At 40.7% G+C, this 144,179-nt stretch overlaps 7 protein-coding genes and 1 long non-coding RNA gene across 15 annotated transcripts in view; 5 read left to right on the forward strand and 3 right to left on the reverse strand.

The window, feature by feature from the left end:
• The first annotated feature begins 14,594 nt into the window (after positions 1-14,594).
• LOC147151425 (cathepsin Z-like) lies at positions 14,595-17,391 on the forward strand. Its single transcript, XM_086017865.1, has 6 exons — positions 14,595-14,761; positions 15,209-15,372; positions 15,697-15,876; positions 16,336-16,486; positions 16,957-17,119; positions 17,183-17,391. Exons 1-6 carry the CDS (start codon positions 14,640-14,642, stop codon positions 17,303-17,305), a joined length of 903 nt encoding a protein of 300 aa, XP_085873991.1. The 5' UTR covers positions 14,595-14,639; the 3' UTR covers positions 17,306-17,391.
• Positions 17,392-17,887: 496 nt separating this feature from the next.
• LOC147151426 (transmembrane O-methyltransferase-like) lies at positions 17,888-23,605 on the reverse strand. Of its 2 annotated transcripts, none has more exons than XM_086021321.1 (5): positions 23,409-23,605; positions 21,787-21,841; positions 19,821-20,120; positions 18,467-18,663; positions 17,888-18,277 (listed from the first exon to the last, which is right to left on the reverse strand). In XM_086021321.1, exons 3-5 carry the CDS (start codon positions 20,080-20,082, stop codon positions 17,954-17,956), a joined length of 783 nt encoding a protein of 260 aa, XP_085877447.1. In that variant the 5' UTR covers positions 20,083-20,120; positions 21,787-21,841; positions 23,409-23,605; the 3' UTR covers positions 17,888-17,953. The 2 variants fall into 2 exon arrangements, with proteins under 2 accessions (XP_085877447.1, XP_085877438.1); XM_086021312.1 differs by lacking the exon at positions 23,409-23,605 and adding an exon at positions 22,458-22,833.
• LOC147151427 (LIM and calponin homology domains-containing protein 1-like) lies at positions 23,124-80,111 on the forward strand. Of its 5 annotated transcripts, none has more exons than XM_086021265.1 (27): positions 23,124-23,731; positions 42,466-42,536; positions 43,444-43,513; positions 48,881-48,987; positions 53,485-53,515; positions 56,432-56,542; positions 57,399-57,597; positions 61,137-61,398; positions 64,955-64,972; positions 65,651-65,783; positions 65,924-66,081; positions 67,467-67,944; positions 69,667-69,921; positions 70,190-70,298; positions 70,851-70,915; positions 70,986-71,073; positions 71,166-71,234; positions 71,427-71,455; positions 71,760-71,873; positions 73,431-73,523; positions 74,150-74,290; positions 74,818-74,912; positions 75,391-75,522; positions 76,094-76,171; positions 76,871-76,979; positions 77,119-77,221; positions 78,364-80,111. In XM_086021265.1, exons 1-27 carry the CDS (start codon positions 23,642-23,644, stop codon positions 78,387-78,389), a joined length of 3,234 nt encoding a protein of 1,077 aa, XP_085877391.1. In that variant the 5' UTR covers positions 23,124-23,641; the 3' UTR covers positions 78,390-80,111. The 5 variants fall into 5 exon arrangements, with proteins under 5 accessions (XP_085877391.1, XP_085877407.1, XP_085877415.1 ...); XM_086021281.1 differs by lacking the exon at positions 78,364-80,111 and adding an exon at positions 78,206-78,357; XM_086021289.1 differs by lacking the exon at positions 76,094-76,171.
• Positions 80,112-82,935: 2,824 nt separating this feature from the next.
• phox2bb (paired like homeobox 2Bb) lies at positions 82,936-86,479 on the reverse strand. The gene is made up of 3 exons (XM_086023339.1): positions 85,981-86,479; positions 84,789-84,976; positions 82,936-83,717 (listed from the first exon to the last, which is right to left on the reverse strand). The coding sequence occupies exons 1-3, from the start codon at positions 86,219-86,221 to the stop codon at positions 83,280-83,282; spliced, it is 867 nt and encodes a 288-aa protein (XP_085879465.1). The 5' UTR covers positions 86,222-86,479; the 3' UTR covers positions 82,936-83,279.
• Positions 86,480-107,579: 21,100 nt separating this feature from the next.
• LOC147151429 (uncharacterized) lies at positions 107,580-124,984 on the reverse strand. The gene is made up of 3 exons (XR_015085790.1): positions 124,871-124,984; positions 116,449-116,592; positions 107,580-108,409 (listed from the first exon to the last, which is right to left on the reverse strand). It is a non-coding gene; the product is annotated as an uncharacterized LOC147151429 (long non-coding RNA).
• Positions 124,985-126,417: 1,433 nt separating this feature from the next.
• On the forward strand, positions 126,418-134,745 carry tmem33 (transmembrane protein 33). Its single transcript, XM_086024228.1, has 8 exons — positions 126,418-126,566; positions 127,964-128,031; positions 130,686-130,780; positions 130,859-131,046; positions 132,112-132,179; positions 132,584-132,717; positions 133,689-133,772; positions 133,839-134,745. The coding sequence occupies exons 2-8, from the start codon at positions 127,987-127,989 to the stop codon at positions 133,966-133,968; spliced, it is 744 nt and encodes a 247-aa protein (XP_085880354.1). The 5' UTR covers positions 126,418-126,566; positions 127,964-127,986; the 3' UTR covers positions 133,969-134,745.
• A 140-nt stretch (positions 134,746-134,885) lies between these two features.
• bbs7 (Bardet-Biedl syndrome 7) lies at positions 134,886-143,054 on the forward strand. Of its 2 annotated transcripts, none has more exons than XM_086024374.1 (19): positions 134,886-135,361; positions 135,471-135,536; positions 135,621-135,683; positions 135,758-135,933; positions 136,463-136,649; positions 136,736-136,808; positions 137,258-137,365; positions 137,501-137,631; positions 137,710-137,794; positions 138,428-138,530; positions 138,602-138,794; positions 139,522-139,596; positions 139,676-139,744; positions 140,014-140,153; positions 140,240-140,404; positions 141,356-141,465; positions 141,557-141,660; positions 142,543-142,666; positions 142,749-143,054. In XM_086024374.1, the coding sequence occupies exons 1-19, from the start codon at positions 135,326-135,328 to the stop codon at positions 142,880-142,882; spliced, it is 2,142 nt and encodes a 713-aa protein (XP_085880500.1). In that variant the 5' UTR covers positions 134,886-135,325; the 3' UTR covers positions 142,883-143,054. The 2 variants fall into 2 exon arrangements, with proteins under 2 accessions (XP_085880500.1, XP_085880501.1); XM_086024375.1 differs by having other exon boundaries at positions 139,679-139,744.
• A 734-nt stretch (positions 143,055-143,788) lies between these two features.
• ccna2 (cyclin A2) overlaps positions 143,789-144,179 on the forward strand; it is a 4,594-nt gene continuing 4,203 nt past the window's right edge. The window contains exons 1-2 of one of the 2 annotated variants that reach the window (XM_086024494.1): positions 143,789-143,876; positions 144,037-144,179. The exon at positions 144,037-144,179 is cut by the window's right edge and continues 161 nt beyond it. In XM_086024494.1, the coding sequence (XP_085880620.1) occupies positions 144,134-144,179 (46 nt within the window). In that variant the 5' untranslated portion in view covers positions 143,789-143,876; positions 144,037-144,133. The other variant, XM_086024493.1, reaches the window with a different exon arrangement.

A 144,179-nucleotide genomic window follows, 5' to 3' on the forward strand; every position in this document is an offset into this window, starting at 1 on the left:
TGGCTGGGTGTCATTTAGCATTAGTGGGACATGGATATAGCACATTATGCCGTGTTTTATTGTTTTATGTTGTATGTGTGTTTTATGCAAGTCTATATTTACATATTTAACATTTTTTTATAACCCTAATTGTTCTCGCCACTATTTTTCTGTTACAGCTAAGTTGCAACCACCTTCAATAGACGTTAAGAACATGCTTTTCAAAAGTAAAACTTCAAAATGTATGTGCATGACATTTTACTACGCGTGCTAGGTTACCTTTCAGAGCATTGTATTAAGCAACCGATGATGAACATGGTAACTGCAAGTACAAAAAGTAGTCCTTACATTGACGTCTCTTAACAATGAAATGTTGTATGGCTACCGTTGTAACCTAAGGAGCTCCTGTAAACCACCTATAATGGCTCGGCGATTCAATTTTGGGTCCCGACCCACCAGTTGAGAATCACGGTTCTACAAAACTCTACCATATACGGTCAATACACTGCCAATACACCATGCTTACGGCATAATTTAACTTTATAAACAGCTTGAACGTGTAATATCTACGCCACATTGAATGTTCTATACAACTTAACGACAGTACTGCTTTATGACCTGCATGCTATCATGCAGCCAAAGTAGTCTAGCACAAAATCAATCGTTGTTGCCATGCTGAGGGGTCATTAGGAGCATGCCATGCAAATTCCCGCTCCTGAGGTCGAGGCACACAAAAGACTCCAAATCCTGTTTTTTAACGGCTGACTTGATGTCAGAAAGCTTATCGGCCTCGCCAGTTTACTTTGGCGAAAAAGGAAGGCGGATCAAATGCTGCTAGTTCGTCAGGATTAACCACCTGGCTGCCTGACATGTTACCACTTTCACAGCAATCCACCTAACTGAATTGTTTTTTTCTCTTCTCCATGGTTATCATCTATCTATATGACTCCAAAGTACCATATTATTTTAATTCATTTTGTATTCTACCGTAATTTACCACATTTACATCATATGCAATGTTCTAAACTATTCTAATGTAATGTTTTATACAACTTCAATGAACCATATTTAATGTTCAATGCAACTAGTGTACTATTTTTCACAAACATTTTATGCTTTACACAAATCTTATGTACTGTATTATACTCAAAATTCTACATAACTAACATACCATATTTGCACCATAGGAATGTTCTATACAACTGTAAAAATTCCATACATACTGTACACTATACAAACACCTGTTAATGCACCATATTTACAAAGTTCTACAAATCTCTAATGTAGCATTTTTACACTATATAGAATGGTATTTACAAATCGAATGGACCGTATTTACACCACATGTAATGTTCTATAGAGCTCTAATGTGCCATATTTGCACCATGATTACTGTTCTATACAACTCAAACGTCTCATATTTAAGGTAGTATACAACTACAATGTCTTTATGCAACTCCAATTTGCCACATCCATGCAGCATTTAATGTTGTATGCTACGCTAATGTTTTATATTAACACCATTTTTAATGTTCTAACTTACACTAATGTGCCATATTTACACAGTATTAAATGTTCATTACAACTCTCATGAATCATATGTACTTTTTAATATTAATATTCTATACAACTCTATCATACCCGATTCACACCATAGTTGATGTTCTATACAAATACAATGTCTTATATTGAATATACAACTCTAATGTACCATATTCTCATCATGTTTTAAGTTCCATATAACTCGAATGTCTGATTGCTCTATACAACTCAAAATGTTACATCATATTTATTGTTAGTTAATGTACCATATTTATATATTTCATGCTCTACACAACTCTAATATATGGGGGTCTTTAGTGTTTTTTTTTTGTTTTTTTTCAGGCCAAATATGACCAGCATTGCAGTGCATTCATTTGTGGAACTTACAGCCTCATTTGCATGTGCAGGCCCAACCTAAAATGTCAAACTACTGCGGCTGGCTCATTAATAAGAAAAAGGGAACATCTCCAACCCAAAACGTGCGTGTGTTGGTGTGGGTGTGTGTGTTGGGGGTGTGCGTGTGTGTGTGTGTGTCCTTTTTGGCAATTAAACGAGTGAGAGTGGTAATTCCAAGCGCTCCCCTCAGGCTCCGACATGCATACGATAAATATTTAAATGAAAGTGCAGACAAAATACGCACACACATACACACACAGTCAGGGGCTGATTTAGACAAACGCACAATAAGAAAAGTAGTCAAGTAGTTTCATAATAAATGTAATTTTATTGTTGGAGGCTTTTTTTTGCTTAAAAGCCAAGGTCACCTTGTATTTGGTAGTGCAGCGTGTGTAGTCTAATGGCGTCATGTTATTAATGGATGGGGCTGTGTTTCATTTGCATAATATTTCTATTTTGCATTTGTCTTTATATTGGCTGCCAACAGAATTACAATATTATTGTGTAGGTGAGTGACCTCATGCCACACTCAAATGTCGCATGTCAGATATTTTTTCAAAGGAAGAGATAGTGGAGTGGTATGGGCTTGAAATAAAATATTTTTAAATAAAACATTTTTGACTTTTTCTTTGACAGTCACATTTGCTTTATATCTCCTCTATCACATTTTTCCAGGCAAGTTGTTTTCTCCACCATCAATATTACAGAGAAAAAATGAATAATAATAATAATTGATTTAATTTAACTTAATGTCTAGCTTCGTTTATCATACTCAATATAATTCCTACAAAAAATGTAATTAATGGATTTGAATAAAATTTAATTACCTGAATTTTTTTCGTTTTCCTTCGCTTACTTGCCAAATTCTGCCTTGCAACAAGCAATACGCTAGCATTGGACCAAAACCTCCTATGTGCAAATTTGTAAAATGTTTACTTTTTCTCAAATCCGCACTTTGGTCAGTGTGTGTGTTTTTTTTTTTTTTTTCAAATTATCGAAAAATGTTAAAATGGCTTGCTCCTCTGACGAGGCAATTTTCATGGTTCAACAAACATGTCTTTCCTAAAAAGTGATGGTTTGGAGGTACAACGATTCCGCCAGACGCCAGTGATTGTTTCTCACAAATTCTCTGCCTAGCAACAAGTGGCCGAATTCTATTGGTTGATGGGATCCGAGGGATTTTCCTCCCTGAACTCTGTCTGCCTGGAGACTGCTAATATCGGTCTATCCATGAGCCCCAAAATATTTTTCCCAGAAATCTCACTAGCCACAAGCAGATATAATGACTTATGATATTAAAAAAAAAAAAAAAAACTTTCTAAGTAATGCCTTACAACAAGCAATTAAAGCTGTTAATGTAGCACACATGATTATTCTGCCACGCAACAAGTAGTCGAGTTCTATTTGATGATGGAGTCCAAAAGATTTTCCTCACTGAAATCTGTCTTACAAGCAGTAATCTTCAGTGTGAATACTCTTTCTGACATTTTTGTGTTTGATGGTGAACCATGAAATGTTTCTAATGCGAACTACAGTATGTACTTTGGTTGGTTGGAAACTAGTATTATAAAGCACAGAAACGAGTAGAGGTTGTTGCAAAGATTTCCTTCCCTGTGAGTTGTTTTTGAAGGTGAAATATAAAACGAACCTGCAGCTCTCAGTGTGGTGCCAAAAGGTTTTATTTCCCAGTAACAACTCAGCCCTGCGGGAAATACATCACAGCAGCTGACTGTCAACAAAACCAGCAAAATCTTGTCCTCCTCGCCACTAGCTCGTTATCCCAGGACGACTGAATGCTTGTTGCAAAATGCATGATCGCATTTTTTCAGTGATAAGCGGTCTGGGACTTCTTTGCTGGCCTAAACACTATCAGAAGCATTGACCTACATTGACACAAGCTAATTAATATTTGTTCTATGAGATTGTGTTTATTTATTACCAACAGTCTATGCTCTTCATTTGATAGTTTTTCTGTTGATTGCACGTACGTGCACGTCATCCTCTAAGTGTTGCATGTCAATAGAAGGGATTCCACCACTATCATTTTTTTTTAGTTGGCGCTAATGAAACAAATGGTGAGTGAAAGTTGGTAACAACTCTCCTTTTTTGGTTCTTAAATGAAAAAAAACAATATACATGTATATATAAAATAATAGTACACTGTACAACCGTGTTTAATATTTTTCAACAGGAATTCAAGGCACAAGTCCACTTTAGAAGTTAGCAACCTGGCAAACAGGATCGAAAGCGAGACCTTGTTTAGACATGAATGTTGTGACGCATCTAACTTTGAATTGTTATGCACTGAACTTATTGTACTTCGAATTCTGTGGACTGTTGTACAGTACCTGTATTTGCTTCGTGGATGTTTTTTTTTTTTTTTTAAATAAAATAAAAATATTTTTTGAATTTTTACTACATAATACTTACAGTGATTTTTTAAAATCTTGCACAGAAGGAATACACATAATCTGTAAAAAATGCTAATACTATTAGAAAAGTATAAATTCTATGAAATGCTATAACTAATAAAAAAAAAAAACTACAACTAATTAAAACGAACTAAATTTAATGTTGTTGTTTTTTTCAAGGCGGCACAGTGGGCGACTGGTTAGCACGTCCACCTCACAGTAGAGAAGGTCGTGGGTTCGATCCCGGCTCCGGCCTCCCTGTGTGGAGTTTGCATGTTCTCCCCATGCCTGCGTGGGTTTTCTCCAGGTACTCCAGTTTCCTCCCACATTCCAAAAACATGCATGGTAGGTTGATTGGCCACTCTAAATTGCCCCTAGGTGTGATTGTGAGTACGGATGTTTGTCTCTGTGTGCCCTGCGATTGGCTAGCAACCAATTCAGGGTGTCCCCGGCCTACTGCCCGATGACAGCTGGGATAGGCTCCAGCACGCCCGCGACCCTTGTGAGGATAAGCGGTATAGATGATGGATGGATGGATGGATGGATGTTTTTTTTCCAAATGTGTTTTTTTTTTTTTGTTTTTTTTTTAAATAAAGTAACCAAGGGGCCACTCCAAGTGTGGCCGTGGGCCGCATGAAGCCCTTCGGCCACCAGTTGTCCAACCCTGGCCTACAGATGCCACAAGATGGCAGGAAAGGACTGTTTTTGTCTAAATGATTCGCCTAAACTCACTTCAGTATCAAGCTGCCGCCAGATGATGACCTGAGAACAAAACAGCAAAAAGGTGAATGAGTTTATAGTTTCGGAAGGAATATCCACGAATAAGCAAATTCGCCAATGCTGAAACACAAATTTGTTGGGTGTCGCTGTATTTATGGCTTCTATAACTGCGCCGTGATTGAGAGGTGACAACTGTTTTTTTGGTTTTTGCTTTGAAAAAATGAACTAGGAAGTCAACTGCAATCCAATATATTGAGAGGCACGTAGAGTGTGTTTTGCCCCCACTGTGAGACGCCTCTCGCCACAAGAAGATAGAAGCCCGTATCCTCAACGGGCCCCTCGCCTCGTCCCTTTCACTTCTGTCTTCTTTTCAGAGGGGGAGGAAGTAAGAAGCCACCCGCCGTTGCCGCCGCTGTGACCTTTTCGAATTTCACAGAGGAGAAGCGCTCTCCTCAGGAGAGCAGCCTGAGGGTCAAATCTTGACATTCGACTCAAGTCCAAAAGGAGGTCTTTGGCGTCTCCTTTGGACAAAAAGGTACTTTTTGTCTTTTAGAGAGGTGTTTAACCGCCAACACACAAAGGCCACATGCGGCCCACTTCATATAACCAATCAATCAATTAAATTTGTGTTACAGTATTTGTTTGTATGGGTTTTTCAGCTTTTATAAAAGTTTTTGGGTTTTTTTTTGTTTTAGCAGTCCGTCTCTCAGGTTCAGTGTTTTGTGGATTTGGTTGTGTTTACATTTTAACTGTCATGTTTTGCATGTGCCCCTTTTTTGTCCATGTCTGTCGTTACGTTATTGTGTCCACCTGTGCTCATCAACTCGGTCCCTTGTGTTTACCGATCAGCTCCCTCGGCCACTTGTGTCTTGTCCAGGTGTTTCTTATCTCGCTTGTATTTCAATTTTCTGGTCAAATTCTGAAATCTACAAAACCATTTTGTCTGTCAATTTACACAAAAATACATCCAAACTAATCGCGAGAGGCTTCATCATGAAACAAGACAACGACCCAAAACACCCTGCTAACACAACAAATACATAGATACATTATTTGTTGTTAATCGATAATCCATTTCTGACCAGTTACGTGAATTTGGATAAGTGGCAATCACTACACTCGAGGTAGATGTTCGAAATTGTTCCAATACAAGCAGAATTGGCAGAAGGATAAAAACAAGAGGCTGGTGGTCAACATTAGCGCCACCCTACACACTACGTGTCATCATTATCCAAAGGCAATCTCGAGCTCCATAAAATGCTAATGCGAAGTTCATACATGAAAGTGTAGCAATAAAAAAAAGAGAGTGTGCAGTAATGGAATAAAGGATGTGCCAGGTGGCAACTGACTCCATCAGATGTGTGTGGAGCTCATATCAGGTCTTTTAATCAGTTTCAGCTTTTAAAGCTATATAGCAGAGAATACATATAGTATGTTGGCAATGTATGTTTAATGGAAGGCGTAGCAATGATTCAAAGCAATATTTTGTCCTAATTGAGACTTAAAATAGGAGCTTTACATCACAGTGAGCCTGCGTCGGCTCCTAATGAGGAGCACAGCATCTCTCTTGTTGTCACGGCAACCACGGGTCATTGCTTGAGAAGTGGAACCAGCCAAGACACCAACTTCTGTTGGGTCAAACAAGTGTCACTGCTGACCTAAACGTTCTTTATTTTTATTATTATGATAAAATGTGTTTTCAAGTTAAGCTTGGTTGTACATTTTAAGCAGTTTTTACTTTATAGACTTTGTTTTGATTATATATTATTTTATTATTTTTGTTGACTTTATATTATACTTTTTAACTGCAGGCTAAATTTAATGTTCTTGACTTTATGAGTTACCTTTCCTCTAATTTCATTATTGGTTTTGTTTTTGGGTAATTTCATGCGATTTATTTGTATTCACGTTGTATACTTTAGACTATTTGATTGTTTTTTAATTTTACTAATTAAACAAATATAAACAAGCCCCCATTAGAAAGGTACTGCAAGTTTGACTTGATCATATTGTGCTTTATTTTCATTATTTTTTGTTTGCGTTTGCTTTTTATACTTTATATTGTACTACGTATGTATATTTAATATTTGTAATTAGACTCTGACTTAAATAAACAAACAAGAAACAAAGCCCTTTTTATTTTTTATTTTTACTATAATTTATTTTTGTATTTACTTTTTATACTTTATACTATGATTCATAAAAATGTTTTTAATCATACTAGTAAATGAAAAACTACAAAGATTTTATTTTGAAAAGCCAAGCTCAGTTGTAAATTTAACGCTATTTTTACTTCATTATGATTTATTTGTATTTACTTTTTGTACTTTACATTGTCCTTGTTTTTTTAAAAGAAATATATATTTTTTCAATTATATTTATTTAATAAACAAACTAATGAGAAGTCAACAAACCCCACATTTTATTCTATTATACTTTATTACTGCATTTATTGTATCATTTCATATTTCATTTTTACTTCATGCTTTTCTATATAAACATTTTAATATATATACGTTTTATGCTAACGAAACACAGTTTGTCGCATCGGTCCAAATCACTCCACCCCAGTCCTGCAGATGGCAGTAATGCACATGATAAGCCTATTGGCAACCAAAGCACGGAGAAACAATCACGTTGCATAATTCTACACAAAATAAAAGGAAATGCAAAAATATAAAGAATTCCTCATACAGCTATTTCCCCATAGAGTCGCTTTAAAGAAAAACTTTCACCTGCTTGCTGTTGTTTTTTTTTTTTAATGTACTGAAACTTTAATCTAGCACAAATTAAAAACCAACACCCCCACCCAATGCTGCCCACGCCTTCCATCTTGCTAATACCTTGCACATCTAATCCAATTCATTATTGCACTTGGGGTGCTGTTTCCCCACGAGGCTGTCAGAGGAGACAAAAGTGCTGCCAAATATGGATGCCTTTTGCTTTTCATTGGATTTGTGTGCAGCCCTCCCACAGGGATGCTGTAGCGAGCGGGGCTGAGAAAGAAAAATACCTGAGGGGGGTTTGGGAGGTGTGGGGGGTGGTCATTGTGTCACCTGCTTCATTGATGGAGGTGGCATTCACAAAGAGCCAGGAGGGCATTTGGGGCGCTAAGTGAATGTAAAGGCAGGAAAAACAACATTATTTAAAACAACTTTTGATTCATGGCCATGACATGCAAGAGAATAAGCCTCTTTACAGTTCATTTTCTCAATTAAATTCGGAAATGTTCGGATCTCAAATCAACATATATTGTTTAGAATGAATTTATGAACAGCATTGGTAATAGGAAATATCATTTTTATGTTTATGTCATGGTTACAATCTCATTATTATTGCGTTTAATTGAAGTTAAATGAATAAAATCGGAACCAGTGAGTTTTGAAATTCTACATTTCTGCATGATAAATGAAATAATGACAATAAAAAGAGTCTGCAGTAAAACACAAAAGATTAAAATGTGCTAAACTAACAAATATTATTTGTTGATTTTCGAGGAAAAGAAGGTTTACCACATTTTAATCGCGCAGCTGATGTGCATGTTCGAATTGAGTAAATCCAAAGGTTTTTTTTTCAGCATACAAGTGTTGGAATTAAGAAAGAATGGCTGCTTCAATCCAAAATGGACGACTTCCTGTTCAATTTCATGTATAGGTGCTTGAGACTTTTTTATGTGTCATGTTATGATTGACGTCCACCAGATTTGGTGCTGATCAGTACCACCGCTGTCACAGGCTAATTTTATTTTTTTTAAACTTTCCGATCCTTGCAATGATCATCAAACTTTGACAGCATACGAAACGATTACATTGCCCAATGGTAACGCGAATGCTCGTTCAGGTTTTGCAATGGCATCCCACTACTTCTGACACCCCAATAAAACTAAAGTCAAGCACAGACCGTCTCTCCGTCCACATTAGATGGCATAGGCAAAAAAAAAAACATTTGGGCAATTCAGCATGATTCCAGTTTGAGCAAATTCCTAAATCTCAGTTCACCAAAGTACGACAATTTGTCGGAAATGGCTGATTCCAACCAAACTGTCTGATTTCCAGTTCAATTTTGGGCATGGGTCCTTGAGACTTTTTCATGCGTTCTGTGATGATAGACATGCCCACACAGTTTTGGGTGGATTGTTCAAACTGGTGTCAGGGGCTGAATTTTTTTTTTAACTTTCCGATAATCGTCGCAATTATAATCAACCTTTGACACCATGCTTTGCCCACATTGGATGGCGTACAGGCAAAAAGGCTTGGCTATTTTGCATCACCCATCTGTCAAGGATACCTGATTCTGATTGGGGCCAATTTGGACAAATTCAGTTGTAGGAGCTTGTCAGAGTACGAGCACTGGAGTTTGGGAACTTTTTTCGTGCATCCTGTTATGATTGACATGTCCGCCCAATTTCGGGTTGATCGATCAAACTGGTGTGATTTTTATTTCTGCCAAGAATCCTAAAAAAGACCATCGTAATTTACAAGAAAGCTCAAAAGCTCAATTCAGCAAGCATGAAAAGTTTAACTCTGGACTTGGTGACACTTTGCACTTTTCTCGTCCCTGAGCAGCAGCTGCAAACAACCTGACAATGACCCCCGTGTCGGGTGTTAGCCTCTTCTGTGTTATTCTATAAATATCAGATCAGGTTCCCATGTGTGACTGTGTGCTTAATTGAGACAGAGCCCCCGCTGACCCCATGTAGGGCCGAGCCCTCTGCGCCACTACCTGTCAATCACGCCAACTAATTGGTAGACCGTAGCGGTCCCCGACGTCCAACCTGTACAAAAACGGGGGAAAAAATGACATGACTCAACCTTTTCAGCTGTTTCTTTCTGACAAGACAAGATGCTGCTTTCTGTAACATGTAAAACACCTCAATAAAAAAATAACACTGCAGCAAATTTTAATCAGAGTCCTTTCAGTGTCCCTGAAAGTACTTTTCACACAAAAGACATTTGAAAATGTCTTTACTTTTTTTTTTTTTGTAGTACATCAGGTTTTTGAGATATTTGACCTATAAAAGCTTGCGCAATACAGACTTTACCATGAGTTGTAATTTTTATAACTATAACATTTCAGGAAAAAAAATCCGCCTGTTTCTTAAGTTAACCCTTAATTCATACTACTAAACATATTACTATATTACATTTTATATTACTGTTATTATCAGAGCTGAGAATTCCGCCTATGTGACCGGTCCGTCTATGACGGCCACCCATTGTAGGTGATAAACTAAAGACGGGAACCTTAAAAAAATAAACTGATAAAGCATAGTCAGAAGCCCATTTTTTCTGTCTATGTAATCGTCTATCATCTATTTTCGCAGCGAGGCTTTAATGGCCACGGAGAGGTTTCCGTTGGCCATGGCCGAGGCTTCTGGGTCCTAAGAGGAGACGCATTTGGTCAGCGGGGGGACTGGAAGTTCTCGGAGTTTGTAGACGGAAACACAAAAAAAAAATACTAATCTAAAAAAGAAACTTGCATCGCTGACTAAAAAAAAATTGGGAAAAAATGTTTTGACCAGGACTGTCTAAATTGCCCCTAGGTGTGATTGTGAGTGCGGATGTTTGTCTCTGTGTGCCCTGCGATTGGCTGGCAACCAATTCAGGGTGTCCCCCGCCTACTGCCCAAAGACAGCTGGGATAGGCTCCAGCACGCCCGCGACCCTTGTGAGGAGAAGCGGTATGGATAATGAATGAATGAATGAATGTTTTGACCAATTTAAAACACAAATGATAAACTACTTTAGAAAATAAAACTGCTTTGGAAAATAAAATGAATAAACAATAAAAACTCTTACCTCACATTGTAAAATAATTCTAAAAAAACAAACATCACACTATGAACAATAATTTTCATACTCGAAAGCTTGAAATTACTATTTGGGGCGATGATTCTGTCTCATGCAAATATAGAACACAGCTTCTGTTATCTTGACCGGGGCGGAGCTAGGGTATTGCAACAAAACAAGTACAGTCGACAGTGAAAATCTGCGTGTAATTGACACCTAATGATAAGCATTGGAAAATTACATTTATAAACACCCCAAAAAAATCTTCAAAAAATGCTGATAAACATTGAATGTACCGGTACATTTTCCAAAAATGAAAAAAAAAAAAGACATATATGTACAGTATATATGTGTATTTGTATAAAATCCACGAATGTGCGAATCTCCGGGTGCCGTACCACAAGTATGAGAGGGTATAGTGCACTATATAGTGGTGCCAACTTAGTGACTGTTTGAAAAAAAAAAAAAAAGAAAGAATCTCACAACAAAATGAGTCACTTTTCATGTCAAGTTCAGGAGATGTTCAGCTCTTTGCATTGAGACTGCAAATGAATATTGCTTAACCATATCCCAATTAGAAATCAAGCACCTATAAAGATTCAATTTGATTCTCCCTCCTGGAGGCAGTACATCATCACCTGGTGTCTGAATAACACTGTGGTGCATGCAGTGCAGACAACGCCAAACACAAATGCTAATGCTAATCTGTGATAACACAGCAGCTTTGCTTATCTTTGGCTATGACATGATAGCTGGTCATTGCCAGTGCAGTCTGGCCGGTTCTTGAAAGTCAGTGCGGGGGCAATATGTAATGTTACATTTTCGCCATGGCATCCCGCTTCTCACGCCCCAAAAATTAGAGCATACCTAAAAAATGAGAGCAAACCATAGAGAACATAGACTGATAATGATTAAATCAACAAAATGCGTTTATTGTTTTGCTTATATTTAACAAAGGGTCTTCCCCATTTCCACCAAAATGTATGCTAACAACGATAGGAACAATTAAAATGTTTTCACCATGAAATCCCACTTCTGATTCCAGTAAAGATGTTGATAGCTAATCTTGGATTTCTCAGGTGGTTTTTGTCCCTTGGAAATTCATTCGTGTAGATAATTAACCACAGGTCAAATCATGTGTTGTCAAATCAATGGTTGTTCATTCAATTATTCTTCTAGCATCCCACCTCTGACACTCAAAAAGACATTAACAGTTAACCCTGGCCCTCTTGAGAGTTGTTTTTCTCGGACGACCACTGGATCTCCTCAAGAGTTTGGTTGTTTTTTTTTTCCACAGAAGACAATCCATGTAGCTAACTACAGGTCAAAGTACAATGGAACAAATAAAATGCCCACTTATCATCATGGCATCCCACTTCTGATACAAAAAAAAAAAAGATGTTAATGGCTGATCGCGGCTCTCAAAAGTGTAGTTTTTCTTGGAATAGCATCTGAGTTGCTAACTACAGGTCAAAGTATAATGGAAATGCCCAAGGACAGCACGGGTGTTCATCAAGTTTTCATCGCAAGGCATCCCACTTCTCTCATCAAAAGAAGACATTAGGAGCTAATCTAGGATCTTTTTTCCGATAGAAGTCTGTCAATGTTGGTGACCAGTGGTGAAAGTACAATGGAATGATTAAAATGTCAAAGGGCAGTGTGGTTGCTTGTCCAATTTTCACCATAGCATCTCATTTTCTGACACCCAAAAAGATGTTAGTAGCTGATATCGGGTTCAGGAGAGGTGTTTTTCTCTGAATGCTATCCGTGTTGTTAACCAAAGGTCAAAGTACAATAGAATGATTGAAATGTCCAAGGACAGCACAGGTGCTCGTCTAGTTTTCACTAAAGTACGACACATGGACGACATCCCGCTTCTGACGCCGAAAAAAGAAAATAAATTGTTCAAATGTAGGAGGTCTCTTCAACCCCGAGAGAACACTAGGAGAGGTTTCAGCCTTCTTAAAATGCCGCGTGGTGGGAGGTCTATTTTCTCTCCATCTTGCCTCGCTCCGCAGGGAGTGCGCGTTTGTGTGCGCGCGCAGGTTTAAGCCGGGGATCAGAGGTGGGTGGCAGGGCTGCTTCACGTTGTAAGATCTTTCCACGAGATTAAAAGGGAGAACCCAGCGAGCATTACTGTCAGAAGGTCACAAGGAAAGCTGAGATTTGAGGGTCATTCAGTTCATCTTTCCTTTTTTTTCCACACATGTATGCATATATATATTTATAGTAATGTATGTAGAGCATGTTTTTCAGTGCCTCTGTCAACAGGTGTGTAGATAGAATGCATGTAAAGGGGGAAAAAGGAGGTGCACTAACAGCATAAAATACAGTAAGCAGTAGCAATATATACACGCACAATACTGTATAATAGTAAGAACAGTTTATGTATATGATTGTATCCTTGTAGATGGCAGTTGCTGACATCCACCGAGGCTTAATTGAAACGTCACAGCTGCCCAATACGTCTGTTTGTTTTACTTTCACAAGGGCCCATCGAGAATGCTCCGCCCCCTCTGTGCTGATACCTACGATCCGCCCCTAAATTTGTACGTCAGTATGTTTGACCATGTGTGTAATATACGCGTATGTTACGTGTATGTCAGCGTATGTGTGTTGGATGTGTTTGTGTAGGTGCATGTCTGTACATTAATACAACATGAATGAAGGGTTATTTATAAAATATGCATGCAGTGTGTATGCATATGTGAATGCATGCATATAGGTACAGTATGTGCAGTATGTATGTGTACATCTTTAGCAAACGTGTTTTAATGTAACGCGTATATTTAATTAAGGCGTAGGTCACGTGTGTGTATATGTGAAAATCTCATACTAGTGGAGAGAAATGACAACATTTATAAGTAGATACATCATCTAGGCATTTGTTCAAAAAAAAAAGAAAAGAAAAGAAAAAGAGTAAAATGTGGCTTCAAATGCGTGCTGTTCACGTTTCAATTACGGACTGAATCAAACGGCACACGTTGTAGTTGTAGAAGTCAGAGAGCGTCATCAAGTGGAGGTTTTTTGTCGTTACATCTCAGTAGTTTTTTAACGTAATGCAGTGTGGATAAACCATACACATTAAATACATAAATAAAAGTGAATGATAAATATTGACTGATATAGATTTTTATGACGATAATAATAATAATAATAATAATAATAATTAAGGCAGAGATGATCAGGCCCTTGCATCACCAGGTTACTCCAAATCGTAAACTTGGACGCCATGCTTAACCTACATAATACAGCATAGTAAAATTTAAAAAAAAGATGAGCAATTTAGTGTTGCTCATCTCTCCGGCATGTCCGCTTCTAATTGGGGCTTATATAAACAAAGTCCGTTGTAGCAGTTTGTCAAGCGTGAACCCCACATTCTATCCAAAATGTCTGGATTAAATCAAAATGGATGATGTCTTGTTCAATTTCAGGCATGGGTACTTGAGGCTTTTTCGAGTGTCCTGTTATGATAGATTGAGTTTCATGTTAATCAGTCAAACTGAGGTTAAGGGGCTAGTTAGAGCGCTACTGAGTCATTTTGGAGGGGTCGTCTTCGTGACCTCTAAAATACATACATTTTCACCAAGACACAGCTGCTAGCCAAAATTTGTGTTTGTTTTTTTAGCATGTTGAGCCGGCTAAAAGGTGAACCTATATGCCGTCATGTGTCTAATTGGGCCAATGGCAGACTGGCTGTAACTCCCAGGTGATTTCAATCAAGCCAAATTGGCATATTCAGCTTCCTCCTTCTCAAACTTGCACATTTATACCTGGCTAGGCTGCACTGGAGGTCATTCAACATGTCTCTCCTGTTGTGTTGTGTCCTTCTGTTTGCATGGCCTGCTGTTTGGGCAGGAAGTGTTCTCGGTGAAAGGCCGCACTGTTACCGGCCTGTGCCTCGGAAATCAAACTGGGGAGTCAAGTGAGTTCCTATTTGTTGTGTAGTTTGGTAGTTAGGGGTGATTTGGGGGGCGGTTAGAGTATATGAGGGGACAGTGACACAGAGCAATAAAGTACTACAGGTGTTTAGGGGTGCTAGGTAAGCATTTGTCTGCTTTGGTTCTTTTTGGAATTGGCAACAATCAGAGTAAGCCTGGGCATCTCACTCTGTTTGGTCAGACTTGACATATGTGTTTGTATTTCATCCTTGATGGGCAGGCACCAATCCAAATTAGCTTGGGCACTTTGCTCTGGAGCTTCAATAATCAAATGCTTGAACATGGGAAAAGAATCAGTTTAAAAGGGTCTTTTTCCTTCCTCCTCTCTTGGTCAGGCAGCAGTTTGTCTAATCCTGTGAACTTTTGGGTAAATGTCATACACGGAGGATGCCTGTTGGTAGCATCTACCCCATTATCGCTCTCTCTCTTAGAAGTGCACTTCGGCCACATGAGATTCTCAACCTGGTCCAGCTGCCAAAGACGTGGGACTGGAGGAATGTGAATGGCGTCAACTATGTCAGTGCTACCAGGAACCAGCACATCCCTCAGTACTGCGGGTCCTGCTGGGCCCATGGCAGCACCAGCGCAATGGCAGGTGAGGTGGGGTTCCAATAGTCAGGTTATACCTTTTTGTATTTTTCATTCGTTTTTGACTTTTTTTTTTTTCAACAATTTGTACATAGATGTATACTAAAATTGAGCTCTGAAAGCTTGTGATTGACAAAGATGAAAATGAAGGCTATTTTTGCTACAATTTTAAGCTTCAATTTTTGTTTTGCTCGTCAGTGGTGGCAAAAGTACTGACATTTTTGTCAACTCTTGTACTTGACTAAGACTCTGAAACTTCAGTACAAAGGGACAAATGGTGTCTCCACGAGTATCTTAAATGACGATGCTTTTTTTTTTATTCTTCCCCCAGATCGCATCAATATCAAGCGGAGAGCAGCCTGGCCTTCAGCCTACTTGTCAGTCCAGCATGTGCTTGACTGTGCTGACTCGGGTACTTGTCATGGGGGTGATCACGGTGGCGTGTGGGAGTACGCCCACAAAAGCGGCATTCCGGATGAGACCTGCAATAACTACCAGGCCATTGATCAAAGTGAGCAGCACAGCTAATGTGTGTAGTATGAATGGTGTGCCAGCAAGGGTTTCTCTGCTGCCCTAAATGCTATCAGAAGCAATGACCTACAACTTAAATTCTAATCTCTTCCATGAAATTTTTCCAAGTGTCTTAAGAGTGTGGTTTTTATTTATTTATTTTTTTTTGGGGGGGTGAAATAAAGTCCACCCAGGGCCTTCAGAATAAGTGCTGGCCAATGCAACTTTAACTGCAGTATATTAATAATTTGACAGATTCTTCTACCAATCAAATTTTAAATTGGCGCTTTATACCCTGTATATGGTACAGTTACTTTTGGGTCTAGTATTGATGGATTCTATAATTGTGATTGTGGTGGTATTAAGGCTCAGGTACCACACTGCAGTATTGTACTTAATTTTTTTTTTTTTTTTTTTTTCTTCAACTTTGTATAACAATCTTTGCGTATTCTGGCTGCAGAATGTCATCCTTTCAATGCATGCGGGACATGCTTGACTTTTGGGCAATGTGACAAAGTGCAGAACTACACTCTGTGGAGAGTCGGTGACTACGGAGCCATCTCAGGACGGGACAATATGATGGCGGAAATCTACACAAGAGGCCCAATCAGGTTTTCTAAAGTTCTTTTGAAAACCTCTACAGGCTGTATTGAGTTAAGCTGGAAATATTGAACTCTCAAAACGAGCTTCTTGTTACTATTAAATGTAGACTTTTTTTTTTTTTTTAAAAGATGTGTAGTCTACCACTTGGTTTGAAGTGGCCGTTTTTGGGGGCTTTTATCCATATCAATTGCATTTCAGAATTTAACCTTACCGAGAGTTTGCGAATTGCTACCTAAACAGATGTGTGTAGTTCCACTGCATGGACTACATTACATTTAGTAGGCATGTCTATCATGAGCAGACATCCAGTCTCATGAGGCCATGCCTTAAAACAGGAAGTCTGCCATTTTAGTTTGAACCAGTCTTTTCCAAGTGACCTTTAAAAAATGTATCCGACTCCATAGTCAGTGCTTGTGCAAACTCATAGAGCCACTTAGGTGCTCTTGTCATGTAATTATATTCTCTGCCCATCATGCAGCTGTGCAATCATGGCTACAGAGAAACTGGACCGCTACACCGGCGGGTTGTACATGGAATACGTTAAGGCTCCTGAGATCAACCACATTGTGTCGGTGGCCGGCTGGGGTGTGGAAAACGGCACGGAATACTGGATCGTACGCAATTCCTGGGGGGAGCCTTGGGTGAGTCATCAAGTGCCAAGATGGCAACTGCCAACGTCTGGTCTAACTCGACTCTCTCTACAGGGTGAGAGGGGCTGGCTTAGGATCGTGACTAGTGCCTACAAAGGAGGAAGTGGACCCCTCTACAACCTGGCTTTGGAGGAAGACTGCATGTATGGGGACATCATTGTACCAACAACATATTAGATGGGTTTTTTTTGGGGGGGGGGGTCCATTGGAGAATATTTTAGTGTTGTATTTGATAATTGGTGAAAATAAACTTGTTACAGAAAGCTTGTGGCCTTTTGATGATCAAATCATGTTTTTTTTTTTTTGTTTTTTTTTTGTTTTTGTTTTTTTTTTGGGGTGGCTGACACCACCTCTTGCTAGTACCAGGTAAGGTTGTCACAATACTAAAATTTCAAACTCGATCGAGGCCAAGGATAAAAACTATTTGATACTATGGGGTGAAAACTGACAAATACTTGAAAAAGGCAAACATATTTTAACATGCACAAGACTGGCTGGTTGGGCCTCCTGCCATTGCGGGCCATACTTGGTAGCAGTACAATATTGAACTTTCTTCCCCCTGTGGTGTCAATACAATGCTCCGTTTGTCTGCTTTCAGAATCAATTGGAAGTACTGTACATTGTTAGAAACGGTTCACGCATTACAGTGATAAGCATGTCAAGTTCCACTAACGCACAGCTTCCTGCGCCCACACCTGCAATGTATCAACAAACTGCTTCATATTTATATTCAAAATCTAAGTTTTATTTTTACGCACGTAAGATGGGTTTGAAACAAACTGCTTAGGGTTCAGAGTTTGAAATAACTTTCTATGGGAATCAGTGTCATTGGGTGCTGCTTTTCTGGAAGAAGAGCTCCACCATCCCGTGAACCTGCGACTTAACGCTGTAACAATCCGATCTTGCTTGGATCAGTTCCTTCAGGTCCTCCAGACTTTTGTCCCTCTGGTTCCTGATGATCAGAACGATGGAGCAGCCTGAGGGGCAGAGCAGACCCTGGCTCTCCAGAGCCAGCAGGTCCACAAGGTACTGCTGGGGGTCGTGGTCCATGAGCACCAGGTTGAAGGTGTCGCTTGTCCCTGGAGCTGATTCCAGAAAAGTGCGCAGTGTTGGGATGATCTCCCCTGAGCTGCCTGTCAATACCTGGAACTACATAGTTGCCATTATTTGCTTTGAAGACTATTTGGAATGCAGAACTCGTCAATAAGTAGATTATTGTATATAGTAATCTTTTTTAACCTGCACAACTTTTGCAGGATTTACAGTAGTCATATTTTACCCTTTGGAGGATTCAAGGTAATCTTATTTTGACCTGCACAATTTTCAGGACTCCCCTACTTGAGTGTGTTTGAAGCCGGCCACCAGGATGATCTCTTCCCCGAGGTCGGCCACCGCGGGGTCCCGCTCCACCGTGTACAGCTTTCCATCAGGGGGCAGCAGGCGCAGCAGGAGCACTGAGCTGTAGCCGCAGTGCATGCCCAGTTCCAGCACCTGAGAGGGACGCAAGCGCTGGACTACCTCATCCAAGGCTTGACCTGAGTTCACACAACACAAGTGATTAAAGACAACTGGTTTTATTTTTTCCAGGTGGGTAGTTTTTATTGTCTTAAATCATACACCTTTCTGACATACTGAACATGCTCTGCAAGAAGCTCAACGGTAAGCTTATAGTCAGAAAACGACTGACGTCACTGGTATCAATTAAATAGGGGCAGCACAAACTGCCTATACCACAGTGTTGCTACTGTTGATGTTTAAAAAACAATATGAAGATTTTGTTCTCTTTGTTAACATGTATCACTTCAACGTATTTACAGAATGAGTACAAAAACTGCAAATAAGTGAGTTTGAAAGAGGAAGTGAACCCCAGAGTGTAAAATTTCTTTACAATACTATGTTCTATGTGTCCCCACTAGTCTAAACACAGACATTCAACAGTCTGATTAATATTACGTTTGTGGAATATGAGATAAGCAGTAAAAGCCACCTGGGTTTTCCGTCTCACGGGGCGTCCATTTTGTCACTTGCTGTCACTTGCTCAGGTAACGACCAATCACAGCTCACCTGTTTTCTGAAGCTGAGCCATGATTGGTGGTTACATGAGCCCTGAGCAGCTGTGATGTCATTTTCAGCTGACAGCAAGTGACAAAATGGCCACTATCTTAACTCATATTCCACCAACTCTAGATTAATCAGAATAGTTTGGATTAGTGGAAGCACTTATTGTCAAGAAAGTATTTGGGTTGACTTTCACTTTAAGGCAAAACCTGAGGATGGGTTTCACAAAATATACATATAGGTGAATCCAAAAATAGCAAACCACAAACAGGCAGAGCTGCTTAATGTTCCCTTAGTTGTGGAAGACCAAAGACTTTGCCAAAGAGCAAAATTCGCGAGAAATCGCCCCCTCCAGAGAGGTTTATAATTGCCTATAGCTGCTACAAGATGGCGGCAAAGCACTACAAATTACTCATGAACGTCAACATAGTTCCTCGGCACCAAAATGGAACGAGATGGCGGCAAAGCAATGCTTATATTATAAGATTTATATATTATACAGAGCTTTAGCCTGAGTACAAAAGAGCAAATAGGTGAGTTTCTCAGTCAATAGCAGACAATAGGTTCCAAAAAAGCAAAAATTGCGAAAATGAGGGGTAACATTATGTTTACATTTGAACTGGCGCACACTGACCAATCTGCGGGCCGACCGCGGCGGAGGCATGTGTCTCTGCGTATTTGTCAAAGGTCTCCAGGACACTGCCGGCGTTGCCGTGGATGCACCTGGAGAAGACAAAGGCGTGCGTGCTCTTGGCGCAAGGGTGTCCCTGCAGTAGCCGCACCATCCAAGCCAGCGCGCCGCGACACAACTGAGCCACTCGGGCACGACGGCGACCCAACGCCAGCATGATGGCAGGAAGCAGCGGCATGGATGTCACCATCAGCAAAGCGGCCATTTTGACGGTACAGTGTGACGTTTTTGAGTCTCCAAAATCTGCAGAGGAATGAATGATGACAAGACATTGTAGAGAAGTGACTTTTTTATTTTTTCATAGTGTTTGCTGTGCGAAGCTTGTATTATATTATATTCAACCACAAACAGTGCAGCAAACGTGTATACTGTCAATATAACAATACTCAGAGGGATATATTCTTTATCCTGCGCAAAATACAACTGATTAATATTACAGCAAATCACTGAGTCACGGTAGCTGAAAGTCTTCATTTGTGCCTGCATGACAGCATAATATTGCCACCTGGTGGCCATGTCAATAACACCAGAAGGGACCCATCCATCCATCCATTACCTATACCGCTTATCCTCACAAGGGTCGCAAGGCGTGCTGGAGCCTATCCCAGCTGTCTTCTGGCAGTAGGCGGGGGACACCCTGAATTGGTCGCCAGCCAATCGCAGGGCACACAGAGACAAACATCCGCACTCACAATCACACCTAGGGGCAATTTAGAGTGTCCAATCAACCATGCATGTTTTTGGAATTTTGTAAAGGTCCTCAAAATGAAATAAATTAATAATTTTATTTTAAATATTACACATCGTAATTTGCAAGTAAATAATGAACAAGGGCGGCACGGTGGTCGTCGGCTGGTTAGCACGTCCGCCTCACAGTTGAGGTCGTGGGTTCGATCCTGGCCCCGGTCTCCCTGTGTGGGGTTTGCATGTTCTCCCCGTGCCTGTTGGGTTTTCTCCGGGTACTCCGGTTTACTCCCACATTCCAAAAACATGCATGTTAAGTTGATTGGACACTCTAAATTGCCCCTAGGTGTGATTGTGAGTGTGGATGTTTGTCTCTGTGTGCCCTGCGATTGGCTGGCAACCAATTCAGGGTGTCCCCCGCCTACAGAGCCCGAAGACAGCTGGGATAGGCTCCAGCATGCCCCGCGACCCTTGCGAGGATAAGCGTTATAGATAATGGATGGATGGATGGATAATGAACAAGGGGGGGCACGGTGGACGACTGGTTATCACGTCCGCCTCACAGTTCAGAGGTTGTGGGTTCGATCCCGGCTCCGGCCTCCCTGTGTGGAGTTTGCATGTTCTCCCCGTACCTGCGTGGGTTTTCTCCGGGTACTCCGGTTTCCTCCCACATTCCAAAAACATGCATGGTAAGTTGATTGGCCACTCTAAATTGCCCCTAGGTGTGATTATGAGTGTGGTTGTTTTGTTTGTCTCTGTGTGCCCTGCGATTGGCTGGCAACCAATTCAGGGTGTCCCCCGCCTACTTCCCGATGACGGCTGGGATAGGCTCCAGCACGCCCGCGACCCTTGGGAGGATAAGCGGTAACAACACGACATGAAACCTGATTGCAATCGACAAGCTATTTCAATCAAGTTAATCTTTGGCTCCCTCTGTTGATGAACAATGGTATCTCTTTTTAAATTGTAAACCATAGAGAAATCTGTATGAATATATTTTCTTAAATTAGTATATTCCTTAATTATAACAACTGCTATTTTTTATATATTTTAATATAAAATACAAACATTAATTGCATGAGTTAAGGTCAATTTGTCAACATTTGTTGTTAAACACATTTGCTCGCTTTACGAGCGAAGTATGCAATGAATTATAAAACATGTTAAAAAGAAATTGATTAAATTAATTTAAAGCTGTAAAACAGGAGTGATGCAGTACACTTACCAAAATAGTGCAGATTGTGTGCGTGTGTCCTGTCAGGCACAGATGCAACAGCTGACTGCATATAAACCACAAAAACACACGCACACGCACACACACGGGCACACGCACACGCACACACACACACACGCGCACGCACACAAGTCAACTACATTATTTGACTTTCGTTGCTGGTATCCAGGAAGCCTTGTGGAGCATGGACACCGTTGAGCATCTCAGAGACACATCATTACACCTACCCACGCTAATAAAATCGAACATTCAACAATTGTGTAATTGCACACATAATAACATAGCCTTTTTTTAAAAAATTAATTTAAGATTAATATTGCAGTTGCAGTTTGGACACTGCAGCGTCCCATCAGTCCGCCTGCATCAAGCTAGCCAGAAAGAAGCCATAGTAGTCTGGCAAATCCGTTTTAGTTTCACAATAAGAGCACATATTGGGCATTTAACATTAGACGCCAAATCATCATGACAGCCCTTTTAACAGATTGCAACACTCCCATAACGTTAAATCTTGATTTTGAGGCTAACAAGGACCCACTCCTTGCTACACAGTAAATCTGAACCGAACCTGAGCTACCATTGCATGTAGACAATTGAATTAATCTATTACTGTAGTGTAAATGTATCATGAAATGTAAGATGTTTTATATATATATCCCGCCCACCTTGCAGCTGGCACGCCAACCGCATCCTCTTGATCACTTGTGACATTGCCGATAACGTCAAATCATTACTGTACAAAACACCATTTTATTCTTTTTTTCTTCAATATTATAGTAAAAACGCTTAAGCGAATCCTTCCCGTCGTAAAAAAAAAGAAATAAAGGAATTGAAAATCAAAGCTAATACAGACTAGTTCCGTATAGCTGGCTGCTGGCACACGAATCCGATCACCTGGTTTGAGATCGCAGAAACGTACATTAACGTAAATTGTACAGTATTTATATATTTAGACTTGACATACTATACGACTGCGTTTTATTACTGCGTTTAATATTACAAGACACCTATGCTACTCACGTCCTTTGGACGTAAATACAAATAAAAGCTAATGCAGTACTACGAGGTTATTTATACTAGCCTCGCCTACATTGCGGTATACACACCAATGAGAGCGTGCCGTTTTGATCACGTGTATTGTGAGTGACCATAAAATTTTTAAACTTGATATAATATAAACAATTTGGTTCAAAATTGTAATTACATTGTTTGAACTAACCAGTTAAAATAAATAAATAAATAAATTAATTAATTAATTAAATAATTAAAAAAACCGCTGCGGGTCCCAGGTGGTGACCATGGTAAACCAATCAGCTTGGGATACACCGAGTTTGGGGCGATTGCAATGGAGAGTAGCAATGGTTAAGAGGTGGTTGGATCGAAAGATCTTTTGCCTTCGACAGCATTCTTATATTTCCTCTTTTTTTTAATTTATTTGTTTTAATCGCAAGAGCGCACGATAAATGTACACATGACACGTTATAAAGATGTTAACCTGTCCATGAACAGCTATCGCGAATTGTCGTCTTTAAAACGTCAGGCGACCAAGAGGCAGGATCATAAAATGGACACCTGCGTGTTGCTTTATTTTGGGTTTAGATTGTGCGCGTCCCTACCGGAACCAGTGTAGCTGACTGGAGCGAGCTTTGTGCTTGCCTCCCACTCTCCCCCTTCTCCGCAGCCCGCCCGGCCCGCCGCCACACAGTTTCCGTGGAGCTCAAACGGAGGGGAGCCACCGTGGCTCGACTGTCTCGCCGGTGCTGCTACTGCGACATAACCGCCGGAGGCCGACCAACTTGGAATAACAGCGACAGCGACCAGCTTAGATTTATTTTTGACAAAACTGACTATGGCAAGTCCGGTGGCACACACCGGACAGTCGCATCAGCATCAGCCGGTGACCGCGTCCGCTTTCCTGGAGGCACAGAAATGGATTGAGGTGAGCTGCTCGTTTGACAGAGGCAAGGTGTCGTGTTGTGCATATTGTTTGATGTTTTGTTTGCAATTTGCATCCTGTCACCTTGCAACATCATCGCCTCGTCACCTGTTGAAAGGTGACGTACGATGACATTCGTTTGAAAAAAAAAAGTCGTGTATTCGAACCGTTATTGAGGCAAGCCACATATTTTACAGACACATAACGTACACAATATGGACGTAATGATCTCGTTTAAATTTACTCACACATCATCTTAAGTGTTAAACCTGGCCCTGTTTAGTTGAACACAACGCTATTGTTCTTTTGCATGAATGGCAACAGGTGCATACACAGGTTAATTTCGCCTTTGGCAGGAATTCACAAGTACAGTAAGTCGACTTTACTACTCTTGGCGGTTTTCTGTTTTTTTTTTTTTAACGCTGCACATACAATGCTGCATTTGCACGGTATGATTCTAGTGACAATATTGTTTTGCTCGCGTGATGCTCACTTCGGATATGGTTAAACAAAACCACTGACTCAGATATCTTAATATTGGAGTTAGTCCTTTCCTAAATGTGGATGGAAGTCTGATATTAAACTCATGAAAAAAGGACTGAAACAATGATGCGCTCATCTCAAAATTACTTAGTTGAAGCCCAAATTGTTATTCTGTTGTATGAATGAGATCAAGTGGACAACAAGTTAATTGTACCTTCTGTCATCTGTGGTAGAGCATGTCATTGTTCTGCCTGTCAATATACGTATGTCACTGGCACACACAGATGAACAAAGCTGATCACGATAGATTGGGCAGTGCCCAAAGTCGGATGTGCGACAAAATCGATATGAGCCGTTAGTGTATTAGGAGGGATCACAAAAGCGTAAGTCGCAATATTTTAACATTCAACAGTTGGTTTGCTAAAATACAATGCCAATGATCTGCTGCATTCTCGACAGTGTTGTGACTTAATTTGCTGTTTACCAAAACAAATTGAATGGAGAGTTTTGATATTGGATGTTTGTGTGAGTGATATCAATACATTGTATCATGATATTTAGCTAACAGTGATGGAAATAACTGGATACAGCAGTTATGTGATTATCGAAACAATGGAAGAAAAACTGCACAATATGTAGCGATATCTAAATGTATAAAATGACATAATTATACTTGACGTCTTCATAGAAATTAATGGTGAAGACAACACTGGACAAATTTGAATCAAAAGCCTCTGTGACCCAATAAAAATAGACCGCAATTTGGGCCAGGAGCCTAAGTTTGTGCACCACTGGTTTTAAATAATCCCCGAGTGGAGCATAAATGAGCAAAGCAGCTCCAAGATAATGAGATATGATCCATATTTGAAGTGTGCCAGCAGAAACAATGAGCGCATCATGTGGAATGGATTTTTGCCCCGTTGCCAAGCCGTGAGGCCGGCCCAACAATCAGCACACAAGCGCCGTTTTGTTTCCCTCCGGGGAGAATTTCAGTGACAGCAACTCATCGCTTTTGACTTGTTGTATCACTCAGTCAGTCCACCGCATGAAAACTCTGAATGGCTTGTTATCTTTTTTTTTTTTTTTTATTGTTGTTCGGCGGAATGCAGCCACAGCTTAGTGAGGTGACACAAAGGCTGGCATACAGTATCTGATAAACACATCATTTCAGTGATTGAGTCGATGCATCGGGGCCACAGCAAGGTATTTGGAGGCCTCTTTTTTTGAAGCCTCCACTTACCCCCCTCACATGCTATCTGTTGACACAAATAGTGGCCACTTGATTAATCCCTCCCCGCCCCAAATATTATAATATTTAATGACAAACATGTTTCACCTGTTAGTGGATTTTTTTCCAATATTTTTTTTTGTTTTGATTTTTGGGAGGAGTTGAACCCCGTTTTCGTGGAAAATGTATTTTGTTGGTTTGTCAGCATTTTTTGAAAAATTGGTTGGAATCCCCACTCAATCCCCCAATTTTCCCGAAGCATTGCTGTGATACATACCGTAGATTTTTGCCATTGGTGGACCGGCACATATTGGTCCATATTTAAAAGGGCATTTTTGTCATACACCTGATTAGAAAGTGTGCGATCCCCTAGTAGCACTGATGAAAATGTGTGGCCCCATCATTCGTTATCAACATCATCATCATCAGTTGATTCTGAAAATATTTCATAGTGACAGCCCTACAAAATTTAAAATGCAAATTTATTAAAAGAAACAAAAAATACTAGACAAGGTATTTTACCATAATACAAAATAAGTATGAAATAAATAGTATATGAAAAATGCACAAATATTTGAAATTAATATAAGTATGAGACAAAAATCCATCCATTATCTCCCGCTTATCCGAAGTCGGGTCGCGGAGGCAGCAGCTTCAGCAGGGAAGCCCAGACTTCCCTCTCCCCAGCAACATCCTCCAGCTCTTCCGGAAGGATCCCAAGGCGTTCCCAGGCAAGCCGGGAGACATAGTCTCTCCAGCGTGTTCTGGGTCGTCCTCGGGGTCTCCTGCCGGTGGGACATGCCCGGAACACCTCACCAGGGAGGCGTCCAGGAGGCATCCTAATCAGATGCCCGAGCCACCTCAACTGGCTCCTCTCGACGCGGAGGAGCAGCGGCTCGACTCTGAGTCCCTCCCGGATGGCCGAACTTCTCACCCTATCTCTAAGGGAGAGCCCAGACACCCTGCGAAGGAAACCCATTTCGGCCGCTTGTATCCGAGATCTTGTTCTTTCGGTCATGACCCACAGCTCATGACCATAGGTGAGAGTAGGAACGTAGATCGACCGGTAAATTGAGAGCTTCGCCTTTCGGCTAAGCTCCTTCTTCACCACGACAGACCGATACAGGGTCCGCATCACAGCAGACGCTGCACCGATCCGCCTGTCGATCTCCCGTTCCATCTTACCCTCACTCGTGAACAAGACCCCAAGATACTTGAACTCCTCCACTTGGGGCAGAATCTCATCCCCGACCTGGAGAGGGCACGCCACCCTTTTCCGACTGAGGACCATGGTCTCAGATTTGGAGGTGCTGATCTTCATTCCGACCGTTTCACACTCGGCTGCGAACCGCTCCAGCGAGAGTTGGAGATCGCGGCTTGAAGAAGCCAACAGTACTACATCATCTGCAAAAAGCAGAGATGCAATACTGAGGCCACCAAACCGGACCCCCTCGACACCTCGGCTGCGCCTAGAAATTCTGTCCATAAAGGTTATGAACAGAATCGGTGACAAAGGGCAGCCTTGGCGGAGTCCAACGCCCACAGGAAACAAATCCGACTTACTGCCGGCAATTCGGACCAAACTCTGGCATCGGTGGTACAGGGACCGGACAGCCCTTATCAGGGGGCTCGGTACCCCGTACTCCCGAAGCACCCCCCACAGAACTCCCCGAGGGACACGGTCGAACGCCTTCTCCAAGTCCACAAAACACATGTAGACCGGTTGGGCAAACTCCCATGCACCCTCGAGGACCCTGCTGAGGGTGTAGAGCTGGTCCACTGTTCCACGGCCAGGACGAAAACCACATTGCTCCTCCTGAATCCGGGATTCGACCTTCCGACGGACCCTCCTCTCCAGCACCCCTGAATAGACCTTGCCGGGGAGGCTGAGGAGTGTGATCCCTCTGTAATTGGAGCACACCCTCCGGTCCCCCTTCTTAAAAAGGGGGACCACCACCCCGGTCTGCCAATCCAGAGGCACTGTCCCCGATGTCCACGCGATGTTGAAGAGACGTGTCAACCATGACAGCCCCTCAACATCCAGAGCCTTTATGAACTCCGGGCGGATCTCATCCACCCCCGGGGCTCTGCCACCGAGGAGCTTTTTGACTACCTCGGTGACTTCAACCCCAGAGATAGGAGAGCCCACCTCAGAGTCTCCAGGCTCTGCTTCCTCAGTGGAAGGCGTGTCGGTGGAATTGAGGAGGTCTTCGAAGTACTCTCCCCACCGACCCACAACGTCCCGAGTTGAGGTCAGCAGCACCCCATCTCCACTATAAACAGTGTTAATGGTGCACTGCTTCCCCCTCCTGAGACGCCGGATGGTGGACCAGAATTTCCTCGAAGCCGTCCGGAAGTCATTTTCCATGGCCTCCCCGAACTTCTCCCACACCCGGGTTTTTGCCTCAGCAACCGCCAGAGCCGCATTCCGCTTGGCCTGCCGGTACCCGTAGACCTGGAGAGGTGTGATGAGACAAAAATATTAGAAAATAATACAAAACTGACAAAATATTGAATGAAAATGACAAAATATAGACGATATATTAGAAAGTAATACAAACTATAAAATACCAATCATTAGACAAAAATATTTAAAAAAAACCCACAGAAATACAAAAACATTAGAAAAATAAAATATTGAACAAAAAATATTAGACTACCTCACATCATCTTGTTCTTCATCTTTGGTGAGAATTTTCGTCTTCATTCTACCACTTTTTTTCTCTAACGCGATAATACGGTAGTACCAATAATAAAAGTTTGAAACACTAACCAAATTCATCAGCCATAAACAGATTTATCCTTATGTCGAATGCTTTTATTAAAAAGTATAGGTTTTTTTTTTTTGGATTAGGTTTTATAACAACACACTTAACTCGTATGTTTACTGAGCAAGTTTAATATGATCACAACCTGTTCAATTTCCATCAATGACAATAATTCAATCTAAGTTTGGTTGTTTTGTACACCCGACACACCTCACACACACACACACACACACAATAAAAAGATCCTCCAAAGTTTGAGCCATCATTTCATCAAATTCCTGCAAGGCTTGTTGGCATCTTCCAAAGAGCTTCCGTTGACCCGGAATCTGAATGGAATCAGTGCACGGAGCTGAATAGGTAACTGATAGCGCAATTACGTTGTTGTTCTTCCCTCGCTCTTCCACCCTCAGGGAAGGAGTGGGCTGGTATCGTTGGCCACCTGGTTACGCTCACTAGCTGCCTCACCCCAGGGAATCAGAGGCAGGTCACTGTAAATGAATGAATGAATGAATAGAATGAGGCCTCCTCATTCAGGAGCCAGGCGCTCAGTCCAAGACTGCTTATTTTTTCTCTATTGTATCATGGATCTTATCAGGACCTGAGGCTTTGGTTCGCCAAAAGTTGACAGCTTTCCGGATGCTTCAGTGCATCGGTGTTGGTAATAGATGACCTGCCATTTGTCTGCGTCTGTTCCAGCCTTGATGCTACAGTGTAGATACCAAGCTGTGCTCAAACATGTCCAGTATTCAGACCCCTCATCTCCAAAATGTTTATAATTGCCTAAATTAGTTGTTTCAACTGACAATATACTACCAAGCGTAAATGGGTCAGTATAATTTCAAACTCATCTGACAACATTACCCTTGAAAAATCAAAAGCCTTCCAGATTATAAATGCATAGGTATATGCAAATGTGGCAGACAACTCTCTATATATTCCACTAGCAACCCAGGTTAAATTTTGCTCCTCCCTGACATACAAAGCTTGTCACTGAGCAGAAATGTATCACTTCAATGTATTTCCTGGAGACAGATTCCTATATAGGCTTTTTTAGCGTCTTGTGGAATTTGAGGGCATTTCAGAAAGAGCAACAGAACTGTAAATGATTGAATTTTTTGGAAAAAAAAAAATGTAAGTTGGTGTATTCGTTGAATACTTAACCGTAAACATGCAGGCCCATCCCCGTAAAGCAGAAAAGTACTGGGTCGTCCTTGTCCTTGTGCATGCCAGTCATACAGAACAGGGATGTTCAAAAATCTTGATTACAGGCAGTGTGATCCAAATGTAAATGTTTTATCACACGCTTACGCTTCAACTACCTGTATCAAAAAATGTCAAACCGTCACAGCTGATTTATGTGTACAATGTGATTTAGAATTGAAACACACATCTAAAATGCTTTCGTTAAGGCAGCCGTCACGATTACTTAATTTTACCGGCTAAAATGTCATCCTTGTTGTCATTTCTGCATTCAGACATGCTCCAAAAATGTTCAGTGTGGCAGGACCCAAACCATGGTCTTCATCAGCCGGTCGGAAAATCCCAGCGAGCGTCACCTGTAAATCGGATGTCGCAACGGCACAATCCCTCGAAAGGCGACACCCCGCACATATTCCTGTCTTTTTTCCTCCGGGCTACCTTGGAAGTTGTGTGTACACACGTCTTGCTGTCACTCCAGAATTCTTCCATGATGTCATTCCAACTTCATTGGCATTCTTTCCACGAGATGACGGATGGATGTGTTGAGTGTCAGACATTCCCGTCATTTCCCCCCTCAAAAAATGCACATTGATTGCAAGCAAACAGGGAGGGTCATTTTAGAAGCTTTTAGGCCGGATTGAGAAATGTCTCCATCAATTCAGAACGCTCTGTTGATCTGAAAAGCCATGCTATACTACAGAAGGTCAGGATCGTACACGCTATTCCAAGATGGGAGTTAACGGAATACAAATCGGATGCCTTTGCCAAGTTAAATTGAGATCCATTTCCAGTATGTTAAGCATTTAAACGCGGACTGATGTGGGAAAGGGGCATTTCCGGCTTCAGGTGCAGTACAACCCCAATTCCATTGAAGTTGGGATATTGTGTAAAATGTCAATAAAAACAAAATACAGTGGTGCCTCTACTTACGAAATTAATTGGTTCTGGAAGAAATTTCTTAAGTGGAAAATTTTCTAAGTAGAGACGTGTTTTCCATGTAAATGCCCTAATCCGTTCCAAGCCCCCCAATATTCAGACATAAATGTTTTATAAAGCATAAAAATGCATCAAAACATGTAACAAATACATGTTACAATTGCACAATAAATGAGAGTTGTGCATAATGTAAAAACCAAAGAATAGAGTAAGGAATAAAAATGGTCGTTTACCTTTTAATTGCTGTCCCTTTTCCTTTTTTAATTGTCCTCTTTGGTTCATGTTCTCTCTCAGAAGTGGTTTTTGCCTGGCGTTTTATAAACAACTGATTTAATCACGTGGCAACTGTCGATACATTACGGTCATATTCTTTGGCGAGATCAACCAAACGCATCCCTTTTTCATACTTTTCTATTATCTCTTCCTTTGTTTGTATGGACAAAAAAAAAATCTCCTTTTTTTCTTTTCCTCGTTTCTAATTCACGTCAAACTATCGGAACACCTCATGGCCTGAGAGACGACTGACGAGGACACTGCATAGACATATCTATCACATATCTATCTATCTACCTGTCTACCGACACACATAGACACATACGGTAGAGGTCCCTCTTAGCCAACGGGATGCCAGGAAGATGCTAGGTAATAGCCAATAGCAGAGCAGCTATGAATATGTTGCGTTCAGGAAACTCTGGAGCTGCGACTAGCAACCCATACCGTTTTTACCTTTCGTATCCTGAAATTTCTTACAAAACAGGAGGCAATATTTTCCTGTTGAGGCGTTTCGTAACTTGAAGATTTCGTATGAAGAGACAACCATAAGTAGAAGTACCACTGTACAATGATTTGCAAATCATGTTCAACCTATATTTAATTGAATACACTACAAAGACAAGATTTTTCATGTTCAAACTGATAAACTTTGTTTTTAGCAAATAATCATTAACTTAGAATTGTATGGCTGCAACACATTCCCAAAAAGCTTGGACAGGGTCATGTTTACCACTGTGTTACATCACCGTGTCTTTTAACATTTAATAGACGTTTGGGAACTGAGGACACTAATTGTTGAAGCTTTTGTAGGTGGAATTCTTTCCCATTCTTGCTTGATGTACAGCTTCAGCTGTTCAACAATCCGGGATCTCCGTTGTCGTAATTTACGCTTCATGCACATTGTCATCGGGAGACGGGTCTGGAATTATCAGTTTGAAGTATCTTATATTTGTAGTGTATTCAATTAAATATAGGTTGAACATGATTTGCGAATCTTTGTATTCTTTTTTTTTTTTTTGTTACATTTTACAAAACTCCCCAACTTCGATTCAATTGGAGTTATGTTAAGGTGGGACCCGATCCAAGACACGCTTTCCCACCCCTGTCATCCCGCCTTTAATTGAGAAATTTGCAAGTTGACTTTAACCCCAGATTCCGAGTCAGTGCCTTTCACACAGAACAGCAACCCGCAAAACAGCCGGCTTTGATGGATGGGCGCTGTCAGAGAGCTGAGAGACGGACAGTATAAAGGCTTTCAATTTGCCGGACCACATTTTTCCATTTATCACTTTCATTAATCACCCGCAATTCTTTATCATGCCATCTGCCTCCACTCTATTGATCGCCCTCATTCTTAGGCAAAGTGGGTCACTTTGCGTGATTCCTGAATCAAGCTCCCATTTTATTGATATAGCTTAGCGGGACTGAACAGGTCACAGGCTCGCATTTGTAAACCCTGCAGATTGCGACTTCACAGATGAGCAATGAATTTGAAACTGAATCAGATATCCAACTACTTGTGCTTTGGTTTGAATCATAAACTCCTTGACTACAAAGTCATCCTTTAGTGATGCATGTTGAGCGATGCCAGGAGTTGATGCCTGACTGATGAGACATCGTAGATTACATCAAAGTTGTTCTTGCAATTCTTCGTGTTTGATAGCTAGGACAGAGACGGATGAATCCCCCCATCCAGAGGATGTTTCTAATTGGGTCACTCAGGCTGAGTTGGTTTCCTACTTTTTGAGCTGCGACACTGGGGAGCTGGACTCTTTTGGCTGCCAAGGGAGCTTGCGCAACTCCACTGGAATCCGCACTGCCAGTCGTACAGCAACAGTGTGAGATTATATGGTGAGATATCGTGCTTTTAGCTTTTTCTCTTTCACCGTTTTTTGGGGTTTTACAATGGCGTCAACCCGTGGTTGACGAGATAGATTCGTCTGTACTTTGTACATTGTTGGAAGATATCTGATTCATATCAGATTTTTATCCAGGACTGATTCCGATCCGCAGTTTGGTATCAATGAACTCATGACAACAGCTAAGTCTCTGTCCATCAATCAGCAGACGCGAGCAAGTCTAGCTCTGCCCCATAATAGCATGAACCTTATTGGTAACATTCTATGCTTGTACCCCAGTGAAGTTTGTTGAAAATGCAGTGCTCTGGGTTGGATATTTTGTGTCTCTTTCCGATAGAAATGCGGACTGAACCGTCCCGCTTTGTCGGTTAAAACTGTCATTTGTCAACTGTTGCCAGGCAGCCTTAACGGGGCACTTTCCACTGGGCTCATCCATGCACAAAATAGCTCACTCACGGAGATAGCCATGATAAAAAGCATGCGCTCATTGGCATTTGTTGGCTTGCTACAGTGGGAACCTTGTTCTCATGTGAGGCGATGGCAGTCAGTTCAGAACCACCATGGCCATGCAATCCTACAAAAGACTTTACTAAGCACATTACATGGGGTCCACGGTTTGAGAGGGGAGTTCCTATGAAAAATGATTAGAGCATCTTTCTGATTCAAAAAGTCTCCCGAAAATGGAAAATGTTTAATGGCCTGATGAAACCGACGGTAAACTCTTTGGATGTGCTAAATTCCATGTTCGCCATTGATGACAACGTTTAATACTGATTTTCTCTCTCTGTGATATGAATTGCATACAAGTCTGAAAGTGATCATGACTATTGAATGACTTTCACTGTCCACTCACTCCCTTCTCTCCTGTTACGAGTGTCGTATAATTCCTGGAGTGGAATGGCTTACTTAAAACACGGGCCTCTTGAGTGCTGTTATCGCCATCCTCTTGCTAGTAGCAAGGGGATAAAGTCTAATCCTGACTAATCTAGCCAGCTGCACCTCCCTCTTTTTTGTGGGGGGTGGGGGGGGGGGTGTCAGTATGTGCGGGCAGTGTGCATTGACAGCTCCCGTAAGGTGGCCCGTGCCCCACTTGGACCATCAAGCAGCATGAATTGAGCAACATATACTCGTTGGTTAAATTTGATCCCAACGTGATATTTTCTATTTACCGGAGTTGTCAATTCTCTGTCACTACTATATTTGTAGAACTACAGGTAGATGTAACAGTCTGTTCAGCCTTAATATTTCCTCATTTTTACATGACATGAGTTGTAATATACCGGTCATGCCTTGGATATCGTACCAAAAATGTGTTTGAATAAATAAGGCCTCCCTGCATCTACATTTGAGTAAATAGACCTTCCCCGTTCCCTATTTGAATAAATATGGTGACATGCATCTTTGAATGTTCTCAGCTTAAGACGTACATATGTACGACATGAGAACTGTTGAGAAACATTTGAAACTCTAAACCTATTAAACACTGTGGGCTCGCCGGGAAGGACCAATGCCACCTTTTCCCTTTTGCATGCGGCATAAGTAATTGTTTTTGGGCCTCTTCATCATGAAGTTTGTTGTTTTGGCAACAGGAAGAATAGTTTTACGTAACTGTTGATAACAATCCGTTTTAGGTATTTGGGAAACGTGTGAGCAACAAGCACTGACCCTGACTGAATCTTTTAAAGAATGCACTGCTGTCCATCTATTCTCCATATACTCCTTGGATTTCTTTCTTCCAAACATCCTAATGCCCCCTGGGGTGAGGCACAATGGAAGGATTTCTGTACATTTGGGGGGGTAAAGCAGTGCTTCCTTCTCTTAATGGGACCTCCAACTAATATGGACTGAAAGACGCCCACATTCCCAGGAATGACACATTGACTTAGTGTCAAGGAAAGTGTAAGCGAACTACTGTATTTCTCCATGCTGTATGCAGTGACCGTTGGTGTTTATTTTCTCAACTGCAGCTAGGCGGAGCCATTTATTTTTACAATATCACGATTTTGAAATTGCTTTATAAAATAATTCTTTAACACCTTGAATTCCCCAAAATTGGCTTGATGTTACTCCATTCCCGAAAAAGAAAATAAAAGGAAGTTTCCCAATTTTGTTTGAAGCGGTTGGTCATGTCTGTGCCTTATTCAGAAATGCACTTTTATCGCACGGATACTGTCCAAATTTAAACCACTAGTATGTTAGATGGATTGGTGATGCTGTTTTGCTGGTCATTCACCAGCAGTGCCTAGCAACACTACACCACGCTCATGTGACCCCGGGGGACATATCCACTATATACATAAATGAACTGAGGAAACCTTTTGGTTTAAAGATTAAACAATTTCAACAACTAGCTACAACACGTTTTTCTATTTATTTATTTGGTGGATGACAAGGAGCAACTAATGGGGAACACTGCATCTCTTTGAGGAACAGACATTATTTGAGGAAGTCCTAAATTCTGCATGTCCTGCCTTCTACTTTTGTTCTGTGTTCATATTTATCTGTTTATTTTGAATTGAATGCTTCACGGTGAAGTGTGCTCCCGTATTGACATTCACTATTTGTCAAAGGCGTCATGGAAGCCAAACCGTGATGGAATTTGGGTTTCAACACAATCGTGCCACTATAAACAGGCTGATGAGCCCTCATTCTGCCACGGTGTTGACACATTACGTCAGTGAAGCTCCTGATTAGTTCCTCCCCGACGAGTGCAGCACATCTTTATAGTGACGAGAGGAAAGCAAGTCCGAACGTGAGGACCAAAGAACCCAATCCTATCACTTAGCGTGTTTACATGGGTCTTTGTTGCTTTTAGACGACACACAGCGCGCACTCTAGATGAATCTAGCAGTTGGCGTCTGTGATAGGGTACAGTATGTATGCTGATTCGTCTGTTGCTGGGATATTCGACTTGAGACTTGTTTTTTCATAGGTATCATCACTTAGTAGTACAAGGAAATCAGAAATAAAATTTGAATTCAGGATTCTTTGGCCAAGTGTCAAGACCAGTCAGTGACAATGTACAAGACTTTAGACATAGACTATTGTATTCGCCATCTTTTGCGGCTTTGCTCATCTTAAAAGAAATAAATTTAAAAAAAACGGTGCTCCCCTTTTTACGTTTCATTTTTTGGTTTGATAACTAACAAAACTTGCAGTTGCAGGACAACATGGTGAAACTTGTTCATACGTCAACATTTTCCTAAATGTTTTCTGTAGTTACCGATTGTCAATCAAAGCCCTTTTTAAAACATGCCTGATGCCTTGTCTCAAAGCAAGCAGGTCAAGGTTCAGGCGTCTTCTGTTTGAATGAGGCTTCTGGAGTGGTCTGTGGCTCGTTGTTTCCCTCTGCCTCCCAAGAAAACGTAGCGAGCAGGATATTGGAGACTAATGGAGGCCCCTGGAAAAGTCCTTATGCTTAGAAAGCTAAGCTGGAAAAGCTGCCGTCAACACCGAGGCTCTTTGTTCCTGTTCCCGCAAGGCTTTGAGGGGGTTGTCACTATTCACCTTATGTAGTGTGTGGTATGGTTTTAGTCAGCTACGCTTTGTGCCAAGTAGTTTAAAGATGATAGCCAACAGAATTTTAAACTGTGGTGTATAGAAGTATTCAGTAATCTGCGAGAAGATGACATAGTCCACATCTGCAGTTAACACTTCTTCACAGAAGATCAAAATCATCCCATTGTTGGGTTACTCGAATGCCCACCCATCACATCACATGTAAAATTAAACAACCAAGGAAATATTTTGTTTTGCCCTTTTTGGGACAGCCAATCTGAATTTCGCAAATCATGACTTCACAATTCGGCTAATTAATATAATTGCACTCTCTTTCACACAGAGATTGTCCGCCATTGACTTTGCCACTTTCAAGGTGTATACACTGTGAGCAACACTATCATGTCAAAGCCAAATGGCAAGCAGATCTGCAGCATTAGGTCGTATACATCTGCTCTATTAGTTTAATTCTGTGGCTTGGTGATGAAGTGCTGCCTGTCCTAGTTAAAATAGAGTTCAATATGGTTAAACTCTTTAATGGTGGCATTGCTTAAGCGTCACTCATTTGCACTGTGGACGTGGAGCAGTGAACATCGCCAGCTGTGGAGCGAGTCTCAGTCTCCAAATATCTTCAGTAAATCCACAAAAAGTCGTTTGATTTGTTCCTAGTCGCTTGAGGGCTTGGACGATTAGCAACACTGAATTAGCATTGGCTTTGTCACAACACCTTAGCTCCACTGCCGGTTATCATGGTAGCGAAAACCATACATCTGACATCACTGTATTGAACAATGGAGTTTAAATCGGGATACCTGTTTTCAGTGAAAATACTGTAAATCACGATTGACACTAGCTGTTTTGGTCTTGGAATCTTACTCATTGCTTATATTATAAAGTTTTCTTTATTTTCTGTATTTGGGCTCTCTTGCATGTCAATCACACATTGACTATTTTCGCACCCATTCACACTATGCTCTGACTCCTGTGTGGAAATATACTGTAAGTGATGATGATGATGTAGGTTAGTAGAATGGGGATTTGTGCTGGCTAAATTGAGGAGGCATCATTTGTGCTGCAGAAAGAGACTGAGAGGACCTTGAAGGGTGCATTGGGAGACGGCTTTAAAGAGATTTTGTTTTTTCCCCCGCTTATTCTGCATCCAAACTCATTCCCCTGGCTTTTTGGCACCGATCACCATCCTCTACTTAATCCAATACAACCGCCAAGGCTTGCAGCTGAGCCAAATACAGTTTCTGTTCCCGTCTTTGGGTTCGGAACCTTGTCGCAGAATTGAGGAGGAAGTGAGCGGAACTAGTCGGGCCAGAAGAGAGGTTAATCCCCAGCCCAAACATTGTTCCATCATCTAATCCGGGTGGAAAAGGGAGGGACTGGTCGGAATGCTAACATTTAGCTCAGCGTTAGGGCACTTTAGTGGAAATTTGGCTTGTTTAATCAGAAGGGCTTATCAAGACTTGGGGGCAATGGCGGAGATAGAAAGGGGAGCCAGTGTTGGAATTCTGAGCATTAAAGCTCTTAGGAAAACAAGTGAGTAAAAATGCAGCCACTGATTACCACGGTTTGTTTCCATGCCTTGGTCAGAGGATGCTGTCGGGCAAATTTGGAGGCCTCTTTTTTAGATACAGGGGGTACTTGGTTTAGACTACACCGTGTTCCAACAAGTGTACAAATTTGAGTTAAGTCGCCACCATAAGAACATAACTGTTTTGATTCCAAAAAAGAACAGATGCAGACTGTTGGATATTATAGAGTATGTTTTTTTTATTCAAAGATATGTATTTGGAAACCACATTCTAAGCCTTTATTTTAAATGCTGCTGTCACCGCTCAACATGATATTGACGTTTGAGTTTGACATCATGTCATGAACTCTTCCCTCAAATGGTATCGAAAATGTTTGTGATGTCAAACAACCTTAGAGTGAGTCAGCATAATTGACTTGCCTTGTCAGTCAGCTGCTGTTTGCTCATCATCAGAATGACAAGCGATCAAAGTCAATTGTTTTAATTTGAGCACTGAACTTGAGCCACCTTAACTTAAATGTGATGTGGCTTTCCGCAATTAGATCATTAGATACATCATCAGCGCCACAGCCAACTACTAGGTCTTCAAACGTTTCATTTCAATTGAGACAAGAAAATAGAATCCTTACCAAATAGAAGGAGTTTGCTGTTGACACTTGGAAGCTAGCAGCCACAGGCTAGTTGAGACCTGGAAGCTAGCAGCTAAAGGCTAGTTGCAATGTTGTTTTGAACGAAGTCCAGGTGTGTGTTGCCAAGTGGGATGAATGCATGACTAATCGGGTAGTTATGCAAAATTTTACCGGCATAACCGGCCAACTGATCTGGCAGATTTGTCCTTTTTTTCTTTTTGTTTTTTATGTTACAGGGTACCAGGTACAACGACATTGAGTAACTAATACGTGATCCTATATCTAACTGTTCCATGTTAACTTTTATTGGCAAACCTTAAAACCTACCGTATTAGAGCCATAACTGAAGACCCACACACAAGTCCTCTGCCTGTAGTCTAATGATGGTCAACATAACAAGACCGGATGGGTGAGTCTTTATACACGTCCCGGCTTTTCCCTAACCCCTGGACACTGCCACCATTACACCACAATTAGGCCTCTGATGGTCGGAAAATTCACGGGTTGACTTCAAACCCTCATTCCACACTCATACCTTTCGCGAAGAACTCTCGACTTTTTGTAACCCAGGGATGTTTCCGCTGCATAATACAATGCCAAATATACTCTTATCAGTCATTAGTACTGTAGATGATCCATCTTTTGTACAGCTTTTATTCTTTAGCTCAGGAAAAAAAAGTGATTTAAGAGTTCCTCCCAAACACATGCCAAAAATACTATGTGTGAAAGTCAGGCTGCCAGATTAGTTTAACATGATGGCTGGATCTGCAACTGATTGTGCCGATTTGGGGGATTGCGACCTGGCATGCAGGCTTGAGACGTACTTATGGTCCGACATTAAGCTAAAAAAGCTACACTCATAAAAAAGCTCATGATTGATTCAAGAATTAGGAAAAGATGAGACATAAGCTATCCCATATGATTAGGTCTGCTCTCTCTAAGGGTGACATTATAAAAAAACTAAAATAAAAAAAAGCCGTAACAATGATGCACTGTCATAAAGGTAACAGAATTAATGAAACTACCAGTTTTCCTGAAGGTCCCTGAGATATAGATGCAACATTTGTGATGAACATTAATTTTCTCAAAGAAATTTAAAAAATGGCTTTGGTCAGACCATGGTTCCTTGAAATCTTAGAAGTATGGAACAGGATATTTTTTTGTGTTCACATGACATAACATGCAACGTTATTTCATGTAATTAAATTATATTCATCAATGTCCAACGACACTTTGTGTGATTAATTCATTTTTTGAATTGACAGACCCATCTTACTGCATACATGGTGTCCACACGAATATAAAAAGTCCTAAATGGTGGTCTTGATTTTATTTGATTTTTTTTTTTTCCAAAATTAAGACCTTCACAATGGCTTGAGCACCAGGCAGTGCAAAATGGCTGTATTTATTAAACATACTGACAAAGGAAGGAACTGCCTTTTTGAGAGCCTCAACATGTCTTTCCAAGGGTTTGCAATAAAAAAAACTTCTCCAGTCACTTCCCCCGAAAATAAGAAACAATCATCCCCAAACATCTCTATCCTAACAGGTCACTCTATCATCAGAGGATGCACAAAAAAGTTCTAAATTGAACAGCGAGTCAGTCTGCCATTTTGGTTTGAAGCAGCAATTTTCAGCAAATTCCAGAGCTCCCACTTTGAACTACTAGCAAATTCGCCCAAATGAGTCCCATGAAAAACTGAATAGGAAGTCTGCCTTTTGATTTGAATTATCCATTTTGGGCTGAATTTTTTAAAACAGCTGTTTGTGGATGTAATCTAGATCCTTTTGATACCAGCGGTAGGGAGATAAATAAAAATATCTATACAGTATACATTTTAACTTGGTCTAAAGCTGAACAAAACATGTTTATATTTTTAACCAGCATATGGGTGTTATTTTAAAGCATAATAAGTCTGTCATATTTGGTGCCCTAGCCACTCGCTCCGCCATCCCAGCATGCCAGCACTCCAGGCGCAGAAGCAACAATTCATATACTCACAATGGGGGATCCCTGTGGTGATGACTAATGAAAAGATCTGCATTGATGTATTGTCAGCAGATACCACCGCCGACCTCAGGTTGAACTTGCTCACGACTCTCACGAGACCCCCGGCCAGAGATCTCTCATCGTCGTGTGAAGTTTCAACCGCACTGTACTGTGCCCTCCACATTATGGCACAATATTTATGTTTGCTGAAGGGGCTTTTTGGCCTATTGTTGTTTTCGTCCCGCTAATCGGAAACCAAAGGCATTTGCGGATTAAGCTCTCTTGCCAAATTGTATTAACGAGATTATTGGCCCGCGAAGCCGCAAGACGCGCTCACATGTGTTTTTCAACTCTATAATTACATAACCCACTTTAGACAACATCCTTTAAAAGAAGAAAGCGTCCAACTACAAAAGCCAGCCACGTGTCATGGCAGCAGACACCTTTTGTTTGTGTACTACATCCTTGACGAAGAGTCAACTTTTAAATGAGCCTGTCAGGCGTCCGTCGCCTCTGGGCTTGACTGACAAGTGCATTACGTAGCCCGGCAACCCGCCTGAGGTCCTTCATACCTAGACTTATTGCTTATTAATTTGGGACAGGTAGATTTTTCTGACTCCAGGCAGTGCCGAGGAGCAGGTCAAACAGTCTCCTGTTTTCATTTGGATCCTTTTCCAAAACAGGAGGTTATTTTGGCAAGTGGCTTGTGATCCGTTGCCAGGCATGATTTGACTTGAGAGGAATCCTTTATCTCCCGTTTTATCTCTTCAAATGCAGTTGGAACGCCTTGCCAAATTTGTCAACTTCATCACTTTTTATGTGTTAAAAGGCTAGTTATTCAGTCAGTATTCCAGCAGTTTGAAGTATAGGGCCCCTCGGTTTACGATTCTGAAGTTTCGAGGTTACAAATGCAATGGGTTTGCTGAAAATAGGCATACGAACACGTGGTCACACGGAACATTAAGACAAGCTCAGTTAAGGAAATACTTAATTTTTCATTGGGATGTTTTATATTGATGGCCTAGAGTGAGTTTCATACAAATATTTACTGTTAATCATGACTTTCCTACTTAGCAAATTGAAGTAAAATGGCACACCTTTTGAAGGCACCTCAAAGATGCGGCATGGAGAGGCGACAGGAATGTGTTTGTAGCGTTACCCGACTTAATCCATCACATCCATATTTTAGAAACCTAATACTATATAAATATGCAATACAACAGCATGCACTAATGCCACATAAATCATCTGGAGTAGATCGTAATTAGTATTGGAGCTAATACGACAAACCATTTTCATAAAATGATCATTCTCACCAGAGATGCTGATTATTAAATGCATAAATGTGTGCATATTGTGACAGATGTTTTGCTAGTCAAACTTGCTGCAATGATCAACCAGTCAGAGGACGGCGAAATGGACCTGTGAGGTGAATTTGATTGGGTAGTTTAATTTACATGAGCCAGCACTGCTGATTGTGAAGCCTCTGGGCAAATTAAATTGACATTGCAACACACAGTCTGAAACCCGATTGGACAATTAATCCAACATGCACATACTGTATACCCGCAGCAGTGCAGCCAATAGAAATGCTGCAAAATGAACACAAGATACTTTTGGGAATAAATTCATACAATTGCGTGGAACACATTTTAGAATTTAGGTTTTTATTTGTGTGCACAGGTCAGTGCTCGGAGAGATCGTGTCAGACAATTTTATTGAACTCCCAAAATTGTGCAATTTTAGAGTTGTGCCCTTTGACTACTTTCTATTTTAATTCAGCGTGTTAGCAATCCTTTTGAAGGAAATTAAAAGGGAAGTCAGGCGGCGAATGTTCCAGAACTATTTGTTTGTGAAACAATGCAAGTGACATTCCAGTGAAAACAAGCAAGTCATGCACATTCCTCGCAGCGGCCTGCGTGGCTCACCTGACAACAGTCACAATGAAGAGATTTAAATATCTCATCAAAACACCCAACCAGTCCAAATATTTCTTTCTTTATTTCTCAGCGTGCTCTGAGAATATAGTACAAATGCATGCAAACAGGCAGCTCCCCCTCCTTTTATAAATCCCCTGTCACAACACATTAGCTCGTCATGGCCATTTGGTCAGGATGATTGCAGCTTACGCCAAGCTCGTTAGCGTTTAGCACCATTAGCCAGCGATGGACTTGACGTATGGCGCGCGCCACTTTTGTACAATGCAGTTCCCGGAATTGAAGACTTCAAAAGAGCGGAAATTAAAGTTGTCATGTTTTAATATGTGTATCACTTCGATTTATAGCCTAATATACTTACCGAATGAGCGGACTCACGGATGTTTTCCTTCGTAGGCGGTGACAGGAAGATGCTTCGGTGACAAGAATTTCAGGGGAGGATTGGAGAATGGAATACTGCTATGCGAGTAAGTGGTGGTTTATTTTGATTTTTGTCAGGCTTAAGTGATGAAACTGTCTCTTGTAGTTCCCTCCCTATGTGTTCTTGTGCTTTAGCTGTCTTTTAATCTGACTTACCGCAATGCACTGACTTCAAAACACTGTCAATGCTAAGAGCAGTACTAAAGAGTTATAGTGCGCAATAGAGCTGTTCCACACTATAATTTCCCCGTTGTATTATTGACGGATGTGCGGATGTTCTTGTTGCTCCAGTCCTCGGATGTTTGTCATTGGCTCGCTGGAATTGTCAATTCATAGGAAGCATAAAATGAGGTTTTTGACCTGCTGGCATTAGCTGTACATTTCTCGGAATCTAAGAGCATCTTCAAGGGGTCCCTACCACATTGTTGCTACAGTACACCTCCACTTTGTGCAGCGGACAACAATCCTCTGCTGGGCCTGCTGAAAGCTGTTCTGGGAGAGCGAAAGAGAGCAGGGCTTTCCTGCGATTGAAGTTGTATGAGTTATGCGGTGGGAAAGAGGAGTCTCCTAATGGGGGAAATTACATCTTTTCATCACTAAATAACTTTGCCGGAATGCCGGCGATATCAAATGGCACAAGGCTATCCATGGGTGGGTGCTTCCTCCGTGGGACACAATTCATTCCAGTGCTTCCTCCTGATGAAAACGCCGACAAGAAACATTAGGTGGTGATTCTCAAACTGGGGTCCCAAAGCAATCGCTTCGGGGTCCATAGAATAATTTGCAATTATATAGTGTCATTTGTTTTTAGTTTTAATGTCTGGGTCCCTGGACCCAAAATGTTACAGAACAAAATCTTTCATCTCTGTTGACAGAATTCCTTAAAAAAAAATACCTTCTGTCCTGCATGGTTCAGAAATTCCATTCATGTGTTAATTGAGCTTTTTCCACCAGGTTACTGAGCTCCATTAAACCCGGTTTGGTGAAGAAAATCAATAGGCTTCCGACACCCATTGCTGGCCTGGTAAGTCGTTCACACAGTCCATCTATGCTCCCCCAACATTGAGATTTGTAGAATGCCATTTTCCCCCTTTAAAGAGAAATCACCACAAACACATTATTTTCAAGAATATGTTCCTAGCAGGCCCACTAGTTGAAACACGGCATTCTGATTCATTTTGCATTTGTGGAATATGAGTTAGGCACCAAAATCCACCCATTTTTGGCCATCTCAGGGGGCGGCCATTTTGTCTGTCGACTAAAAATGACATCACAACTGCTCAAGGCTCAGGTATCGACCAATCACAGCTTAGCTTCAGAATACAGGTCAGCCGTCATTGGTTGTTACCACAGCCATGAGCGACTGTGATGTCATTTTCAGTTGACAGAAGTGACAAAATGGCCACCCCGGAGATGGCTAAAAACGGGTGGATTAACTCTTATTCCACAAATGCAATATTTATCAGCATGCCATGTTTCAACTAGTGGGCTCGCATAGGATATATTCTTGAAAAAAACTGAACTTTTTTGGGGACCATTTTTGGTAATATTTAAACTATTAATATGGGCAATATTGATTTTTTTTTTTTTTTTTTTTTTTTTTTGAGAATGGGATGTCAATTAGTTGCAAGGTTTTGCACTATGCAGCGGAGTTTGGCCTCAACTGTGTTTCCACCTTTTGTGAGTTTTTGTGGATAAAATGTTTTTTTTTCCGCAATACAACAAGAATTCTATGGAGATGCATGCGTTTCATTGGACAGTGATATTGTAGACTGTCACCTGTGAGGGCAAAGTGTCATCGACAACTACTGGCCTGGCATGCACATTAAAGAGCTTTTATCTGTTCTTGCAGGTTGTAACTCATGAAAAAGATTTGTTTTGACAAAGGTGCTGTCTGGATGTGAAACAGGGTCACGGGTAAAATAACCATGTTATTAATGCTGAGACTTACATTTGTAAAAAAAAAAGTGCCAAGGGACACTGGTAATTTGGATCAGTGGTGATGCAATAGACAAACAAATCTGGGTTGGGCTGAAGTGTCTTATCTAGTGGCGTCACTAATGGCTTGCCAATGAGCCTTCCCTGCTTTTTTTTTTTTTTATGAGTGTCTGGTAAACACCCAGTCTCATTCCCCGCTGGCATTTTTTGCACCACAACAATAACAAGTAATTATGCTGTTACACTGTTATCTTGGTCAACTATCCAACACTTGTAAAGCAAGGAACACAGTCAGTATATTTTTTATTTTTTTGTGACTCCATTTTGACATTTTATGTTTAGATTCCATCACTTTTGGTCTGTTATCAAATGTCTTGGCAATGCCCACTTCCTGTTAGAGCTGCAATTGTTTTGCCTTTTTGCCATATGCCCGGTGTGATGTATAAAGTGGTTGTTGGGTTGTGACAGTTGCTTTCAACACAACATGAAGGGAGAAATGAGTAAGGTGTTACATTTCACAGCAACGCAGAAAAAAGGTGGGGAAAACGCCGTCAGGTAATGTTTATTGTCTGCTCAACCGTGATCATAATAATGAATACAACATGTTTACCTGCGAATAATAATATAATTCTTTAAAATGCATCGTAATTCCTAATCTCCCGCAGCTTTGCAATTTTTTTCGCTCTCCCGGGGCTGCAATTAGGGAGGTGAGAAACAAACAAACAAGAGGTCTGCTGTTATCAGGCCCTTTCATAATAAAAAAGGGGCAACTCCCCCCTTCCTCTTCCTGTTTAGGACTAATGGGAAAACGAGCCTCTGAGGAGTTTTTGTAATTAGAGCAGCTACCTCAGAGCTCTGGCTGCTCGGCCGCCGTCAACAGGTCGCTTGTTGACCGCTTCTGTTGTACAAACATACCAAATTCTGTGGTGTTGTTTTTCCTACTTTGGAAATACATACTAATTATTCCAATGTAAATGAAAACAGTAAAGCTAACGTGTGGTAGAACGGCTATCTATACAGTATATCCAGCGTGAACATCCAACAAGGTTGGAGTGCTTGAAAAGACACAATACAGTAAAGGTTAGTGAGTCCTGTATATTAAAAATAAATAAATAAATAAATGATGCCACCCAAAAAATTTATTAAATTGTCTATATTAATTCTAAAGTTACTGTGGACGCGCGTAGCAATAAGTTGGCGTGATGGCAGCCAGCCAGGGAAAAAGAGTGGATAAATGAGAGGATCTCCAAAGTTTGGGATCAATTCACACATCAAACAAACATCTTTAGCAAATTTAATATAGCTTATGAATGCTAGTTAAATCATATTGTAATGCTCCACTGGTGGTCAGAAATAGACGGAGCCTCCGGCACGCACATGTTCAATCGCTTTATCGAACAAACGTAAGAAAATAAACATAATAATAAATGCATTCATACACTAGCTGCAATGGCCACAACTGACGGCCACAGTGTATATATCACACACAGTAAGACTTGTGTCCAAATGTAATCCTACTCAGCGAAAATGTGCGTCTGACCCCTCATGCTATCCTACTATCCTTAATCCAAACACTCTCAGCTGTCAGTCACAGTTTTGCGGTCGACACCCAGTTTCCTGTCGAGCCGCCGTAGCCTGCAAATCTGCAACGGCAGCTAGGAAACAGGCAGAAGTGTATATTTTCAAGGGGATCGGGGGGGGGGCGTGGTAGCTCTTGACAGTCGCACCTTGTTTCGTGGCGAGTGTTTCTGAATGGAATCACACCTCATTGAATCAGTCATACATAATTTCCTCTAACTATATTTTATCTGTTTGTTCTGGACTCCAAACTTTCCGAAAAAATAAAAGTCCAACTGATTTGATTAAAATCGTAAATTTACTATGTAACGTACATAATATTGTGCCTAAATAGCATAGCAACTAAAAATAGTTTTAAGAAAAAAAAAAAATCATCGTTATTTTTTGGGGGAGGGATGCACCTACAGCACTTTAGTGTTCTAGTACAAGTACTTCTTTTTGAGTACCTGATAATTCCATCAGCCCTTGCAGTCGTTATGGAAATGTGATTTATTTAAATAAATCAGTTGTATTTTGTGGAGTTAAAGGGGAAGTCAAGCCAAAAACATTTTTTTCAAGACTATGTTCGATGTAAGCCCACTAGTTGAAAAGATGCATTCTGAAAAATATTGCATTTGTGGAATAAGAGTTAATCCACCCGTTTTTAGCCATCTCTGGGGGCGGCTATTTTGTCACTTCTGTCGACTGAAATTGACATCACAGTTGCTCATGGCTGTGGTAACGACCAATCGCGGCTCACCTGTTTTCTGAAGCTGAGCCGTGATTGGTCGTTGCCTGAGCCCTGAGAATTTGTAATGTTATTTTCAGTCGACAGAGGTGACAAAATGGCCCTCCCCTGAGATGGCTGAAAACAGGTGGATTAACTCTTAATCCACAAACGCAATATTTGCCAGAACGTGTTTCAACTAGTGAGCCTGCTGGGAACATATTCTTGAAAAAAAATATGTTTGGGTTAATTTCCACTTAAGTTAAAAAATGTCAATTTTCCCTTAATATTGTGTATTATGGAAAAGGCAACTTTAACTATATTCTCAAAAACCACAGCTCATGTTTTCATAAATAAAAAACGTCACAGAAAACCTTCAAGGGTCCTATCAAAAGATTGCTACAGTGGTTGTGTGTGAGTGACAGTTGTATGCGGGTTGTCCCGCCTCACCAGTGCGCAGACAGCACTGTCCCCAAAACACAGGAAGCCATGGGTCGACCTTTTTTTTTTCTCTCTAAATAAGAGCCGTGAGAATGTTTTCCTTGGTGTGAATGTGTTTATCTCCATGCGGGATAACTTTTATTTACCTGTTTAAAATGCACATTTTCATTTTTTTTTAAGCTTCCACCCTAGAAATAGCTTTGGACTTGTGAATGTAAGGTCATTGTATTTGTGTTTCGGTCTGGGAGAAATCAGGGTGGAGAGGAAACGGTGACACCCTGAGATGGAGAGAGAAATTACTTTGTCGTCAGCCCTCCGAATGACAGAAAGCAGGAAGACAAAGCGGGCGAGGTTGCGCGTGCGCGTACGAGAGAGAAAAAACCTGGGAAAAATGAGAGAGAGCTCGGCTCAGGTTGCATCCCACGCAGATTTTGTCAGAAAATGTCAACGCTATAGACGGGAGCGCGTGAAAGGTGGAAGAGGTATCAATGAGAAGAAGCTGCTTATTGTGGAGAGATGCATTCATTTAGATGACAATTTGAATTTGAAGTCATCTGATAGGAAACCCTGGTGGAGTCAAGTCTACACAAGCTGGATTTTCATGTTAGTTTACTACAGTTCAGACTTTTTTTTTTTCATATGTTTACCGTATTGAATTACCTTTCTATACGTACAGTATTTATGCAAATAGTGCCTGGGGGGGTGTTGTGCACTCGATTGCAGTTGAGGAGGAGGTGTCTTTTGGGAGTGAGGTGTTTTGTAATATAGTTCATATGAAGTGGAAAACATATTCGCATGTGTTAATACTATTGAATTATTGAACATCTCTTTGCAAGGCGTTCCGTAACCACGCTCATCTTTATCAAGCAATCGTCTTTCCCGAGTGAAATTTGATTTGATTATTTGTTCATTTGGGGACTTTCTTCATTAATGAACATTTCAATAGTTACAAAAAAATGGGTCCCGATGCCAGAATGTACAGGCTGTGTCTTAATGAAAGGGAAATGAATGGAAATGCCATTTGTTCCAGCCTCCCAAAAATGCCACATTTTACCCCTTTTTTTTCGCTTCAAGTCAATGGACATTGTGCCTCCCAGAGCAGTGGTATGATGGCATCAGAAATCTTTTGCTTCAAGTCAGTAATGACAGTAATAACCACTGATTACAATAAAACAAATCACCTGTTAATTGCTCTTTGCAGAGGATAAAGAATACAGTATTTGCCAGTGTTTATTGTTAAATTGTCTGTTTACAAGTGCTGCTCCACCTTTTGTGTTTAAAACTGTGTTGCTTAAAAGTGTATAACACCACAAGCCTGTCTATTGCATCTTGCATTTTTGTTAGCATTAAGCTAAACAGACTTTCTTAAGGCAAAGATGTGTGGTTGTTTCAAATACGCAACATGTGATTGTTTAATGTTTAGTTTGACACTAAACTTAACTGGGGGTGGCAATAAACGGTAACGCTCGAATCTCAAATTTTTGCTCGCAAGGCAAAGCAAATTATCGGCCCAACGACAGTTATCCCTACGAACTCAAGTCGGGTCACTCGTCGTTGCCAGCACAACAAATAGATCATCACGTAGACAACTCATTTACAACACATTGCAAGTCCCACTTTATTCCAGCTGAGAGACCGTTGCAGTAGATGCTGCTGTTATGGTTAGCGACTGAGTTCAAATGGGCTCGGCAGCTAACTCTTTCATGAACATGTGCTGTCCTCACACAGGACAACCTGAGTGTGTTTCTGCGTGGATGTGAGGAGTTGGGACTGAAGGGAACCCAGCTTTTCGACCCCGGAGACCTTCAGGACACGTCGACACGCCCCGCTGCCAAGTAAGTCTGACAGTTTGCTCACCATTTTACCTAACTTGTGCAACAAGAACTGGCATACACTCTAGAAGACCCTGCATAATGAATTCAAAACGTGAAATCATGATGCACAAACTGTTCTATTCTAAATTCTATTTATTACATTTTTACTGCATTTTTTTTTAAATAAAGAAGGGGGGGAGCGCGTGGGGGTTTACTGCGGTGTTGAATTCATACGTCTCTGACAGTGTTATAGTCGTCCGCCCAACTGGCCTGTGTTCACAGACTGAAAACCCCAATTTAGTGAATGAAGTATCTTGAATTGTTTTGATTAGCGATAGCTCGGTCATCCATCTGTCTCTCTCTCTGTCTGTCAGTGATGTTGTGTTTCCTCCTGGCAATCAGTCAATTGGCTGCCAACACAAATAGCTCAATGCGAGTCAATGGAAGATTGTGCGGAACAATGACCGCATCTGTCACACGCAGTTTCAGTCGGCGCGCGCTGCTCACTTAGCCCTGAGCGCTACTGCGTTGCCTGGTGACAAAAGCTTGTGTTTGTAGTTATACATGTGCTTGCTATATGTGTGTGTCATCAAACTCGCTAACAAGGTGTCATTCCACAAAGACGTCCTGACACATGAGTGCAATGTTGAGGGTTTCCTATGAGAGCTGCCTGACTTGTTCTGTCAAGACCAGGAATTCTTTGGTCAGCATGTCACCCGTTTTGTTTCTGATCAAGTTAACAAGAGGATTCTGGTACGTTGACAAAACAAACACTGGTGGTGTTGTTATCAGTCTTTGAGTTTTTGTTGGCATCTGGTTTAATTTTTTTAGGATCATACTGGGTGTCTGCAGATCCGTAAAGGGGACGTATCATTGCAAATTGACTTTAAAGGTGCTGTCTCACTGAGTGGCGAAGACTTGCGAGTGTTAGCGAACGTAGCAAATGTTGTTTTTTTTTTCCATCAGGGTTAATTAAAGGTTGCAACTTGCAACTGCTCAGTGAGAGACAGACTTAATTATCAATGAATTATTTTTTGTGGCAGAATCATGCTTTGTGGCTGTTTTTTCTTTAGGAAGTGGGGCCTTAATCAAGATGAAGGGAATGATGAAAAGTTCCAAATACCACTCCATGATCGTACAAAACCATTAGGCTTAAGATAGACAGCAAATTTCTGGAAAAGCCTGAAAACATCTGACTTAACAGAGTTGCGTCTGTAACTACGGTTCTATGAATCCCGAATGACCGCCAGGGAGCGGTGCCTAGAGCACTGAATGTTCCCTTCGCGCATGCGCATACCAAATTAGTCCGTTTTTAGTCACAAATTAGTGACACTGACGTGTATAAGTTCCGGTGTCACCTGAGGTTCGTTTCCTACGGAATTTTCTCGCGTGAACACGAGGATTCCGAGTGACAGGATGCCCTCGTGGTCATTCGGGATTCATAGAACCGTAGTTACAGATGTAACTCTCGTTCTATTTCATCCCTACTGACCGCCAGGGGGCGGTGCCTAAAGCACTGAATGACTAATACCAGCACAGTCACGAGGAATCCCAGAAACAAACCTCTCTGAGAAGCCTCCGCGGAACCAAAGACCAACGCTCAGCGGATGGGGAGAGGTGACGTCAACACTGTAAAATCTGGAGAAAGTGCTGGGCGTCGACCATGAGGCAGCAGCACAAACATCCTCCAGATGCACCCCCTTCAGGGCGGCCCAGGACGCGGCAATGCTCCTGGTAGAGTGGCAACGCACCCCCTCCGGCGGGGGGCGGCCCGACAGCAGGTAAGAATGGCGGATGGCATCCACAACCCAGTGAGACCAGCGCTGCTTGGAGAGAGCCGAGCCCTTGTTAGGGCCTCCATAGCAAACAAAAAGCTGAGCAGACGTTCGAATGCCTGCAGTAGCGTCAACGTAAAATCGCAAAGCCCTCACAGGGCACAAGAGCTCCGGCATGACCCCACCATCCCCTGAGGTTATCGTGCGAACCGCTAAGGGTGGTTAAAACGGGAACCAGTCAACACCTTGGGAATAAAGGCGGCGTTCGGCCACAGGGTGACACCGGCACCATCCGGGTGCCACCGCAGGCATGCAGGGCTGACCGACAGTGCATGCAGCCTTACGAGACACCCACCGCAGATCTGCCTCTGCCAGGGGCTCAAAGGGAGGTTGGCACAGCCTACCCAGCCCCAAATGAAGATCCCACGCCGGGACTGGCGGCGCTTCGCGGGGATGAAGCCGAAGCGCCCCCCTTAGGAACAACGACACCAGGCCATGACTCCCCACCGTGCCATTGTCGACCAATGAGTGTCGGGCAGAAATGGCCGCCACTTAGACCTTCAGAGTTGATGGAGAGCGACCCCTATCCAGGAGGGACTGCAGGAAGTCCAGAACAGTGGGAACCAAACAAGACACAGGAGAAAAACGCAGCGGTATGCAAACTGCCACGTGACAAGAAAAAAGGAAACGAACCTCAGGTGACACCGGAACTTATACACGTCCAGTGTCATCCAGGTGTCACAAGTGACTAATACTCAAACTGCGCATGCGCGAAGGGAACATTCAGTGCTTTAGGCACCGCCCCCTGGCGGTCAGTAGGGATGAAATAGAAATATTATTTTTTTAGGGTTATTCAGAGTCAGAGTGTGACTGGTGTGTGCTGACTTCATGATTCAAGTGATTATTAAGGTCATTGGTTAATGCCGGAGGTGCAATGATTAATCGACTATCAAATTCATCAATTATTTTTGATAAACAATCGTTGTTTAACTTATAATTGTCCCAAAACTTGAAATAATATCCTGTTTTGAAATTAGGTATGGAAATTAAATATTCTTTTTATCCGATCGATAGATTAATTGATTAAGGTAATCGTTAGTTGCAGCTCTATTTCATCTGAACACAGCCACCGCCAATGAGCACACTTGAAACTTACTAAAGTTTTGTTCAAGCCATCATGTCATCAACCTTTATTTATGCAGGTTCTCGCAACAACTCTGGGAGTCTGCTAAAATGTTTTTCGCATTTGGTCTGGTAACATTTTGCATATAGCTGACGCAAGGTGCGAGGGACAGCAGCCCAACATGGCGGCTCCCCTCAGATGGATGAAAATTGATGAATTAATCCTATTTAATTATTATTCCACAAACAAGTATTAAACAGAATATGGGGTTTAGACATACGGAATATTCTTGATAAAACATTTTTGGGCTTTGTTCCATTTTACGGTCTGTGTCTAGATGGAAATAGTTTCAGTTATTTTTTCTGGTAAGCATTGTCCTGCCTGTTTGATTGCATAAAGGCAAAGTAAATACAATCAGCTGATAAGTAGCGATAAGCTGCAGGGAGGGAAGATAATGGTCACTTGTTGTTGATTAGTCTCGGTCCAACATTCTCTGTTCACAACCTCGCCTACGCTTCTAAAAATTATCCTTAAAAATATGACATCCTTAAGTCCATCTTCCCTTTGAAAAATACACAGATGGATCGCATTGTGCAATTTAACAACACTAAAGCAAAGAGTGTGATATTTTATATTCATCCAACTCAGGTATTGGATTTGTATTCGTATGTAAAAGTTTTTAATGTCTTTTAATGGACACTAGGAAAAATAACTAAAAATAGGACATCAATGTCATTATCATGGGGTTGTTTCCACTAGTTGTGCCAAAGGTGTCATGACAGGAAGACTTTTCGGATGGGTGTTTAGTGGCCGGGGAAACAGCTTTTAGTGGGAAAACGCAAGGAAGCACAATTTAGGCCACTGTGGCAAAGTGACCGTTTCCTCTTTTTAATCTCCTCTCCCCCACTCACAATTTTGTTCCAAATAAGTCTACAGTGGAGTCTGAAAAGTGGAACATGATCCGTTCGGATCCTGGTTGACTTCAGTCGTTCTCATTTTCAAACAAATGTTCCCAATGGAATTAATGTAGACAACTTTGATAAACCACACAGGCAATATTCACAATTGAGTGTGAGTAAAAGTTACCTCTTGTATCATAAACTAAAAGAAGCAAAACTACTCATCCTTTGAAGACTCTTAACAATACTGAGAGGGAACAGGACGATGTTTGTTTTCATGGTTAAAATCACTCTTCTTTTCCATAACCTCTCCCACATTACCATGAAAATACAGTTGATGTCCCTAAATCTTCTTTTTTGGACACTGTTCCATTGTGGAGCATTAAAGCAAGATGTTAGAAGGTGTTTAATGTTAAAATGTGAAAATATTACTATGGCAAATTTAAATGCAGTCGGCTCCCATCATAATTTCTCGGACACGGATTGTTTTAATGTAATAACAGTGCAAAAGTAAGTGAGTGATCCGGGGGGGAGAATTGCCGCTATCTCATTCCACAAGTTATGTGCGACATATGAAATAGCTGAACAGGCGGTTTCTCTGTCAGTGATTGTTGATTCACGTGGACCGTTGCAACTTTAAATTCTTCTTATGTCAAATATTTTATAAGATGTAAAGTCACTTTCTCACGCAGTTCCTCTGTTTGTTTTTGATTCCCTACAGGCGCAGTGACTGCAGCCGAAAGCTCAAAAATGTAAGTGTCTTCATTTGATTTTGAGACGATTTTTCACCATTGGAAATAATAGCAGTACAATTGCAACACTGTATCCTGGGTTACCTGACACCTTTTGTTACTTTTATGGTCAACGTAGCAACACATTTTAACATTCTTGCCTGTGATTCAAGTGTTAAAAAAGACACTGTCATTAACTTGCTGTTAATATGAAGACTTAAAAGAATAAAGCACTGCCTCAAAGGGGAAGTCAAACCAAACATATTTTTTTCCAGAATATGTTGTATGCAGGCTCACTAGTCTAAACACGGTATTCACCTTCAGAAAACAGGTGAGCCATGATTGGTCGTTATCTGCGGCCCTGAGCAACTTCAAAGTCATCTGCAGTCGACAGAAGTTGCAAAATGGCCTCCCCCTGAGCCAGCTAAAAACCAGTGGATTTCTTATATTGCACAAAGGCAATATTAATTAGAATGCCATATTTCGACTAGTGAGCCTGCATAGAACATATTCTCGAAAAAAATATCTTTGGGTTGACTTCCACTTTTAACACTAAAAACAATGATGAACAAAATGAGTCATGTTACAGAAAAAAGTAGAATATTTGATATTGGTAAAAATGATAAATGAGTGGTGAAATAGAGTAGTTTTTGTCAGTGGCTTTAACTGAGTGAGGAATTTAGAAGGTCTCCTAAGGTTTAAAGGAAGGTAAATATGCATTTTGCGGTCCCGCTCCTTTCACTTTTGTCAACACAAAGCGAGGCTGGTCGGCTTCCTCCTCCCAAAGCCGTGCCGCGTTTAGCGCAGAGCGCCTGCACAAACACGACAAGGCCAAGACATTGTTCCCACCTAGAAAAGGAAAGCAGGAAGGCGAAATGCGACAAGCTCCTGGACCCCAAACGACTTATTGGCATTCATTTGTGCAATAATTTTAGAAGAGAATAGAACACATTGTAACTTAAAGCAATGTGAGCTGCTATGTATATCTTTAACAGTGCAAAATGAATAGATAGGGAAAAAAAAAAACATACGGGTGATCACACAAAGTAGCAGCTTGAGCCATATTTTCTCTCCATGTCAACAACGTACTACGCCAGGACGGCTTCGATAAGAGAGCTCAGCGTTGGATTAATGGGCTTATTTTTGTCGCACACAAACATCAACACAGTAAACACAAAGCTGACGTATGTGTAAAACATACATAACATACAAAACATAATTCAGTGTAGTTCCTTATCTTTGTTGTATTCTTCGTCATCTTTGCATTTGTTGTTTTCTTGGTCTTTGTTGTCTTCTTCGTTGTCATTGTCTCCTTTTCGTCTTTCCCAGCTTTTTCTTCATTGACATTCTTCGACAACATCGTCCTTTGTTGTCGCCTTCTTCTTGGTTTGCTTCTGTCATCTCGTGACCGTCTCCTTTGTCTTTTTGTCTTTTTCGTTTCGTTATTGCTCACATTATATTCTATCGTCTTTGCTGTCGTCATGTTTGTAGTCTCCCTCGTCCTCTTTCTCATCACCTTTCTCTTTTGTCATATTCATTATCTTTGTCGTCTTTCCGTCGTATTCTTCATTGTCTTCTTCAGTCCTCTTTGCCAACTTTATTTTTCATCCACTTATTCCTTATTGTTGTCTTTTTCACTGTCATCATCTTTAGAGTTCGCTTCTTAGTTGAAGGCAACATTTTTACTCAATTTTGCTGGTCCGTCATTTATCATTCGTCAGCGGCCGGAGTACCCGTCCGGCAGTCCGTCATTTTTCATAACGAACTGAATTGAAATAGTCAGTCCGTCAGTTAAGTCCATTAGTTAGTCCGTCAGAAGTCTGTTGGTCCGTCAGTCGGTCCCCCCCAAAAAACGTCAGAAAAAAATGATTACACTAGCAGATGAAAACCCACTTCCGTCATCCGTCAGTTCGTCATTTTTAAAGGATGTCTCGTCAATCGTCAGCAAAACGGTCATCCGTCAGTCTGACGGAATGCCCACCTCATGTTGTAGGCTTTTATCATCTTTGTGATCGTATACAACCATTTATGGTTTTATCAGTTAACAGTTTCATCTTTTAGTATGTTAAGACTTGAGTGTTTTATTGTTTCTACATGACTCGTATTTACTTGCATAACAGGAGAATGACCGTTTAAATGTTTTATGATAAAAATGACAATTAAACCCTGTGATATTTGTACTACAAATACTTGGTTTTACATTTGCATTATTGTTCTTTAAACTCATTCAGTGCCAGCCATTTTCAGACCTTCCTTTAGCCTACCAAGTGTATTTTTTTTGTATATGTACAAATATGTACCTGGGATCAAATGTCTAGATTCTTAAAAGACATGAAAATACGTTACAGGCATTGAATGAGTTTTTAATTTCGAGTCAACTTAAAAAATGAAGACGTTTACAAAAGTATTTCAAAATGACGACTTGATGAAATTCACTGTGTGGTGTGCGACTAAAAGCAGACGTGTTAACACTTGGCTTGCAGTTTTGCTTTCAATGCATCCATGTCAGCAAACATAACTAGCTCGTCACGACTAGCAGTGTAACACACACATTCACACAAAACTGTGCACACTCTGGAACTTGGCCAAGAGCATCATGCTTTCTGTGGCTGACAGAACATGTTGCCTAATTGCGCATCCGTGCCATTTTGACAGGCAGAAATATAAACAAGCGGCATGACAGCAAGCTCAGTACATGTTACTGGTTTTGGCTCATCACATTCAGTGTTTGGGCGTGCTTCTTTGGTCTCGCACATACGGAGAGTCTTTGCCGCATGTCCATGCGCACTTCCAGTACATCGTGGCAAATCTAAGCTTTTTTTTCCCCCACCATTTTGTGTCAGGACTCAGTCCCCCATCTCCCACAAATATCTGTACAGTATAAAAAATCAAATGAATTCAATCAATGAATTCAATCATCTGTTTTGATGGGTGCAGGTTTTAATCACCATCTACTGGCTGGGTCGGGCTGCCAACAGCTGCACCTTCTACAACGGGCCCACGTTGGACCTGAGAGAGTTCGAGGGTCTGCTCTCACAGATGCGAAAGGTTTTCATCAAATCTAGCTGTTCTATCGGCGGCATGTTATGGAAAATTGTGTGAAAATTGTTTGGAGTGTGCATAATGTATCTCCTCGAAGACCTTGATGTTAGGGTACTAGCAGTAGATCATTTGGGGTTTATTTGTTTTGAGTAGTGGTTGTTGAATCAGCTTGAGTTATGTAAATTATTATTATAACACCAAATTGCGGTTGCACAATATAAAGGAAATTGAGGCACTTTTCTTCATTTTACGAGACAGGAAAGGCCTTTCCTCCCCTTCCATTAGCAGCTCTGCATTTTTCAAATGCTGACAGATGCAGGGAGGAGCCAGCAAGTTCTTAGAGGGTGAAGTTAAAGAGAGAATTAGAGCTGGTGTAGAGGTATGACACGCTCACAGTGGGACGTTTAGAAATATTCTTCAAAGAAATAATGATTGACCAGGTAACATTTCATTGGATATTTTAGCCGATTTCTTGAGAAATAGTACCTGACTAAAGGTTACAATTGTAAATTCGTTGCCGATCTGCATTTGTGCTTTCTGTGCTCTGGTTGCTACATGTATAGTACATGTGAAACACCGTTTGTTAGTATTTTAGTTATACTAGTATGTTTAATTAATTAATTGATTAGTATGCAACTCCAGCGCATCATGTCATATCCGTTGCCAATCTACCTGTGGACTTCTGTACTCAGTTGGCTGTGTGTTAGCATTCCAACTGTTAGCAAGTTAGCATTTGACATGAACAGCAACGGTTCCCTCTAGCCTGAGATCTTTCCAAATTAACATTATGGGTCTGTGTGTGTTGTTGTCTTGCTAGATGTTAGAATTTCTATCCCTTAATCTTCGTCCTTGCACGTTTTAGGAGGCGGAGGAGGCAGAGAGCCCCCAACGCAGCATCAGGGACAGCGGCTACATCGACTGCTGGGACTCTGAGCGCAGCGACTCGCTTTCCCCGCCCCGGCATTGCCGCGAGGACTCCTTCGACAGCCTGGACTCGTTTGGCTCGCGTTCACAACAGACTCCGTCGCCGGACGTCCTGGTGGCCCGCGGCAGCAGCGATGGTACGAATCTATACAACTAGCAAACTGTTGTTTTATAAAAGTCACAGACAGACAGTTATTGGCTATCATTTTCATTTGAGTCGCATGACTTGGATCAAGTCGACGATTTTCAGATTTTCCTGGTTAAAACTTTAAAAAGACTCCACTTGACTTTGACTTGCTATTCATGAGCCACAACATGATTTAGACTTGAACTACATGACCAGACAAGTTTAGCATTTGAATTGTTCATTTTCAAGATGCAGTAATACAGTGCAGACTTGAGACTTACTTATGACTTGTCCCACCTCTGCATTTTAATAACAGCACCAACTCTTTTGAAAGGTGCACACATACAGAACCTCGCGCAGATAAGAGAAGGCCTATTGTGCTTTTACAGCTGCGCTACCATTGTGAGGCCCATGGTTGTGCATTGTTTGTTATTGCGGGACAACGCCCAGCTAAAAAAAAAAAAAAAAAAAGACCTTCTGAATCAGTTCTTTCTTCATTTTATTTTTTTTAATAGAAGCTGATTTAAGATCTTTGTTTTAACTCTAGCAAAAGGCCACACGTCATGTCAAGCAAGGAGTGCTTGTTTTTTTTACCCATCTTTTGACTCGGAGGCACAACTAGCCTTTCACATGTGTTCATACAGTAGAACAGCCATGACCAACAAAGCTGCTTAAATAATGCCATGTTAAGATCAATAAAACAGCAAGTCAGTTGAAAGAAATGTTGTTTCACACCCACCTTGAGTTCTTCTCTCGTGCATGCTCTGCCTCCATCATTCCGCCGACGCATCACATGACGGCCTGCACGCGCCCACCTTAAATGGAAAGCAGCCAACATACCCTCGGAAAATGAATGAGGAGCCAGGTTGAAGATGCTTAATGATAAATGGAGGCATTCTTGGAATGCTTTGAACCTTGATGATTAACAACAAACGCATTCATAATTAAATGTTATTAAAACTGTCCCTCATAATAGTGCAGTTTAAAGTGTACAGTTTAGGGAATGAATGTCTATCATTTTTCTAATTGGGTCCAAATGTAAATGCCATTTACAAATAAGGATAAAAATACTTTAAAATACTTTGTTTTCTCCACCCAAAAAAAATACTTAAAATATAATAACACATAGAATAGAATAGACAATTTTCAAAAATATTAACATTTATAGTATATATTTTACAGTATTTCCACCCAAAATATCATTTATAAATTATTTTTAAATGTTTAAACAATATGTAGCATTTAGAAAATAAACAAAGTACAAAATATATTAAATGATTCAAAAAATATTTTTAATAAATATTCACATCTGTAAAAACGTTTTCTAAAAATATTAATATTTTAAAAAATATTTGTGTAACGGTACACGTGGGTGTATTAATACGTTTCGGTATGGCATGTTCGGTTCGGTCCACTTGCGTTCGGTTCGGTCCACTTATTAGCGTGATCTTACGCACGGGCACCATTGACTTTTGCATGCGGGAGAGGAGGGTAGCGGCACAAAAGAGAGAGCCAGAGCTCGAAGGTCCCCCCATACACTGTCTCCTGTTGGAGAAAATTCTGTCTGTCCTGTTAAAATCGCAGATGGGGAAAGGTACGTGGTTAAGTCCGAAAATTGTGTGCCGACATTGCTACATGAGATGGGCGGCAGGTAGCACGTCTAACATGCACGGCATCATCTGACTGCGAATATTTCTTAGTCAAGGGAGCAAAAACGTCAAACTTAAATAGCGAGATTTCAATCAATCGAGCTGTCTTCCAGGAACACGCAGTCAGACGTAGTTTAATTAGCACGTTTTTACTAATCCAAGTACAACTGCTCGCGCTCTTCTTTCTCCGCTGCCCCACTCGCTTGCCGTACGGTGCCATTCATGAACCTCGGAAACATCACATCTCAGCAACACACAAATCCGACCACAACACAGATAACCCAATTCGTTACAATATGCTGTTGAACATTCAAAGATTTCAATGCCTAAAAAGTGTATACAATTTCATAGACTTTTTAAAGTTTTCATGACATCTTTTCAAAATATCTATATTTTTCAAAAAAACATCTGTTTGTACTGAAAATATTCCCAAAAACCGAACCGAACCGAAACGTGATTCAGCGTACCGTTACACCCCTAATATAAATATAGAATATTCAAAAGGTTACAATATCAAAATATTTTTGTACCTCACTGCTATTATGAATTATGAACCCTGACATTTGTGTCAAAGCTCCTTCGCAATCGGGCTCTGTAAATCAACCTCGCTCTGAAGGCAATGAAGAGCACAGAAAGTACAGTTTCATTCAATCATGAGGAAGACATTCTATCTCCTGTGTAGTCACTTGATAGAGTGTTGATGAATGAGACGCTTTATGCTCATAATACCTTTCTTTAGAAAGAATAAATCCAGAGATGTCATGTTACTTTAGAAAATATTGTCCTGAAGTTACCTGATGCCACGGTTCAGGGCTGAGTTCAAGCATACTCGTTTGTAGAAGTAGTAAGTTAGTGTCTGATTTGTGATGTTTACTTTTTCTTGACTTGTTCTTCTATGACATTGGCTATGACCTGCTCCATGGTCTGAGCTACTATTTCAGCAATACATGCGGTGAACATCTTGGGGAGGTATTTCTGGAGATTTTGAGTAAATCAGGTATCCATTACCTGGTGCTTGTGCACATTCAGGCATGCACTTCTAAACCAGGCATCAATGAGCACCCACCACAGGAATGGTAAACACCACATCCTCATGGTGCCTCTGCTCCGTGTTTACGCTGAGGATTATTATGTAACATGGAAGATTTTTTTTTTTCTTTTTAAGTCAGGCAGGGAAAGTCCTGCTCCCAATCCAGGTGTCGCCTGGTTTATTTTCATTTTGTATCATGGGATGCAGACTGAGACACTGAGATTCCAATCATATTCTTTGGGCGAATGCACGTAATAATGTGATTTATGTCTCCTACAAACAGACACGGTGATGATTTTATGTGCCTATAAATCTTTTTAGCCGTCTTGTTGGAGTGATGTCGTCCGCTTCAGAGATTGGAGAGTGTTCACATTTGATGGGTTTAAAAGGGTATTTGTGATTTGTGGGCTTTTGAAGTTAGTTGGTTTGAGCTATTTATGCATTCTTTCTCTTGCATATGTCGCGGACATTTTTTGAGATAAGCAGCTAACAGAAGATTTACTCGATTGTGTAATTTCACACTTGATGGATGGGCAGGCACTGCACAGACTCAACTGTTTTCTACACAAACATTAAAAAGTCAATGTTCCCCTTTTATGTGTCCCCTTTGAGCTCTTTGGGCAAACTAGAAGGGGAAACTAGTGGATTAGCATTTAGGAAATCCTCATAAAAATACATGTTGCTTTTTAAGAGCTAGCTTTTGACTATTATCCTATCAAAACTGTGTTTCCGTAGCTTTGCTAATGTTGAACTGACGTATTAAAAATGTTAATGTACCTAAGTAATCTACCTAAGTTCAGCAACCAAGTATATTGGTACTTTGTTACTTCCCATAGTTCCTCATGACTGTCTTCTCATTCCCCCTACAAGGCCGCGGCAGCGATTCCGAGTCAGACGGCCCACCATACCGGAAGACCCCGGACATCCACAAGGACGACATGTTGGCCCGCCGCACCTCAGTGAGCGAGCCGCGCACCGCCATGCCCTTCAACCAGTACCTACCCAACAAGTGCAACCAGAGCGGCTACGTGCCGACGCCGCTGCGCAAGAAGAAAAACGGCGACAAGGACGACAGCGAGCGCAAGAGCTGGAGTACGGCCACCTCGCCTGTAGGGGGAGAAAGACCTTTGAGGTGGGTGCTTCTTCACAGGCTCTCTTGTGAGATGTCATGCACCACCTGTCACTTAAAGGAGACATATTGTGCTTTTTTTTGCCAATGCCAATTTTTTTGTGCCAATTTTTTTTTTTTTTTTAAACTTGCAAGGAAAAATTTGGGAGACAATTCGAAAGCTGTATAATGGCAGTCAACTCACTTTACTACAAGCAGCAGTTTGTCACATAGTGAACACTTGTTCAAAAACTACACTACAAGTGTAGCAAACTAAACATAACACAGAGAATTACAAGTTTTGTATTTAAAACAGCCACATAGCTTCAGTTTAGCTGCATTAAATCACACATATTTGTGCACAAATTTAGACAGATAATATAACAATACTATTTATCCTCTGCAAAGAAATATTACTGTAGCTTACTGAGGAGTTTTATCCAATGCTATATACATCCGTATGTCTATTATACTGCCCCTGCTGGTTCAGCAGCACAATGTCCATTTGAATGCATTGAAGCAAAAACCGCAGTAAAATCTATTTAAATGCTATTTAATTATCTCATTACTGGGACACATGTATCATATAGAGGGAAAAAAATGCTTTCTTGCATTGTTTTGCTATCCTATGCATGGCTTGTTCCTTATCCCCTGTGAATAGCGCTGCTATATATCAGTACCATAGTTTCATATTATTCCCCCAAAACATTTGTACAAAAGAAAGGCCAACTCCTCATTTGCGGCTAAGTAAATAAATGCCCCTGGACACTATTTGTAGAAATACGCTGCATCACACACACTTCCCAATGATGAAAATCCATTCTTAGATGTTTTTCCACCCCGTGACCGACAGCGGCTTGTTATTAGCAATGTTATTGAAATTGCCCGGGGTTCCATGTGCTGTCCCGCCACCCCCCTGTTTCTCCCGCCGCTGTCTGTCGAACAGATGGTACGGATTGCCTGTCATCATCATTTCAAGGGAGTAGGAAACTAATCTGCGGCTGAGATCCGCCTTGTATATATCGGGTCTCGGATGTTTCCTTTGAAATGAGCTGCCGCTTGCATGCTTAACAGGGGCAGGTTGCGGCGTGTGTACGTTAGCGCTGCCAAGATGTAACGCTTGTCATGCGGTTGTATCACATCAAGCAAATCTGTGTCATTTTCCAGCAGCACTGCATGGGGAGCCTGCTTGGCTTATTAGAAGTGACAAAGTGATCTATCTTTCCAAGAGCTATAGTTGAGAAATCCAACATAACAGTCTTATCTAGAGCAGTTCATACACTTAAATGAAAGGAAAAATAATTTTGCTTTTTGCACATTGTATAACAATTCCCCGGTGTCTTAGTATAATTTTTGTTAAAATACTTAACTGAAGGATCAACAATTACACTGCAGTTCACACCCTATGTTTTGACTGAGGGGGATCACAAACCTGAACTACATTTTTCTAGACGACTAGGTGCTGAGCCACAGGGTCGATACTAGTTGAACCCTAAGTCTTTCAAAGCAACTGCAAACAGCATAGCGTAGCCCTTTGCCATTCCACCTGGCAGTTTTACCTGAACGAAAGGTGCACCAAAGTAAATTTGATGCTGTACTTGAACCATTTGGCTATCTGCATAGTTTTGGTCTCTTTTTGAAGATAACACTTTGAATTTTTCTCCTCAACTGTCAGAATCTTTTTAAGTACTACTGGCACTGAACTATGGAAGTTTGATTACATAGAAGGCCGTGGGTCGTCCCTGGGTCGGCCTTCTTTTATGTATTCTAACTTCCATAATTCAGTGCCAGTAGCACTTAAAACGATTCTGACAGTTGAGGAGAAAAATTCAAAGTGTTATCTTCAAAAAGAGACCAAAACTATGCCGATACTCCAAATGGTTCAAGTAAAGCATCAAATTGACTTTGGTGCACCTTTCGTTCAGGTAAAACTGTCAGGTGGAATGGCAAAGGTTAATAGCAAAAACGTGGCTTATATTTTCACTCTTGGAGGCAGCACTTCATCAGCAAGCCCCCACATTACACTTTGTCCATTAGTGTATTAGTGTATGGGGGGTGCATGCACGGGACATCATGGAAACAAAATAAAAATTTCACATCCCCACATGGACAACTTCACGCTGAAACTCTGTGTGTAGGTGGTACTATGTACTCATATCATTCATATCAGCAAAATTCAGCAAAATTCAGAAGGGGTCAAACAGATTTTCAGAAATTGGCTCAAACACAGATTTTCAGATATTGGCTTTTTAAAAAAATAATAATGAAGGCACTTTATAATATTATACTTAATAAAAAACAAATCGCAATTACCACATGAATTAAAATGTAAAGGAATTAAACTTCATCTTTACTTCAATTCAATGAACATGGTGTTACTTCTGCTGGCCACCTGAAGGCACTAAGATACAGATATACAGATATGTATTGTACATGGAGACAGTCTCAGCTCCTCATTAAACTGTAGTAGTATTAGTCATTCTTGACAGAAGATAAAGAATATATGCATTTTGAGTGTTGCTATATGTTCCATGTGTTGCATCACCGTTTGTGTTTAATATCCATTGTTTAAATGTTTGTACCACCGCAACACTGATGCAATTTGTTGGCCCGTCTATGAGGTTTCCCATTATGTGTTAGCATTAAGTTTGCAGACATTAAAGTAACATCCATAGAACTCTGACATGTGATCACTCCACAATGTTGTGTGCGTCCATGTTAGTTTTACTGTTCTTTTCTCCACAATAGCACTTTTATTTGTTTATAAACTACACTTTCACTTTACGTTCAGCATAATTTAATGATATAAGTCTATATATGGTTTAGTAATGTTTTGGTAATCTCAGCGTAACAGGCATGGACTGAGACTATGATAGACACAGAAATGGGAACACAGGACCTTCCCTCAGGATGTACGGAAATGAGTTCTGCTTCCTCACTGACCCTGATCACACCCGGTGCCTGAACCAGCCAGCTGCACACTTTCTCCCACCCGGTCTTCTGCCTACCTGCCTGCAAAGCTTGCTCAAAGATTTATAGTCAAAAATGAGTTTGGGAGAACAGCCCGAAGGAAAACGGCAGTGGCCACTTAAATTGAGAAATGCCTCCCCCAAGGCATATTTGGGTGGGGCTTACATCATAATACCGCAACTTCAACAATTTAGCTGAACAATCGAGAATGTGCTGCCGCTTATCAGAAGCTAATGCTGGTACCTCACATTAATCTGAGCTAGCATTGCAGCATGTTAGTGCTTCTATTTAGTTTCACATTTGATGGGTGGGCAAGCACAGGCACTCCAAGGCCCAACTACTTCAGGTCACTTTTCCATATGTGCTCTTGAAAACAAAAAGTTAGGACCTTATTGCTATGGTTTGTGATACTGGTGATTTGCAACTGCAGCAATTGTCTGCTTGCGGATAATACTGCCCCCTTGTGAATGTTTGGCGCAACATCATTCAGCCCCGAAATCTGACACATAAGCCACTATTTGTTTTCACTGTTGTACTCAGCAAACATCCAATAATCCACATTTGTGTTTGTCTGTTGTTTGTTTCTCCATGCTATCATGCGTCCTGCCAGCGTGTCACATGAGCCACAGTAAGTCATCCAATTTCCACATGGGAAAATCTGCCAGCCTTTTTATTAAAGTAATGCATCTGGTGTCGGGCATACGCCAGGAGATTGCTGCCAAAATAGCATTCGTACAGTGATAATAATGACAACAGTATCAGTAAATTGGCATTTTCATCCCCTTGAAAATTTTGCATAAGTGATTTTAAGGTCATGTTAACGTGCCATATCACCTGCTATTTTGCCAGGGAATGGCCAATTTACAAATTAAAGCCATCTACTTGTAGCCAGCAGAGTTGTTTGTCAAATATCACCCAGATTTGCCGTTCAATAGTTGTTGCAAAAAAGTTGTAAAAACCCCTGGGCGTTCTAGTGTTAAAATCCACAAAATTGTCCGACACATTTGGAGTAGAAAAATCTATCATTCGGGGCTCTTTATGTTTTTGGAAAATACTTCAAACTTTTTTGATACAGTGCCGCCGTCGCGTAATACTGCAGTTGCAGTTAAAAAAAAAAAAAAAACAAACTGTTTTCATGATGTCATTTTGGAAATCCCTGTTTTACAATGTTTTAAACTACCACATGACACCCATTCCCTGATGCTAGCTAAAAACAACCTGTGGCATGTGAGCAGCAACGGCAAATCCACATACTTTGTCGCATATTTATTTTTGAAGATCTCTCTTTCCCTTGTGACCTCCGCAGGAGTGTGAGCATGATCGACGTGCGTGGCGAGGATGACGCCGCCACCATCTTGCCACCGCACAGTCACGTGCGTCACGAGCTGATGCACAATCAGTACAACCAGATGAAGGAAGAGGACAGTCACTGGCAGGATGTGAGCGATTTAACTTCATTTTTCATTTATTGGTAGCTTCTTTGTTACTGTCCATTTAGCTTTAATATAGGGACACCTTTACACATAGAGCAGAATGAAGCGTTACCACCCTAATAACATCGGTCATTTGTGTGCGGCAGGACCTGGCCCGGTGGAAAAGTCGTCGGCGCAGCATCTCTCAGGACCTGATCAAGAAGGAGGAAGAGAGGAAGTTGATGGAGCAGCTGATGACCGGAGCAGAGTGCATTTCGCAGAGGAGGAGGAGCATCAAGACCTACAGGGAGATTGTGGAGGACAAGTAGGTCCAACTCTCATTTGACAACACGCCTCAAATGGAGAATGTCTATACAATACAGTATGTTAACCATTTATACGTTCAAAAACACACACGACTTCTCTCAACTTCAATGACAAACATGGTGTATAATAGGAAATCAACCACTATTATGTTAAACATTATCAGATATGTTATTTGTATAACATACAGAAAAAAAACTCTTCCCTCCTATTGTTCACAAGTAACACGCATACAGCAGTTAGCCAGTCAGAAGCTTGCTAGCAGTTTTAAGTTTTTACTCAATGGTTCAATCATCGAACATAACAAATAGATGGGCTCAAATGCAGCTCACAGAAAATACAGGAACAAAAAAGTCATTTGGTCACAGAAAGTTGGAAAGATACCGAAAGATTCCTATTAAACCAACAGGAATGGTGGCTAGCTAGAATCTAATGTAGCAGTCTGTATCTTTATTAGTATGCCTTATTGTTAAACAGCACAGAGACTCAAATGCATGCAGGACAAGAAATCCAAATTAAAGTCTTGTGTTCATAGAACATTACAAATACCACCAAGAGTTTGAGCAAGCTAGAAGCTAGCGTAACTGTTTACGGAGTCACTTATTGCTCCTTCCTGTCAAGCAGCACAAACATAAGCGGCCCTATTTTCGTAGACAGGCGCACATGTGCTAAGCATAAAAACTGGTACATCTTCATTTTCGTGATGGGGCAAGTCTAGTTTGCCATGTTTGGAAATTTGTCAGACTGCGCTGTGCCTTGCTGTCCGAGAGCGTTTTCTATTACACGCCCCCGACACACCTGACAATTTAGTGATAGAAAGTAGGCTAGATTTTAGACCAGTTGAAACCAGGTCTGAGTTGTTGCACAGTTGGTGTAACTCTCTTTTGGTGTTTTTGTTCCAGGCGCAAGCAGACGTATTTTATTCATAAATATGACCCTGGCACCGATCTCTTGCATAGACTCCTGTTAGTCTGTTTTTTGTTTTTTTTTTGCTGAATTTGAAGGGACTGGGACAGCCACTGCGACTGGCCCAGGAATCAAGTCGGCTGTGTTAACTACCACAGCGGAGCAAATGCCGATTTGTAACTACGCCCATCTACATAAATATCAAAAGAAAGAAAACAACACCATGCGCACAGTTGGGCTGCACTTATAAATACTGTAGGGCCCATGGACATAAAAGCATAGCAAACAAGCCAAATAAGAGTCTTTGTTGTTCTCAAACAGTTGACACTAACACTGACAGATTCCTTTCAAGCCAACATCAGTGGGAGCAAAATAGAAGCTAGAAGCTAACGTAACAGTCAACATCTTTGGTCTGTGCACATTCTCGTCAAACAGCTCAATCTCAAAAGAGCCAAAGTCATCCTTTATTGGTGTCCACAGGGAACGTCGCGAGGAGGACCTGCGGGCAGCTTACCGGAGAGCCAAAACCCCTGAGGAGGCGGCCTCCATCCTCCAGCGTTATGCCCAGCGCTTCTCCATTAGCGAGACGGTTATGGAGCGCCTGCAGCTGCCCAAGGTGCTGGACCGCAGCATCTCGGCCGACCTGTCCTTCTCCGGCTTCCCCATCTCCCTCTCGCCCTCGCCGACCGCCTCTGAGCCGTGGGACGCCGACCCCGACAGCCCCCTGAAGTATCTGCGGCAACAGTCGGCACCGGCCTCGGCCCCCAGGTTCACGTCCACGGTTGAGGCGCAAATTGACGAGTGGCCTAGAGACTCGCCGCCACAAAGGCCACAGATCCGCTCGCGCTCGTCCGAGCCGCCGTCCAACCGTGCGCTGTCCCCCAAGCCGCTGCCTTTGCTGATGCCCAAGCCTTACATTCAGACCTGGCCTGCTACGCCGGAACCCTGGCCCAGCAAGGTCAGTTTTGATGCTATACTGCGTGGTAATTTGAAATGTCTTACATTTCTGCATAAAGTGGTCATAAAATGTGGTCTGATCTTCATCTGAACCACTTGTAATTCGTAAGGTGCTTTTTTTCTCCCTGGTCTGTGAATGTTTACATGTTATGCTCTATAAAAATAAGAAAACATAATTGTTTGTGTGGTACTAGTTTAAGCAAACTTGGTGATTTAGCTGATCAGACTACATTTCATGATATGTTTATGAATAATTTTAAGAAATGTAGAAGAAATCCTCCCTGTGTAGCTCCTCCCCGAGCGTTGTCTCTCAGTCGAGATGTAACAACACCTAAACAATACTTCAACACAAATGACTACTTCACTTATCTGTCAGGGCTTTGGTGCCATCTTTTGACATCATAGGGCATTACAGAAATAGCACTAATATGCAACACATGATTGACCCCCGCACCCCCCCATGTATAGCTGAGGATAGGTTCCGCAGGCTAGGTGAATATATGAATAGCGAACCATGCATAGGTAAGAGTTGACTACCAGGTTTATATTCAGCGACAATAGGAATGATGTATTAGTAATTTTTCCCCAAATTAGTACTGTGTTTTTTGGGATGCAGTTGTCAAAGTAAATAATATAAAATGTGTAAAAGAAAATGTATGTTTCCTTCCTGTTTTAAATATTTTATTTTATCCAAACCAGGACGTAAACGTATTTTTCGGATAAAAACATTTGGGCAGTGATGGTCGCTACCGGGCTAAATGTAGCCAAGTGCTTCTCTGGAATTTCTTGTCAGGCGTCCCAGTCCCACTTTGAATGGAGCCTTGTGTTCCCTATTGACTTAAGAAGTTGCCGGAGAAGGGCCCTCTCAATGTGGAGTGGGCTCCCCGGTGGACAAAGACGGCCCACACAAGCTGCTTGGAGACGGATGAGAAGGTGGAGGTATATAGGGGGCGCCGGATCGAGAGGGCGGGGGTACTCACTGAGAAGTTCACAAGGAGCCTCCTCGCACATATATTATGAGCGTCTCTTTGTCTCCGAGTCCCGTTTGTTGCTAAAGTCTGCATGCATAAGCCAATAGTACGCTAGCCAAGCACAAATGAAGGCACAAGTGGGGTTTTAGACCCAGAGATTCCTTTCAGTTGGAGTTCTCATTATCTCCAATAAGGTATCATTAGGGCCCTCTTGGAATCACTGTTTAACACTATTCTTGAAATGGTGTACCGGTAATTGTTTTATTGGGATATTTACAATGTGCGTATCTTGTGCAGCACATGGGGGCACGGAAATGTCTCAAGGACCCATACCCCATCTTGAACAGGAAGTCGGCCATTTTGGTTTGAAGCGGTCATGTCGCACAAATTCCAGGGCTTGTACTTTGACAAACGCCTCCTAGGTGATTTGTCCAAATGAGCCCAAATCGGAAGCAGCAGTGCTAGACAGCGTGGTAGTGCTCATATTTGTTGTGCGTATGTAGTTTCAGGTGCTATCATTTCAATTCCAATCACTCGATTCAGATTAGCATCACAACATTTTCAACAACTTTCAGTGTATGAAGGCGATTCCATTGCTGTCAAATGGCATGATATCAAGTTGTAACGTAATTGTTTATTTTTAATTTGTAGGGTTTTAGAGCATTTCATTTTATACTATGTTTTGTATGCATTGCCACTTATCATTTTAGCTTAGCACAGACGTGTCTCAACACAGCGCCCATCTGTTCTAGGCTGATGATTTGCCGCGGGTCAACGGCAACACGGGGCCCGACGACTCTCCTGCAGCGCCCGAGAGCCAAGGAAGGGAGTCCTCTCCTGTTTTCCTACCGTCCTCATCGCCCAAAACCACAGTCCACTGCCCGAACGCCTCTATGGCAGGAGGAAATCCAGCGTCCACCAACGCCGAGCCAGCTTCGACTGATGTCCAGGACGAGGAAGTCACTCTGTGTTCAATGCCACCCAGCAGGCCGACTTCACTGCCAGTGGTAAAACTACACCTTATTCCATTACCTTTGTTAAAAGACTCACTGGCAGCCGTTTTCGAATTTATAAGTAGTAAATCTAATCATGACCTTCAAATTAATAAGCCATTAGCATTAGTTGTAGATTTCGATTGTTTTGTATACCTAATGTAATGCCTATGAGCTCTTCCATCACTACAAGGCTAATTTGTATGATTTATTGATTTGGCGGCGAGACGTGCAAAGTAGAATAATATATGTATAGAAACATAATATTTATTTGTTTTTTTAGGAGTTGCAGAAGCCCGAGGAGAGTTTCGCGAGGAAGAGTCGAAGCCAGTCAGCAGCTGCTCCACTAGAGACAAAGTGTGAATCAGCATCACACCTCCAAATATCTGCAGGTTTGAGTCAAACACTGCTCTACTGCCCCCATCTGGATACTTGTGGATCTGTCATATTGCAGGCATATTATGCATTTTTTTGCTTCTCTGTAAAACGTCTTTGACATTGTTCTGTAAAAGTGGTATGGTGATGAATGAAAGGATGAAGTATTACAGCACATTTAACATCCACTTGTCATTGTCTGCTTGAAATCAGACCGTTTTGGTGTGGTGGTTCTGCGTCATGCAATGCCCACTACCACTTTTGATACCATGACGACTGTGGGTGGAGCTAGGGTTTTGGAACAAAGGGATGATTACTCTGTTTTGTCATATTTGTATCTTTGTTACTATATTTTGTGACTTTTCAGACCCTCTTGCATTAAAAAAAAAAGTCTTAAAGAAGAAAGCGACTAACAACAAATCAAGTGACTTAGATGTGTCGTGACAGCACTTCATCACCAAACCCCCCGATTACACATTTTTGAATTAGTGGACCAGATCACTGCATGTGGCTCATGCAGCGGACATATGTTGTAGCCAAGCACAATGAGCACTGTTATGTCTTTGCAGAAGCCAAACAGGAGACTGTACCATCGTGCCAATCAGGGCTCGGCACGCACTCTGTAACCTCAAGGGTAAACTGTTAAAATCCTTCCTAATTCAACATGTCAATCCACATGATTAATAATCCTGTCAAATCTGTAGACGAGCATAGACAGTCACCTGGAGATGAACCAGAAGAAAGAGGAGGTTCCCTGTTTTGGACATCGACCACCAAATACAACAACAGAAGGTTACTTGACACACACACACACACACAAAATAAACTAGCAGTTTTGTCCATTTGACTAATTACACTATATACTTCCACATATTTCCCCATAGGTTTGAAAAACAGCGCACGCTCTCCACTCATAAGCAGCAACCCAAATTTACGCTCCGAGTTCTTTGCAGGTAATTGTCGTTTTTCGACTTTTGGAGGTGGGACACACAATTGATTGTTGGATGTGTTAAGATTGTGATTCTAATGTGTTTTTATTTCCAAATGATGCAAATTGTTTGATGTCGATATTGAACAATAATATCTTAAAAATGACTTCCCCTTCAATTACTGACGCATTGTTACTGTACATTTACATTCTGCAGATAAGGGGGAGAAGGATCAGCACAGCAACGTGAGTACAATCAACATCTTGAAACGTGAAGGTTAAGCTTACTTATGACATATGTGACTTCCTACCAACACTGGTCACCTCTGTCCTTTTCTGTCTTTCTCCTTCAGTAGGAGTGAATTGGTTTTGCATTGGACTAGTGCTATTGTGGTAGATCAACTATATGTCTTCCTCTCTCCATTTTTTTTCTCTGTATGTGTGTGACTCCCGGTTGTTTGAGGGTCCCCGACGTGTGCATGACTATTTCTGTGCTTTGGCATTTGTGGATGCATGCGTTGTTGACGGGGTGGAGGGGGCATCCCGTCAGGTTTCAGTGCCGGTGTCGCCTCAGACCAGGCGGGCCGACCGCTGGTCCCGGGACCCGGACGAGGAGCGAAAGCGTCAAGAAAGGTGGCAGCAAGAGCAGGAGCGCCTGCTGCAGGTACCGGTCCACGGATAGGTGGTGAGGCAAAGCATGGCGCATGTGGCTACCTGCAGCACTGCCAGGATTCACTCCCGATTTGGGTTTTATTTGCGCCAGGGAGTCACACTGTTGAAAATCTGCTGCTTTCTCAGGGCAGGGTGTTCCCTTTATATATTCACTGTTAGTGTGCCATCTGTCATTTTCAGCATACTGTAGAATTACTGTATTACTGAAATACTGAAACCATTTAGCGACCCGCCACATAAGACTTTTGTACAAACATAAACCAAGCAAAGCCATGTTCGTTTGACTAAGTTTATCATTTAATTCGAATTACCGGCATTTTGTTGTATTATAGTTGTATGTATTTGATTTCTTTCAAAATGTATATATTCGTTGTTATATATGTATAATTTAATTTGGATTACTATATATACATTATGTGTTGCATTTAATTTCAAGTATAAGAAAAGAAGAAATGTGCGTTTTATACTATATTCTATTTTATAACTGCACACACAATTTAAAAAATATTCCAAGCAGTATTTCTATACATGTCGTATTTGTAATTGTACATGTGGTATTTACAATGTTTGTTTGTTATAATTTATTCTGGACATTATTCAAGTCGGCATTTTACCATTCTTTTCATAATTTTATGTACCATGCTTAATTTGTGTAATTTAAAGAATTATACCCTTTCCATTATTCAGGTTATCAAGTTAAAGTATTTTATTTTTCATCAGAATGATTATGTACATTTGTTAATCATTCATTTATTTGTTTGCCCACCGCTGCTTTTAAACCGTGTGAGCTTGTAACTTATGTGCGTCATATGTCATAGAGAATGATTAACCACATTCCATCGCTCCTTTGAAAGCTTGCAGCCATTTTTATAATCAGAGTTTTCTTATCTTAACATCGGCTCGTGTCCCGCTGCCACCACTTGATGGCCGCCTTGTGCAGCACAAGGAGCTTTGTTATAGCTTTTGCCGAGGGGGGGCCTCCGCAGCTCAGTGAGAAAGGCTTCTGAAGTCCGATGATGGATGGATGGATGTGTGGTGCATCATCATTGTTTGTCTTGCTCTCTGATTGTTGTCAAGCTTCCAATGCAAGTCAGAATAGAAAAAATGCCATTGCAAAGATCATAATGCACTTAATGCATTAAGGTGTCCTAAATTGGACTTTTGAAATTGAAAGCCTTAAGTAGCCTTAAAAATGAGTGAGATGACATAATGTACTCTGCTATGTAATTTCTCGCAGTAGCATGACATAACACTATTGTCGTGTGTTCAAAAACTTCTTAATGTTAACTCTTTTAAGCAGACACCCTGTTATTATCTTTGTAAAGGCAGACATTTTAAACAGTGGGCCCGTCTTCGGAAGCCTGTTTGCATGTCCAGCTCCTGCCTGCTTCTCCTGTTCTTCTTTTTCTTTACATTCACTCCTGACAAGCCAATATTCCATGACGTATAATTCAATTTTTACACACCACCGACAAATCTCAATATCTTTTCTTCTTGTGTGTGTGTGTGTGTGTGTGTATGCTTGTGGTACGTCGCTGTGGTTGCACAGGAGAAGTACCAGCGGGAGCAGGAGAAGCTCAAGGAGGAGTGGGAGAAGGCACAGAGGGAGGTTGCCCAGGAGGAGATGCGCTACCATGAGGAGGTGGGAGCATATTTTTACACAACACCAAATGAAGCTTGCTGTGAAAAGACCTTCTTCTAGCCTCATCTGTCTTTTTGTTTTTGTTAGTAGTCATGAGCTTCTATTGAATTCTTGGTTTGCTTTTGCTTTTTTTGGGGGGGTAGTCCATGCAAGGTTTAGCACTGTTACAGATTTTAGTTTGCTAGGTTACTCCATTATCAGTAACTAACATTATCTTTCGAAGACTTGGTCTGTATTCGTAACATCTCTTTGTGAATAACAAACATTAATTTGGACCGTTTGGTGTCATACGTTTCAGTTCCTCTCTTTGTGTAGTTAGACAAGAAGCAGCACTGAGGGAAGATGTAGACTGCTACGTTAGCATCTAGCTAGCTCCCATTCAGGTTGATAAAGATATTCAACCTTTTGCAGACATACAATTTATGGCACTAGCTAGCCAGCTAGCTAGTTGCTATATTTTTGTCACTTGTAAACAAATGGTAGCGTATCATGTGTGGTTGAGTTTTTAGGTAGCAGGAGTGTTCATTTTTCTTAATTAACTGACATTGGTTACGGGGTGTATTCTGTTCGTACTTGGAGTTTTTACTGTGTGTCCATGTTGTTTACTGTTCCAACTTTACCCTCAGGAACGTCTAATCCTGGAAGAGACGGTCACACCCCTCACTCAATCCCAATCGTCTACCCCGCCGGCTCCCCAGGGCCAGGACACCATTGTGCGCTCACTTGCTGACTGGGAGCGCAAACAGGAACGACTGGAAAAATATGCGGTGAACAACTCCTTTGTTAATTTATTCATCATTAGTTTGTCTGTTGATATTCATGTTATTGTGTGTTCTCTAACCTTTTGGGCACAAGAACCCTTTACAGTGGAGAATTTTTTAAAAAATTGCCTAGTTCTAATCATATTGAGTTATCTTGCATATGAAATGTGCTATGTATAAAGCTGCCTTGCCTCATTTTTAAGAAAAAAGGTCATGTTGCAATGACAAATTCATATTTTTAGAGGAATAGCTTGCAATGTTTTGGGTTTTTTTTTAAGTCATCTCTACAAGAACAGTGACGTATTTTGTCGGGATGAAGGGCCACAGTAGTGATAATGATATTAAAGTCAAACTTAAGTGAGGGTCGGGATTCATTTTAATCAGTGAACTTCAAGATTCAACTTTATTCTCGTGATACCACATCATTTATCATGGAAAAGACTTCTGATCCCCCACTACTCCCCCCCATCCCAAAAATGCTCATCTTAAAGAGGACCAGCTAACAGTCCATTACTTCTAATTGGCTAAAACAGAAGGAAAGTGCAGAGAACGTAGAGTGTAGACCGCGACAGAACAACAAGACGAGAGACATCAGCACCGCCAACGACAGCTTCAGAACAGCCAAGAGGTTTGTTGACGCATCAAAGCACATGTCAAGTAAACATTACTTTTGCTCTGTAAATATGACCCTCATTTCATGGAGACGTCTACCAAAGGTGATGTCACGTCATTGACGCGCAATTAATGAAGCATTTGCGTGGCTGAATTACTACGACTGCCGCAAATGTCCACGTGATGCTTCATGTTTCAAGTTTGATTTAATTAGTCAAATATAAAGTCAACACTGTTACTCAAAACAACTTTTCAGATTCACAAACATTTAACATGTGTCACTTAGTTGATAGCTGCATTGAGTTTTGTGCATGGCCCTCACGTTCACAAAGAATATTTAACAGAGTTAAAAACCCATCTTTGTGTGATGATTCAAAAAATAATAATGTCACAGTTGGTTACGGCAGCACCCTAATGAGTACAAATGCTACGTCGTTACATTATCTCCTAAAAATAGAGCCGTAACGTTGTCTTTTTATGTGGGCCATCTTCAGCGCAGCGAATCAAAATAACTACCCGCAGAATGTCCAGAAACTTCACCAAACGGCCACCAAGACCTCCGCGCCGATCAAGAAACGGCAAGACGCTGACACCGGCAAGCCCGCCCGGCCTGCCGGAGAACGCAGGTGTGATGAATGTGTGTGTGTTAAAATGGACTTTAAATGTATTTGCTTCCAGCTTCTCCATCAGTCTATCGTTTAAAGAAGCTTCCTGCCTCTTGACATTAATTGTCTGGCATGTTGGTGAGAGTGAAGTGTAACCATGGCAACAGCAGTACGCTTGTGCTGCACTGTTAGCCACATTTGAAGCATTCATTGTAATGACCCGCAGTCTTTCAGTTGTTGTGTTTGGCCAGCAGGTGGCACCAACTACTTGTCTTCCTATCCATGTGAGGAAAACAAGCTTTTATTGTTGCTGCAGTATCTCACTCACACATTATCATCATGTCGTCATCATGTCCCACCACATTTTCCTGAAACTTGCATAACAGCAGACTCTGAAGACATAGAGGAATCCACATAGTTGTTTAAATCCCTTAAAAATTTACGGGCTCTGGATTAAGCCATGCGGCCGTCCTAATAATTGTTTGAATCCCTCAAAAATTAAAACTAACCCAGATAAATGCGGGCTCTGGTCAAGGCTATGCAGTCAGTCGAATAGTCAGTTGAATCCCACAACAATGTGTCCATTTTCCAGGAGTGCATGCGGCACTAATAACGTGGGCCGCAGCCCACCCAAGCCCCCTCCACCTTCTATCGACGCACCACCCAACAGGTATCCCCATCGCTGCTACTTTCTCATCCATGCCGTGTTGTGCTCTATTTTTGCTTGCTGTCATGGTAACAGAAATTAGATTTCTTAGAAGGACAAAAGTATTGGGACACATATATTATTTCAGTGTTTCTCAACATTTATTGAGCAAAGGTGCATATTTCACATCGGAAAAAAATTCACGGCACACCACTTAGGAGAACGATTCACAAAAAATGGATGTACAGGGACATTAGGTGCCTTTACCTCTCGTGGAAGAGCATTTAACTCTTTTGCCTGCTGCTATACATGCTTGGCATACATAAATTAACAAATTAACCAAAAAAAATATTAGAAAATAATATATTTTTGTCTAAATAACTGACATTGGATAATTTTCTGCAGCACAACTGATGATCTCTCACGGCACACTGATTGAGAATCACTGCATTCATTCACGTTTGCCCACTCATGTCCTATAGGTGTGCTCGGGTGAGTTTGGTATGAGGAAAACATGCCCGTCAAAAACCCCCCCCCCCATCATCTTGTCGGAAATTTTTCAAATACTGTGGTTCCAATGTTAGATCATCCATATTGACTTCCTGTAGGCTTAAGAGTGTGCCGAGGCTTTCGTCCACCTGATGGAAACTCTAGCGCTGCCTTTGTCCTTGGACTTGGTGAAGCAGCACGTGGCTCATTGTTAGTAATGTTCTCGCGGTGTAGGTCTGTCAGCGGCAAGAAGCTGTGCTCCAGCTGTGGGCAGCCGCTAGGCAAGGGGGCCGCCATGATCATCGAGACCCTCAGCCTCTACTTCCACATCGACTGCTTTAAGGTTAGTGAAGCAGATATTTTCTCCAGGTCAGCATGTGTGGGAGGGATAAAACCGAATTTGAAAAAACTAAATATATGGTCTCTTTAAAAGCGTGTTTTTGGGGGTTCACGACATTATTGTTTTTGATTGTTGTGGTCAGTGCGGAGTGTGCAAGGGCCAATTAGGAGACACCTCCACGGGCACCGACGTGCGGATCCGGAGCGGCCTCCTCAACTGCCACCAGTGCTACATACGCTCCCGCTGTGAGTTGAGCCCACTCGACATCGTCGCCCCACAACACACGTGACCATTTTCTCCACATTTACATCCAGCATACTCATTTTATTGCATCATGAAGCAACATGTTTCCTTTGCAATTCGGTAGGATTCTGAACAGAATGTAACATACCATAATTAATTAAAAAAAAAAAAATCAAAATAAAATGGTGCGCTTTCGGCTTTAAAGCATAAAAGGTTAGGTGGCTAAAGTATACCGGCACCCTTAACAATGAAAATAAATGTGTAGCATGATAAAATGTTTTCTCCAAGTAGTATGATCATGAGTTTCATTTTTAGTGCAATTACCTACTAAACTCTGTTGCAGTTGTCTTGGCGTCACGTTCAGATTTTGTACGTGCCTGACTGTACTTGAAATGTTGTTCGCAAACATCGCCAGAAATCCAAAGCAACCCAATACTTGCAGCCTCTTGATAAATCTGTGTCCATCCGCATATTCAGTGGAATGCCTCCAAAATAAACATTAATCCAGATTAATGCAGGCTATGGATAAAATGTATGCAGTCAGTTGAATTACAAAAAAGTGACAAAAATTGAAATTAAAGTAGACTAACGCGGAGACTAAAAATAAAGCCATGCCACTGGCCGCCTAGTCACCGCAAACCCACAAAAATTATCAAGCTATGTGGTCATTGGCGGAGGTAGTTAAATCGCTCAAAAACACAGGCGCACCTTTTTTGGGGCTCTGAAATACTACTTAGCCGTTGTTAGCTCATTTGCCAAAATGCTAACAGTATGCTACTAAAATGAGGGCTAGTTCATTGGTTTCCATAGGCCGGTTGCTGTTTTTGAGCCAAATAACACCTAAAAAATAAAATATGGCTCTCCAAATACCACCATAATGATGCAATTAAAATCGACTGCACTTAAAAGTACTGTATTGGATTAAAGAAAAGCACGTTTGACTGTAACAGTTTGAACATTCAATATCTTTTTCTGTGTACCACTAGAGGGAGCTTGCGTACCACCACACAGTTTGAGAATCACTGACAATCACATCACGTCATCTACACAGCCATGATCAATTTCCTTCCATTTCATCATCCCACCTTCGCTGCCTGTTGCCGCTTGTTGAACGTTGAACGCGGCTCTCTCGTTTGTCCTCAAGCGGCTGGACAGCCGACCACCTTGTGACGCCTCCGGTCAAGTAGAACCCGATCACCTGCCAAGCCCTGCCCTCCCGTGCAACCCCCCATTCATCACGTGGGCCAAGCCAAGTTTTTCATCCATATACAATATATTATTCTTTAACCGCAGAGTGTCAACAGTAAGACCAGTCACTCACTCATATTTGCATTTTGATGAAGCACAAACTATTTGAGCCACCATTCAGTTCCATATAAAGCAAATGCAGTTCATTCACATGTGCTTTAATTTGATTTAATCCGGTTCAGGCGTTTTATTTTTTTTCCTATTTTTCTTCAAACGGCGTCCATTTTATGTCACTGCCAGAACCAGACGAAATGAGATATGCAAATTAACCTTCACTACGTGTAAAAGTGGACCTTCACCAAGGCAAACGTCGTTTTGGATCAGCGCTGAAATTGTACACGTGGGTGATGATGTTCACAAAATGTTACTATAATCCCAATTATCCACAAGGCTTCCACTGACACACACGCTTTGAATGTAATTCACGAGGGCAATAACTGGACTCGCTACTTTAACGTGCCTTAGGAAAAAAGGATGACGACGCAGCAAAGAAACATTAAAAAAAACAAAAACGTTTTTTTTCATTGCTTTTTTTCATTTGAAGGAGAAAAAGTGGCCAAATTGTCATCGCCCTCCAAACTCCTTTATTGCAAGTCGTCCACTTTGCCGCCTCAGTGATTTTGCAGTGATTGAATGCACTTGTCGTCCATTTTGAGGAATATATGCAGAACAAGACAATTGACCTTTCGCTTAAACGGCCCCCACAAACGTAGAGCAGCCAATCACATTGCAGCACAGAAGGCCGACGCTTTCCTGTTTGAATTTTTGCATTTTTTTTAATGTTCTATACAGATAAGTGAGTGACACAAGGTTTGAATGGAAATGTTTTCTTTCTTGAAACGGCTCTTGAAACGCTATGCAGTTGTCCACATAGTCAGTTGAATCACTCCAAAAAATCCAAATCAGCCCCAATTAACGCAAACCGTGGATAAAGATATGCAATCGGACGCATAGTCGATTAAATACCTCCAACGTAGTTGGGTGAATACAACAAAAATCCAAAACTCGACTAGAAAAATGTAAACTGAAGCTATGAGACTGTCTGCATATTCCGATGAATCCTTCAGGAATCAACTACAATCAAAACAAGCCCAAATGAAATAAAATACAGGCGTTGGATAAAACTAAGCGGTTGGCTTCATAGTCAGTTAAATAGTGCAAAATTCGAAACCAGCCCAGGAAAATGCAAAAATAAGCTATGCGGTCGTCCACCGCTGCAAGAGTGTTGTGTGTAAAGCTTTTTGGCCTTAGCAACAGTAACTAAGGGGCTCTGAGCGAAAGGTCTATTGAACGTATGCCAACTTTTTGTTTTTGTTTTTGCTATGTTTGCATTTTGAGAGCTGGGCAGTGTGCTGCAGATGTTTAAAAAAATGCATGTTTAAGCCTAAAACCAAAAGATACTGTAAAAAAAAAAAAAAAAAATCCAATGTAAAAATCAAAGCAATAGCCGCTGTGCTTCCCGATGTCGTTGAGCATTTTCCTCTCTCAGTATTCCTCCGCTTCTCTTTTTCTTTTAGCGCGGAGGCTTTCTTGTGTATTTATTGTAATAGTCACTTGACAGCTATCACCACATTTAGATGTATCCTTTCATTCACTGTGTCAATGCAATGGCCGTATGTTTCTAAATAAAACCATCCAAAGTCAGTGCCTGTCTGTGTTCTTTTGATTTTGAGGAATTGCTCATCATTTGGTGGAAGGGTCCAAATATTAGAAACAGCTCTCCCAATGACAAAAGTATTGCTTTCGTTTGATGTAATGGAGTGCATGCCGTTTTTTAGGTAAGTGTCTCTGCATGTTTCTTCACATTTTGTGCGGGTTTTTTGGGGGTTGTCAATTTATGTGTTTGAATTGTTTTTTCTTTCAAGTTTTTCAAACTTTAATTTCATGTTTTTTTATTTTATTTGTTATATCAGACCGCATGAGATTGTGTCGGTGGATATATTTGATACTGGCGAAAAGGATGATTTTTACATTTTGTGAACATTTTTGTCTGGATTTTTTTTTCCATTTCATTTTGTAGTATCAGTTTAGATAAAATAGTCCTATTTTTTTTTTTTTTATTATAGTAATTTTTTTTAAATATCTAAGTATTTCATTTACCGTATTTTTTTCACTGTTTTGTATTTTTTCGTTTAATCTCATAAGATCGTGCAGGTAAATTTTTTTGATACAGTCTAATAAAAGATGTCACTGTTAATCTTTTCAATCATTTTTAGTGAATCAATGTTTATTTAAAAAATATTTTGTTCATAAATTGGTTAAAATGTGGATTTTAGTTGGACTGCAGTGGTGTTAGTATAACACATTGACATTTATTTTTTTTAAGTATTAATATTCTTGCATTATTGCAGCATTTGTTATGACAGTTAAAACTTTGTTAAAATGGCGTCCTTGAGGGAGGCATTTTCATATTTATTCATATTTTGCCCTCTACCTTGTCCCACTGTCGAACTAAGGTCTCAAATTAGAATAATTGCTTTTTTCTCAATTAAATTGAGATGTTGGATTTACAGTATTCATTAAAAAATGACCTTTTCAGCACACCTGTTACCTGTGAACTATAATGTTGGATAGAAATATAAAATGTTATTTCATGAGATTCAACCTTTACAGATTTGTGTCAATTTTAGGTTCTCGTTATGCAACACTGCTGCCAACATTTTTAATTTCCACCCGAAATCAAGGTAAAACTTTACCATTATTAAAAATCATTCGCTTAAAATGAACAATTGCCACCTGTTTACCATGTTAATATTGTTTCCTCTCCCCATTTCTCGCATTTGAAACCTTTCTCACTAGTTATCGTGTGTTGTTTACGTCACTGAAGCTGACAAAAACATGAGCAAGCCGTTTTGTTTTTTGATGTAATTATTATTTTTTTGTATCATCAACAACCATCTCAATGCCTTGGAAAACTATGTGCACACGTAGAAATATTCCCTTCTTAAATATAAGCATCCAGTACCTAACAGAACATATAAATAACCTTCCAGACAACAACACTCACAACAAAGTGGGAGATTTAAAACAAAACAAAAGAGACGACATGCAAATTATATCCAAATAAATACAACATTTGCAGACATTCCCTTTTTACCAAAAATAAATTCTTAGGGAATGCGACTTAAAATGAAGACTATACGCGTCTATGATTCAACTATTAGGAGACGAGAATACATTTTAACACTATACAATTGGAGCCACAAACACACTGCAGTAGAAAGACGCACGAAACAGATTTATGTCGGAGGGGGGAGGGGTGTGTGGGGGGCTTTACTGAAATTGTGCCTTTTTTTTTTTTTTTATTATAGTGGACAATGGAAAGAAATATCAAGTTCAAACATTTTCTGAAAACTAGATAAAGCTGTGTGGTCATCTGAATAGTCGTTTTGAATCTTAAATCATAACCTCGCCCGGGTAAATGCAAATTGTATAAGGCTATGCGGCTTTCCGCATAGTTCCTTCCCTCAGTAATCAAAATGACAGCAGAAATGCAGGCTCTTGATAAATCTGTGGTTAAGTGCATAGTCAGTCCAATTCCTCCCTCAAAAAAAAAAATCTACTCGCATCAAAACTAGCCGAGATGAATGCAAACCGTGGCTAATGCTTTGAGGTTCGCCGCATATTTGTTTCAATCCCGCTTGAATCAAAACTCGCCCAGAGGAATGCAAAAAGACGAAAGCTATGTGACTGTCCGCATAGTCAAATAGTTCAATTCCTCATAAATCGACCACATAAAAAGCAGGCTCCTAACTACAGGATAGTTTGAGTCCCCTAAAAATTGGCTAAAATCAAAAGGAGCTCAGATAAAAATGCAAGCTTTTGATAAACCTAAGCGGTCTTTTGCATGATCAGAATTCTACAAAAATCGAAACCAGCCCAGATAAATGCAAACTGACCTTAAAGCTATGCGGCTGTCCACATCACTCAAAAATTGACCCCAAATAAAATGCCAACTCTCGATAAGATTATGCGGTCAGCCACATAGTTAGTGGAAAGACACAAAAATCCAAACTAGTCCCGATAAATGCAAACTGTGGATAAAGCTATGCGGCAGTCATAATCTCTCAAATATAGGCCCCAGTTCAAATACAAGCACTCGATAAGACTATGCGGTTGGCCACATAATTGGTCGAATTCCGTACGAATCAAAACTCGAGCCCATATAATGCAAGGGTCCTGGTAAAACTGAGTGGTTAGCCGCATAGTCAGTTGAACCCTTCATAAGTTGCCAATGGAGGCTCTTGATCAAACTGTACTCTAAAAACAGTTGGGTTAAAAACAACACAATTCTGTGTCAAAAATGAACCGATCCACAAATTGGGTCAATTTGAACCACTTTCTTGCATTGTTTTGTACAAAACAGCCCATTTTTTGGGGTTGTTTTCTGCAATAACAACCAAGAAAGTTGGGTCAAATTGACCCAAGTTGTGGATCGGTCCATTTTTGACCCCAAATTGTCTTATTTTTAACCCAAACTGTTTTAGAGTGCACGGTCTGCCACATAGTCAGACATGTTTGTCTCTTTAGGGTAAACATCATCTGTCAAGTAATGCAATGCTGTTCGCTCTAAAAACTGTTGGGTCAAAAATAACCCAATTTGGTGTCAAAAGGGACATCACAACCCAATTTCGAGTTGTTTTGTGCAATTGGGTTATTTTCGACCCATCTTTTTAAGAGCGAAACTTTTGTGGGAACTGCACTTTGACGAATGTGCCATGAAAGTGTATTTTTGTTGAGCAAATGCCACACAAGAGGGAGACAAAACAAGCAGGTTCGACTGTCACTGTCCATCAGTCCATGTGTGGCCACTTAGAACATGCTGCTTTTTACTAAGGCAGCCTTGGCTCCGTTCTGTCTCTGCAAGGACGACAGCACGCTGGCGAACGGCCCGCCCAGCGAGTCCGGGATGGAAGTGATGGTCCCCGGGGCGGTGGCCCAGCCTTGGCTCGGCGCCGTCACCCCCACCCCCATGCCTGACGACACGGCGCCCTTGCCGGCCTCCACCTGTCCGCCGTTGCCGCCCCCGCCGCCGTTCACCTGCACGCCGGTGGGGCTGGGCCCCCCGCAATTGGAGGTGGGCACCGGGTTGGGGCCCCCCGTGCTGTCCGGATCAGTGGATTTGGCGTCTTTGCTGTCGTCGTCCCTCGGGTCTGACTTCTTGCCGGAATTGGACTTGGCGGCGGCAGCGGCCGCTGCAGCGGCACGCTCCTGCTTGCGGAACTTGGCCCGTCGGTTCTGGAACCAAACCTTCAAGGGACCCCAAAATCCCTCATTAGGACCTGTTTTTTGTGGGCGGCTAAAATAATAATGTAATGCCTGTTTGGACCATTTTAAATGACTATCAAGGTTCCCAAACCTGTTTTTAGAATTTTGTTAGGCCTCCCCTTTAATAATTGACCTCTAAAAAAAACCTCTGCAGTTAAGTAAATAACTTTTTTTTAATTTGCATCGGTTAGTTTAATAATTTGATTTCATATTTAAAATATGTGAATCCAGTATTTGTGTAAAAAAAAAAAAAACTTGCCCTTGTGAAAAAAATTTATAGTGATAATATGTATAGTAATATGTGTTAGTAGTATCATTACATTATTTGTGGGGGAAAAAATACTTTTATGCATTTCATGCATAAATTAAATAATGACCTCCACTAATGCACATCTTATTGTTAAAATACATCGGCTAAAATACATTTGTTAAAAATAAAGGCCTTCCTTCTAATCCGCACCTTACTGATAATAAACGCCTGCCACTCTCTGCAGTTAAGTAACACAAGGCCGCTTGTAATCTACTTAATTAATGAAAGTACTTTAAGATTGGCACAGACGCTTCAATTTTCTTGCTTGTTTTCTGAAAAACGAAGTACTTATGTCATGCTTTTAGATACAAAGTAAAAAAAAAAAAAAATTATTGACGATCACTATCCACTATATTCTAATTTATGGGACGCACCTGTGCTTTTCCTATACTATTACTTTTTTTTTCAAGCACATCGTTTTATAAAAATGCACTTGTAATTTTTGTATGCTTTACCTCTACGGTTAAGTAAACAGCCAATTTGTGACCATATTTAAACGGAAAAAAACATGGCGATATAGTATGTGCATTATTTGAGTATGTTTGCGTCTTGTTCAGGAACCAATTTGGGGTTTTATGCTGAACGACTTTGCCAAAATTAACAAACATGAGCATTTAATGGTGAATTCCACCAAAAATGCTGAGTTGGTTTCAAAACCTCATTGCCTCGTAAATGCTGCGCGTAATTGGAACGTATCACAAATCAGAATCCCCTATGCCGCTTTTGAATCCGTGATTGTTTACCTGCACTCTGGCTTCGGTCAGGTCTATTTTGAGTGCCAGCTCTTCACGCGTGTAGATGTCCGGGTAGTGGGTCTCTGCGAAGACCCTCTCCAGCTCTTTGAGCTGCGCGCTGGTGAAGGTGGTCCGGATGCGCCTCTGCTTGCGCTTCTCGTTCAGTCCCCCGTGGTCCGTAAACAGCTTGTAGGGCACTGCATGCCGCAGGAGGAGAAAAATGACGTCATATTTTCGTGTAGAGGAAAAAAAATCCTTTAGGACTCATGCTCTGAAATCTTGAATGTAATTTCTGCACAAGTGGGATTATGTTCAGTTTTGTGTCACGTGGACATCAAGGTTAGTTTTCCATTAGGAATATATTTGAATTCCGTTCCAAATAGGCCGGTTGCCGTGCGTAGAAAAACGCGCGTAATAGTTTCAAGTAACGTTAGGTGCCATTAAATTGCAAAACAAAGTGATGATAAAGTGTTTTTTTAATCGTGAATGCAGGTCATTTCGGTTGTATTCTGTGCGTAAGAGTCTCAAGTGGCGTTGTCGTTGTAATCCAAGAACTGCACAAATTGGATTCTGTTCGGATTTGTCTTCACTGATCACCAATGTGGTCGTAAATGTCATTTAATTCTATCTGAAATGCGTCCAGTTGCCCTGCGAAAAAACTTGATTCAACTGCATCAGAATTGGAATTCTGTCACTTTTAATCATAACTGTAAATGCCGTTTAATTGTGTCCAAAATGAGTCTCGGTGCCGTGCGCAATCATCCCAAGTAACTGTGTTTCTTCCACTTTTGCTGTGAATAGATTCAAATTGTGTTCAAGTATGTGTCCAGTGATCACCCAGATGTGCTTTTAATCGTAAATGTACTTGAACTCTGTCCCAAAATGAGTGCCTACGCCGTGCGTAAAAGTGTGCGTAAATTGTCATAACTCGTCGCCTTCCGCGTGTACTGTAACTCCCAATTTGGGCGCCAATAATGAGTTTTGCTCTTTGCTTATCTAATTATTCGTCTCATCGCAAAGTAAACACATTACGTCGGCTTATAGGATAATTCTGTCGGAGGCTTTCGGCTGTGACACGCTCGTAACCGAATTACACGCACGCAGCCGCTCCTAACGCGATAAATTCCTTCATTTGTGTACGCAAATTTGGCCCCGACCGAGCGAGCGGTGCGGTGAGGTGCCGCTTGAAAATGTGCCTCACCTGCCGCGTATGGGCTGCTCTGGTGGTCCCTGAGCGTGCCCAGGCTGCAGGAGCCAGGCGCCAGCGACGGACAGCCGCTGGTGGCCCCGAACGTGGTCCGGATGGGGTTGTACTGGAAGCCGCTGGCCTGGCTGCACGAGCTGAAGTCCGCGTAGGCCGACGCCAGGCTCGACGTGTCCATCCCGGCCATGCACGACTCGTAGGCGGACGAGTTGAGGTAAGAATACTCCATTTTATACATTTGGGAAGGCACCCCAAAACTGAAGAATCCCCAAGTCGGCTTATGATGGCGGGCGAGAGGGAGGAGGACGTGTGAGGTTGTTTTTCCTTTTTTTTTTTTTGTTTTGTTTTTTTTCTCGATGTTGACTGCTCGGCGGCCGCTCCAGAAGTGGCCTCCTTTATAGCAGCCCAGGCGCGTTTTGTGAAAAGCCCCCTAAGAGCCGCCTTGCCGGAGGTCTCCAGAGCATATCGAGCTCATCAGAAACGCGCGGACGAACAAAAGCAGCGCCGTGCGCGCGCCGCACTGCCTCCTTCCGTCCTTCCTCCTTCTTCTTCCTCCACCGCTGCCACTGCCGCCTCCCTGCTTTACATGACAATAAGTCATCAGTCTATTGGGCCCGTCGTCCGGCCGAGCTGCAGCATCATTGATCGCCCCCTCACCCCCTATAAGACCCCCCCCCCCCCACACACACACAAGCACACATCTCTAATTAGAATTTAATAGCACCGCAGTAGAAGCAGAGAAGGAGAGCAGGCCTCCTTTTGCCCTTTAATTCGATCACAGCACTTGGAAATAATGAAAGTTGGGTGACGATTCTCCCTGATGCAATTTGCTCGCCCCAAGCTTTTAAAAGGCAGCCTGCGAGCCTTTTGCCACGCTTTCTTGATTTTCTGATTTCGAGCCTCCCCAGTGTGCATTACAGGATGCTCATCCATGCACTGAATATTTGGACACATATTTCCATCTAATGTAGAATGTCGTATCTTTGTAAAAAAAAAAAAAAAAAAAAAAAAATCATAATCAAAACAGAAAAAAATGTTGTCACCCAGCGTGCTTCTTTGTAATGGATATTTTGAACGAGGTGTGATACGAAGTTCCACAACTGAGTTTTTCGAGACATATTTATGCATTAAACCAATTGCATCGTTGTAATGACTGCAGCGCTCATCAGTAGAATCATATAATCCCCCTTGAGCACCTATTATCATTATTATTATTATTATTATTAGTATTATTGTTTACTATTGTTATGAGTAGTTGACTTTTAGCATGTATTCAAATATTGTAAAGGTAATTTCCTGACATGTTCTGTGCCTTTCGTTGTCATCAAATGCACATAAATATTGATTCTGACCAAGTCATTGTGGTAAAGTTGATAACGAGCCACACGTTTCCAATTTTCATGATTTATCCCATGAAACGTCATCATTATGGACAGTTATTGTTGTGCTCTACACATTGTTCCTTTCATTTTTTAAAACTATAAGTTCAATTTTTTCACAGTTCATTTTTTTTAATCAATTGCATGTCATCTACAGTAAATGAAATATGAATGGGAAGCAAGAGAATTATAGTAGCCCCACCAAAACCACCACCTTCGTGAATTAAATCCATTTGATATTTTTTATAAATTGTATTTTCATATTTTTAGACGATAGTTTTTTTCCACACATTTTCACAATGGTCCTTCTCATGCAGCAAGTAATAATTACACATATGGCTTTCATTATGCGTTTATCTATTAATGGTGCTAAGCACTAATTAAAACTTTCTAATTCATGAAAAATGAATCAAAACCAGTTAATATGATAATGATGTAATGGTTTAAAAAATACATATTTTCTAGCATATGTATTTATTACAGTCACACAGTCAAGGAAATTAAATTGGTCTAGGAATAATTAATATTTTTTTTATGAAAGCAAGTGAACTACGAATTCGTCATGACAATAGAGACAAATGGAATAATCTTATTTCCCATATGTATATTTACGATTTTTCCTTCGCCCTTAACTGCCTATCACGTTATTTGTTTCTCACCCACTACATAATTATAATGAGTAGTAGTAGTAGTAGTATAGTAGCCGCCATAAAATGGCCATCAAATCAATTTTAGCCCATTTAAACGACATTCTAATAAGAGCCAATCATCTTTTGGTCGTTAAACGGACGAAAATGTCACCATTGTCATTCAATCGACTTCCAAATTGTCTTTATTGTTTTCATTATTGCTTTGCTTCGTCCACGTGACGTCATCGTTCTAATCAAACAACAATAATGTCGACACGCGTTTCATTCCATTTTCACTTTCTTCACGCAACAAACTCCACGTGAATTCCGTGATGAATTCAATTGAGCACGTTTTTTTTTTCCTTTTTCATAAAAGCCACTTGGGCAAATGCGTTTCAGCGCAAGTGCATCGATGTGTGTTTGATTTAAACGTACGATTTAATTGTTGCCATCGTTCGAAAATATAAAAACGTGCTGGTGACACACAGCGCCACCATTCATTTTGGGTATTCGCGTGAAAAACATTTCACTTTTGAAACCAAAAGTCATTTATCACGGAAGCTCCCACAGTGCGTTTTTAAAACCACACGTACGCACACACTCACACACACTTTTTTTTTTCTCTTTGCACAGCATATTATGGAAATGTCCCTTTTCTGTCTTTTCTGCACACAAGCTGGTGCTAGATGGCCAAGAAGAAGAAGAAGTGAGATAATTTGATTACGGCGAGCCAAAAGGGCCAAATGGCACACACCATCCTCCCTCCCTCCTCCCTCCACGCGTCTGGCGGCTAGCACAAAAAAAAAAAAAAAAACGTAGCAAAATAATCGAATCAGGCTCAAAAGGAAGCACAAGGCCAAACGCAATTAAAAGCTTGCTTTTCTTTTGCTCTCTCTCCCTTTTTTCTTTTCTCTATAGTACACCAGCTCCCTTTTCTTTGTTCTTTTTGAAAAAAAAAAGGCGTCTTTTTCCATGTTTCCACCTGCTGCAAAGAGCAGGTCATAACATTAGGGACACCAGCGAAAGCCACACAAGGGAGAGAAAAAACTTTGTTTCAATGAATAAAAAGATATATTTTTGAATATAAGTTGAATGAAAATAGATGTGCAGCATACTGTAAATATTTTTTTATTCAAATGAACAGAAAAATATTTAAGTTACAAAAATCTCAAATGCAAAATAATAAAACAGTTAATAGAAATACTGTTCATCTAATATAAAAAATATAAAATATATATCTCTCTGTTAATAAAGCATATATGCATATAAAATAATTTATAATCAAGTTGGTGAAAAATACTTTAAGTATGAACTAATGAAACGAACTAAATGAGCCATATCATAAAAATGTAAATTCATAAAGTAAAAAAATACATTATTTGTTAAAATAATGTATTTTTCAAAAACAAATAACAATGTAAAAATGAGCCAAAAAATCCATAAATATGACAACAGTTATTTAACACTTAAAAATAATAAACGAGTATCATGCATTTATTATCAAATAATTATAGGCAGATTTAATGAAATTGCAAGTTGTAATTACAATGTAAATTAAAAATGTAAAAAATATATTATTTTGTTAAATATAAAACAGTACCAAAAGGTACCAAAAATGTAATGAAAGTAATATAAATAAATAATGCATTAAATGAAAATGAATAACACTCAAATGTATATCCAAAGGGGGAAAATATAGTAAAAGGGAAAAAAATCATCTTTAAATATAGAAATGTATTAAACAGTCTATTTTGAAATAAATTTTAAAAATCCATCTCATACAAATGTCAATAATGAAGACATAGTTACAAAAACGTTTACTTTTCATATTTTGTATTTCAAAATAAAATAATACGCTCAAAATTACGAATGTTTATTGAATTTATTTATTCAAAAAAAATCTTTTTTATTTCCTTTTTTTCAGAGTAACTCTTTCTGTTTTATGGATTTTTTTCTGTCATTAAAAATCTTTAAAATAAACAAACAAACAAACAAACAGGAAAACAAATTCCATAAAACCACTAAAACCCTTGGAAAAACAGAAACTAAAAAAAAACAATCAAAACAACAGAACCACCTCGCAAAAAAAAAAAAAAAACACAGGAATAACGGATTTTTTTTTTTCGAGTGAATGCCAAATTCTAACGTACAATTAGAATAAATACAGTAGATCTAACTAAAACAATACCGACAAATATGAAAACATTGCCTTGATACGATGCAAGACGTCCGTCTGTCATAAATTAGGAGGCTCTCATGGAAGTGAGTCTATGTAGTGGCCATTGAAGTTGCACATTCAAGTCCTCGTCGTAAAAGGGGAGGCGGCGCCGCGAATGTGTTGCTCACTTCAATAAATCACAGAACAATGCTCGGCGCCTCCCCTCCATTTAACCGAGCCACACTCTGCTGCTGCTTGCTGCATGCTCGTTGTCCCGCCCGCCGCACAGGAATGTCATTTTGTGTGCGTGTGTGCGTGTGCACGTGTGCGTGCGCGCGCGCGTGTGTGTTATTGGGTGGGGGGGTGTAAAGAGTAATGGGAGGGGTCGCCCTGTCACTCTTCATTGTCCTCATTAATAAGACCTCCCATTCACTTTCTATGTGTGTGTGTGTGTGTGTTTTTATACAATATAGTAACCTTTCAACTTGATGTCTCAATTGGACACCAAGTTAAAAAAAGGGAAAAAATAAATAAAAGAATGCGGTTTCAATATTTGCTAAAATGACTCAATCTTAAAATAAATATCCATCCATCCATTATCTGTACCGCTTCTCCTCACAAGGGTCGGGGGGCGTGCTGGAGCCTATCCCAGCTGTCTTTGGGCAGTAGGCGGGGGACACCCTGAACTGGTTGCCAGCCAATCGCAGGGCACACAGAGACAAACAACCGCACTCACAATCACACCTAGGGGCAATTTAGAGTATCCAATCAACTTACCATGCATGTTTTTGGAATGTGGGAGGAAACCGGAGTGCCCGGAGAAAACCCACGCAGGCACGGGGAGAACATGCAAACTCCACACAGGGAGGCCGGAGCCAGGATCGAACCCACAACCTCTGAACTGTGAGGCGGACGTGCTAACCAGTCGACCACCGTGCCGCCTTAAAATAAATAGATCAATAAAATAGAGCAAAAATAATTGTATATGATTTTAAATATGTATCCAATATCATGAAGGATTTTATCAGGCACAAAAAAAACCAGCCAAATATTCTTATTTTTTGTTTTGAATTTTAAAAGAGTGACATGGAATATCCATTGGAGCTTTTTGTTCGATTTATTAAAGGATTTGATAATAATGAATTTGGTTTGTCTGTGGATGAAAACATATGGAGGTGCATGCTTATCATTGCCATCCAAAAGAAAACAGGTATTTCAAAAAAAGAAGAAGCCTTTTTCAAGTTGTGGCAAAACATGTTTTTTATTTTAAAAATATTTAGTTACAATAGGATAATTTGAATCATATTTGAGGAAATATAATCATTTAAGAATAAAGTTAAATGTCCATTTAAAAAAAACACAATTTTCACATTCACGTAACTAAGAAAATTATTGAGTTGGTCTTTTTGAGAGAGTGGTCATTTTTTTTATTTTAGAAAAAAGGTAGTGTTTTCTTGGAAGAATAAAGTACGTATAAAGGACATTTTATTTTTTCCTCTTGACATACAAGAACAAACATGTTTTCAGACAAATTACAAACAAATAAGGAGCAAAGAGAACAACACTTTGTCTTTAAAACGACCACATAACTTTACCTCCTGCTAGCTTAATGCTAACACATAATGCAAAACAACACCAAACACAAGCTAGCAATATAGTATCGATAGTCACTATGTTATAATCATTTAAGTCACTGAAAATATAAAAACACTCGCATGGTATATATTATTTTCCCTCTGAGAAGAACAACAAATATTTCTGCTTCTTACTTAAGAGCCAAGACTATCTCATGTCATCTTCCAAACCGCTTATCCTATATAGGGTCGCGGGGAGTTGCTGGAGCCTATCCCAGCCGTCAATGGGCGAAGGCAGACTACACCCCGAACTGGTCCAAGACCATCTCCATGTACATTATATGTCTGTATTATACTGCCCCAAGTGGCTAAGGTGCGCACAGCAGAATTACAACACAGTGTCCATTGAAAACTGTTAAATTGTGTAAACTGTCTACAAAACTAAACATGCATTCTTTCAAGTCGGTGTTTACATCGGTGATAAATGTGGACCGAATCTGGATTAAGCATTCCAGCTCCTGATCATACACAGCAAGGCTGTCTTTAATTGCACCTGTTTAACAGGCATTATGACTGAATGTATTGTACTTTCACACACACTACAAAACCTCTCAGTAACAAATGTGACTTCAAAGTGAGCTGAGCCGGGTTCGAGAAGCATCACGTTTCGCAGCACGCAGATGGAACGTGACATCTGGAGAAGATGACAATTCAATTAGTGTGTGTGCGCGTGTGCATGTGCATGTACTGATAGCACACACTAGCACAAAAGCATGTCAGAGATGCGTTCAGACTTGTTATTGTGAGGTTGACTTCCTATTAGTCGCAGGTGGTACATAAAGAAAAAAAAATGTATATATATATATGTATATATATATATATATATATATATATATATATACATATATATATGTTTGTATATATATATATATATATATATATATACATATATATATATGTTTGTATATGTATATATGTATGTATATGTATATATGTACGTATATATATATATGTATATATATATATGTATATATATATGTGTATATATATATATGTATATATGTATATATATATATATATATATATATATGTATATATGTATATGTATATGTACTGTATATATGGATAGATAGATAGATAGATCCCCTGTCATAACACGATGCATTAAAATATCCAAAGGACCCACCGTAAAAAAAAAAAATAATAAATAAAAAGATTTAAAAAAAATAATAATAAAAAAAATAAATAAATAAATAAATGAAGAGCAAGTCGACCATTTTGGTTTGAAGCAGCCATTTCAGGCAAACTCCAGTGCTTTGTACATTTAATAAATAGCCTCTGACTCCAGTTTCACCCAACAACATAACATTGGGTGGGCATGTTTAGCATAACATTGTGCACAAAAATGTCTCAAGGACCAATGTCAGAAATTGAACAGGAAGTCGGCCGTTTTAATTTGAAGCAACCATTTCAGGCAAATCCGGATCTTTGTAAGTTTAAAAACAGAAAAGCCCCAGACACCAATGTCATCACTCAGCACGAAATTGGATGGACATGCCCATCACAAAAGGACACACGAAAAAGTCTCAAGGATCGACAAACAAAATTGAACAGGAAGTCGGCCATTTTGGTTTGAGGCAACCACTTGCATGGCATCAAAGACCATATGGATGATTGGCCATGGAAAAGAGGGTGCGAGGGCCAAGAAGCAAAAGCTTCCCCGGCGCATTTCTCCCTCCATCAGCCTGTAAGTGACCAGGCGGGAGACCCGGGGGCCGCGGCATTAGCATAAAAATCTCATTCCAGGGATGAGATCAGGAAATGTACGAGCCTCCAACGTGGCCTTGGCACGGCCAAGAGGATCAATCCCTAAATGACTCCAACCTCCACGTGGACATTAACGCAGGCAAATGCCCATCGACCCGACGTCCAAATCCGATTTGGACGGGGGAAAAAAAGATGTGATCATTAAATCTCTTTGCCCAGCGCTCAGGAATTTGATTCATAAAATCGTCGGGATTAAATTCTTATCGGGAGCGCTTGTCATCGTTTTGGTCGGGTGGGTGCTTAACGCGGCTGCTCGATGGCCTTCATGAGATTTCGGCCTGTAAATAAACTCGTAATTTAATCTCTGCTGCTCCGCCGCCACCGCACGTTGTTTGCTTCTTAGTCATACCGTGTGGGGTGACTCAGACTGTGCTACGCGCACACCTGGGGGTGCGTAATCATGTAGATTTAAGCATTTTTCCCTCATGTGTGATCTTATTCACAAAATAAGTATGTTAAATTTGAACATGGTTGCTATAAAATATATTTTTTTCCCAACCCATCTTGATTAGATTAGCATGGCTCTTTGGGGGTGCTTAAATGTTTTAGCAGGGATGTTAAAGGCTGAAAATCTTGAAGACACTTTGTCAGCGAATCCCAAAGTGGTGCAAACACAACAGGGCTACACGAATGCCCTCCAGGGGTTGCACAAGAGTACAAATGTAATTTGTTGTTTTGTTTATTATTACTTTTAAAAAGAAGTGTGCATGCACCATCTGTCAGGATATTAAAGGACTGCTTTAGAGCACAAGCTGGTGTGTGCACCACTGAGGGTGTACCAAATTGATTAATGACAATAATAGGAAACTGTCATAATAATACAATACAATAATAATGATAATACTTTACTATTATCATTTTCATTATTATTATTGTTATTATTATAAAGGGAAGAAGACATTGCATTTGTAAATCTCTTAAAAGTTGCAGAAGCATTGCTTAAGGTGGTGCGCATCTTAAAGCATTTGGGAATGACTGCTTTGGAACACGGATTGCATACTAGTGCATGCACCACTGGGGGTGAGCTAAGACTAATATTATGATAAGACACATTTTTTGAGTGTGTTTTTTTTGTGTTGTTTTTGAAGACCTGTATCAGGATGTTGAAGGAAGTGCGTGTCTTAAAACATTTTGCGCTAGTGTGGAGATGCACAAACTCATGCATACACCACATGTGTTGTGCAAGCTGTAATATTAGTATTAAGACGCATATTTTTAGCGTGTTAGTAAATTTTAAATTTTATATTGTTGTTTTTGAAGATCTGTGTCAGCATGTTGAAGGGGGTGTGCTGCTTAAAACATTTTGCTTTATAGCAGGGATTCCCAAACTGGTGAACGCACCATAGGGGGTGTGCAAAACACAAAACAGTATATAGCATTTTTGTTTTATTTGTAGTGCTGTTTTTTAATTAGTGTCAAGACGTCGAAGGTGGTGCGCAGCTTAAAATATTTTGCTAGGTAAATGGCCAACTGCCGTAACTATAATATAAACCTAGCAATATTAATACATTTAATCTGTCTAGCCCTATTAAAACAATGTGACGTTGAAAGCTTTGCTTCAGGATACTGAAGGGGGTGCGCATCTAGAATGGGCTGATGTATGGGGAAGGGCGATGGGTCTTGTTTGCCTCCTTGTTGCCACACATTCCCTCCAAAATGTTTTTGAAAGCATCTTGAAGCATCATCAGTTTTACGCTGGGAGGTCACGGCATATTTTATCGTCCGCTGCGCACCCTCCTCCCGCCCCGAAGTGAGCAATCGACAGCGATTAGGCCTCGGCGGCCTCATAAATCAGCTGCATGACCCGTTATTATTGTTGAATTCAATAGCTGTTGGGGAAGTGAGGGTCAGTGTCATTAACTGGCTCCCTCCCTTGCCACGCCGCGCAACCGACCCCCCCCCCCCCCCCCCCGACTCCCTCCCGCCCTATCTGCGGGCCCCCTGAAGGCATGTGGCCCCTCTATACAAGGACCTGCTGGCTAATAATGCCTAAAAGCTTAATCACACATGCATTAAGCGGCAGACAGCGGCCTTTTGTGCGCGCGGCCGGCTTTACTGGAATGAGGCGATTAATGGTCATCTGAGCGGCAGGCGACAAGGCGGCGCAGAGAATGATGGAGCACTTTTTAATGGTGCTGCGCGGGCGGGCGGGCCGGGGGTCTCGCCAAGAGGAAGCGCGGCCGGGCGGGCCGCAATTACAGTAGCCCCCCGTTCCTCGCCATCCATCATAAAACTTCAAGGTCGTCGGCTCTTATTCGGCGCTTTGTGATCTTTGTTTGTACGCCCTCCCTCCGTGCGTGGCGCATTATTGTATACAGACACCTGCGCGCCCCCCTGCCGTGTAAATTTCATATTTGGTTATGACTACTTGATTCCGCCTGCAGCCTCCACCTGCAGCAACAAGACTCCACGCTGCTCATTTGCGTGAGGCTAATTAAGACGTGAAATCGGCATGTCGCTAATAAGGAGGTGGATACATCAATAGGGTTTAAGAAAACGGTGGGACTGCAAACATTTCCCTGAGGATCTCCGCTTCAAATGGCAGCTGGCATGTACATTATGTGACATAGACGATCCAGTATATGGACAGATTATTGGGGAACAAATATGGTGCGGTTTAGTATTCGGGTTTGACAAAAGTAATGGGACCTCAAACAATTCCCTGAGGAAATCCAGCTCAAATTAATGGTACCTGACTGATTGTTTCTTGGGATGGCTTGGATAGAATGTCTGAATGTAATAAAAAATGAAAATTTAAAAAATGAAGAAAGAGAGAGGTTTTGTTTCTTTGTAAATTAAAAAAAAACCAAAAAAACGCCTAAATTACATTTTATTTATTTATTTGTACAAAGAATAAATTAAAAATTCAAGAGAAAATCAAATTCAGACAAATGCAACAATTTTTTTTTCAGTTTTTGAGGGGAAAATTATTTGAAAATGTAGAAATACAAGACAAATCCACCAAAATGTTCAATAACAGTACAATTTTATTTTCATTTTGTGTACAAAAGTAAAATAATTAAGTAAAAAAATAGGGAGAAGTTTATTTTTTTCACTGTACACAAAAGGCCTTTGTCTCTCAAACATTGTCACAAATCTAAATCTGTTAATGAGCAGTTCTCCTTTGCCAAAAAGAGACATCCACCTCACAGCCGTGGCATATTAAGGTGTTGATTAGACAGCATGATTTTATCTTCTTTGTATATTCTTTATTTGCAGACACAGGTCAATACAACCAACACAAAAGTAAACACAGGAAGAAAAAAGATTATTGCAAAAGTGTGCCTTTGGCAGCCCACAAAATAAAAGGCCACTAGAAAATGTGCAGTATCAATTTATTTGGGAGCCGGGGTAGTCAGAAAACCAGTTAGCATCTGGTACGACCCCCATTTTCCTGACCCTGTGTAACACCTTTATTGCACAGACCGCTAAAACTAAAACAATAAAAGGCCACTAAAGCTAAAAATACTCAGTATCTGGTGTGGCATTTTTGAAACGCCAAAATTTGGCGGTTGGTGGACTATTTCGGCAAAGAAGAAGTGCTCACTCCGACAAATTTTGATAGATTTGAGAACATTATTTCAGAGAAATAAAACTCAATTGCGTATCTGACACTGGCAAAAATATTGGGACATGTATATGAAGTGAAAACATGGTTTTGTCCCCTTTTGCACATTTGCCCGCTCCCTCCATCGACATTGTACACCACGCGTCCTCCCTTCCTCCTCCTTCCTCCCCGCTGTTTCATCTTGACGTGACAAATCGCCGCGTATGCACTTCTGCGAGCGAACGCGCGCCTCCTCATCATCGCCGGCTGCAAATTTGATCAGAACCCACCGAGGGGACCCCAAAGGCCCCCGGTCGTCTAATGATGAATCGTCGCATTAGGACTCATGTTTATGCATCGATGCTCCACGTGCGGAGCTTCCAAAGAGGATATTGTGGTTCTTCTCAGTCCACATGTCCCTGACAGTGAAAATCAGGCGGGGGGGTCAAAGGTTGTCCGTGCCCAGGCCCGAGTGCAGACCAAAGCCTCGGAATGAAGGCCCGACGGCCCCGGGGGTGATATGGAGTCGGTGGGAAAGCGTAAGAGGAGCAATAAAGCTTAATGTGATCATTGGAGATGGCTCTCAAAATGGAAGGCGCACTCCCCAAACCCGTGAGGTGACAGCATGATGAAGTTTCTATTGGATTTGCAGAGAGGGGAGCCGGGCGTCGAAGAACCCCAAAGCGGCCGTGCCGGCACGCCGGAGATGAAATTGATAGGCAATATGTGTTCATAAGAACAATTACATTGGCAGAGATGCACCAGATTGCAACTCGGGCACTGAAAAAAAAGATGAAAAAGCCTCAATTGATGCGTCATATGAGAACTTTATTGTGCCAATACTGACACTGTGTTCATTCCAACCAAAAAGCACATCTCATTTGATTTGTGATATCGTAATTGGATAGAAGGTGAAGAATGTCATAAAAAGTTAATACAAGTTTTATTGTTATCGGTGTTCTAACACTACAGCGAAATGCATCAGTATTTCTCATTTATAAATAAAACAGGCAGTCCGTTCTTGTTTAAGTGCTGCTAATTGGCGTACTAATAATGTCATGGTGAAGCAGCATGTGGCTTTTTTCGCATTATTTTGCAAGTGCCATTCCATGTAAGCAATTTAGTTGTGGTCACATGGCAGCTCCTTATGATCCTTTTTTCTGCATTCGCTGCATCTACTCTACACAATGTCTCCACTAAACTACAAAGAATGTCTGGCGTTTCCCACTTTTTATTACAGACATGTTGGAAATATAGCTGTAACAGGGACAATTATTCCCAATCACACTTTTTTTTCCCAAGACAGAAAAGTTTACTGAAGGGGAAGGTTATATATATATATATATATATATATATATATATATATATATATATATATATATATATATATATATCCATCCATCCATTATCTGTACCGCTTATCCTCACAAGGGTCGCGGGGCGTGCTGGAGCCTATCCCAGCTGTCTTTGGGCAGTAGGCGGGGGACACCCTGAACTGGTTGCCAGCCAATCGCAGGGCACACAGAGACAAACATCCGCACTCACAATCACACCTAGGGGCAATTTAGAGAGTCCAATCAACTTACCATGCATGTTTTTGGAATGTGGGAGGAAACCGGAGTGCCCGGAGGAAACCCACGCAGGCACGGGGAGAACATGCAAACTCCACACAGGGAGGCCGGAGCCGGGATCGAACCCACGACCTCTGAACTGTGAGGCGGACGTGCTAACCAGTCGACCACCGTGCCGCCCTATATATATATATATATATATATATATATATATATATATATATATATATATATATATATATATATATATATATATATATATATATATATATATATATATATATATATATATATATATATATATATATATATATATATATATATATATATATATATATATATATATATATATATATATATATATATATATATATATATATATATATATATATATATATATATATATTTTTTTTTTTAATTGTGTTTCCTCAACAAGCAAATAATTTCTTCAAATCTTGTGATCGTTTTGTATACTTTATTTTAATTTTTAAGTGGAAGTTGTGGAAGCTGGGGTCATATACAGAAAATAAGTACAATTAAGGGGAGACATTTTAATATTCTAAGAGTGAAAGTAATGTTAAAAAAAATGCATAAAATGAATTCAGAAACCATGTGTTTTTAAATATTATACATGTTTTAAATATATAGTTAAAAAAAAAAAATATATATATATATATATATAATACAGTTCTTTTTTAAATTCAAGATAAGCAGTGCATTTTTATATGATAATAATAATAATAATAATAATACATTTTCAAATCTAGTTTTGTGAATTGTTTATTTTATTTTGTTTTATTTTATTTTATGGGAAGTGTTTTAAGTAAAATATTTAAGGAAATAAATTGAGACAACCAAAATAAAGAGACAACTAATTCATTTTCTGTAAAAAAGAAACCGAAAATAAGACAGTTAAAGGGAAGGATTGTATTTATTTTTTAATTTTATTTAAACAACTGTAGCAATGGGTGAAATTGTACTTTATTTCCTGGGGGTGAGGGGATTATGTTGTGCCTCCAGAGAAGGGCAATAAATGTTATTTAATTTTCTGTGTAATAAAAATATGAAATATAAATAAAATGATTCAAGAAAAATATGGAGAAAGTGCAATAAATGTATCTTAACTTATTTTATTACATTTGATCTACATTTGATAAAAGTGATGGAGGAAAACAATCCAGAACAGAAATGCAATAAAGAAAGAATCTGAATCAACCATGATTCCCCAAAAATGGTTTTGCTACTTTTCTAAGAAGACATTCTACCCTAGGAAAAAACCCCACAAAAAACACTTGATTATTAAAATCCCTTAACCACCCACTCAATCAGTAGAGATAATTAACATTCTAATCATTTTTTCCCAAAAACATACTTATATGTCTTTTCACAATGGGTCTGAAAAAGCCCGGTACTGAATGAGTTAAGAACGCAAATAATCACTTTCCAGAACCATTGATACCATAGCACGCTTTAAGATGAGTCAAGGAGCTGCAGTTATGTAAGCGCAAAACAACAGCAATATAGAAGGGGCCAGATGGGCTCCTGTTTGTCTTTTATTCAAAGGCCGTCCCACATGAAGAACAAGTGTTCTTTCCACTCTCTGCTTCCTCCTCCTTTTTGCAGGTTTGCATGACAATCGGTATAAGCAGCTTTCGGCAGGACCGGGCTCGGCCGGTCCACGTGGACCGGATTGATGTCATTGTCTCGTCACACTGACCTTTGCTGTAATGGCCGCGGCAGACATCGCAAACTCTCACATCAATTTGGCCCAATTGGATGTGGCATGTCTCGGCTAACTCAATTTGCCCAGAAATGCACCTGTCTCTGCCTCGCCAACCCCCCCAACCTGCCCCGTATAGATTGACTCCCGAGTGTGTGTGTGTGTGGGGGGGGGGGGGGGGGAGTCTTTGGACTGGCAGCCAACTCCCCCCACTCCAACCCCTCCCTCAAAAACCCTCACTTACATGCACATCAACACAAAGTTCTCATCTTCCACTCTGATCTTTTCCCTCCTTCGTACTTTGCAGATGTTGCCTCTGTGCATGTGCGTGCGTGTGCGTGTGCGTGTGTGTGTGGGCAGAGCAGAAGGAGAGCCATTAGCCGGCCTCTAATCACATTAGTGAGACGTTAAAGGGGGGATGTGAGTTTAAACAGCCAGCAGCAGAGACAAGACGGAACGGGAGAAGGGTGGTTGGGGGGTAAAAGTTGTTATTAAGGTGGTCCGAGACTCTTGTGAGTGTGTGTGTGTGCGTAAGTCCTTTGTGTGTGTCATGTGCAAGGTCACTTTAAAAAAATGCACTGCCTCCATATGTGGTTGGCATCGTGTGCTGTTTGCAGCACATCAGCACCCATAACGGCTTCTTTTCTTACTTAATTTGCAGTGTGTGTGTGTGTGTGTGTGTGTGCGCGTGTGTGGGCGCGTGTGTGGGGGTGTGTGCGGGTGTGCGTGTGTGGGTGTGTGCGAGCCAAGTGCACGTCACCAATGACAAATGGGCATTGTGCATGCGAGCATTAGGTAAATGAGTGCCGTGCTGTGAGGTGGAAAAGTGCACAGGCAGCCTTTATCTCCAGGCAGGCAGATATTGTTGACCAATAAACACCTCCCTCAAGTAAATCACACGCCAAAGGAGATATTTAAAAAAAAAAAAAAACAAACAAAAAAAACTAAACAAATAAAAACAGGTAGGAATAGGGATCGGTTCATAGATGATATTGTCAGAATGCGGACATTAAGCAGTTTAAGCTATGTTGCTAACCAAAATAGCAGCTAAATAAAGGAACGTGAAATTTTGCTTCAGATGTAATAAAGGAAAGATTTGCGGCATATAATGCAAAAATTGTGCCATTACTGTTTAAAAATAAAACATCTGTGGGATATTTATCATAAAATATTGATTAGTTATTCAAAAACAATAGAATAGCAATATGACATTTTGTTGAATTATAATCAAATCAGAAATATATACTCTCTTTTTTTTAAATGATTACTTTTAGTCATTTAGACTGAAATAAAATAAAATGTAATAAATATAAATTAATGAATACAGATTCAGCTTTTTTCCATATAGTTCAACAGTCATTACAATGTTTAAAAATACATTTTAATTCCCTTTACAAATATAAAAATAATGTTTTAAAAATAACAAAATGTAGACAAAGACATGTTTTTCAATTAGAATATTTTTTCTCATATTAATACTATTCATTTCAACAGTATTCTTTTTGATTATCTCTTCTGTTTTGCACTGTAAAACAATTGAAAGGGTGCATGGAGGCCTTATTTTTCATGTGGAAACCGCACCAATGCAGTATGAGAAACGTAAGCATGGGTCAACTAAGTAGCACAATCGCGTGACCCCCACTGCGCCCCCCCAGCCCCCCCCCAACACCGGCGGCGTCCATTGCGGAGATGTTGGGCCCTGTCCCCCATTATGGAGCAGTCAGAAAGCTTTTAGGGGCTACGCTAACGCCTAAAGATGGATGGCGGCAAACGAGGTGGGAGGAGGACGGGACGGGGGTAGTAGTTGGGGGGGGGAGCAGGTGGCTCTCACTTAATGCCTCTAATTCAATAATTTGGAAAAGTGGCTTTACAGAGACACACGGCCGTACCCAAGGAACCCATGGGTGGATGGATGGATGGACGAAAATATGGACGGTTGACAGATAGATTTGATAGAATTTGCAAATGTCCCCATTGTGGGACTATAGCTACCTTAATTGTAAAGATACAGATACAGTAGATGGATGGGTGGACAGATAGATAACCAATCGATAGATGGCTGATAATATACATAAATGGATGGATGGATAAATTGATAGATGGATGATGGATAGATTGATATGAAGATGGATGGATGATATATGGATAAATACATACTGTAGGTATTAGATACATAGATGGAAGGATAGACCGATGCATGTTTGGATAGATTGGTAAACAGATGGATGATAGATTGTAAAAGAGATGATATATAATGATGGATGGACAGGTGGTTAGAGGGATGGATGGATAAATAAACTGTTGGATGGATAGATAGACATATAATTTGACAAATGGATAGCTGGACTGACAGATAAATTGATGCATAAAATGGTGGATGGGTGGTTGGATGGATGGACGGATGGATGGATGATGGATAAAAAGATTGATGATGGATAAATTGGCTCGATGGATGGATAGTTGGACAGATAGCTGGAGGAATGAGGGAGGGAAGGATAATAGATTGATAGATAGATGCCAGAGAGATAACTAGATAAATTTGTGCAGATGGATGGATAGGTAGATACAGTAGATGGATCTGATGGATGGAAGAATGATGAATGGATGGACAGATAAGTAGATGAATGGATAGTAAAATTGGAGGATGGAAAAGTAGATGGATGGGCAGATGGATAGATGATAGATTGTAAAAGAGATGGCTAGATGGATGGATATTGGCAAATAGCTGGATGGATGGATGATTTATAAAAATGTGGATGATAGATTGCAAGAGATGGCGAGATGGATGGATAGTTGGACAGATTGCTGGATGGAGGGCTAGAGGGATGATGGATGGATAGACAGACATATAGAGCAATTGCTAAATAGAACGACGATAGATGGATGAAAGGATGATGGATAGACAGATGGGTTGATGGATGGATAGATAAATTGTTGGATGGATGATGGATGATTGATGGATGGATGGATAGATGCTAGATGGGTGGATTGCTTGTTTGCCCCACTGGCCTATATATATGGTGGTCCCTCCTTATATATATATATATATATATATATATATATATATATATATATATATATATATATATATATATATATATATATATATATATATATATATATATATATATATATATATATATATATAGTATATGAGAGAGAGAAAGAGAAAAAAGATGGATGGCGAGGTGGGTGGGTGGGTGGATGGATGGATGAGAGATGAAAAGTTGGATCGATAGATGTACGGAGAGCTTTACAGACAGAAAAAGGCCCCTCCTATGCGAAGACTACAAACGTTACCTCAGGCGACTCCTCATTTCATGCGCGTCCCGATGCAAAAACAACGCGTGCGCGTGCATGCGTTTGCGCGTGCATACGACGAGTCGTGTTGTGATGTGATTACGGTCTATTGCTTCCTGTAATCACATCACATGACCTCCTTCTCCTCTTCTGTTTATTGTTCCGTACTCCAGTAAAACACAATCACATCTATCTTGAGCCCATTCCGTTTTTAGATGCTTTACGTCGCTTTGTTTGTGTGGACAATCAACTCCATAAGCTGGAATCCATCCACATAAACAAAATGGACACGGACCTTCATAATGTATTATTTTTTAATGATGTATTTTTCAAAATAATTTATGTGTTTGAAGGTGCCTTATCAAAATACCCCAAGCATTATGAATTGTAGACAATACAGCATACAATGTTTATCAATCTACCCATCCATCCACCCACCCATCCATCCATCCATCCATCCATCCATCCATCCAACCAACCAATCCCAGGAGAGAAAAACATGTCATCAGACTACAACTGGTTAAAAAAAGTCCCCTTGCTAATATAGTTGAACTTACATAGGGCCGCACTACCATTCTGAAGGCTCTGGCAGATTAAATTGAAATTGCAACACTGAAATCTCATTGGACAAAAAAAAATCCACATACATGTACTGGAAGCAATGCAGTGAAAAGACATGCAACGAAATGAAGAGAATACTGTAGACTCCTGGGAAGAAATTCATACAATTTCAGCCGCTAGCCTTTTACCATGTTGGTTTGTTCAGTAATAGCGTCTGCTCCTTGCGAGTGTGTTCATTTTCTATTTGTGTTTGTCCGGTTCAATAAACACCTTCAAGTGTATCAGCGACATGGCATTAAAGCACTGTTGTTGCTATTTTTTTTCCCCCAATATCTGGCGTATCTGAAGTTCATCATGTCCGAACTAGATGAAGGTGGGCAGGGCCCACCCGCCAGTGAAAGATGGCCGATTTTACGAGGCCAGACACGGCCAAAGAAAAATAACTAAACGGGCCAAGTCTGATGGCTGCTGAATATATCGGGCACTCTGCCTCGAGTGTGTGTATGCGTATGTGTGTGTGTGTTTATGTGTGTGTGGCTGGAGCGGCGGTGCGGGGGGCCGAGGGGTTAAGTAGGATAGAAGGCGGCCATACTTCAGATTGGCAGCAAGCTGCTGCAAGGATAATCTAATCACAGGTTGCAATTCAATTAGGGCGGAGGGTCTCTGGGGCCAAGCAGCCAGCCAGGCAGCAGCCGGTGCCACTACTGGGGAGGACGAGGATGGGGGGGGGGGGCATCTCGCCTCCTCCAGGACCCCATTGAATGCAGATGAAATTTGAAATATGAAAATCTGCTATAATTTATGGACGGTGTCAGGATGCTGCTGGAGGCAAAGTGGGTGGGTGGGTATGGTTGCTTGTGTGTGGGGGGGGCAGTAAGAGGAGAAAAAGTAAGAGTTTGCTTTTCTGGCTGCCACTTGTGTGAATGATGACTTTATCGTATGAACATTCTCACACTGTTGTTATTTCATAATGGCTTGTGCATGGCAAGTTTGCCCCACTGGCCACTTTATTAGGTACACCATATCGACCTAATATATGCAATATATGCATATAAAATCGTTGCCTTGCCTACAAGCTTGGGTGCTTTACCAGAGGCCTGGGAGCTTGAGGGTTCTGCGCAGGATCTTAGCTGTTCCCAGTATTGCACTCTTCTGCACGGAGATGTCAGATGCTGTTCCTGGTCTGGAATCTCCGATCACTAGAAGCACCACTGTTGTGTTACCTTAGCACTCCACATTTTTTCAGTGCATTAATTTAGCACAAAATCCTACTAAATTCTCCCGTCCATTGTGTAGATTGCGCCTTCTTTCTTTTGAGCCACTTCCATGGCCGTGAATGTGTGTTTGGGTGTACATGCGAGTGTGTGTAAGAAGGTCTTAGACAGATTATTGCTCATTAGATGCGTCCATTGTGTCAGGAGGAATCCTTTTTCATTTGCACAAATCTGCCTGGAGATTTGTTTTTCTTATTTATCCGGGTGTCCATTATCGGAGCTGGGAAATCGGATTAGGCTGCGATGATTCTCCGCTTGCCAATAATTTCCCCCAGCGCACATATTGGCCTTGTGTTGACCCTCCAGCCGCGTACAACAACAGCGACACCGCAGCGCAGTAATTGCGTTAAATGAAGTGTTTGACGTACATTTAAATGTTGCTATCCACCAGTCCATCTGAAATTTCCATTTCATGTCAATGATATTATAGGCTGTCACTTGTAAAGTATTTCTAATTTAAGTCTTTAAGGATACTTCACTTTTTATTTGGCTTTTTTAACATATTTTGTGGGACCAGTATATATGGCTACGACAGATAGCTCTGTAAGCTGTTTATTTGTTACAAAATGTGTGATATATTGACGGAGAGAATGATTGAACACTGTAGTTTGAAACTGTGAAAATTCAGACACCAAAAAAAAATCAAAAAGCAACACAGGTTAGATTTCAGACAATTAATTTATAATTGCATGCCCCACCCCCACTGTGCCCCGCCTCTACTCCATGGGAGTATAGATGGGAGTTGCTCCCCCCACCCCCCAAAACCCCCTCCCCCTTTTCCTAGTGCTAATTTGATTTCATACCTAAGAAATCAGGGCGCCCTCTGGCAACCCATCAGCTTCCTGTTTCTGTCTCCCGTTATGTGTCACTGTCTTTTTATGTATCTTGGACGGGTTGAAACTGTTAAATACATTTCTTTTCTCTGTACTTGTGATATAAATTCATCCATCCATCCATTATCTGTACCGCTTCTCCTCACAAGGGTCGCGGGGCGTGCTGGAGCCTATCCCAGCTGTCTTTGGGCAGTAGTGAAAATGATTATAAATTAAATTTCCATAGCATATAGGGCTTAACAATTTTGCAAAATATATCTAATTGTGATTTTTTTCCCCTAAATAATGCCATTGCGATTTAATATGATATTTATTTTTTCAAGTTACTCTTCCCATGCCTTTTGTGTATTCTGAAAAATATTAGATTTATTATACATACATATTTTGGTCCTATGGTTAGTCTTACTCTAAAATAAATGCAAATGAACCAAGACTTAATATAAAACACATTTTATTTATTTACTTCAGTTGGAGTTGTTAACTCACTAACCACTTTGACTTGTAATCTTTTCAGTGTTCACTAAGACAACATTACAAAATTCTACTGAACAAGTGTGACGTAAAAAGTCCATCATAAATCAGATTACAACAATGACACAAATAATTTGGAGGCTTCATAACTTAAACTTTTCATGTTTCATGAAAGAATGATGTGCAAACGTGTGGACTGCACTTATTAAGAACTGAGCCTATTCACAAAATATAAAAATGAATAAATAAAACCTACAGTATGTGTAAAAAAAAAAAACCAACCAAAATGAAGCAGAAATTGTTGTTGTTTTTGTCCAAATTGTGGTCTTTTCAAGTTGAAAATTGCATTGCGATATTGATTTGAATTTTAACAATGCTTAAACCCTCGTTATACAGGGCAAAAACACAGAAAATATGCCATTACAAAATGTCTGTTTAAGACACACACAACATGAACCAAAAGAGCGAAACAATACGTGAGCCTTCTACATCTTATTAATTCCAAAGCATGGGCTATAGTCAGAATCATTCCCTACAGTGGACTTGGTCCGTGAAAAGCCAAAACGTGTATAAATGTAAATGCACTGGGAAATGGGGCTGAACTGCCAAAAAGCATTTCCTACAAAAAACAGGGCTTTGCTCCCCCCAAAAAACAAAAAACAAACAAACAAAAAAAAACCAATTTAAAAGTGTGTATATATATATATATATATATATATATATATATATATATATATATATATATATATATATTTTTTTTTTAATATATATATATATTTTAAATATTGAAAACACATCCACAAATAGGTGAATCTGCAGGTGCCGAAACACAAGCGTGCGGGGTTCCATTGCATTGTGATTATGCACCAGGGACTGAGTGAATAATTCTGAACACAGGCAGACAGGCATCATTTACTACCCCACAGAGTAAACGATGGCCATCATTGCGACTTCCTGTCGGCCTGCAGGATGTCATGTAGTCCGGCGCTCTGAGCAGATTGCCGCCTAATTGTGCTTTTCAATGCTGCTGTGCACCGACGGAGGGGCGAGGGTCCAAGGGGATGTAGTTTTTTTTAGGGAGGGGCGGGGGAGTTACCGCAGGAATCCCAGCTAGCGGGCTGTCATTGACGCGTCCCGGCAGAGGTCAGCATTCTTGTTGTTGGCTGCGCGGCGGCCACCAGAGTTGCTGACGGCAGTGGCTCCATCAATCACTTTTTTCGGAGTCGGGATCATCAAGTTCCCACTCCCCAATCTGGAACCCCAGCACCACCGACGGCTCTCAAGCAGCAGCCATTTTCACCCCCCAACACATCCGCCATCACCATCGCTCTCATCCTGCCGCAGACGGGATAAACGGATTACCCGCCAACATCCTTCTCGGAGGTGGATGTGTGTGTATGTGTAGGGGCTGATGGGGGGCTCTATTGAGCGGGTGTTGGGGGGGGGGCAGCTCTCCACTATCTGGGGCCCTTTATTGAGCCGTCTATGGGGCTTTATGCTGCCAGTGCTCGGCCTTGCCCTCACCGTCATCAATCATTCCGCCGTCCGGACGCATCGGCCAATCGCGGCCCTCCAGGAAGCTCTAAAGGAGACAAATAGAACATTAGTGTGTTGATACTGCTGCCTGTCACACGTTTGACTGACAGCCAAGCCAGATCGAGGTTTGGGACCCTGGCTGGACGTGGTAGGCAGGACCCCTGTGAAGACACGACTTAAAGCAGTAGTGTTTCTCAACCTTTACTGAGCCAAAGCACAGCAACAAGCAAAACTGTCACAAAAAGTACATGCAGTACTCACAAAAAAGTATGGTTAGGCTTCCAGGTGAAATTGTAGGATAAAACTAAAATTCACTGCAACTTTTACAGATCCACAAAATTTGACATTGTCTTTCAACGTGTTTTGCTGCACCGTTTGTATTCAGCTATTTGTATACAACACTGCCGCATAGATGCTATTCATTAGGCCTACAGCATTTTCCATTATGTCTTAACATTAAGGTCAAATTTTTGCTCACGTCAAAGCAAAAAAAAAAACATCACCGAAGACAGTTCGTACTTTGGAAAAACTCACAAGTCGGGTCACTCATATCTTAAGCCAGCATTGTACTGAAATAGTGATGATCTCATCTCAATTTACTCACACATTTACTTATGCGGTGTCAAATCTGGGCGTTTCGTTGAACAGCTCTATTTTTGTGGCCAGCGCAAATCCGGCACGACGCACAGTCTAATCCATGCAGAGGCGGGTTTGACCGGGGGCTGGTAATCTCACAGATGCACGCAAGTCTATGTATTTTAATGCTGCTGTGAGTGTGAACACAGTTGGATTGATTTTCCGCGTGTGTGACCGTAGCACTGTCACTGTGCTTGGCCAGTGTGGCAACAGCCAACAAAAGTTGATAGCCTCGTTAAATGAGCTAAATGACCTTGAGTATTTAGCTGTTTTACCTGTCACAATACGTCGCTGGCATGGTTTGACGACCAACGAGACCTTATTTGTAGTCATAGCATAATTATCTTCTTTGGTATCATTTCCCACAGCACAGCTGACCATCTTTCACGGAACTCACATGGAATTACTGGTATAAATCACTTGAAAGTTGTACTGTGAAAGTCCATTTTCTCCTTAACCTAAACTTTTTTTTTTTTTTTTTAATAATGATTTCTCTAAGCTCCCACCACTACCAGCAGCATCTCCCCGCTGTCTCCCCCTCCAAGTGCTGCGGGAAGAAGAAGAGGAAGAGGTCAAATGTGATTACAGAGCTATTTTACAGCAGACGCGGGCAGGGCGCAATAAAGGCGCAGAGCACGGAAATGGGAGCGAGGGCCCATCAATTAGATGTCTATTAGCAGCCAGTGCAGACCTCACCTCAGGAAAGGCTGCCACCGCCCGCAACAAAATTAAACAATTCTTCAAGCTCGACGTGCGAGCCTCCCCACTGCGCTACTGCTATATTTACTAGAGGGAAGAGGAAAAAATATCCATTGGAATATATACTGAAAATATGATGGAATATCAAAACCTAAAAATTAAGATCATACAGTTTTTTTTCCAAAATCCTTTAAATTCAGTGTTTGGATTTTTTGGGGGGCTTTTCTATGCACTTGCATTCAAAAGTTTGGTCTAACTGAGAAAATTCCTTATTCACTAAAGATAAGTATTTTTTCAAATGAAGATAAGCATTTTTTTCAAGGATCTCCTCCCAAACCTAACGGCAATCAAACACTACTAGCATATGTACCCTGAAATGCCTCAGGAATTAAAATTTGCCTATTCTCATGAAGAAAAACTTTACAGAAAAACTGTAAAGATATGATATCAAATCCATACTATTAGGGGAATATTTTTTTTTACAATTTTAGGAGAATAAACTTGTATATTTCCAAGATAAAGTCTGAATATTATGACATTAAAGTCAAAGCTTCATGAGGAAAGAAAGTTCATTTCAAAATCATAACTTAATTTTCATAATATTCTGTCTTTCATTCTAGAAATGCGGCTTCACGCTTTAAAAAATAGGACACCATTTTTAGTCTCTTCTTGAGAAAATAGGAATTTACTCCAATGGAAAAAAAAAAACATGTATATCATATCAGAGCTTTCAATTGGACCAAAACTTACAAAGGAGTTACTGAGTTGTGTAATTGGTGACTGGGTTTGTTTAATTGGTGGGCAAAATTACGTTGCTGACCTGCATTGCTATATTGCTATTTTGTCTGGCTACATGTGTTGCTGCAGAGCAAACTTTAAATATCCATTGCTAAAGGGCTACTGTGTCATCGATGCTAGCTACGTTAGCCAGTTCATGGTGTTTTGTGCTGTGCGTTTGAATAAGCTATAGCAGACTTTCGTAAAACAAAGTTAGGTGATTTGATTACCAATTTGTAATTTTCCTTTTTAATGTTTAGTTTTCCAGTATGGGTGAACTTGGAGTGGCAATGAACAGCTTGAAGCCTCTTTTAGATGAATTGTTCGCAATCTGCCGAACTGCTCCTTCTTGTTTGCTGCCACGTTCTAGCGAGCGTCAGCCTACACCTTGAAAAACTTGTAAACTGGGCCACTTGTAAATTTTACATAACATTATATCCTGAAATTATGATAATTTTGTCCCAATTTACCAATGTATTGCATTTACTCGGTGCACAAAGCGATTGTTTTGTTGGTAATAGGTGGATACACAGGTTAATTGAACCTCCCGCCATCTATTGGAAGAGCATTCAATTGCTCTGCCTATCACCTATATGTCATCCTATATGTCACTGACATCGTTAGATGAACAGAGATACATTAGTAGTAGTAAATAAATAATAATTTCCAGACCATTCAAGTGAAACGGGACAATTTCTCGCAGCACACCTAATGATGTCTGTGGTTGGGACTCACTGCCTTCAAGATTCCACTGTACAGTACATCTAAAGGCTAACTGAGACTAATAGCACACGTTAGCATAGTGTTAGCTCAATTAAACAATTATCTCCTGACTTTCTTTCAGGTGCCATTCATCACCAAGCGTTCACCCCGTGACCTGAGGCGGGACAAAGTGTCACTGCGGGATAACGGAGAACATCTTTAGAGACGTCTGCTTCCAAAGGTATTTTCCCACTGCGGCTACAAGCGCAATAATCCACATTTTGTCCAATGAATACCTAAAAAAACAAGCATCAGTGTCATTGTAAAGGCACTATTGTTGACGGCATGGCTTGTATTGGCTGTGATTACATGGTGCAGGTGTACCTAATGAAGTGTCTGGCTGCAACAATGTTGTGTTTTATATATTGTTGTGTGTTTATTTCTTTTCCTTTTTCCCACTAAATCAAAGGATGCCCATTTATCATGACGCCCAGACAGCTTTCTTATGTTGCTACCTTGCGCCACTCGCTTCCAACCACCGAATTCCGCATTTTTATGGAAAACCGCAGTCATTTTGATTGATGAAATCCAAAGATGTCCAAAGCAATCCAGGGGATCCCCAACTGTGGTGCACCGGCGGGGTGCTGCACTGTTGCCATTGTCCCGCGCAAAGAAAAGGGGAGCGACGTCCCAGGAGGGAAGAAATCACCATTTTAGCCTCAAAAGGGACTTTTTAAAAAAGGCAAAAGTTTTCTTTTACAGGCAGTGGGAAAGTGCAGGAAAACTTTTTACTCTTGTATCAACAGAAACAATGTACTTGTTCTTGGTGCATTCAGCTTTAGAGACAAGGATTGGGTTCATAGAACAACCTCAGAATAATGAATTGATTGTTGGTGCGGATCCTTACAAAGACGTATATTTGGGGACGTTTCCCCTACAATTTTCCAGTTAATAGTGCATAGGTCTAAATATTAGTTCAGATATTGATAGCATCAGTCCGAAACCTCCTATGTCACAATTTGGTAAATTTAATATTTTTTCCACCAATCTACTGTATACTATTGGTCAATCCACAGGACACATATGGTGTTAGTTTTACAAATTAAGGACCAATCTAAATCCCACCCTTTTGGTTCAAAGTGGTCTTTTGGGGTTATTTTGGCTATTTTTAGGGGTCCATTAAAGACAAAATTGGCATTGGTTTCACTTAGCAACATGAAATATAATAGCAATCTCTACCATGAGTAGACTCACAAAAACATTTCTAGAAGCCATACCTGAAAATACACAGGAGGCCCACCATTTTGGGATCATTTTGGTCATTTCCAGGGATTCATTAAAGACTTGTCCATAGCTATTTCTAGGGGTCCATTAAAGTCAAATTTGTCATTAGTTTCACTTAGCAACAAATTTAATAGCAATTTCCATCAAGAGCATACTCATAAAAAAGTCTCAAGAAGCATGCTTAAAAATACATAGGAAGCCTACCATTTGGATTCGAAGCGGTCATTTAGGCTCATTTTGGCCATTTACATTGGTATTTTAAAGACAAACTTGTCAGAGTCCGTTTCACTTAGCAGCATGAAATATAATAACAATGTCAATCATGAGTAGACCCACAGAAAATTCTCAAAAACTCATGCTCGAAAACACATGGGAAAGCTGCCATTTTGATTCAAAGTGGCAAGTTACAGAAAGGGTTGTTTTGTCCATTTCCAGGGGTCCTTTAAAGATAAAGTCCTCCTTCAAAAATGTTTGGTTGAAACCAAATTTGGAGTCGGTTTCCCACAGCAAAATGCAATTTGGTAGTCATATCTATCCCGAGTGGACCCGCAAAAAAAGGCTCTAGAATCCATGCCTGAAAATAGACAGGAAGCCAGACATTTTGGTTTTAAGTGGCTATTTTGGAGCCACTTTTGCCATTTCCAGAGGTCCATTAAAGATGAATTTGTCCTCAGCTCCACTTAGCAACATGAAATTTAATACTCATGTCTAACATGAGTTGACCCACTCAAATGTTTCAAGAAACCATGCTCGAAAAAAACACAGAAAGTCTGTCCTTTTGGTTGAAATCTGCCATTTTTGGGTCATTTTGACCATTTCCAATGGTTCTTCAACAGCAAATTTGTCCTATCAATTTTCTCTGACTGTGACCAAACTTGATCATACTAGACAGATATATTATGCTAAATATAACTATTTTCAGTTTTGTCATTGATAGGGTTTATTGTGATTTTTTTTTCCATGGGAACCTAAATGCAACATTTGCTACCTCACCTGTCAAAATGTGTCACATTAAATGGCTGCTGGAATTACAGGCCCAGTGCACATTTATGGGATTTGCTCAAAACAAGTAACACACCTTTTTCCCATCCCACGTGTGACAAAATGATGTGCGTTGCTTTTATTTGCTTGTCTTGTTTGTGCAGTGATTCATATCACCTGTCCGCTCTAATTGGCCTCTTTTATTAATACCAGCAGCGTGCCTCCCCTTTGCACCCAATAAGGCCTTTATATTGCCTACTTAATACCGCTTCGCCCAAAGGGAGCTTCAATAAATCTCCCTTTAACCACTGTGTTTTTTTTCCCGCCCACCCCTCGCAAAAGTGTCCTCGGGGCGACATCGGCACCGTGTCATGGCGCTGATTGTGCGTGGCGCGGTGCTTAGGAGCAGCTGCCGTCACCACAGACAAGGCCTTGTCAATTAGAGGCTGACAAGCTGCTCCTCCAGCTGCCTGCGGGCGCTCCTATGTCGGCCACAGCCAGCAGCCCGCTGCCTGCGGGGCCCGCAATTAGGAGCCGTGTCAGCCCTGGCCGGGACCTCCACAGTGCAGTCCGGAGCTAATGATGGCCACCAGCAAGCATACATGCAGTGCTATTACTGCTTAGCTGCTTTGTTGTCAGTTGTTGGCCATTGGTCTGTTATGAGTTGACCAACAAAACAGTCTCAAGACGCCATGCCTGAAAAGATGCAGGAAGTCTGCCATTTTGGTTTGAAGTGGCCTTTTAGGGTCATTTGGGCCATTTACAGGAGCCCTTCAAAGTCAAATTTGCCAGTTTCACTTGGCAACAAATAATTTGGAAGACATGTTTATCATGACTCGCTCCACAGAAAAGTCTCAAGAAGCCATGCCCGATAATGAAGGAGTAGTTTGCCATTTTGGTTTGAATTTTTGTCATTAACAGGGGAACTTCAAAGAAAATTCCTTGTTGAGATTTTTTCCAATTGCTACCAAATTGTAATTCAGCCTCTGATATCCGTTTCATTTAGCACAGTGAAATTTGGTAGCAATATCTATCATTGATAGACCATTAAAACGTCTCTATAAGGCATGCCTGAAAACAGTAAGTCTGCGATTTTTCTTTGAAGTGGCCATTTTTGCAATTTCCAGGGGTTCTTCAAATACAAATTTGTCCAAGAGATTTTGTCTGATTGCTACCAAATTTGTACCATGTACACTAGACAGATGGGTGACACTAAATTGCAGCATCCTTTTGGTTTATGTAGTGGTATGTGGTCAGAGCATGGCAGCAAAGTTGAATGACTCGCCATAAACCAAAATAACAAATGCTGTGACTCCACAATTTAGAAAAATCAGCCCTACTCCTCTTAGCACTATAACATTTGGTAGGAATATTCATAATATATGGACTAACAAAAAGTCTCACGAAGCCATATCTAAAAACCCACAGGAAGTTTGCTATTTTGGTTTTGTAGCAGCCATTTTAGGTGAATTCTTTGCTTTAAAGACATAGTTGTCTCAGAGAATTTATCTGATTGCTACCAAATTTGAACCTTGTGCATTAAAAAGAAGGGTGATGATAATCTGCCATAATTTCAAGTTTTTCCATCACGTGTGGGCAAAGCATGGTGTAAATGTTTGATTACTTGCCATTAAAACTTGAAACTCAGGTCTACAAGGTCACAGTCAGTTTTCAATTAGCAACATGAAATTTGGTATGAATGCCCATCATGAGTAGAGCCACAAAAACTCTCAAGCACTCATGCCTGGAAAATCTGCCATTTTGATTTGAAGCGGACGTTTTTGTCTCATTTTAGCAGCTACATGCTCCCATCAATTTCATCTAAGAGTATTTTGGACCCTGCGAGGAAATAAGTCAAAAAATGTCTCCAGCGCTGTCACAACTCTGACAGCCCACAGACAGATCGCTCACCAAGCCCCTTTTGTACGCCGTGTCAATGCTAGCAGCTGGTGGTGGCATTCCCGGCCCTTGGACGCCGCCCTTTGACCCTTGCGAGGGGTGAGAGGGGGTTGGCCGCTCTCCGGACAGGGCGGCCCGGCCGTCGCCACAGCGCCTGTGATAGCTCAGGTCAGTGGGGGCCAAGTTTCCAGCAAGGAAAAAGGCGAACAAAAAGCCCTAAAAGCTCACCATGCCAGTGGGATCATTAGATGGAGCGTTTGTTTAACTAATTAGCAAGCTGGGCAGGCCCAGGGAGGCTTGTATGGACAACACGGATGTCATACAGGAAGGTGCGGACATCCCTCCGTGAAGGAAAAAGGCCTACGGTGGCCTCAGTTCCATTGAATTATGACGCATTGCCAGTCAATTCCAACCATAAAACTTTGCAGTGTATTCAAGGCTGCTTGGAATAGTCGCAAACTCTTCCTTAGGTTTTTAAAAAAATAGTTTTTAATGTACCTTTCTTTTGTTCCTATATCTATACCGGTGATGTATGGTGATAAGCAGAACAATAAAATGCTCTTCCACTAGATTGCAGAAGGTAAAATTCACCTGTGTATCCACTTGTTGCATTCATACAACAGAAAAATAGATTTGTGTTCACCGTATTTTCCGGACTATACGTCGCTCCGGAGTACAAGTCGCACCAGCCATAAAATGCATAATACAGAAGAAAAAAACATATATAAGTCGCACTGGAGTATAAGTGGCCCAGATTTCACACTGAGTAAGTGCAATTGTGAGTAAATTGACATGAGATCATCATTATTTCAGTATTTCAGTTTGCGGGGTGGTATGGAGTGAGATTTTTCTCATGTAAAATACAGTATGTGCCTTGGCTCAATAAAGGTTGGGTAACACTGTTATACAGAGATCCTGCAAAACGGTGACATGTGAGACTTAATGGACTTTCATCTGCCTTTGCCTTCTACACAGAACCCAGTGAAGCAAGGTGGAGTCAGCGCCTGACCGATGACATAATACTTCCATTCGACTGCCTTTTACACAGAACCCAGTGAAGTGGAGTACAAGGAGCATTCAAGCCATAACAGAATAATATGTACGTACCATTTACGGAGAAACCAGTGAAGCAAGGTGTAGCAGGCATCTGACTATTAATAACAGAAGACTTTTGTCCGCCTGTGCTGTATACGCAAAACAGGTTGTAGCCGGAATCCGTCCTGTAACAGAGAGCTTCTTCTTTGCTTCTGCCTTTGACACAGAACACAGCGAAGTGTAGAGTTAGGATATGACGCGCAACAAAAATGATTTTTTTTATCTGAAAGTACCTTTTATGCAGAACCCAATGAACCAAGGGGTAACTGGCATTGATATCTAACAGAAGACTTATCTTCTTTTGCCTATTACACAGAACCTGGTAAAGCAGGGTGTGGGCAGCATCCGACCGATCACAGAAAATTCTACCTGCCAGACATCCAACGGCAATGCAGTACCTTTATACGGCTGTGCCCTTAACACAGATATCAACAAAGCCAGATTTAGAGCCGCTGTCTGAACTGTAACAAATTATCTTTTTCCACCTGTGTCTTTTACACAGAACCCAGCAAAGCCGGGTGTATAGCCGCAATCCGAGCTGTAATAGAAGACTTTTGCATTTTAGCTACACAGAACCCAATGAAGTGTGTTATAGCCCGCACCTTTTATCTGACTGTGCCTTTCACACAGAGCCCAGCGAAACAGGAAATAGCAAGATATAGTCACTTCCTTTATCCTCAAAATACAAATTGGCAGAGCTGTTACAGGAGAGTCGTAATTTATCCCCCGGTGCCTTTTATACAGACCCAGCAAAGCAGGGCAAGGCAGAAGAACGTGGCAATGCATTCAGGGACACTGCTCAGGGTTCAAAGTAGCGTTCGGGACTCTGAAGTTCAAGAACAGAGTAAACAGCACATGCCAACAAAAGGACGCCCAGAGCATTGAAGGCTTTGTTGCGGTGGGCGGGGCAGGGTGTTTAAGGTCCCACGTTAAATATGGGAACGTTGAAGCAAGGGGGTGAAAGGGGTCAAGAAAAGTCAACAGGAGAGCAGTCTTGATGACAGAAGGAATTTGATATCAAAAATAGATAAATCTCGCCGGCCGGAGCAGGCGCACAATGGCCACAATGGAGGCGAGTGTTGGAGTCAACACACATTTGTCGTTGGTCATTAAATGCACCACGTTGACTTGTTAACATTGATCACAAAACGTTGGTGCGGCAAGAAAGGGCTGAAAGGGGAAGAAAGAAAAGGGGGTTCCAAGATGGAGTGGGCGGGGCGGGCTTGACACGCTGGCGCTAAACGGGCGAGTCACGCACGCCTCCGAATTGTAACACTGACCAAATGATCCCTTTTAATGACTTTTATTTGCACCCTATTGCTGCCTCTTTTACACAGAGATCCTAAAAAAAATATCAAATATAGACTCCTTTAAACATTAAGTCTATCAAATAGCCTCTTTCACACAGAAAACCAGAAAGGTTATAAAATGTAGCCACTTTTATGCAGATACTGCAAAACTAGAAAATATGGCTTTTCGCACAGAGAGCCTGTAAAATGGTCAAATAAAGGCACTTTCATGCAGATATGCTGCAACAATATAGATTGTGCACTTTTTCACACAGAGATCCTGCAATTGAGATGTAACCTACTCTATAGAGAGACCCTGCAAAATTATCACACAGAGATCTCTGTTACACAGAGGTCTGAAAATGATCAAATCTACTTTATTTTACACAGAGGTCCTACAGCAATGGAAAATTAAGCCATTTTTCTAGAGATCCTGAAAACGGATTAACTGTAGCCTCTTTCACACGGAGACCGTGCAAAGTTATAAATATCCAGCCTATTACACAAAGATCCTGAAAAAACTAAAAAATGTAGCCTCTGTCACAGAGATTTGAGAAATGTACCCTTTTTCACACAGTCCTGCCGATGACATGTAACTACCCTGCAAAATTATCAAATCGAACTTATTCTACAGAGAGCTCATTTGAAAATTAATCCACTTTTGCATAGAGTTCCAGTGATCCTGCAAAACTATTAAATATGTTTCATACAGAGACCCTGCAAAATTATGGAGGAAAAATGTGTCAGTCACTGGTGCTTCCATAAAAGGGTTTGCAATTGCCTGTAGATGCCATAAAATGGCCGGACTACGTTTGTCTAAATGAAGCTCCTCAACTCACCAATTGTTTGCTTACATCAAGAGGCCACCAAATGGCGCAAAAGCAATACTTTTATTATTATACTGTGCAAATGCTGACCTGTCAATATGCATGCGTTAACAAACAAACAATATTATCTCTCGGAAGGCAGCATTTCTGATGGATTCTGGAGGTGTACCTAATGTAGTGCCCTGAGAGCGTCCTCACGAGGCGCTGAGAACTCTGCGTGACCTTCAACCCGACCCTCCGCCGCCCCCCTACTCCTTGTCGCCAGTCGCACACAAGTCTGAATTCCATAACTCTTTGGGGGTGAAAAAAATCTTCCTTTTTGACAATTTAATAGCGCAAACTAATCACGCGGCTGACACGGGCCATTCATCTGGTGGCGGGCTCACAAAGAGCGGGGCCTGCTCTCGCCGCAGTTTGTCGCGGACGCGGCCGTCGGGGACGGCCTCCATTTCCACATGGAGTGCACAATAAAAGCATTGTGAGCGCTTAATGTTTGCCAAGCCACCCAAAACCCAGTGTATCAAACGCATGCATCTTGGCCCCAAATGAAAAATAGGTTGCAGTAGGGCCGAACGATATAAGGCCTTAAAATTCAGTGTCTGGTTCAAATAATAATAATTGATTTTTTTGGTAGGAATATCTATCATGACAGCCTGCCACTGGCTTCTTTCTGTTGGCCATGTTGTGAGTAGAAATAGGCCGATATGTATTTTTCAGGGCTTGACAACAGATTATTAGTTGTCAAGGAACCGATATTTATCCGGGTTGTTCCGATCAGGGTTTTATGCTGTCGATTTTATGCCATACGGATCATCCATGAGTGAGATGGACCAATAATGATTCTGATCATATGGATTAGCGTCTCATTTTTTCAGGTTTTAGAGCTACTCGCTAATCGAGTCATGTCAATTACAGTGGTCAACAAACATTAAACATTTTGATTCTTGGTCTAAATGCCTTTTATATGTTTAATTCAAGGGGCCACACCCACGCTCCTCACCTTCCTGCTGACAGCAGTGCCACCTGGTTGTTCCAAAAATGTCTTCGCTATTCTTTGTGCCCCCCGTAGTCTAAACATGGAATTCTGATGAATATTACCTTTGTGGAATAAGAATGAAGCCAATTAATCCACCCGTTTTCCACTATCCAAGGAGGCTGACATATGCAGCAGCGCCTCCTGTTGTCGACTGAAATGGACATCAAAGTGCCCTCGTGCTCGCATTGCGAACGTCACGTGACCAAACCCAGAAAACAGGTGAGCTGTGATTTTTGCAATGCGAGCCCGAAGGCACTTTGATGTCCATTTTTTTTGTCAAACAAACTTTTTTTTTTTTTTAATTAAAACAAAAAGTGCTGATCGCTCCGGTGTAGACTCAACAGCATGCATCATAAAGTTTAATGAAAACTTCAACAAATAAATAGTTCCCTCGTTTTCTATCTTAAATCAAGTTTTACAAAATTTCTGTATAATTGAAATGTCCATCTTTTGCTTATCTTTGTTTGACGGACAAAGAGAAAAAGCGAAGAGAATGGCGATCATTTTCCCAGTTTTCAAATTATCTCTTATAGGCCAATGGATGTTTATAGAAAGGTCGCTGCCGATATGCAGAATATCGGCGCTGATATTAATCAGCCCGGCTGATAATTATTCTATCACCAGTCGTTAGTGTAAGTAGTGCACATCAACAGCAACAAGCTTTAAACTATGTGTCATTATAAGAAATCAGTTTTTAAGGGAAAAAAATGATCCTGATAAATAAACTGGAATGAATCGCCCAACGGTTGGTCGCAATGGCAATGCAAAGAGAAAGGGTTGGGGGAGGGGGTGGGGGCTCTGAGGGGGAACAGTTTAACACCCCCCAAGTTATGAATTTGTTTCTGAATCAATTTAGCCGTGCAGGCATTTTCCCCAAACATCCACCAACAAGCGAAATTGATCTGCTGGGACCTCACCTCTTAGTGCGCCTCAATAACAGAGACATCAAGCGCTGCAGATAATTTTTAATATATATGCAATAAATGTTCAATTTGTTTCCCCGGGAAGGACGGCAAATAATAACGGCACATTTCACAGCACATCCATTACACGCAAACAATGTGTGTGTGTGTGTGTGTGTATGTGTGTGTGTGCGTGTGATTAATTTGCCTTTTGATTGTGTTGGAGGAAGCAATAAAAGCCGCTTGACTTTGCAGCACTTTTGACCGCTTTACTGCCTCTCAAATATGTTTGCATCATTTTGTTTCGAGCCCGTCGAGGTCTTTTGTTTTGCTGCCCAGATGGGACCTGGACATTTCCATCCAAATCATGCAAATGATGAATGACGTCTTATTCAAGGTGTCACCAGTGCCACCAGTAGCCCTGCGGTGGAAGAACTGTTGCAATAATACGCTTTTCAAATAGAGGTTGCATCGAGATGAAGCCATTTATTAGCATAGTTACTTTCTGTTATTGTCCAAAAAAACCATATACTGTATGTGCAAATGTTGTGATTTTGGGGGATGTATTTTTGAAATACACATTTTGCAGACACTTGTTTTTCATTGACAATCCTTCCAAAACCTCTAAAACATTTTTGATCATTTAATTTTCAATAACGGTGCAAATTCGGCGTTTTCTTTTTAGCCGCTGCTAAACAAAACCATGTATCTCCACTTTTTACCCTGACTATTTTTTTTTTCCTGAACACAAACATTTGTCTGTTTTTGTTCGTTTGGTTTGTTGTTTAAAAATGTAATGTAATTTTTAATGAACCACAAAATTATTATTGCCACTTTTTGGGGGGAGGGGATGAATAAATAAATAAACAATGTGGCTATATATCTTTTTCCACTTAAAAGTTTTCTTTGTATTTAAAGAATAGATTATTATTTTGGGGGGAGGGCTATTTTTCCCACTTTACCATACATTACTTTGCTGTTCAACAATAAGCATGCATCTCCAAAATGTCTTTATCCAAAAAAAACTGAATGAAATAAAACAGATTGTTATTTTGGGGATTTTTTTCCCCCCTTCAATTTTTCAAACGTTTACTTTAAAGATTGTTATTCTTTTTTTGTTACACTGTGCTGAGAAAAACATGTATCTCCATTTTTATTTTTACCACTTCTAATATAATGTCAACCTTCCTACAGTAATATGACAGTCCAATGAAAAGCATTTATCTCCACTTTTTTTCCCTTTTGTGTTCCTCTGAAACATAAAGGAAAAACGTCTTTTAGATCCAGTATTGTTTTTGCCCACTTTTAACATATTTTGTAAATGAAGTTATTACATATCATTGTTGTCTTGACTTATTGTAGAGTAAAATCATTTTTATTGCAGGATCCAGGATTACTCCAAACACCCACGTGTAACACTTTTTTAAATGTTAATATCACGATTCACTCCAAAGCAGATGTCTGCGCTTTTTACATAATGACTCAAAGGGATTTGGAGATGTGCCGTGCAAGTTGAACGAGACGGAGGGAATATAAGGGCTGTTTTGCGGGGTCTCTGCGAGGGTCCCCTGATCACAGCAACTCAAAGTGCTCGGAAGTTGCCCCATCTTGATTCTGATCCCTCTCAGGACTTTTGATCAATGGCCGAGTGAGGAAGGAGTGCACGAGGGGACGTGACCAAATGAAACATTATGGACGCCTCCCCCGTCTGTGCTGACAATCCTCCTCATGCCGTCACATGCCATTGTATGTATGGTGGCCCCTAATTCAAAATACACACACGCACACACACACACGATTGAGAAAAGTCAGCTTTTCTCTCCTTTCTCTGTCAACAGTGTGCACTCCATCATGTATAGACTCCGACGGTCTCTACCTGCTTGATATCGGGGTTGGAGGATTCAAATACGTCGTCACGCTCGGCTACCGCCGCACAATTGTATTGTTTTATATTTACAGCCATGCAAAAGTGGTTTGATAAATGTACTCGTATTATCACAGGGCTATACAGCGCGTTGAAATTCGGTTACGCCGTAGGAGCGGAACTCTCGTAAATCGAGGAGCCCTGCATTTGCTGCTTATCTTCGGGAGGGATAAGTACCACAATACACGTTTTAAAATACACGCACTTGCACAATCTATGAGATTTAACACAAAATCCTGCCCGTGCGTAAATTAATCAATTCACTTCGATTGAAAAATATTAATTAAAAAAAATACACGAAAATATACAGCTATTCTTACATCGCCTGAAATGTGACAGTTTCCATTCTTACTGAAATGTGCTTTTTTAATCGAAGAATATACAGTCTATAATATAGTGAAACCAGTCGTTTCTAATATTTTCACCATCTCGCTTCTCCAAATATTAGCAACACCACACATGTGTACAATGAACAACAGATAGTTAAATGTTTCCTAAACAGTATTTCAAGTATTTTTTCGTTTTATTTGTCCTATTACATTAGCAATTGTGTAGCTGTAGCGAAAACGAGGATTTCTACGACGTTTGAATTGTTTAAAACCCATCAGAACAAAAGAAGTCAAGCAGGTTGTAAACGTGCCTAAAATTGAGAGAATAAATAAATAAATAATTTTAGATGGTGTACCTAATAGTGTTTTTCGTTTACATTTCAAAAGGGTTTTTCCACTGTAATCCACAAATTCGATCACTTTTACAAAAAAATGTCTATTAATTTTGGATTGCTTAAAAGAGATGTAAATTGAAATCAATCAAGACCATCTTGAAAAATGAGAGAATGTGTAAAATACTATAGAGTAGTGTACATTTTTATGTCAGACCATTTTACTTTAAAAAGGTGGGAAAAGTGCGCAAAAAAGATCCCCCAAGGTCGTTTGATTTCTTCTTAATTGTAGTTATGTACGTATATTTTTGGGAAGTCAGAAAATATCTGCATTTTTCACTCAAATAAGCATGCGCAACCTGTTTTAGAACATCATCGACAACAACAACAAAAGCTTTTAAACTAACAAAGAGGCAAAGGGAGTCTTGTCATTCATTGCGTCGGAAAATTCAGGGTGTCCTCTTTTTCCTGCGCGCCCTTTTCCTCCCTCGTCCGCGCATGAATTCGATTTTCTTGACTCCAAAGGAGCCACAAAGCTCCCAGCAGAAAGACGAAACACACTTCTTTTAGTTCTTTTCTCTCCAAACGCTTTACTGTGTCACACACTTTGATTTCTGCTTTCCTCCCCCTTTCTGTATTCCTTCACGCAGCACTTTTTTAACTCAACAATCAAGCGGAAAAAAGCCAATAGCAGTAGAAGGGTATACATTTGGTAGTTGTTATTATTATTAGCCATTAACAATAGACATGTATTTTTATTATTATTATTATTATTATTATTATTATTATTATTACAAAGGGTAAAATTCATTTTTCTTTAAAAACTTCAAAAATGAGACATGCAGTATATTTCTAATAAAATATAAAATAATTATAATAACAGTATTATTTGTACAGAAAAAGTGTTGGATATATGAAGTATTTCCATATTTGTTTGATAAATAAACATACCAATACAGAAACAAAAAATAATGTGCTCTAAGGAATTACACTAGGGTGATAAATTACTAATATTTTTCTTCACACGCTTTTAACATGTAGTTCGATTTTTCTTTCACAGAAAAAAAATCCTACAAGCAATCATAACGGTAATAATGACTCGTTTAAATTTTTGTCGAAAACATCATATATCGTAAAAAGAAAGTAATATATTTATTTAAAAGGTATTTAAAATTGAATGCTTCTTTAATTACATTTAGTTGTGATATACGAAAAACAATTATTGTAACAACAGCACATTAGTAGTAGCATTATCGATATAATGAGACCAACATTTGGCTGAATTTCGTCAAATAATCAACATTTTCTTTTTGGAAATTCTGCTGACACTTGTTGTAATGTCTTTATTTAATCATTAGCTTATGAATAATGCCAACGTTGGTAAAGCAATCAACGTTTTCCTGTTTGATTACCTGCTCAATCTTTTACACTCCCAAACATTATAAAATGTCTTTACTTACGCGTCACACGGTTGCACACACGAAAATCAATAATTAAAATAACATTTTCGTGAGTGCAAAAAGCATTAAGTAAAAACAACTTTTTCCTTTTAAATACTATTCCTCGGCTAGAAATCAAACGAGGGCATGATTTGAAATTCAAAAGCCTTCCTGTGTATGTTACAGTAGCTCCCCTTTTCTAACGCACCACGTCTGTCACATCTGATCCCCTTGGTGATTCATTAAAACAGATCATGCAGTAGTCATTCTTTTTGACGCGCTTAATTTGTTAAAACACACGCGGAGTACGTTATAAAAGGGAAAACGCATGCAATGCAGGAGGCTGCAGTTCTTACCTATTTAACGCATGTGTGTGTGTGTGCTCGTCCTCCGCATGCCACATGGCTACCAGCTAGCAGCTATTGCGCAAAAATAAAGCAGCCAAATGATTCCCTTTAGCAAGTGCAAACTGTGTGTCCTCCTGCGCACCATTTTATACATGATGAGCCGCCAGTAATGGGATTATTAAACAAAAACGTTTCAGGCGCTGGCGTTAACCTTTTTTAATGCCTAATTAGGTTTTGCAAAGAAATAATTAGATTCTACAGTGCTTACACACACGCTGCCTATATTTTGAGATGCGTATGCGAGAGAAAGCCAGAATTGTTGGCAGTGAACGCAACACATACAGTTGCAGCAGAGAGTCGAGTGCAACGTTTAAAAACATGTTGGGACTGAATAAAGTGTACTTAAAGTCAAATTGTTTTTGCAACACGCTTGCCTGGACTCGGTTTTATGTCCAAGAGCGCCTTCTGGTGTCGAGTTGGCGTAAGATAGCATAAAATGACATCAAATGACACAAAATAAGACATCGAGAAAATGCCTACATAATTTCAAAAGAATATATTTAAACACCGTAATGAAAGTTGGTGAGCGTTTTTTTAAGTTATAAAGAGGAGCGAAAAGCCGTTGGCAGCGGGCACTGTCGACTGCGCATGGGCAAAGCCACCTGCAACGCAGCTGCGTCAAAGAGCATGCAACTTTGTCGCCCTCGCGAGGTCAGGGAGCTGACTTGTATTTTTTTCCATTTTATATTATTTTAATGCTTGTTCGGTTAAATACTGATTTAAAATGCACAACAATAAATATAAAGCACACAGTACACACATATAAGTAATAAATACAATAATTGATATGCAGAAAATGGACACTTATTGAGAGTAAAAACCTCAAATTGACAAAGTGACACAGAATCACCAGCCAAATCCTCACAATAACACATATTTGAAAAACATAATCTTATTTATTTATTTATGAGGGGGGGGCAGTTGCTCATTGACATGGGCGTTGTCGACTGCGCACAGTTGCATACGTCTGCGTAAAGGGAAACATTTGTCCAACTTTGTCGCCCTCGCGAGGTCACTGTGGTGATTTTATACCCATACGTAATATTTAGAAATAAGTGCTGAAGACTGCAGATACAGTATTTGTTTCTAAACATATATGAAGGAATGAATGAATGAATGAATGAGCACAAAGTTGACAACTCTGCGGTTTAAAAAATATTAATGTAAAAACAATACAAATGTCACATACCCTCAGTCACATTTGACCAAAGAGGGCTGAGGCATAAATATGTCTAAGAACATAACAGTGTTTAAGAAGTTTTTCTATGGCAGTAAATACAATTTATAAAATAGAATATACAATAGAATAACAATTTGATGGCAATAATAAACTCTTGTGTGTAAGATATATGTAAAAATCAACGTAATTCATTCTTTTACTTTATTGTTATTTTTTCTTGTTTAATCTTTTCTGTAACGTTACTACACTCCCCCCCCCCAGAGCCGAGTGGAAGTACTTACTTCGTCTCTCCCGGAAGTGCTCTTCCCCTATCATCGCGCTAGTTTACGAGATTGCCGTATCCAACCAAGAAGGTCAGCTGATCATTCACTACTAGCGCGCGTGTGTGTGTATGTGTGTGTGTGTGTGGAGACGAACAGCTAGAGTGACGGCAGCACAGCACAGCAGTTCCACACTACAATACAGGTAAATTGTGTCTTGTATTTAAACTTTAAATACTGCCAGCCAGCCATAAACTCCTATTGTACAGGCGTATATGTTCGGGGTTAGTTGTCGTTAACCAGGGCGAGGACGCCCGTTACCGTTAGCTTAGCCCCCCGCTAGCAGAAAAAGAACGTTCTAGATTCACCTGTCTCGAGCTGCCTTTGATGAGGTGTCGTAAAGCAAACAGTCGTAGCCGAATATCAACGCTCCCACAGCGGCCTTAAAGAGTACGCTGAGGCGGTGGCGTGGCGAGTTCCCCCTATTAAATGTAAAGCCGCTGTTTAAAGTCGTCTCATTTGAAAGTAGCTTATGTGGCAGTTTTGCTAAGCGGTGCAATTCGGGCTAGAGCCATATGCGGAATCTGTTCAGCTATTGTGCGTAATAATGACAGTTATAAGAACGTTTACCAATTATCTACCAGCATGTTTCGTAATTAACATGGATAAAATACATGTATGTCGTTAGAGATCAACTGCTTCGTCATCACCCAAATGGCTCTTGTGATTTTTGTGCGCGTGTTGTTTTACTACACAATGGGCCAGACGTCAACATGCATTTTCAAAGAACTATTTTTATTTATTTTTTTACATTTACTTGACATGACATATTTTTCTATCTCCATCTTTCCTTCCTTCCTACGCTCCTTCTTTCGCTCCTTTCTTCTGTCGTTCCTTTCTCTCGTGATCTTCCGTCTTTCCATTTTTCTTTCTTGCTTTTCTTGTCTTTCCCCTCGATTTCGTCTCCTTATGTTCGTCTTTTCCTGCTTTCTTCCCGTTTTTGCTCCTGTTCCTTATTTCCATCCCCACGGACCTTCCTCCTTTCCTCTTTTTTCCTCCATCTGTCTCATGCTCCCTTCCTTCTTTCCCTTCTTTCTTTCGTTCATTTGCTGAAACCTACTTCTCTGCCTTCTTTCTGACTGCTTTCCTGCATTCCTATCACTCGGGCGTCCTTTCCTTCATTTGTTGCCTTTTATAGTTTTTAACTCAAATAACTGCGTGTTTTCAATCAAAGTATTCACATTTTCCCTACATTTGAAAGAACTATACTTTTCCGCCGTGCTTTTAATTGGTTTACAAGTATCTGTTTGAAATGATCCCAAACGGAGACTTAACATTTCTTTCTTTGTGATTATGGGTTTGAGTTGGGAACAAATGTGATTTCCTGAATGCTATTCTTGAATAGAAATGAGTAGGCCTTTTCGTTACTTATAACCACACAACCTAATACTGTACAAGTTATGTACCCGTAGCAATAATTATAATAAAAATTGCTGGTTTTGAACGCCCTCTGCAAGTTACAAACGCAAATCAAAAGTTTATGGCAAACTTAACAAAATTTCCACACGCTTACTTGTGTTGTTTTTGTTCTTTCCTAAACAGTGACACACACACAAGCACCGAAAATGGCAGATAACAGCCAACAAAACCATCAGAGACTGGGCCCTGTGGTAAGCCAGTTGCTTAGTATCAAACCAAAGATTGTTTCATGTTTTTCTGTTAAATGTGCCAGCACATAAAAATACAAAATGTGCAAGCACATAAAATTACAAAATTAAGCAAAGGGTTTCTTTGTAACATTTAAGTCAGCAGTCATTCCTCTTTGCAGCATGTGCATGCACAAGTTTACTCAATAACCCCCAAAAATGGCTGCATTCAGCCATTTTGGTCCTCACCTTTGGAATAGCCTGCCAGAGGATGTCAGGTCTGCAGAGACTGTTGATATTTTTAAGAGGAAGCTCAAGACACACCTTTTTAGTTTGGCTTTCAACAACTTTTAAATAATTTATCTTTTCTTTTGATTGAAGATAATTCTATGTTTTGCTTTGAATGTTTTAAAGCACTTTGAGTTGCATTTTTATGTATGAAAAGTGCTATATAAATAAAATGTGATTGATTGATTGATTGAAAAAACATGTGGCGGAATTCACACACAAATTGCAAGTGTAACGGAAGCTTGCTGGATGATTTGTAACACTAAGTTCAATTTTGCGCAATGTGAATGTGAGGTGCAGGAATTATTATTCCCTTTTCCACTTGATCACATCCTCAATTTCTACTGTAGTGCAGCCATTCAATCCCAGGAATTTATTTATATTTTTTTCCAATTTCTTTCAAATGTTATGGTAAAAGAGGCTCTGAAAATGTCTCGCTTTGAATGAGTTAATGATAATTTACAATAATTTGTAGGTGAGTGATTGAAAGCAATCATTTGAGCTAGGGCTGCTCGATTATGAAAAAAATATTAATCACGATTATTTTGGTAATAATTGAAATCACGATTATTTAAACGATTATTTTTTGCTAGAAAACAAGAACAGGTTTAAACATTCACAAAATTCTTTGAAGCGCTATAATAATTTAAGTTGGTTTTGGACCCAACAACATTTATTAAATTGATTATTTAAAAAAAAAAAAAAAAGTTAAAGTGCAAATGTATAAATTTAAAGTATGGTTTACTTGTATAAACAAACGAGTTCACTTTCTATGCACTTATAAATTGCCAAAGTAGTAAACTGCTTGGAGTAAAATGCCAATTCATCCAACATGCTATTCATCTATACATTTAGACCTTTGTCTGGAGTCTTTTTTGCTTTGTTTTTAAAGTAATGTTTACATAAAGTAAACAAAGTTAAAGTAATTTGCTTCTGATAAATGATACATTTAATATGCTGATTGAGTCAAACTAATTTAAATGTTGACTGTTACTAGTACGTATACTATACAATACTTATAATACAAAAAAAATTGACTTCATATTATGTACTACACAAAAAATTTAACTTAAGTCACAGTAATAATGTTTAGCATGGTTTCTATTTTTGTGCTAGTAAAAGTAGTGTATATTTGCACAAGATATGTTATTAAAAAATAAATCCCTTGTGCCTTGTGCTGTTTTCTTGCTTTCGTGTATCATAACATCATCGTAAACCAAAAGATGGTTGAATAGATTTGTTGTGTTGCCGGTGGATGCAGAAACAAGTTGCACTTTATGTCTTTGCTCGCCATCTTCCACGGCAAACCCAAAATGTAACCAAATAAGCAATTTCGACTTGCCTTGCTTGTTGTTCCTATGGCAGGTCTTGTGCCATTTTTAGGTCTGTTACTCTGTTAAAACATTGAGTAGCGGCGTGTGCAGTGTGACTGGCTGGCTAGCTAGCTAGCTTGGAGAGGGCGGCGCGGCGGAGTAACTAGTGTGCGCATGCCTCAAAACAACTCAAAATGAGTATTAATAATCGTTTTTTTACAATTATTTCAATTTTGTAATCGTGGAGTGTAATAATCGAAATCGTAATTGAATTTTGGTTAATTGTACGGCCCTAATTTGAGCCCCTTATTTTATTCTTTGAATCTTGGGGTAAAACTCCTTCAAAAATACTCAGACCACAAATTGTTTTGTTGAGGAACACAACTTGATAAACTACTATTCAGAATTTTTTTTTTTCAAAAGCCAGTTTAGCAACACTTTAAGGTAACATTAGATAAGTGGTTCAGAAGCTAGGTCCTTAACAAGCTAAAAGGTCATGTGGTCAGTTGACCTTTGGACAAAAGCTTTCACAAATATGCTATTGTATTGAATTAAGTAGTTTTCAAGTTTGAAACTGTTAACTTGGGAAAATGTGACTTTTGAACATTCTTATTAAAGCGCCACTATACTCTAACTTGATGTCCTACACCTGAAGCACTCTGCTGTGTTAAGCAAGTCATGTACCAAGCTCAACATTCTCTAGGGTCTGAACATGGAGGTGGACCACACTGGAATCGGGTTTATGAGCCAGCTGGGCGAAAGTTGGGACGTTTCATCTTTGGTTCACGCAGAGTGTGGCATAAAACTGAGCTCCCATAAAGACAATAGTAGCCGTTTCAGTCATGCCGTGCTTATCAGAAGCTAGCTGATCATGTCTTGAGATGGGGAAACTGGACACATTTTGGGATACAGGCAACTAACCAAAGACTTGCTTGTTTGAGAATTTGTGAATTGTGAATAGACGGGGTTTCACTGTACAAGCAGTTTGTCAATTTTATAAATTGTTACTATTGAATGTAATGTCTACTTTCATATTTACTGAGTCACTTAACAGTACTTTTATTTCCCCTCCTGCAGCAATTTTTAATGAGCAACAAGCTTGAAACGGCCATGTGGCTATCCCGCCTCTTCACAGTCTACTGCTCCATCATGTTCATACTACCAATCTTGGGGTGAGTATGCACTAACACGGTCGTCGTCCGTTGGAGTAACCAAATCGCTTAGCGTTCGTACCCCCCCTTTTGTTTTAGGCCCAACGCGGCGTCCAACTTCTACCAGCGAGCGCTGCTTGCCAACGCGCTCACCAGCGCCTTGCGCCTGCACCAGAGGCTGCCCAGGTTCCAGCTGAGTCGGGCGTTTGTGGCGCAGGCGCTGCAGGAGGACAGCTGCCATTACCTGCTCTACTCGCTCATCCTGGTCAACTCCTACCCCATCACTAGTATCCTTGGCTTTAAGGCGCTTGCCTGCACTATGAGCTCTAGTGGGTTTAAGTTAAACATTGTTAAAGGGAGGGGTGTCTTAATGGAGAACCACATAAATGTATAACCGCTAGTCAGTAAGAGGACCAAAAAAATGCATGTCTTATTTTTTATTTTTAATAAAGCACACATATTTAATGACATTTAAAATGAATCATCAACAGCTTAAATGTTGTGTTTTTAGGAAAGTTGTAGCACACGAAGGATTTGGACAAGTCGAACACTAACAGTTTGTTTTGGTTCCATCTGAAGAAAGGCTGTCGAAATTCCTCTGGAAGTTGCATTTGTACCGGCCTAGGAGTGTACAAATGGCTCACATTGACGTCTGCTTGCCAGATGCTGAGCTGCACTTTGTTTACGGAGGAGACGTGACAGTTCAATTTCTTTTCTGTTTTGTGTGAAAAACCCAAATTCCTCGTACCGATACTTACCTTTCAGCAGATAGCAAGTGTTTCTCAAGTGTTTTTTTTCCCCCGTTAGTCGTTCTTTTTAAATAAGTGCCATATATTTATGTGTAAAGAATGAAAGCTTAATGAGCGTACCGTGGTAGACTGTCCCATACTTTATTTAGTCTCCTGGGAGAACAACAATACAGCAAGTGTAGAGGGACATCTGCTGAAGCAGCTATGGAAGAACAAAAGTCTAATTGTTACAACTCCCCTTTGTAGTTTACTGTATGAATGCGACAACTAAGAGACCTCAACTTTGTACAGCCTAACATGAAAATGAGTTGTTTTTTTTAATGCTGCCATAGAAAGACATGCAAACCTCCAGTCCAATGTGCTGCCATATTTCAAAGATATTTGAGAGAAACAATTTGTGCTTTTTTATGCAGGAAAAGAGGACCTTGTTGTTCTTTTTATACGATTTTGATGAGTGTCTTTATTTGACCTCTGTTTTATTTTCATATTCCTCATGTGGCAAAATAATGACATTTACTGCTATTACCGGCTAGACAGGCTAATTACAAAGCCGACTTTTTTTCCCACTGTGTATTTTATTGTTCTTAAATCCATTGTCTTCAGTGAGCATCTTCCCAGTGTTCCTCTTCTCCTTGCTCCATGCAACCACCTACACCAAAAAGGTCCTAGATGTGAGTACGCCAGCACCACTGGCTGCGACTTGTATTGCTGTCTTGTAAGGGGGTTTTGCAGAAAAAAAAAAAACTGGTTTTACATAATGGACATTTAGTTATAATTATCTATTGTATCATCATGTTGCTAAAACAAAAACTCTAATAGAAGCTGCTCGCTTGTAAACAGTAAATTCACTTTTCACAGTTGATGCTGTGAATAGTGAACTGCAACAATTGCTCCGCCCCACAATAAGAATAATTGCCAATAAATAGTTGTAGTAGTTTGTGATTTTTTCAGGATTTATTGGTTTCACCGGGGCGGGGGGCCTTGAATTAGATGAATTCCGTAAATGATGAAGCACAAATGGGAGCGGGGTTCACTCTACATAACAGCGTTGTTGATGTCTTCGTCGTCTGGGCAGTCGGTGGGCCCGGGCACGCTGATGTTCATCAGGAACCTCCTGGACAAGATGTCGGCCAATCAGCAGAACATCCTCAAGTTCATCGCCTGTAATGAGATCTTCTTGATGCCCGCCACCGTCTTCATGCTCTTCAGGTTGTGCACAAAAAGCATGACACACACCCCGTGTTAGAAAAAAAAAATAAAATTTACGTGTTCACCAAAGCAGCTGATCTCTTAGCGCAGGGGTCTTCAATCCTGTTCCCCGAGGGCCGGTGGCCCACCTGTTTTCCATCTGTCCCTGCTGCAACACACACCTGATTCAAATGATCAGGATCGTTATCCAGCTTCTGCAGCCCTTTGGTGAATATCTGTAACAGGGAGAGATGGAAAACAGGCTCTCGATGAACAGGATTGAAGACTCCTGTCTTAGCTTACTCCTGTTTGAAACCAAGTTTAACCCAATAAAGCCTAAAGCGCTTGGCTTAACAGCTCCCCAAAACCTAAGGTCGTCTTTGAAATTACCAAACAGTAAAGATGAATAAACATGTGAAAGCCACATGTCTAAGGTCTCAAATTATTTTGGAATGGTGTTTCTATCTGCTACAGGGGCAGAGATATTAATTATTTTGGAGGTGTTGAATTTCTGGGAAAACGTCAGGTTTTCGAGGGTAATTCCAAAGATGACCTTAGGTTTTGGGGAGCTGTTGAGCCAGGCACTTTAGGCTTTAATATGACTTTGTCATGTGGAGGTGGCGTCGCTAGCAAGGATTAGCCAGTAGGAGACTCTTGACATGTGATCACTTCACATTGTCGTGTCCATCCACTGGACGTTTCACTGTGTTTTTCCACAAGTCCATTTTCAAGCATTCAGGCGTGACCATTTAGTATAGGACCGATACAATTACAGTGGAACCTGGGTTTGTGAACTTCATTCGTTAGGAGACATTGTTCTCGAACAAAAACAATTTTCCCCATTAAAATTATTCATTCAAATGAATCATTTTGACTTGGTGGATTTCACTCTGGGCAGGCACTCCGTAGACGCAACTATTGTGAGGCTTTAAATATGTTTTCTCTAAAATGGTGTAGATTTTCAAATTATTTTGTTACTATTTTGTCCCCAGTGGCCAGGGAAGCTTGCTGCTGCCTTTCATCTACTATCGCTTCCTCAGCCTGCGCTACACATCTAGAAGAAACCCGTATTGCCGGTAAATGCTACATGCAATATGTCAATTTTCTATACTTGCTTAGACTGAAAGTTGTTTATTTGTCAGCACTCTCTTCACTGAGCTGCGAATCCTCTTGGAGCATTTCATCATGAAGCCTGCATGCCCCGCCTTCTTCCGGAGGATGTGCCTCAGCAGCATCGCCTTCGTCAGCCGCTTGGCCCCCACCGGCGTCTGAAGGCCTTGCCATGCCACCCTCCTCCTGCTCCCTTTTGCGTTTGGTCACCTCGGAGGACGTGACTTCCATTTTGGATGAGGACACACTGGCGGCATCATTTGGAGAATATTTTGTTTTTATCGTTGCAATGACAACTTGACAGCGTGCTCCAGTTCCAGACTCAGCCAGTAATGCACTGAAGGTTTTTTTTGGTCCTCCTTCTCTTCCTCCTGTCTTAATGTGACCTCACCAAAATGGTGAACCCGCCGCTCTTGTGTTACGCCAGAGCACATCGGACATCTTAATGTCATCCCGCAACCTTATTTATTCACTAATGTTCTGAGATTAGTAGCAAAATGATCTTCTGTAACAATAAGTTGAAACATTGTGTCAGAAGGGAAAAAGAGGCAAGATGATGATTTATGTGCAGTTTATATTTACTTTCTTGTTGTTTAGCTCTTTAAAGGCCAAACGTCACTCCTTTTTGATGTTCAAATGTCACTGCTGTATTTTATAGAATAAGCATAAATAATGGGACATTATGCTGTTGGATTTCCTTTCAAAACGAAGTCCATGATGCATGGCATCAGTTAAATGGAAGATGTACTGCTTTTCAACAATTATGATTCAATTCCCTCTTTTTTTTTTTTTAAATGCATTTACTACCCTTGTACTAATATTTTTTTCTGACACGTGTCCTAACTTTTTTCTCCCATGTTGTCAACAGATACACCATGTTTTTATCGCAAGATGAGCTCTTAACGATTACGAAATAAAATGTTTAAAGACAAGTGATAACCTTTTTGTACCGACTTAATTCTGTGGTTACTACGCATTCCATGATAAACACTGGTGTGACCACACCTCCTTTCTCCGACTGCGGAAGCAAAATATCCAATCAGGAGTCGTCTTGAATATGAAATGCTCAAACGGCATCAAATGATTGCACAGGTTATTGCGGGCGACAACGTTGCCATGGAAGCGGTTTTAAGAGTAGTTCCTTCTTCTCGCCCCAATTTCGTCTCTATTTCGACCTGAAGGCTGCTTGCTTTTCCATTCACCACTTAGTTTCACCTGTATTTTACGTTAAACACGACTCATTGTCGTCTTTGAAGTTCTTAACCAACCACTCGTGTGAAACGTCGCGAATGCTAACTAGCTGACTAGCCAACGTTAGTGCGTCGAGTAATCTTCTTGAGTGGATAATCCTCGTCGCTTTTATCTCTTCGCTTTTCTTACAATGTTTAATCTCAAATGTTAGCAGCGACTTGTGACTAACGGATGGACCGACTGGTTGCCACTTTTGTGGCCGGATAAACATCTAGTTTGGCGGTTATATCGTTATTTACTCCGGAGTCAGGACTTGCCCCAAATAAAGATGGAGATTAATTTAAATCGAGTTGACTATATCCAGGTATGTCCTCTCTCTATCGCAGTTATTAGCATGTTGATGTTATTATACTCTGTCAAACTGGTTGTTTTACCTGATTTTCCGCCAAATGAACTGTTTGCATCAATTACAGGTTGGCGTAACATCCCAAAAAACAATGAGGCTACTGCCAGCACTTGGAAAAAAAGCCACCCAAAAGGTGTCACCGATTAATACGGATAGTTTTGCGTATATTCCAGTGAAATAAGCGTTCAAATGACGTAGTTTCATGTCATTGTTGCAGGTGGCTGTTGCCGACCATGATGGCGTCGTGACATGTTTTGGGATGAAGAAGGGCGAGGCAGTAGTGAGTTTTTGTCCCCCCCCTTCCAATTCAGTCATTGCTCAATTTTGTTGCTAACATAAGACCATGTATCGCAGCCTGTCTTCAAAACACTACCGGGGCAGAAAATATCCCGAATGGACCTGGGCGGGGCGGCTGGAACGCCGCGGGAGAAGATCTTCGTCTGCTCAGGATCTCAAGTGCGAGGATTCACCAAGAAGGGCAAACAGTTTCTCACCTTTGATGCCAATCTCACCGAGAGCATCAATGCAATGTAGGGAGCAACTCCACGACGGTTATAGGCCAGGCATAACCTACGACTCATGGGGAGCAAGAACGTTTGATCTGGCCTACCATGCTGTTTTAAGTGCCATCCATCCATCTTCTATACCGCCTGTCCTTACTGATCAAATAAAATAGCTGCAACTGGAAAAATGGTCCCTGCTCTTGACATAAGAATCTCAATGTATCACATTGGGTAGCCTGTGGACTTTGTAGTTTCCACTGCAAACTATGACCAAAAATATACACATACAGCAGATTCTAGGAATGTTTTATGTTTCCCTCCTCCAACACTCTTGATTCAAATGAAAGGATCGTTACCAGGCTTTTGCTGTTTTTGGCTTCATATATTTGCGGAATATTTACAGTTGAGTTTAAATTGTTGATACAGTAAATTACTCACATTCACTCACAATCCTCATCAGCCTTATTCAACATGTGTTATAGAAAATGGACAAATCTGTTACATTCTGAAAATAGCTGGTCCACTTCCCACCCATGTTGTCCTTTGTCCCACACAGGCATGTGTCCGGGGCCGACCTCTTTGTGTGTGCCAGCTATATCTACAACCACTACTGTGACTGCAAGGACCAGGACTACTTCCTATCGGGGGACAAGATCAACGACATTGTCTGTTTGTCCTCGGAGAACCTGGCTCGCCCTGTCCCTGTGCTGGCGTGCCAAGATCGCGTTCTCAGGGTGCTGCAGGTAGACAAAACTGCTTGTTAATCCTGATTGTCCAATAAGAGTTAAGTCAATAAAGTTTTTTTCCCTTGTTTATTTAATTTCATCAGGGATCTGAGCTGGCCTACGAGGTGGAGGTGCCCGGACCTCCGTCTGTGCTAGAATGCTACAACAAAGATGGAGGCAAGTTAGTCCCCTTCTGTTGAGTTTTCTAGAGTTCTAATTGTGATTGTTATTCCATTTTATTTTCCAATTGAATATTTTACTTTAAATGCCAATCTATTAGCTGCCATGTGTTAATTAAAAATAACATATTTCTAATGAAGACCATTGCAGCAAGTTCCATTTAACAAATGTCACTGAAAGCTGTCTGTGGTAAAATTGCAGACAAAAAAAGCTGACAAAAAAGGCAAGCACACTTGTGGAGTTAATCCTTAAATAGTCATTGAGCTGAAGTCTTTCATGAATGTAAATTCTGAGTTTTATTTACATTTCAAGGCGTATTTAAAATTGGTAAACAAATCTGTAATACACAAACAGATAGTAATATCTGATACTGCATTGCATTTCATGTGGTTGTTTTCATGCGGCACCCAAGTGAATTATGGGAATTTTGTCTCACTTTCTCTCAGGAGAGGACATCCTGTGCGGCATGACGGACGGCAAAATCGGCCTGATTCAAATCGGCGAGGGTTCGGCGGCGACTAAATGGGAGATTGACAACGACAAAAAGAAAGGAGGTACTGTCCTGTGCTGTTTATGTCATGGATCTCATGCACGGCTGTACCTAATAAAGTGTTCTGTGCTGTTTATGTCATGGATCTCATGCACGGCTGTACCTAATAAAGTGGCCTGCGATACTGTGCTATGTCCAGGAATTCTCTGCCTCGACGCCTATGACATCACGGGTGACGGCGTGAGGGACATCCTGGTGGGCCGCGACGACGGGACAGTGGCCGTATACGGTTTTGACAGCGCCAACGAGCCCACGCTACACTTTGAGCATGCAAGGGGTCGTCTAATCTGGACTTGATGAGTCTGTGTCATGCAACTACTTTTAATTCGCCTCCTTTGCTTGGCACAGGCTTTGTCAGAAAGCGTGACCTCCATCCAGGGAGGCTGTGTGGGAAAGGAGTCCTATGACGAGATATTGACTGCCACCTATACAGGTGACATTGCTACTCGACACACTTTTGAAGCTACATACTCCCAAGTTCCCTACACACATCCTCACAAAAAAAAAATGAAACCATAAAGCAGCTTTTCCCTTGTTTTTTTTTAGTCCAATTGGCACATCCCCTCAAACCTTGCACACATCCCAAGAAACAAAAAACAATCTCTTCCACATGTTTAAAGTCACACACTACAGTTAACACTTGATAGAGTTGGCACACCCCCTCTCCCTGCACAAGTCCTCACAAAAAACAAAACAAAACATAAAACAGTCTTGGCCACACTTTTTAAACTACGCATGCTCTTCAACATTGAGTTTGCACATCACCTGTCCCCCACAAACTCCTAAGCACTCAGAACAAATCCAATAAAGGCATTATTTTCATCATATAATCAAGCATTATTTTCAATCATACACACATTCTGTCCATGCTGTTTCACCCTAAATTGAAGTCTGGTACTCTTTGCAGTTGAGTAAATGCACTATGTATGAATAACTATACATCCATCCATTATGTTCTTATATCAGTGCACGGGGAATAATGCCTCCCTTTAACCTTCAATTATAAAGTGTATCCGAGTAGGCTACAGTAATCAATACCTTTTGGGGCTATCTTGCGTTTTTCCAGGTTGGGTGACAGGTTTGACCACGGAGCCACAAAAGGCTGAAGTGGGTGCTGGAGACGAGGTCAGGATGAGTAAAGAGGTTCAATCCAAAGTGGAAGCCCTCAGGTAACCGCCGCCGCCGACGACTTCGGTCTCCCGAGCGAGACGTGGAAACGCGGGATGTTCTTTCGCCGCAGGTCGGAGCTGGAGCAGCTCCAGGTCAAAGTTCAGCTGGGCCGCGAGCAGTACCAACAGACGTCGCTGTCCAAGACGGCCGTCTCTGTGGTTCCCACCTTCAGCATCAACGACAAGTTTACGCTGTGCCAGGACGATGCCAGCTACAGCCTCACGCTGGAGGTGCAGACGGCCATCGATAACCTGCTGCTCCAGGTATGTCCTGCCTTTGTACAACTTCAACAGAACTTGTTGTGATTTTGTCTTCTTAAAAAAAAGTTCAGTGGTACTTCGTCTTACCAGTGAGATATGACCGTTTGCTCAGCAAATTCTTTTATCTTGAATTTGTGCAAAAATGTTACTGTGTGATGGTGACAGCGAACTTCACAACTTGCAGATAGTGAACAATTTTTCAAATGAGGCAAATGCTTAAGCCAAACTGCTTATTGTCAATAACAGTTGACGTTTTCTGTGAAATTGACACATACTAAACAGCAAACATAAAATTACACAATGTAACAAATATGAAAGTTTGATTTTTCATCTCGTGTACGTTTTACGTATCTGTTTTATACTGCCCCCTGGTGGCCAATGCGTGCATGCCATAAAGAGCTGCACAATGTCAATGTAGTACTGTATTACAAAGCACGCAATCGTAATGCACAAACTGTTTAGTTCTTTACATTCTATTTAATATTGTTATTAATAGGGATCGGAATTGATAAGACATTAGCGATTCCCATTCCATTATCAATACCTTTTCTTATAAATAAGAAATAATACACAATGATACATTATATATCATTGTCAGTATCATTCCATGACATGAAAATATGAAATCTTTTTCTGCATAGTACTGTGTGATGAATAAAAGTAAAACACATCCATTGGGAAAACACAGTTTAAGATATGTGGAAGTCCAACTTGTCGCTGTCTCTGGCAGAGCGATGTTCCAATCGACCTGCTGGACGTGGACAACAACTCGGCGGTGGTCAGCTTTAGCGAGTGCGACTCTGAGGTGAACCGAGACCTCAAAGTCATCAAAACAAACAGCTTTCTTGTTGATTGACTGCCATTTTGAAACACTCTCTTTCCAGCAGCCTAATGGCAACTTCCTGCTGGCCACTTACAGGTGTCAAGCCAACACCACCAGATTGGAGCTCAAAGTAAGTAGTGTCCCTGTTGTAGACACGCAACCCAAATTGTGTATACAGTAAACCTGATGCAAACATAAACAATTACATAAATAATTGTAGAAAGAGTTGAAACACTTTCCACTTTCAGCCACTATGACCCCAAAACACTTCAAACTCACCTTACATTCCCTTTTCCCTTAAAAAAATGTTTTCCCCACTTTATCACGATTCATTGTCTACCACAAGCCACGTTCATTTGTGTGTGTGTGTATGTATGTGTGTGTGTGTGTGTGTTTTAGGTGAGGTCCATCGAAGGGCAATACGGCACCTTGCAGGCTTACGTCACCCACAGACTACAGCCCAAGACGTGTCAGGTTCGCCAGTATCACATCAAACCTCTGTCTCTTCACCAGCGCACACACAGCATCGACCAGGACAGGTGACTTTCCACCCTACACCTTTTTATCAATAATAAGATATGAGCTAACATTATTGATACTTTATGTTCTGTGTTGTGTAATCCAGGCCCATGAACAGGCTGAGTCTAGTGGGACAGTTCAGTTTCGCCGAGATCCACTCCTGGGTGGTCTTCTGTCTGCCGGAGGTGCCGGAGAAGACGCCAGCGGGAGAGAGTGTCACTTTCTACTTCCTCAACACCTTCCTGGGCACGCAGTTGCACGCCACCTACAGGTCAGCAACTGTACTAGACAACAACACAAACAGACATACTCTGAAATGCATGCCATAACTTCAAATGCTCTCGTGGGCTGTTTATGGCCTCTCAGATAAAGCAGCAGGGATTTGTAGCATATTTGTAGTTGACATCACAACTGGCATTTGATATGATGAACATAGCCTGTCAGACAGTCAACATTTTATCCTCCTTGATGGCCTTTCAATAAAATACTTTACCACATTATCCATCCATCTATTATATATACAGTTTATCCTCACAAGGGTCGCGGGGCGTGCTGGAGCCTATCCCAGCTTGATAAACTGGAGCCTATCCCAGTTTGATAAGCTACATGTTAGCATAGCAAATGTTATCATGTTAGCTTCTATTCTTCTCTTCAGCTTTCATTATAACACTTGATATAACTACCAGGGTTGAAATTAATCCGCTTTGAGTAATTTGAGTACCTCAATTAAAAAAAAAAAATGCTCAAGGAATTTTGGGTACCCATTTATTTGGTGTTCATGGTTGGTAAAACAGTCAAGCCAGCCGCAGCAGCAATTGTTCATGCTTTGCATGACGGTAACATGCCGCCAACGTGGTGAGGACAACTTAAAAATAAAATATTTCCAAATAGACGTACGTCAGTGCCTTGGTACACTTTTATTTTGAAGTTTGTTCGTGGTAGCACGTGGTGGCGTGATGGCTCACTTTACTCGTCTTCCCGACTTGAAATTGGATAGTTGGAGCCCAGTTTAAGTTTGAATATCTACCGCAATTCGTTGCCACCAACATCAACACAATGTCATCCTGAAATCATGTTCAGTCGCTAATTAAGGCCTCTAAAAAAAAAAAAAAGATTAATTACGACTTACGAATATCAACTCAATTTTTTAAAAGTTATACTGTATTATGTTAGCATTTATTAAGTGTTACTCCAATGATGTCGCGCTTGAATTTTTTTTCAGCAAAGGGGAAGGTCACTTCAAGTCGGACAACATCTCCACCATCTCCATCCTGAGCGACGTCCTCTCCAAAGAGGCCACCAAGCGCAAAATCAACCTGAACATATCTTACGGTGGGCTGTGGGTGGATAATTTTTCTCCTGCAGTGGAGTTGGGGGAGTTTTACTCAAGTTAAAGTGTAAAGGTGCTGGTGTTTTGCCACAGATATCAACGACGACTCGGTGAGCCACACGCTCAAGATGATCCACCCTAAACTGGAGTACCAGCTGGTGCTGGCGAGAAAGGTTCAGCTCATTGATGCGCTGAAAGTATGTCTGAGCATTATGTTTATGTCCATTGTTGGAACTAAAACCATATTTCACAAGTGTGTCTATCCGAGGCAAAATGTAGGAATTTAGGTTAGGCGTGACTCCCTAAAACACACTCAGTAGCGCCCCCTAGAAAGCTATGGGGAAAAAAACTGTTTCACCAAGTGACACGAAATTGGATTAACATCTATCATAACAGGACGTCTGAAAAAAAGTCTTAAAGTGGAAGTCAACCCAAACATATTATTTTTAAGAATATGTTCTATGCAGCCACACTAGTTGAAATAAGGCACGACCAATCATGACTCAGCTTCAGAAAACAGGTGAGCTGTGATTGGTTGTTATCTGAGCCCTGAGCATCTGTGATGTAATTTTCAGTCGACAGAAGTGACAAAATGGCCGCCCCCCGAGTTGGCTAGATCTTGCTGCTTAACTCATCTTCCACAAACGCAATATTAATCAGAATACCATGTTTCAATTAGTGGACCTGCATAGAACATATTCTCGAAAAAAATATTTTTGGTTGACTTCAATTTTAAGGACACGCTCCCAAATTGAAACAGAAGGGCGGCCATTCATTATTAGATCCATCCATCCATTATCTATACCGCTCTATCCTCACAAGGGTCGCGGGCGTGCTGGAGCCTATCGCAGCTGTCTTCGGGCAGTAGGCGGGGGACACCCTGAATTGGTTGCCAGCCAATCGCAGGGCATCATTATTATTAGATTTTTGGTAGAATTAAAGGGCTCGTACCCCAAACTCATACAAGTGAATTTGCCCAAATGAGCCCCAATCAGAAGCCAGTATCCAAGACAAATGAACGATGCCAAATTGTAACTTAAATCCATCATCTTCTCATTCTTCCCGATTTGATGGTTTAGGAGCTGCAGCTTCACGAGGGCAACGCCGACTTCCTGATCTCGGAATATCGCAGCATTCTGGACGAGTCGGACAGTCTGCTGGAGGAGTACAAGAGGCAGCCGGCACACCTGGAGAGGCTTTATGGTGATACTTCATCATTCCTATTTGGCGTTATTGTGATTCTTAATTACTGTACACTGATGTTGTTTTCCCTTCCTCCCCGCAGGGATGATCACGGACCTCTTCATTGATAAGTTCAAGTTCAAAGGACAGAATGTGAAAGCCAAAGTGTCATCGCTCTTGGAGATCCTGGATAGTTACGATTTAAATTCATTATTAGATTTTTTCAATGAGGCTTAATCATCCGTCCATGTGGGATTTTTTTGTATTTTTTTTTGTCTATGTTAATTTGTTTTCTTTTCATAGATATGTCTACTGCTTTCACTGTAGTTCAAATCATGCCCAAGTATGTTGTAATATATTATTTTCATATTAGTGTGGTGATGAATAAACCACTATATTGATGATTTCACTTTTTTTGTGTACATTGTAATTTAATTACCTCCAAAACATGGGTAAAATGGGGTCCAAAATATTAAAAAGAGAAAACTAAAAAATAATCAGTTTTGTATTGTCTTTGAATGGAAGAGGGCCCTTTACCCTGGGAAAAAAATTATATAATATGTGGCGTTTATATTTGCTTCAAACCTTTTGTTGTTGGGTTAGGATAGTGAGTCTTATATACAATGCATTAAAATATATTATGAAAAATGAATATATATATATATATATATATTATTATTATTTTAAACATTTAGCACATATGCACGTATCCTGTCCATATTTAAATGGCATTTGTGTCATATATGTGTTTAGGAAGTACGTGGTTCCTATGTGGCCCATCCAGCATCACTGCTGGATCATGGAGAGTTGTGGCCCCTACAGCATTTAAATTGCCCACCCCTGATCTACATATTATCTACGCCCAAAAAACGCAATTTAACGTATTTGAAAAGGGACATAAATTGGGGGCTATTAGAACTCTTGAACTGGAATTATTACGGAAAAGTAGAACTACCAATGTGGAGTAACATTTTTGACTGATTTAATATGTTGAGTCAATTGACAATTGTAAACTTCCGTACTTTTAAATTACAAACCAGTTTTGAATTTGCAATCAAAGTTGCTTGTCCCCGCTTGTTTGCCGTCGGCGTGTGACGTCACTATGAGACCGGCTGGTGATTGGCCCGTTTCAATCCTCGCGGGCTGCTTGAATGAGAGAAAAGCAACTGCAAATTCAAGCGACTCAAGGTGGCAACGAAAAGCAGCACCGGGGCGGCGAGTCACCTTGCAGGTTGGTAGAATTGAAGTTATGGCACCCTAAAAGTGTAGCGACTGTTTTTGTTTAGTTTTTTGTTTTGGTTCAAATTATAACTTGGTTTCCGGTTGCAACAGCGCTGTTATCTTATACAAGGTCGCAGCTAACATTAGCCTCTGTATTGTCTTTGATATAGTTGCCCAAAAGCAAAAAAAAAAAAAAAAAAAAAAAAATAGGCAACGACTGCACTTAACTGCTAGTTTGAGGGGGTGCAGTAGAGTCCAACTTGAAGCATGTCGGGCGCAAACCGAAGCCAAACCAGCGACCTCCACGACCAAG

Source organism: Filicampus tigris, chromosome 2 (genome assembly GCF_054856515.1).
Source record: "Filicampus tigris isolate MCC_2025a chromosome 2, RoL_Ftig_1.0, whole genome shotgun sequence".
Lineage (NCBI taxonomy): Eukaryota > Metazoa > Chordata > Actinopteri > Syngnathiformes > Syngnathidae > Filicampus > Filicampus tigris.

Coding starts and splice junctions, on each gene's coding strand:
- LOC147151425 (XM_086017865.1), top strand. CDS start 14,640: ATGTCTCTCCTGTTGTGTTGTGTCCTTCTGTTTGCATGGCCTGCTGTT. Junction 15,373..15,696: donor CAGCACCAGCGCAATGGCAG/GTGAGGTGGGGT, acceptor TTCTTCCCCCAG/ATCGCATCAATATCAAGCGG. Junction 16,487..16,956: donor TACACAAGAGGCCCAATCAG/GTTTTCTAAAGT, acceptor CCCATCATGCAG/CTGTGCAATCATGGCTACAG.
- LOC147151426 (XM_086021321.1), bottom strand. CDS start 20,082: ATGGCCGCTTTGCTGATGGTGACATCCATGCCGCTGCTTCCTGCCATC. Junction 18,664..19,820: donor CGCGGTCGGCCCGCAGATTG/GTCAGTGTGCGC, acceptor GTGTGAACTCAG/GTCAAGCCTTGGATGAGGTA. Junction 18,278..18,466: donor CCGGCTTCAAACACACTCAA/GTAGGGGAGTCC, acceptor GCAACTATGTAG/TTCCAGGTATTGACAGGCAG.
- LOC147151427 (XM_086021265.1), top strand. CDS start 23,642: ATGGCAAGTCCGGTGGCACACACCGGACAGTCGCATCAGCATCAGCCG. Junction 57,598..61,136: donor GGCCCGCGGCAGCAGCGATG/GTACGAATCTAT, acceptor TCCCCCTACAAG/GCCGCGGCAGCGATTCCGAG. Junction 76,980..77,118: donor TCCACATCGACTGCTTTAAG/GTTAGTGAAGCA, acceptor TGTTGTGGTCAG/TGCGGAGTGTGCAAGGGCCA.
- phox2bb (XM_086023339.1), bottom strand. CDS start 86,221: ATGTATAAAATGGAGTATTCTTACCTCAACTCGTCCGCCTACGAGTCG. Junction 84,977..85,980: donor GAGCAGCCCATACGCGGCAG/GTGAGGCACATT, acceptor TGCGGCATGCAG/TGCCCTACAAGCTGTTTACG. Junction 83,718..84,788: donor TGACCGAAGCCAGAGTGCAG/GTAAACAATCAC, acceptor GGTCCCTTGAAG/GTTTGGTTCCAGAACCGACG.
- tmem33 (XM_086024228.1), top strand. CDS start 127,987: ATGGCAGATAACAGCCAACAAAACCATCAGAGACTGGGCCCTGTG. Junction 130,781..130,858: donor TTCATACTACCAATCTTGGG/GTGAGTATGCAC, acceptor CTTTTGTTTTAG/GCCCAACGCGGCGTCCAACT. Junction 132,718..133,688: donor ACCGTCTTCATGCTCTTCAG/GTTGTGCACAAA, acceptor TTTTGTCCCCAG/TGGCCAGGGAAGCTTGCTGC.
- bbs7 (XM_086024374.1), top strand. CDS start 135,326: ATGGAGATTAATTTAAATCGAGTTGACTATATCCAG. Junction 135,934..136,462: donor ACCGAGAGCATCAATGCAAT/GTAGGGAGCAAC, acceptor TGTCCCACACAG/GCATGTGTCCGGGGCCGACC. Junction 141,466..141,556: donor CAACCTGAACATATCTTACG/GTGGGCTGTGGG, acceptor GTTTTGCCACAG/ATATCAACGACGACTCGGTG.